The sequence below is a fragment of the Mesocricetus auratus genome, unplaced genomic scaffold (assembly GCF_017639785.1).
Source record: "Mesocricetus auratus isolate SY011 unplaced genomic scaffold, BCM_Maur_2.0 Super-Scaffold_100676, whole genome shotgun sequence".
In the NCBI taxonomy this organism is placed as follows: domain Eukaryota; kingdom Metazoa; phylum Chordata; class Mammalia; order Rodentia; family Cricetidae; genus Mesocricetus; species Mesocricetus auratus.
Window position 1 is genome coordinate 90875725 of NW_024429266.1, and position 117816 is coordinate 90993540.

The window sequence follows — 117816 nt, forward strand, 5'->3', positions numbered from 1 at the left end:
TAGTTCCAGCACTCAGGAAGCACAGGCAGGTGGATCTCAGTAAGTTTGAGGCCAGCCTGGTCTTCAGAGTGAGTTCTAGGACAGCCAGAACCACAGAGAAACCCTGTCTTGAAAAACACCAAAGTAAAACCAATCTGGACAGGTGAGTGTTGTGATTCCAACAATACAACAGTCTGGGAAAAGCAAAACTAAGTAGATGGTTGTAAGATCAATGGTTGAGGGAGGGAAGGAGTATAAATAAGTGAGTTCATCTGATACAGTTAATAAACTCACCAGTGAAAACAAGGGGCTAATCTGTCCCAGGACTTCAAATGAACTGTGTGGCCACTCCATCCCAGGGGAATGGAAGGAGAGCTTCCAGTTTCTTTTGTCGGTTATGCTGGGCAAGGGACTGGGGTGGGGTGGGGGATGGGACATTAGAAGTGCAGAACTGTGACCACGTCTGCCTCAGACAGGCCATCTAGACACACCCTCAGCACCAACAGTCGATAGGATGTGAACAAGGAATTTGTGTGTGTTCTCTTCTTCCCAAGCCCAGAACCTAATTATGAACAATAACCAGCCAGGCTATGTAACAGGCCTTTAAGCCCTGCTTGGGAGGCTAGTGCAGGAGGGTGAGAAGTTCGAGTCCTACCCAGACTACAGAGTGAGTTCAGAGCTGCCTGGGAAGCTTAGAACATTTCAAAAGAAAAGAAAGACTCAGGTAGAGCTCAGTGATGGTGTGATTGCCCAGCATGGACCCCTGGTTCAAGTCCCATTATGGAAAGAGAAAATGATGGAAAGGAAAGGAGTAGAGAGGAAAAAAATATTTTAAGAGTTCGGGTAGCGCACGCGCACACACACGATCTCATTTGCATGGTGTCATGGGTTACTTTTCTATTGCCTTGATAAGACACCATGACTAAGGAAGCGGTTATTTGGGACTTAAGGTTTCAGAGTTTAAGTCCATGATGATGGAGCAAAGGCCTGGTGGCTAGAACAGCTGAGAGCTCACCTCTTGATCTGCAAGTAGGAGACAGAGCAAGAGTTCGCCAGGGATGGCTCCGGTTTTGTAAAACCTGCCTCCAGTGACACACCTCCTTGTAGGCGGAGTTTCTATAACGACTCTGAGACTCAATGTTACTTACAAATGCTCAGCTGGTAGCTCAGGCTTGTTAGTAACTAGCTCTTACAGCTTAACCCATGTCTATTCATCTATGTGCTGCCCTGAGGCTCATGGCCTTTGCCTCCATCCCATTTTGTGTGTCTTGACTCGTTCTCCTTCTGGCTGTCGACTCCAGACTCTGCCCTTCTTCCTCCCAGCATTCTCCTAGTCTGGCTCTCCTGCCTTACTGTACCCTGTTCAGCTATTGGGCAGTCAGCTTGTTTATTAAACCAATCATAGTGACGTATACTCACACAGTGTAAAGGAGTATTCCACAGCATCTCCTGCCTTCACAGTTTCACTAACTGGGGACCAAGTATCCAAACATATGAGTATATGGGTATCACTCTCACTGAAACCGTCACAGGTGGGGTTTTTTTTTTTTAAGAGACAAATCTAGTCCTCTGTAACAGAAGGAACCAGGTGGGCGATTGCCTAGGGCCAGGGCCTGAGGGGTGCAGGAGTGTGAAGGAACACATATACACACAAGGAAGAAAGCTTCCTGGGATTCCGTCCTGTTTACTTATTTTCAATTTTCTAAGATGTATTTATTTTTATGTGTATGGGTGATGTGCCTGCATGTGTGTCCATGCACTCCGTGCATACAGTTCCTCCAGGAGACCAGAAGAGGGCGTCAGGACCCCTGCCACTGAAGTTACAGGTGCTTGGGTTGGGGTACCCCGAATTGAGGAGGGGTCCCCAAGCTGGATTCATCACCCCAAGAATCAAGAGTCCACGAGCCAATTGATGCAACACGCAAGAGGCTTTAATTAGGCATCTTCAGATGGGCCTCTGGGTCAGCTTTTAGACCGATTGGCCCCGAGGTTCAGTTACAATAAGCTTTTAAAGACAAAAAACCACAAGCCTTTGGGAGGGGTCCCTATCTTGTGACGGGGGGAGGTTATGTGACTACTGACCAGGGGAAGTAGATGTCTTCCTGACCTACATGTTGTAAATTCCTCAAACCTTGGTATGAGTTAATCATCTCTCCCTAAGTAAATGGTGTTATCATCTCCTTGTTTCCCACAAATCTTGTTTGCCCATCTCTGACGCCCTGGTCAGTTCTTCACAGGTGGTCAGCAGCCCAGAATTGGCCTTTTGTGGGTTTACAGCCCTTCTGCAATTAAGGTTGCTAAACCATACATTCCATTCTGTGGTTTGGCCAGTTCCTGGGATGGGGTCCTTTGTTCACTTCCCAAGTTCTCTAGTGGGGTGCCCTCCCTGTTTAAGCTTGTATTTTATTTCTATAAATTCGGGGTCTTTCATTCCTCCCTTTTCTCTAGGGCATAATTTTAATCATAAAACTTTTTAGGGGGCCTCAAAGTTAGATACAGCTTGATATTGTTGGGTACCAGCTACATAGAGCCCATGTTAGTTTTGGGTTATAGGAGGGTTTGGTTACAGAGGTCCTAGTGGGACCTGGGGATATTTCCCAAGCATGTGCCCTTTCCTGAGACTTGGGTGAGGGTCAGCTGTTGGGGAGTATGTGGGGCTCCCTCAGTTGGGATGAGGAAACAGAAAAGCATTAAGCATAACAAGACAATCAAGCAGTTCGTGAGAGTCTTAGCTTGAGCGGCTTTTGTCCTCTGCTGAACCTCCCCTGGCCACGGCCTTCTTGGTGTGAGAGGCATGGATCCATGCTGCAATCCCGTCAATGTTGAGAGCCGTGGGGGTCATCAGGATCAGGGTGTAAGGGCCTTTCCAGCAGGGTTCAAGAGTCTTAGCTTGGTGGTGTCGGACATACACGGAGTCCCCGATCTGGAACAGGTGAGGCACTGTGGGATTTCCAGCCTGGTATACTGCAGCCAGTGGTTTCCAGATCTGATTCTGAACGAGTTGAAGGGCATGTAACTGGGCCTGGAGGGATGGGGGGTCAATGGGATGATTAGGGTCTATGGGAAGTGTATTCAGGATAGGCGGGGGTCCTCCAAATAGGATCTCAAATGGAGTTAGCCCATGCACTGAAGGGGTGTTCCGAACTGGAACAGTGCCATGGGTAGGAGTCGTACAGAGTCTCTAGTGCCAGCCTCTATGGTCAATTTGGTTAAGGTCTCTTTAATTGTTCTATTCATTCTCTCTACCTGTCCTGAGCTTTGGGGTCTGTATGCACAATATAGTTTCCAATCAATTCCCAATGTTTTAGCCACAAGCTGACTTACCTGAGAGACAAAGGCAGGTCCATTATCTGAACCTATTACCTTGGGTAGCCCGAACCGTGGGAAGATCTCTTCAAGGATTTTCTTGACCACCACCTGTGCAGTCTCACGCTTGGTGGGAAATGCCTCAGTCCATCCTGAAAATGTGTCTATGAAAACCAAAAGGTACCTGTTTCCGAGGCTTCCAGGTTTGATTTCAGTGAAGTTGACTTCCCAGTTAGTTCCTGGCAGCTCCCCTCTGACTCTAATCTCCTCAGGCAGCTTGAGCCGCCCACCCTGTGTTTACTTAGGCGCAGGGAGCTCAGGAACTGTTGATTTGTTGAAGGAGGCTGTTGAGGTTGTGGATGTAATAGAATTGCTCCCTCATTGCAGGAGGTCTTTGAGTTTCTTATGTCCAAGGTGGGTCCATCAATGTAACTGGAGTAGGAGTTCTTTGGATGTTGGGGCCCCTCGAATTGAGGAGGGGTCCCCAAGCTGGATTTAGGAATGTGGCTGCCCCGAACCGCAACTTGTCGGGGTTAAGGAGCAGCGCCTGATAATGGGTCATTTGTGCATTTGAAAGTCATCTACTGGGTGGCTGTCGGGCCACAGCTTCTATTACATGGGGGACCACCACTGTGAGTTGCTGACCCAAAGTCAATTTGTCTGCATCTTTGGCGAGGATAGCCACTACAGCCACCATTCGGGGGCATGGGGGCCATCCTGACGCTACATTGTCCAGTTTCTTTGAGAAGTATCCTACCAGTCTCTTTCATGGCCCAAGCTGCTGGGTTAGGACTCCTTTTGCCAGTCCTGCCCTTTCATCCACGTAGAGGATGAACGGCTTGTTTATCTCGGGGAGACTCAGGGCAGGTGCTGACAGCAAGGCCCGTTTGATATTGTCAAAGTCCTCCTGGTGCTCCTTTTTCCATACAAAGGGGGCCATAACTTTAGTCAAAGGGTAGAGTGGGGCTGCTAATTCTGCAAAGCCAGGAATCCAGAGGCAGCAGAACCTGGCGCTACCCAGAAACTCACACACCTCCCTGGAATTTTTGGGTGGGGGAATCAGGGCTACAGCCTGTTTTCGTCCCTCTGTCAGCCAGGGCTGACCGTCCTGAAGCCGATACCCTAGGTAGGTGACTTGCTTCTTACAGAGCTGAGCCTTTTTTTGCTGATGCCCGATACCCCAATTCCCCCAACCTTTGTAATAATGCCCCGGTACCTTAGAAGCAGTCATGTTCTGATTCTGCGGCCAGAAGGAGATCATCTCCATATTGGAGTAAAATTATATTGGGGTTGTGGACTCGGAAGTCCGACAAATCTTGGTGCAGGGCTTCATCAGAGAGGGTTGGTGAGTTCTTGAACTCTTGAGGGAGTCACGTCCATGTGAGCTGGCCAGAGAACCCGGTCCTGGGATCTTTCCATTCAAAGGCAAATAGGGGCTGACTCTGAGGGTTCAGTCTGAGGCAAAAGAATGCATCTTTAAGGTTGAGCACCATATACCAGATGTGGCTTGGAGGCAGCGTGCTCAGTAAATTGTAAGGGTTGGGTACGTTGGATGAATGTCCTCAGTCCTCCGATTCACTTCCCGGAGGTCTTGCACTGGCCTATAGTCCCCTGCGTCTGGCTTCTTCACAGGGAGGAAGGGAGTGTTCCATGGACTATAACAGAGTTTAAGGGTACCCGACTGCATTAGCTTGGTCTTGCTTTGTCTCCCAGGTCTCTCGCCTATCTAGGCCTATTTTTAGACTCCTGCACTACGGTGGCCAAAATTTTTGTTAATTTCTGATTGCGCTTTCTATCTCTCTTGTCCTCTCTTTCTCCTCCTGCAACTTACATAGCCTCTCCTCCTTCTCTTCCTGCGTCTCCCTTTTGTTAAAAATCTTTTCAGCCTCCTTTACTAAGTCCTGAAGCCCCTCAAGGCGTATATCGGGTGCTGACTGTTCGATGAATGACATGATTATGTCAGCTTCCCTCTCCTGGGCCTGGGGGTCAAAAGGAGTATACATTCTGTAAGCCTCCATGAGGCGCTCTAGAAACCCAGCAGGGGTTTCTTCCTTACCTTGAGTTACTGCACGTACCTTGCCCAAATTTGTGGGGCATCTCCCTGCCCCTTTGAGATCCGCCAACAGAGTCTGGCAATAGAGACGGTGACGCTCCCTACCGTGTGGTGTGTTGAAGTCCCATTCCGGGCTGGTTAAGGGAAAGTGTGCTTCTATCTCATTGGGAAGCTGGGTAGGTCTCCTGTCCGGTCCCAGGACTTTCTTTCTAGCTTCCAGGAGGACTCTCTGCCTCTCCTCTGTTGTGAGGAGAGTTTGTAATAGCTGCTGGCAATCATCCCATGAGGATGGACTCGATGAGACCTGTTAGGGTCTGGGGGTCTTGTGAGAAAGAAGGATTATGAGTTTTCCAGTTGCAGAGATCAGCAGAGGAGAAGGGCCAGTATTGGTAGTTCCCTCCCCCCATTGCATTGAGCTGAGTGGGAAAGCCTGGGAGGTCCCAGGCTTATCGGCTCCCTCCCGTTGTTCGATCTTTCTGTGGCTGCAGCCTGGTAGAGGGTTGCAGCTCAGACTTTCCCAGGTGACAATGTAAGGGACCTGGTCAGGACAGCCTTGAGGTTTGGGTTGAACAACCCGAGCTTTAACCTGCAAAATAATGATGATATTAAAGGAACATTCCCTAGGCCAGCCCACGTTAAAGGTGGGCCATTCTGAAGAACAGAAAGTTGCTATCTCTTCTTTCGAACCTCCATCGCTTCATCGTGGGCCCGGTCTAGGACATCTGGCCAATGATCTAAAGTCAAACTTAAGGGAGATTGTCCCATGGGTACAGATGAAGACAAACAGTACGAAAGACGACAGACGGGCTGCGGCTATAAAGGAGATTCCAGTGCGAGCACAAAATACAGGTCCTGCAGGCACTTCAGGTCCTCACGACTTTCGTCTGAGGCTCAAATACAGGTCCCTGGCACCTCCGTCTAGGGCACAATACAGGTCCCTGGAACTTTCGTCCCAGGGCACAATACAGGTCCCTGGAACTTTCGTCCCAGGGCACAATACAGGTCTCTGGGGCGCAAAAATGAAACCCGGGTAACACAGGCCCCCCAGAGCACAAATACAGTCCCGCACCAGAATAGACTCAGACAGGAGAGAACACACAGAACATAAATTTTGAGCTCAGTCTTACCTCCAATTGGCAGTGGAGTTGAGTCTGGGGGACACAATCTCGGTGGGACCTCCAATGTTGGGGTACCCCGAATTGAGGAGGGGTCCCCAAGCTGGATTCGTCACCCCAAGAATCAAGAGTCCACACGCCAATTGATGCAACACGCAAGAGGCTTTAATTAGGCATCTGCAGATGGGCCTCTGGGTCAGCTTTTAGACCGATTGGCCCCGAGATTCAGTTACAATCAGCTTCTATCTTGTAATGGGGGGAGGGTATGTGACTACTGACCAGGGGAAGTAGATGTCTTCCTGACCTACATGTTGTAAATTCCTCAAACCTTGGTAAGAGTTAATCATCTCTCCCTAAGTAAATGGTGTTATCATCTCCTTGTTTCCCACAAATCTTGTTTGCCCATCTCTGACACCCTGGTCAGTTCTTCACAGGTGGTCAGCAGCCCGGAATTGGCCTTTTGTGGGTTTACAGCCCTTCTGCAATTAAGGTTGCTAAACCATACATTCCATTCTGTGGTTTGGCCAGTTCCTGGGATGGGGTCCTTTGTTCACTTCCCAAGTCCTCTAGTGGGGTGCTCTCCCTGTTTAAGCTTATATTTTATTTCTATAAATCCGGGGTCTTTCACTTGTAAGGAACCAGACTTGCATTCCATGGAAGGGCAGTACACACACTCATGACTGCTGAGCCATCTCCCCAGCCCTCCTCTCTTCCTTTAGATTTACGCCGTGTGTGGGAGTGTGTTGCCTGTGTGTATGAATGTCCACCACGTGTATGCCTGGTGCCGGTGAAGATTAGAATTGTCAGACCCCCTGGGACTGGAGTTAAGGGTGGTTGGGAGCCACCTTTCGGGTGCTGGGAACTGAACCTGGGTCCTCTGGAAAACAGTAAGTGTTCTTAACTTCTGTGCCATCTCTCCAGGACCGCCCCCTTTTTAAGAATTTATTTTATTATTTATGTATGTGTGTATATACTTACATATGTAAATGTGTACTGTGTGCTCACTGCCTCTCGTGGGGTGGGTAACAGGTGTTTTGTGAGCTGGGAACTAAGGGAGTGCTGGGAACTGAACCACTGTCCTCTGGTAGTGCTCTTAACCACGGAAGCATTTCTTCAGCTCCCAATCTGAATTCTTAAAAGGAAACGAGATTAGTTTGTTTTTTTTCCCTGAAAGTGCTTGATAATTCAAAGTATAGGCGTATTCCTGTGGCTTTGGTTCTGTGTAAATACTTCTCTTTTCAGATGAATGTCCCCAAGAAATACATGGCCAGCTTTACATCACTCTCAGGACATGCTGGTTATTCAAGCAAGAAATAATGATGTTTAGCTCCTTGCAGTCAGCTTCGGGAGGAGGCAACATGGCCTCCCAGGTTTCAGGTGATACATGCATGTCGTTATCAGTGGATGTTATAATCAGGACCATATAGATTATATTTGTATTCTCTCTTGTTTTCCAGCAGGATCACAGAAAGGAATTTGTTCTCTCCAGTTTCCCATGGGGGTCTGCCTTTGTTGCAGCTCAGCTAAGCTTCCTATGGAGTTGTAGCTTTTGAAATAGAACATTAATTGGAAGCAATTATCCAATTACACCAGCAGTGATGATGCCGTATACTAAATATTTACCCAGAAAAGAGAGCATTTAACCGAGGGTTTAATTCAGTAGCCAAGCACAATGAGGCTGAAAGCAACCCTGCAATCGCCCAGAGGGTGTCTTCAGCAGCCGAAACAGTCAAGAGTGTGCGCTGGTGCAAGTTGCAGAATAAAACAAGCACCGTGAGGCTTGGCTCTCAAAGCAGGACCAGCGTGCGCGATGTCAGTTGCAGAAGTAATCAAAGAGCTGGGTTTATTACCTAGACTGTGAGACTTCTCCAACCGCTTGACTTCAAAAGCAGATAGACTTTTAGCTTTAATCACTATTTTTTTCCTCCACTTCCCTCCTTTGGTGACTTCCGTGTGTGCCCTGCATCATATTCTGAAGCTGTCCTTGAGATGGAGGCCTCGGAAGCACTTTAGGCACTTCTCAGATAAGCACCAAGGAGAGTGGCCTTGAGCACGATGCTGTGCTGCAGCCCCGGGTGTGATAATGAGCTGCAGGCAGTCTTTGCTGGCCAAGTCCTTGGCAGGGAAGGTTTTGGCTGGGCTACTGGCATTGATTAAATGGTGTGAAGAGAATCCACCCGGTGTCAAGGAATATTTATACGGGCAAAAATCCATCAACAACACCTGCAACACTGGCCCTCCAAGAAATGGAGGAGAATGTCCATTGAATTTGTTAGCTCAGTGTGAAAGACACTAAAACAAAGAAAACTGAACACGTTGCCACCAACTCTTGGGTCATCTTGTTGGTGGCTGTCTTGACAAAGCAATGTAATTCCTTCTCCCTGCTATGATGTCACCTTTGTCCAATCATAACCTTCCTTGGGAGAGTAGATAACTCTGGAGACAAGGTGAGTGACAGCAGGAAGCCACGCAGCAGTCACTAGGCAACAAGAGCCAGCCTTCAGTGGATGAGAATTTTAAAGACTTTAACCCTTGCACAGGCTGACTTCTTGATGCCGAACTGGTGGGAACCTAGGGACAAAAGCCCAATAGGAATACTAACTGTTTGTTTCTACAGCTGTGCTTCTCCATGCAACGTGGGAAAATGCCCTTCTCAGTCTGAAATGCTCGGGGAAAGTAGAAATTTCTCAGCCCCCCCCCCTTTCCCACAAGAGTAGCAGTGTAAACCAGTTAGGACCTCCTTGGTGTTTTATGGTGGCTCTTCAGTTGTTCTGCATAAATAGGCCACAGAAGGGAGTGTCTCTGAAACCACTGTACTTCCTCACGAAGACATACCGTGGTTAGGGCAGTGTGGACAATGGTGTCTGTCCAGTGCACTGTCTTCCTGGGCACCCTGAGTAATTTGTTTACTCAGGGCAGGTACTTTTTCTTTTTCTTTGTGGGTTTTTTGTTTGTTTTGTTTTTTTCGAGACAGGGTTTCTCTGTATTGTTTTGGAGGCTGTCCTGGAACTCACTCTGTAGACCAGGCTGGCCTGGAACTCACAGAGATCCACCTGCCTCTGCCTCCCAAGTGCTGGGATTAAAGGTGTGAGCCACCAACACTCGGCCGAGCAGGTACTTTTTCATCATGTGCTCAAAATTGCTTCATGGGCATGGGGCAAGGTACCACAACAAAGAATGTCTGTCTGTCTATCTATCTATCTACCTATCTATCTATCATTCACCTATTTTTTTTAATTCCAACTAAACAAAAGTTCTGCAAAGTTGTCCCTCCTTTCTCCTCTGCTGTTGAATGTAGCAGAGGCCTAGATGGGCCCAGAATACACCAATGCTCTTGCTTTCAAACAGGGGTTCCTGAATTACCTTATTCAGATGATCTTGGTTAGGGTTAGAAATTCCAGGGTCATGGTAGTGGTAGTGGTGGTGGTGGCGCATGCCTTTAATCCCAGCACTTTGGAGGAGGCAAAGGCAGGAGAATCTCTGTGAGTTCCAGGACAGCCAAGGCTTCATTGAGAAACCCTGTCTCAAAAAAGGAAAAAAAAAAAAAAAAAAAGAAAGAAAGAAAGAAAAGAAAAGAAATTCCAGGGGTCAGGGTTCTCCTGAAACTAGGTTCTGTTGTTAATTTGAGAGCCCTCCATGTTTAACTTTAATCTCTTCCCATTAGCAAGTGACACAATATAATGATTTCCTTCTTTGGCTTTTGTCAAGGTCATAAATCTGACCAGTGAGTGACATTGTATGGTAGACTCCTAGAGGGCAGGGCTCATCTTGGTACGCAGTAACTGATGGACCTGTGTTCATGAATGAGTCAGTCAGCTGACTAACTCATTAACAGTGTTCCATCCAGGGAGATCCAATGAGAGACAGGTAGGTAACACCTTAAAGTTGTCAGCAGCCTAGCTAGGAATGTGGTTCACGCCTACAATTCTAGCACTTGGAAGACGGGGTTGTGAGCACTGTCATGAGTCTGAGGTCAACATGGGCTGTAGTGTGATGTGGTGATATATTTATTGTCCATGATTCATTAAAGCCACTGAAATCAAAACAGCAAAGCAGCCATACTAGTTAGCTACAGAGCAAGGCGGTGGTGGTACACACCTTTAATCCCAGGACTCAGGATTAAGAGGAAGACCTGTCTCTGTTAGTTCAAGGCCACACTAAGTACATGAAATTGATCCAGTCCTTAAAAGAAACTGCTCACACAAAGGTGATCTCAGCACTTGGGATCACAGGCCTTTAATCCCAGCACGAGGAGATGGAGACAGGAGGATATGGCTGGGAGGAGAGAGGAAGATAAGGAGGAGGAGACAGGATCTGAGAGCTTTTGCCTCTGAGGATTGGAGGAGACAGGATGGCCATTTCAACTGGGTAGAGGTGAGAGCTACTGGCGTGGCTGCTTTGCGTGTCTGATCTTCAGCTTGAAGCTTGAACCCCAATATTGGTCTCTGGGTCTTTTATTTTTGTGTTACAGTGTGAAGTATTGTCTCAGACATCAACACCAAAAACCTTGTTGGATGCTTACACGTTGTCCAGCACCCATTTTGCAGCCAGGAAACTGAGACCCAAATAAGTTCCCAATTCCTGAAGAGTAGACAGGTTTCTCTGTAATCAGCCGTTGTGGAGGTTGATTGAGGTGACAATCATATAGAGTTTTAAGACTATTTCCTTTAGTCTTGCTCCCCGGCCTCATCTAGGGTCATGAAATCTGTCCTAATGTTCTGAAAACTGAGACTCATAACCAGATCAGAAATATGCAGGCTCTGCGATTGGCTCAGCAGAGCCGCTTGGAATCTGGAAAATGGAAACCTCAAAAAGAGACATGTAGGTTGGTAGGTAGGTAGGCTTGTAGGTAGGTTGGTAGATAGGTTTGTAGGTAGGTAGATAGGTTGGTATGTAGGTGAATAGGTTGGTAGGTAGGTAGTTTGGTAGATAGGTTGGTAGTTAGGTAGTTTGGTAGATAGGTTGGTAGTTAGGTAGTTTGGTAGGTAGGTTGGTATGTAGGCTGGTAGGAAGGCAAATGGATGGGTAGCTACAAAACAGAATAAATGAACACTTAGATACATCAATAAAGCTACACAAGTTTTTTTTGTTGATTAGCTTTTATTTATTCCTAGCACTATCATGAAGCCAGTGGTACTCTTTCTTGCTCCTTCTTCTGGTGGTGATGTTTTGTTTATGATCTAATAAAGCTTGCCTGGAGATCAGAATGCAAAACTAGCCACAGCCATAGAGGCCAGGCAGAGGTGATGAACACCTTTAATCCAGCACCCAGGAGACAGGCAAATGGATCTCTGTGAGTTCAAGGCCCCAGGGTGCTACATGAGAGTGAATCAGTCTAAAAGAGAAACAGAGTGAATACCTTTTAATCCCAGCATTAGGGAGGTGGAGACAGGAGTGATATATGGTTGGTCAGAGAGAGGAATATAAGGTGGGAGAAGACAGGAGCTCAGTGCAGTCTCAGTGAGTCTGAGGAGCTGTGCAGTTGAGTCTGAGGTATGATGGCTCTCCCCTTGGATCTGAGCATTGGTAGAGGTGACAACTCTCAAGTGACGTGGTCACTTTGCTTTTCTGATCTTCAGCTTGAACCCCAATATCTGTCTCTGGGTTTTTGTTATTTGTGCTATACCTTATCAGCTCTTTCTTAGGGACACGGAAAGAAGAGGAAAGAACTCATTTAATGTTCCATTCTGAGTCACGGCCCTCACAGCTCTCTATGGATCTCTTTCCTCCCCAGTGACTTTTGTTTAATCTAATTAAAATAGATTCTATTTCTTACAGAAAGACCTTGGGAAATCCAGGGAGTTATTAATATCCCCAACAAAAATAATGGGTTACAAACTTGGCTTATTTGCAGATATTTTTAAGACAATATTTTGTCATTCAGTAACTGAATGTTGATTGTGTTACTTTATTTGGAATTTTCTAAAGCTAAAAGTCGCATTTAAAAATTGGAAAGATCTGTTTGCCTGCTCAGGTAAGTAACGAGATACCCGTAGGCAGTACATGCATTGGACTGGTAAAAATACTAACTCAGATTTACATCCACATACTTTCTGTTGAGGGGATTCCTGAGTAGGTTTTTCTTAGAGACAGTCAAAAGGGCCGGGCTAGTGATTCAGAGATGTACTGAATATGTATCAAGCCAGGAATGACTTTCCAGGTGGCTATATTCTAGTTCCCGGAACTTGTGAATATATTACCATCAATAACGGCAAAGGAAGCGACGGTACCAGATGGGATTAAGTTTTCTAGTCAGCCTACCTCTGGGAGACTGTAGATTATCTGGGTGGGCAGAATGTGGCCACCGTGTTCTTAAGCGTGGGCAAGGGAGGCAGGAAAGGGAACCATGGGGTAACAACATAAAAGACTCATCCCACCAGTGATAGCGAAAAGATGCAGAGCATGAGCCAAGGAGTACGGCAGCTTCTAGAAGCTAAGAGGGACAGGAAACGGATTCTCCCCCCTCCCCCAGAGCCTCCAGAAGAAACACTGCAGCCTTAGTTTAAGTCTGGCTTGGCAAGGGTTGTGTCTCCCTTGCAAACTACACCGAGAAGACCGTGCGGTTTAGAAACGGGTGTTGTATGTAGGTATTGAGCCTTTACCTGTACAGGTTACAGACAGTGGGGGCTGAGGAGCTAGGGCGCGCATAAAGAGTCAGGTTGGGCCGGACAGTGGTGCACATGCCTTTAATCCCAGCACTCGGGAGGCAGAGGCAGGCGAATTTCTGTGAGTTTGAGGCCAGGCTGGACCGACAGCTTCCAAAACAATACAGAGAAACCCTGTCTCGTAAAACAAAACAAAAAAGAGTCAGGTTGGTGGCCTGAGTCTCCTCTTCCTGCAGAGGGAACAGGTGGGCAAGAAACACCCTCATCCCAGTCAGGTCAGCCAGAGGTAATTCCCAAGACGCCCCGAGTGTTGAGCCCACCTATCGACAACAAGACCACCACCACAGTTTAAAGCCAAGTTTGCAGCACGCTGTAATTAAATACCTGCCAGGTGGATGGGCTCTGGCCAGACCCACTCCCAGGATCCAGGGAAACGGCCCAGAATCACAGTTTGTAGCGGTTTAAGAAGGAACCCCCATAACTCATTGCATTTCCCATCAGGTCCAATTAGGGGTAGGCGTACATTCTGACATAGCTCCGGCCTGGGAACATCCCGCCCACGTGTGATCAAGCACATCTGGTGACTATGGATCACACAAACTTTAGGGAGTGAACACATGTGGCTTGTTGTCCCCCATAAACAACAGCCTACAGCACTTTAGGAACTATTTGTCCTTGGGTAACGGGCTTGTAGATGGGGGGCATTTTTGTTTCATGATCTCTAAGGCACAGTAATTAGGACTTAAACGTAACTTCTGGCTCTCACACTGGCACCCAGAGACCGAGAGTTTAGGGAGTGGACTCTGCTTTTTCACCAAAAGAAGCCTACAGGTGATGACCGGAAAGAATTATGTTATAAGAAGAGGAAGAAGGAGGAGGAGGAGGCAGATGAAGATGTGTCTTTTCCTAGGGCCAGGTGGACTCAGGGAGGCAGCCAGCTTGGACTGTTTTGTAGGACTACACAGACACAAGAGGACTTGTCAGTGGGTGGGCAGAAGGCCTCAAAATGAAGGGGAGGGTAGGGAGGGGAAATGAGGAAATGGAGGGGAGGAGGGAAGGGGCGGGGACTGCTGGGAACCCTGGGCTCATGGCTAACTGGGAGCTTCCGGTCAGACAGCTAGCGCCTGTGAAGTTGGGATTTAAATGACCAGGGAAGCAAATCCCTGGGTGTTAGAGGTCAGAAAGGCTTGACGGATGAGGGATAGATCCCGCCGGATGGTGGGTGACACCATTTCATGGGCCGGGTTTCCAGACGGAGTAAAATGGAGAAAGTGAGTTGAGCACCATCACGTCTCCCTTCTTCCTGACTGTCGACGCCACGTGACCAGCTGCCTCGCATTCTCCATCCATGCCTTTCCAGGGATGGTGGACTCTTACCCTCAGATTGTGAGTCCAAATAAACCCTTCCTTAAATTCCTGTCGTGTCTTTTGTTGCAATGATGGAAGCAACGACTAATGTAACCACTACACATCCATAACAAAGGATCTAAGAAGCAATTCATAAAACACCGACCAGAGTCCTGCAGGGTCACTGGCTTCTCTAGGAGCCAGCAGTGTCTCAGGACTGTGCCTGCAGGACGCACTGTCCTCTGTCCCACTCTTCAGGCGCCCGACCTTGAGAAGTCAGGGACTGGTGCCAGGAAGAGGTGAAGCTGAGGAGGGGGAGTGTGCCGTGGGTGCGTGCGTGGGTGCGTGCGTGGGTGCGTGCGTGGTCCCATCCTGTTACGGTGTGTCCTGTTGTGGAGTCATTTTAAACACTAAGGGAAGCTATTCAGTATAGGTAAAGCTCCCAGCATGATGCTACCCATATAATAGAGGCTCTGAATGTCAGCTCTCGCTATTGTTCCTGCTACTGGTTTGTAATCTGGTTTGCTTTATGGATTGTCTTTAAACTTTTTTTTCTTTTGTATTTTTTATTGTTCTGTTTTGTTGTTCTTGTTTTGAGTCAGGGTCTCATAAGTAGCCCTGGCTACCCTGGAACTCCTCCTGCCTCCTCTTCCTCAGTGTGGGGTCACAGGTGTGTCCCACTGTCCCTGGTTTGTTTTCCTCTCAACAAATAAAACCACGGCGGCAGCAGCAGCGTAAGCAGGGGATGTGAAGTCTCATGACTTTAATTGCTAATACAGCCTTTTGTTTACTGCCTGGCTCCCAGCAGGCAGCTGGTAGATGGCAGAGGTAATATATCCTATGGAATGTACCATACATTCATTGATTAGAGCGTACTGGGAACATCACACCTAGGTGGCTTCCAGCCCTCCTACTATCATAAACCAGTTCTAACATACATTCTTATTTTTACAGTGTTTGTTTGTTTTCTGTTTTTCGAGATAGGCTTTCTCTGTGTAGTCCTGGCTGTCCTGGAACTCACTCTGTAGACCAGGCTGGCCTTGAATGCAGGGATTCACCTGTCTCTGTCACCCAAGTGCTGGGATTAAAGGCATGCACCACCACCACCACACCTGGCTACTTTTTACATTTTTGTATACTGTATGTCTTTACTTTCTTAATATAAATTCATAGACGAGAAATGGCTGTTTCGAAGGTCCTGAATGTTTTATTAAAACTTTGGTGGCTCACATGAGTAATCCTAGCTCAGGAGGCTGAGACAGGAGGATACCAGCACATTCCATGTTACCCATGAGCTGCATAGTAAGATTCTGTCTAAAAAAAAAAAAGAAAAAAAACCTTTGAAAATTATTGTCCAACTGTGCTCTGGAGCGATTTTGAGACTAAAGGGAAAAAAGTCAATAATTTTCTAAATATAGATTGTTTATTATCTTTCATATTTCCAAAAATTCCTAAGCTCTAAGAACTTGCTGTAGTTTTGGTCCAAGTAGGATTTCTGCAAGGTTAAAAATAAGCACCCATTTCATATTTTGGGAACTCTTTCTAGGGCCAAGGTGACTGGATGAAATGGAGTGTACGTCACTGGGCGATAGAAGCCACTGAGGAACTGAGGAACTCCTCAGCTTAGGAACTCTGCTGGAGGGAAAACGGGCTCTTCTCAGTGTCCCCAGGAAGATCCAGAGCAGAATGCAACTGTGTACTATCTGCTTCACAGGGTGCTACACTGCGTAATCATGGGCATGTCCCTTCACGCCCACAGGACACATATGAGTACCATGACTCTGGACACTGGGTACCGTGTGTGTGCCGGGTGCCTCCAGAAGCCAGAAGAGGCCATTGAACCCCTGGAACTGTACGAGCATAGTTGTGAGCTGTCGTGTGGGGGCTGGGAATCAAACCCAGGTCCTCTTAACTGCTGGGCCATCTCTCCAGCCCCTGCCTTAGACCTGTGTGTCGGGTTAGCGTTGTTAATTGTTGCTGTTCTCAGGCGTTGTCAGTGGTGAAGCAGTGTCTGAGGGGACCAGCTGCCGGTCCAGTGTCCCCTCACTCTTACTTGCTACAGAACCCGGCGTTTTTAAAGACAGTAATGCTTCAACGGCAAGGCCACCTTTTCAGGCCGAGTTTGAGCATGGTGCAACTAACGAGATACAGAGAGTTGTGCGGCGAGGACTCGAAGGTTCCTTCTAATGAGGTTTGTTCACCCACTGGATGAATTTGCAATCCCGGCTGGCCTCTTTTCTTCCTCGTTTCCTTCATCTTCTCTTCTCTTCCTCCTCCCTCTCTTCCTCCTCTTCCTCCCCTCCCCTTTTCTCTCTCCTCCCCTTCCCCTTCTCCTTTTCCTCTTCTTCCTCCTTCCTTTCAAGCTATGCTACAATCACAGTGGCTTCCGGGGTGGGGCAGGTGGTTAGCAGTCATTCTGTGACTGTGAACTTGAAGGTGGAAGTTGGTTTTGGGAATGTTGGGACAGAAGCGGCAAGAGGCTTAGATAAACTAGTCCAAGACTCTCCACTTTTATGTTTATTTCACTTGTGAGGAAAGCAAACCCTTACCTTGTTTAAGCATTTGTGTCCTGAAGGACAACATTAAGGGCATTTTGGAAATTTTGTCACAATGAGTAAAAATACTTGCATTCAGTAAATATAGGATGTCCTGTCTTATACGTTCATGTAGATTTGAATACAGTAGAGATAGTAAAATGTTTATAATTAACTGTGCTTTGAATCTAACACACACATATATATACATGTGTTCATGTATATACATATATATATACACATGTGTTTATTTATGTATCTATATATAGTTATTAGGTATCATATGAACATTTTATATATGCATAAGCATGATATTTATGCATGGTTAACAGATATATGTAATTTTCTTTGAATTTAACCTTTTTTTTTGGTTTTTCGAGACAGGGTTTCCCTGTGGCTTTGGAGGCTGTCCTGGAACTCGCTCGGTAGACCAGGCTGGTCTCGAACTCACAGTGATCCGCCTGCCTCTGCCTCCCGAGTGCTGGGATTAAAGGCGTGCGCCACCTGAATTTAACTTTTATATAAAACGAAGAAATCTTGGATTTTGTTTTTGAAACCTAATTTGTTTGCCACCCACAAAATGCCATCTCCACTGGCATTAACTAGTTCCCATATAACAGACTTCTACTCCTCTCTCTTTGGAGCTGCCCATTCAGGGTAAATGACCAAATCCTTCATCATGCCTTCTAGTGTAGTGTACATGTGAGAAATCTTGCTGAATTGACACCCTTGCAGCCGGGCGTTGGTGGTGCATGCCTTTAATCCCAGCACTCAGGAGGCAGGGGCAGGTGGATCTCTGTAAGTTAGAGGCCAGCCTGGTCTACAGAGCAAGTTCCAGGACAGGCTCCAAAGCCACAGACCCAATTTTTACATTCATCTGTGACTAGCGTAGACTGGGGCTTTGGCACAGACGAAACCTCAGAGGCAAGCCTGTGTGAGAGCTAAATCTCATATGGTCTTCTTCTACCATCTCCTGCACCTCAATGGCTCCATGAACAAAGAAGGACAGAACTTTGTCTGTGTGGGAAGTCAGGGAGAGGGGGACCAGGGACTTTGAAAGGCAGGGGGTGGGGCTGGGGGAGCCTCTCTGGTCATCTGGGGCAGGAAACCAGGGGAAGCAGCTTGCCCAGGGCCGCGGGAAGACCTGGAAGCCAGAATTATCAACCTTGCCTTCCGCCTTGGTCAACCCACTGGAACGGACGAGTTAATGGCATCCTCGCTCTCCTTAATTGGAGCAGATAATTGGTGAGCTGGCTCTGTGCACAGGAAATGTGTTCAGATGGATTTGGCAAAGGAGAGCAGGAAGAATGAGGACCACCTGATCTCATCTTGTGCCAAGGAGGGCAGCACAAAGAGGCAGTGTCTCCAGGGCAGCCTGGCATCGGCTCAGCATGGGGCTAGAGAGAGCTGTAAGCTCAGGGTCCTGGCCCCTCGGGAACCTCAGCATGCAGAAGCGGGGTGGTGGCTAGGCAGATGATGGCCAGAAGCCACGGGGGCAGACGCTGGGTTGAAGTTACTTCCTTGCTTTGAGCACACCAGTTTAAAACGGTGCCACACTCGTCCACCCACTCCACAAACGGTGCTTGGCTGGCACGCAGTGACATCTGTGCCAGGGTCACGCCTTCTGACTATTTCTGAACCCTGAAGCGGAGGATCAAATGAGCAAACAAACAAGAATCCCCCAAATCATCACTACTTTCTGCTCAGGTTGGGGCACACGGCCAGACGGCCCCAACCCTTTGCCCAACTTCTTTCAGAGGAGCTGGACAGTGGCTGTATGGACATGGCCGTTGCTGAGGCAACGGAAGCCCAACACCAGGAGAGAGGTCCCTTTCTGAGGATGCAGGGAGTGATGTGCGCCTGATGACCCACCCCAAGGCTGACAGACACACAGTTCCGCTTCTTTTTGAAACTTTCATTCTTGGAAAACCCTTTGCTGTGAGCTGTGTTCAAACGCAGAAAGGAAGTGGAGGACAGTGATGGCCGCTTCCCAGCACGTGCCTGAACACAAACACACGCATGGTGCAGTCTACATACAGTCACATGTGCCTGCACACAAACACACGCATGGTGCAGTCTACATACAGTCACATGTGCCTGAACACAAACACATGCATGGTGCAGTCTACAGACAGTCACATGTGCCTGAACACAAACACACACATGATGCAGTCTGGAGTCACATGTGTCTGCACATAAACACATGCATGGTGCAGTCTGGAGTCACATGTGCCTGAACACACAGGAATGGTGCAGTCTGGAGTCACATGTGTCTGCACACAAACGCACGCATGGTACAGTCTGGAGTCACATGTGTCTGCACACAAATGCACGCATGGTGCAGTCTGGAGTCACGTGCACACAATCACAGGCATGGTACAGGTGTGCACGCACACTCTGGTGTCACGTTTCCTTTTTCTTTTTCTTTTTCTTTTTTCTGGTATTGGGAACAGACCCAGGGCCTTCTGCTTGCTAGGCGGCAAGCACTTCACCACCGAGGTAAATCCCTAACCCCCAGTATCTCTTTTGTGAGAGTTCATCTTCATTCATTTCTAGCTTAGGCTTGTTTGTTGTTTTACTATTTATTTATTTATTTATTTTCAGGGCAGGGTTTCTCTGTGTATCCCTGGTTGTCCTGGAACTTGCTTTAATAACCACTCTGTCCTCGAACTTGGAGAGCTGCCTGCATCTGCCTCCTGAGTGCTGGGATTAAAGACATGTGCCACCACACCTGGCTTTTTCCGTTTTAATTTTTAAATTGAAATTTATTTATGCCCCCAGTGTGTGTGTGTGTGTGTGTGTGTGTGTGTGTGTGTGTGTGTGTGTGTGTGTGTGATGCATACCACAGCATGTGTGTGGCAGTCAGAGGATTGAGGGGGTCTCTGCAGGTGACAGAGAGGCCAACTGAAGGGATGAAAATGAGAACTTGGTTCAGATGGATTTCATCAACCTGGATTGAGACTTATACAGAGTCTGATGGCCAGGTGGTTTATTCCCAACATATTTAAGCCCAGTAGAATTTGGAGAAAACATTTCCTGGTATAATACGATCCCTGGTGCACAAGGAAGCATAATTACATTGAAACTCAACTCAGGGTACATGTCATTTCTTCCATGGGCTCTAGAGACAGGCTACCTGTGTTAGCTTAAGGGTGTAGGGAAGACTCTGGCCTGGTCTCAGTCATACAGACAACTTAGAGGTCATTTGGGCTATTAGGCAGCTCTGGTCCTGGTGGTAGGAACTTGGGGAGCCCCTGGCTATAAGGGTCATTTGGATTACTAGCCACTTTAGGTCCTGTGTGTAGGAGTTTGATATGGCCTGGCTCAACAGATGATGCAGATTTTTGGGCTACCAATCACTTCCAATTCTTAGCCTTCTTGGTGGACAAACAGCTTTTTCATATTTATCGTTGGAGATGATCCTATTAGCTTAACATCCCTGGTTCCCCTGGGCAGCTGTGGGCACACAGACTTTTCGTGCTGTGCTCCCAACAGAGGACAACTTCTGGGAATTCTCTCCTTCTACCATGGGTCCTGGGGATTGAACCAAGGTGTTCAGGTTTGGCAGCAAGCGCATTTCCTCCCTGGGCCATCTTGTGGTTCCATTTCTATGTTTTTGAGACAAGGTCTTCCTGCATAGCTCTGGCTGGTCTGAAAACCTGACCATCTTTGCCTCAGTCCCTCAGGGAGGGCTGGGATGACAGAAGTGCACCATCCATGCCCAGATGGGGTTTTTGTGGAAGATTTTGAGGTGGAACAATCTTTCTTTGTATACTGTAAGTGTATGTTACTCTCATTGGTTTATTAAAGAGCTGACTGGCCAATAGCTAGGCAGCAAAAGTTTAGGTGAGACTTGCAGACAAAAAGAGAGTGTGGGGAAGAAGTGTGGAGTTATGGGGGTCTCCAGAGAGAAGCAAGATGGCTCTGCCATGCTGAAAAGAGGTATTGCCACATGATAGAGGGTAGATAAGAAATATGGGCCAATTTAAGTTGTAAGAGCTAGTTAGTAACAAGCCTAAGCTATCAGCGGAGCATTTACAATTAATAATAAGCCTCTGTGGTTACTGGGGAACCAGTGGTCTTGACAAAAACTCTGCCGACAGAATTTCCTCCTGACCTGCTAAGAGCCTTGGCCTTGGGTCTGGAATGCACAGAACCCAGGTTCTTGCTGTAAGACTTTCCCAGTATGGTAAACGGACAGAGGCAAGAGACTGAGCTACATGGCTCCGTTCAGCGACATAGCAATGGAGGCTTTTTGTGAATGATGTTCTTAAAGGCTAGTCTAGGACAAATTGCCAGAGCACTCAGAGAGCACATTTGCAACGTCCATGGCTGCTATTGTTACTCTGTTGCTCCCGGCTCAAGTCTTGCTGGCCACGCTCTAGCAGTTACTCCAGTGATCATTCGCTGTTAGCCAAGCCCTTCGGCGTGGGTCTGTCCATTCAGTAATACCATCATCCATCCCAAATGCTTAACGGCCAGTAAGCACTGGTATTTTCCTTTTTAAGCTTGTTTATTGTAGATAGCTCAGTCTAAATTGTGGAAACTGTAATCTCATGAAAGCTAAGTGGAATGAATTTGTAAAATTTATTTTGCAAGTAAATAAGGTGTAAAACACATACCATCAAATTTTTCCACAGGGGGAAAAATAATTCACTGGTCTATTGTGGGATTTCAATAAGAATAGCAACTTCTAACATCTAACAAATAAGTCACTAAAAACAAGTGGTGGTGTCAAACGCCTTTAGTCCCAGTACTGGGAAGGCAGAGGCAGGTGGATTTCAGTGAGTTTGAGGCCAGCCTGGTCTACAGAGTGAGTTCCAAGATAGCCAGGACTGTCACACAGAAAAACCCTGTCTTGAAAAACCAAACCAAACCAAAAAACCAAAATAGAAACAGGCATGCTTTCAAAGACACACATTTGTGTGCATATTTCTCTCCCTTCTACCTCTCCCTCCCTCCCTTCCTCCCTCCCTCTACCTCTCACCCCCCCTCCCTCCCTCTCTCCTTGTCTCTTCTGGGCCCATTTCCAGGTCTGCTTGTGATTGAGAAGGGTGAACGCTCACTTCCAAGTCTGAGGATAAAAGCTGGACACACTCTTGTTGGTTTTTCTGGTACCGGTCATCTGAATACAGCAACGTCCCCGAGGATCCAGCCTTGTACCCAAGCTGCCAGCTCAATGGTGAGAGCAAAATTTCCAAGTGTGATCTTTTGACACAGAGCTCCGTTTGATCGGGTCATGTCTGTGTACTGCGGTGTGGACAAGCTTTGAATTTCATGATCCACCCAGAAGAATTCGGTGGCTGCGAATGCTGCGCTGAGGGTCTATGGAAGATGACGTCCTTCTTCCATCTGGTGCTGGAGGGGGCCCAAAGACAGTCATGAGTGAGAAGTGACCCGAAGGCAGAACACAACAGCCTTCCCAGGACATGTGCACGGGGACCGCCACCGTGGTGCTTGAGAGTGATGTCTGGGGCTTGTCCTGCACAGCCTGGGTAGGAGGCACATTTGGACACTGCATCTTGTGGTCAGCCATCAAGTCTTGACACACTTTAAGTCAGAAGTTTTGGATGTTACTGGAAACTCCAGCCATCGAGTCCCCAGCAGTAAGAGGCTGAAGTCCGGCGTTGGCTGAGCCCCTCCCCGGTGTCCTCCTGCCCTTGGAAGGGAGAGCATTGTCTATCGGGCAAACTCTCTGGGGGGAGTGAAAACAGTGTTAAGGCTACAGGTCTGACCTTGACGACTTGGAGAAACCTTCTGAAGGGATTTAAGTGCAAATTCTCCTAGACGAGGAGTGAGGGCTCCTCCAACTTTCTCTCAGGGCCACAGACGTCACAACCGTATTTCTACACAGTAGCTTGGTCTGTGCTCTCAGAAAGTCTTTTGGGACGTGAGAGGATGGAGGAGGGTTCTGAGGGTAAGGTCTCAATCAACCAAAGTGTAATTTACCGAACAGCTCTGTATGAAGGATGTAGGCACAAGGTCAGCCCTGGTCCCAGAACCTTCGCACTCTCTCTCTCTCCTGTCTTCTCTCCACTGGTCTCCCTGGCTCCTGCTTCTCCAGTTGGACCAGCTCTGATCCGGTGCCTCTCTGATAAAAATCCATTGGCGGCTCTCTGTGACTGAGGAGGCCCGAATGACCGAGCTCCGTGGCACACTTGTCCTAGATGCTTGTCTCTGGTTCCATCTGTTGGTTTGTCTAGCACTGGCTTGACACTCACATACCTTAACCCCCAAAAGGCATGTGTACAGGCTTCCCACAGACAGCTTCCTCTTCCCAGAATGCCTTTCTTCTCACGCTCCCCAAACTTTCCCTTAACCTTGGAGCCTCCCTGAATAACTCTGCTCATGTGCTCCACGTGCAGTCTGCCAAGAAATCCAGGTGGATTCAGCCATGTGACCAGAGCCTGCCAGCTACTCACTGCCTCCGCTACCGCTCACCTCCGAGACCATGCTGTCCCACGGCATCACAGCCAGAGCTCCCTAAATGAACGGGGCTGCTACCCTCCTCTCCCTTAGCCCTGCTGGGCTCTGCCCTCAGCACAGCAGCCTCTGTGACCCTGGAGTCAAGTCATATCCGGTCACTACTCTGCCCGAGCCTTCCTCAACTGCTATAGTGGGAGCCGATCCCCACAACACTCCTTGATCTACACTCAGCGACATCACCCCGGTACCCGGAATCAACAAAAGCTGCACGCCAATACCTTGTCTCCTCTTTTATAAACCCATGGTTCTCGGTAGCTGGCAGCTCCTACAGTTACCCACGTCTCTCAGAATCCATAGGCAAGTCTTTAGAACGGCTCAGAAGGCCTGCAGCTCTCTGCCCAATGCCTCCTGCTTCCCTCTTCCTTTCTCCAGCCACACTAGTCCCCCTTGCTGTTCCCCAAATGTGCTGCATGCCCCCTGCTCCCTAGGCCTGGGACACTCCCCCTAGATCCCTACGCTGTCCATGTTTCCTTGCCGACTCCCCTGGCCCCTTGCCCTCTTCTGTTTCCCACAGAATTTTGACCTAGTGTAGCATGTGCGGTTGTGGAATACTTGTTCAACCTTGTAAAGATGTGTTACATTTATTTAACTATGTAAAGATGCGTTGCTGTTTTCACCTTGCCTGCCTAAGGCACCTGATTGGCCCAATAAAAAGCTGAATGGCCAATAGCGAGGGAGGAGGTATATCTGAGCAGGGAGAGTAACTAGGAGGAGGAATTTAGGCTGGGGAAAGAAAGAAAAAAGAGAAGACAGGGAGATATGGGGGGGGCAGCCAGATAGACTTGGGGGAAGCAGGAAAGTAGGACATACAGAATGAAAGAAAGGTGCTGGGTGGTGGTGGCGCACGCCTTTAATCCCAGCACTCGGGAGGCAGAGGCAGGCCGATCTCTGTGAGTTCGAGGCCGGGCTGGACCGATAGCCTCCAAAACAATACAGAGAAACCTTGTCTCGTAAAACCAAAAAAAAAAAAAAAAAAAAAAAAAAAAAAGGTAAAAAGTCCAGAGGCAAAACGTAGATGAATAGGAACAGGTTAAATTAAGCTAAAAGAGCTAGCAGGACAAGCCTGAGTTAATACTGAGCATTCATAATTAATAATAAGTCTCTGTATCTTCATTTGGGAGCTGGTTGGTGGCCCAAAGAAAATGCTGACAAAGAAAATGTACCACTAGAATGTCATCCCAGTAGGTCAAGTATTTGTCCTCTTCAAGATGCATCCCCTAGCTCAACCCAGTATCCCTCAGTGAGCATGCGCTGGCTAACTTCATGACCCGAACGGTGCCTATCTCCTTGGTAAGCTTGCTCCAGGCCTGCGGTTCCGAGTGGCCCCTTATTGCTTTGCGTCTGTCCCTCCCCGCCATAGGTGCCCCCCACCCCCCCCACCCCCCACCCGGTCCTGCCAGCTCCCGCCGCCCAGGACAAAGGGGTGTGGCCTGCAGAGGGGGGGCGACTGGGCTCCTTTCTCAGCCATCACGTGAGGACAAAGGGTCGGTACCCTAACTCAGCGGCAAGAGAGTGCAAGATGTCCCGACACGTGCAGCAGAAGGACGTAGTGATTTTCCAGTTACTAATTTGCCTAACCTGTTCTGTTCAAGCAGGCTAATTGTTTCCTGAAAAAGACTGAAGGATCCTGGGATGAAGTCACTTAGAGACGTGCCTAAACAATTGCTACCCGTGGTTATGGGCGTGCCCCGGGACTGGTAACCAGTCGCCTCAGGTGCTGCAGAGCAAATTCGGTGACGGCGCGCCGCCTGGTGGCATAATGAGGTTATACCAAGGAGAAAGCAGCTTGAGGAAGCCAATGGAACTGAGAATTGAAAATATATGGGGGTGTAGGAAGCCACTCGGCCGGACATCTGTGGTTATTTCTCAGTAAGCATCTGTTGGTTAGTGGTCGCATGGGTGGCTCACGCCTTCCACCCCAGCTCTTGGGTGGTGGAGTCAGGCGGATTCAAGGTGAGTCTTGGCTTCTACAGCAAATTCCAGTTCAGCCTGGACTACACGAGACGGTTTTCTGTCTATTTGGCAGAGCCAGAATAACTGTTAAGCCCTTGTGTCGGAACCTCGGGCTCAGTGCACCCCGATTTTGCCTGTCCATTTACCTCACCACCCCCTTCCTTCTTATTTTATCTCCTGCCCAGTTATTGTAATCCACATGTTAGGTAGCTTGACCTTAGGGCTGTGGTATGCATTTCTCAGAATGGTGGGCATTTTCTAAAAGAGTCACCTGCCATTATCGTATCTAGTACTTACAATTCCTTAACGTGGTCCTCAGGCCAGTGCAGGCTGTTCATCTTGAGAATTTCTTCAAAACGTTTTTTCAGTTGTTTGTGGATCCTGGGAAGTCCACACAGTGATGTTACTATGTGTCTTAGCCCTCTGGCTGTCTCTGTGCTCCCTCGCTTGCTTGCCCTCTCTCTCTCTCTCTCTCTCTCTCTCTCTCTCTCTCTCTCTCTCTCTCTCTCTCTCTCTCTCTCTCTCTCTCGTCTCTAGCTTGCTCTCTATCTCCCCACTCCTGCCCTCCCCTTTCCTCTTCCACCCATCCTCCCCTCTTTCAAATAAGATACCACTACACGCATTGAACTGCCATCTAGGGGCTTCCAGAAGGCTCAGCAGGTAGAGACACTTGCTGTCAAGCCTGCTAACCTAAGTTCCATCACAAGGGGATGCTTCAAGGTGGAAGCAGAGCACCTACACATACATGCAAGGTGTCCTCTGATCTCCACATGAGTGCCCGCGGCACACACATACACATGTGCTCATACATATACAGACACGGAGATAAATAAAGAAATGCTAAGGCATTAAGCACACAGTTGTACGACTTTCGACAAGTGTATGTCAAACCAACCTGCATTCTTACCATACGGGAGACCATATCCAAGGCCTAAAACAGACTCCCGTGCCTTTGAGTGAACACTGCTGTCTTTTCCCCCACTGTGGTGTCTTGCCTGCTCGAGACCCCGTGTTAACGGGTTAACGGACAGCTACAGGATGTTTCGCACTCCCTTTCTCACTCCACGTGATGTTTGGGGTCCCTCACTGTTGATCATTCCCTTTTACCACCACATTGTAATCGCATCCATAAACATCGCAATTTGCTTAGGCACCCTTCCACGGCTGGGCACCCAGGCTGTTTCCAGTTGGGGCTGCTATAAACCAAGCTGCTTTGGTGACGCATGCGTCTCCCTCTGTGTGTGTGCGTGTGTGTGCAAGTGTACATATGTGCTTGTGTGTGGATGTAAATGTGTGTGTGCATTTTGTTTTAACTGCAACAAAGCATCCGAGTATTTTTGTATCTTTTTGTGAACATATGGTCTCATCTTTCTCGTCCTCCCATTTCCCCTCAGACCACAGCGTCTGTGGATGCGTGTGGAACACTGTAAGAAAGCCCTATGCCTCCTCATCCGAGGCACTCCCGGCTCTCACTGCGCTGTGCAGTAGCTCACTGCTTTACAGATTGAATTCTTTACACCGTCTCACTAATCCCTGAGTTTCCTGCCAACTGTGGATCTGAAGCCCGGGAAAAGCACTGAGAGGGATTCAGAGGTGTGCCGTATAGTTCTTCCCCAGACCAGGAAGCACTCCAGCCGTGTCTTAGTTAGGGTTTCTATTGTTGTGAAGAGACACCATGACCACAGCGACTCTTACAAAGGAAAGCATTTAATTGGGGCTGGCTTACAGTTTCAGAAATTCAGTCCCTTGTCATCATGGTGGCGTGCAGGCAGACATGGCACTGGAGAAGGAGCTGAGAGTTCTGCATTCCGCTCGGCAAACAGGAGGAAGAGAGAGAGAGACACTGGGACTGGCTGGAGCACTTGAACTCTCAAAGCCCACCGCCGCTGAAACATTTCCTCCAACAAGGCCACAGCTCCTAATAGCACCATTCCCTGTGAGTCTGGGGGGGGGGCATTTTCGTGCCAACCACTTCTCTTAGAACAAGAAACCTCCCTTCAAGGTTTATCTAGGAGAAAATTGCTACTCAACAACTTCTGTGTACAGAATCCTAGCTCGTTGTAAGTCTGTGGACTCTAGTTTTTTGATAGAGGCGGTGTTCAGCACATGACTTGTGCAGTTCTTGCCAATGTAATGGTGCTCATAAGCCTGGATGAGGGTGCTTTAGCACACTATAGCTTATACCAGGTCCAGGATGCAGCTTGTGACTTGGGGAATGTTGCTGGGACGACCCTCTGAGCCAGAGGTTGTGGTTGGCTCTAGGACCCAGGAGAAGAGAGGAGCTAGGTGTAACACTATGAGTTATTCCCTTAGCTCAATTATGGCAGATAGTTTGTTTTTACTGATGTAACAAATTACCTCCCAAATTACTAGTTTAAAAACCATGCACACTTATTATCTTGAGGCTCAGTGGGTCAGAAGTTAGGAAGGGATCTCACTAGGCTAAAAGGAATATGTCAGCGCTGTGTTCCTTCTGCAAGGGTGGGAAAGACCCTCTTCCCCATTTCTACCAGCTTCCAGAGGCCACCCACATTCCTTGGCTTGTGGCCTCCTTCCTCTGTCTACAAAGTTAGCTCTGTTGGGCTAAGTGTTTTTCATACTGTCATCTCTTTTCTTCTCTGTTTGGGAGCTGGTTAGCAACTGTAATTCCATCGGTGGTGTTAATCCCTCTTTGCAATTGTCAACGAGAATTCTTGGAAAGAAGCTGTAGAATCAGTAGAGCCTGACTGATCTGTTAGAACTACAGGGATGTGGAGAGGTGGGGATGTTGCAGGTCCAGAGGCTAATTGCCGTGTCTTGGGCTAGCTTTGGCCCCCAGGATAGCTATTCTTGCCCACTTCTGTATTGGTATTAACATCCTGTGACTAACAGATTAAAAAAAACTTTTGTAATTTATTAATTTAGCATACCGCTAGATTCCACCAACCGCAAAGCTAAGAGCGCCAATAGATAACATCTAAGGCCTGTAGGAGAGACTCTCCCATTCTGTTGTAACTACCCTTCAGTTATACCCACCAATGTATTTAAAAATTGATTTAATTTACGACTTTCTTTGTTTTGCCATTAGAAATACGTCCTGAAGCCGGGGGAGGGGGTGTGGGGTGGCGCATGTCTTTAATCCCAGCACTCGGAGCCAGAGGCAGGCGGATCTCTGTGTGTTCAAGGCTAGGCTGGACCGACAGCCTCCAAAATAATACAGAGAAACCCTGTCTCGTAAAACAAAAAACAAAAAACAAACAACAACAACAACAAAAAAAGAAATACTTCCTGAAAATGCTTCTGCATTGGAACTTGGAATTTTGGGGTAACCTAAATCCTTGTTCCCGTGATAACTCTTATTCCCTTTAAGGTGAGAGCAATTTTGTGGGGTTTTTGTTTGTTTGTTGTGGTTTTTGTTTTGCATTGGCACCCTGTAATCAATCACTTAATCACAGGTAGCAGGCATAGACTGTGGGTAACCATGGGAGGTATTTTCCGAACCTGCACAGGTTGCTCTGAGAGATCTTTTGGAGAAGATGCTCATAGTTGGGAGGCAAGGATCCCAGGAGAACTGCTGATTTGCCTGGAGTAATCAGCAGGCTCGAGGAAGTTGACACAGATAGAGTCATCGGAGAGGAGGGAGCTTCCATGGAGAAAATGCTTCCTTAAGATGGGACTGTATTTTATTTTAAGTGCCCTGGGGAGTGGTGATGCTTTTAGAAAATAGTGATGCTTTAAAAGATCGTTCTGTGGCCGGCCAGATGGTTCAGCGGGAAACGGCATTGTTACGAAGGCTGATGACCTGGGTTTGATCCCTTGGACCCACAGAGTAGAAGGAGAAGCCTGACTTTCAAAACATGTGATCCTGTAGAACATCTTAATTAGTGACTAGTGGGGGAGAGAGGGCCCAGTCCACTGTGGGTGGTGCCATCCCAGGGCTGGTGGTCCTGGGTTCCATAGAACCACTGAGCCAGCCATGAGGAGCCAGCCAGTAAGCAGCTCCCTTCCATAGCTTCTTGCAGGAGAATCATTGTTTCTAGCATAAGCATTAGGATGAAATAGCTGTTTTCACTGTATCTAGGGCAAATGTCAAAATGTATAGCTGTTCTCTAGAAGTACTCTGACCTTGAAGAAATCATGTAGAAAACATTGATTTCTGTTATCTATAGAGTTGTTCTGAAGGAGCTTTACAGCCTTTGCATGACTTTGGTCACAAGACGGCCCTGGCACACCTGGAGCGTTTTGTCTTATTGGGCCCTGCAAACAGTGTGTGTGATGTTTTCCTTCAGGGGCTTTAGTATGAGGAACTTGTTTTACCCCCAAAACAACTTTTGTGTAGCAACCAACAGATATACGCCTTTACACGGCTGTTCGAGGTTCAGTTCTTCAAAACTATTCCTCCCTGCTGCAACAGGCTTGAACTGCATGTTGGAATGACCTTCTTTCTCGGATGGTCCCTCACAACACAGAACACCCGCAGCTCCTGCCTCTGGGTTCCTGCCCTGTTTGAGCTCCTGTCCTGACTTCTTTGATGGTGAACTGTGGGAGTGTGAGCCAGCTGAGCCCTCTCCTCCCCAGCTTGTTTTGGTCAAGGTGTTTCATCACAGCAGCAGTAACCCTAGCTAAGACACAAGGGCTGCAGGGCTAGAGAGATGACTCAGGGAGGGCTTGGGAGCGCTGCTGCGTGAATATGTGATTCACAAAACGAGCTGGGTGTCCTACAAATGTCTGTAAGCCCAGCTTTGAGGGAGGCAGGGACAGGACAACTTCTGGAGCTTTCTGGCTTTTAGCCTAGGAGAGAAAACACAAGTCCCTGTGTTCTGGAAGACACCCTGTCTCAAAGGAAGAGGTGAGAGTGACAGAGGAGGCCACCCACTGAGTGGCTTTCATCCAATGAGCCATCGCTCCCTCCCACAGAATTCTCTCCGAAGGGACCAGACCCTCACCCAGCCCCTGCTTTGGCAGCATGACAGACTACAGAAAAGACCCAGCAAGACACAGGCCCCTGACTCAGCAACACTTGCTGAGCCCCTGACCTTGCCTGACCTTGCCCTAATCACTAGGAAGCCCTCGTGTGGCAAAGAACCAATCAGAAGTTAGCTGGGCCGGGCTTTGGTGGCGCACGCCTTTAATTCCAGCACTCGGGAGGCAGAGGCAGGCGGATCTCTGTGAGTTCGAGACCAGCCTGGACTACCAAGCGAGTTCCAGGACAGCCTCCAAAGCCACAGAGAAACCCTGTCTTGAAAAACCATAAATAAATAAATAAATAAATAAATAAATAAATAAATAAATAAAAAAGAAGTTAGCTGGTGGGCTCTGGATGTGCTTTACTGATAACAGTGGAATCCAGAGTGTTGCAACCTTCCTGGGATGGCCTCTAGGCATAGCAACCTTTCTGCAGCTGCAGCTGACCAATCAACTCAGGATAGGCTGCCCAAGCCCAGAAGTGCACCAATCCTGAAACCATTGCTATGCTACTAACAATGCCCCCCCCCCACTTCCCTTGCTCTACCCCTTGCTCTGGGTCCCTGCTACTCCACCAGCTGTGTTGGATGGATGGGGGACCCAAGTTAACTCGTAAATTAAAAAGACTCTTTGCTTTTGCATTGGATCTGGTCTCGTGGTGGTTTTGAGTGTCCAGAGTCTAGGCACAACACTATTCTGTGTGATCGTCTTTTCTTCTCTTACAAGAGGGAAGTGTGGTTGGTTCTTCATAACTGAACGTGAAGAGCTAGAGATTTGGTGGACTGACCCACAATGAAGTTATGTTTTGGGAGACAATCGACATTAACAAAAACAAATGAATGAATAAGTTGCTATGTAACCCTGAAGAATGTTCTGGGTAAAAATTGTCACTGCACTCATGAAATCAACATTGCCCCAATAGTCAGAATTTTCCAGAAAGAAACCAGTGCTAAGGAGGAAGCGAGGAACCACAGAGGAAGTACATATGCAAAAGGGAGGCATCTGTGATGACCTCTAAGTGCATAGATGTTCAGTGAGAGAGGGAGAGAAACCCTTGTGTTTGCAGGAAAGCCATGCAACTGTCTCCACCACCCCCACCCCAGGTGCTACAGATTTCTGCATCTCACCAGGCAGTACCCGAGGATAGGGGGCTAAGAAGATGAGGTTTTCATGGTAAGGGTCTTTGCTGTCTCACTGGGAGCCCAGGACTGAACACAGCATGTTAGGGAATACACAAAGTATGAAACACATGCTGGTAAGTTCATGTTAAAGGACATCCTGGAAGACACTGGGAGACAGGTGGGGAGGTGGAGGGGACCAGGGCAGACATTTCCTGTGGGAGGAAGGATGCTCACCAGGACACAGAGGTGACAGAGAGCTGACTGAAACCAGAACTACTGAGGCTCAGTGCCGGACAGCGCAGAGCCCAGGAGTTAGGGGCTTTTCTTATGGGAACAGGAATCCACTTTTACTCTATGGAGCTAGAAGAATTAGAAGAGGGCAGCTTGGAGCAAGGGGGAACAGACGGAGAGACGGACAGAACTGATTTCAGTGAGCCGGCGGCCTCTGAGGAGACCTCAGGATTGGCTCTCATGATGGCACGATGGAGGCAGGCAGGCCACAGGAAGCTGACTTCAGAGGGCTAAATAGAGACAGAGACCTGAGTCCTGCTGCACAGGAAGAAAGCAAGACGTGCAGCTCAGAGAGAGGTAAGGAAATGAATAAGCCAAAGATGGCAACCAGCACAGGAAAAGGCGCTTGATGACCCATTAGAGACATGCAAATTCGGGCCAGAATGAGACACTGCTTTTCAATAATTAGGACAGGTTGGACGAGAAACATACATAATGACAAATGCTTGTGAGGGTGCAGAGAACAGAAGCTTTGGGCAAGGAAAACACTGTGGAGAACAGGAGGGTGGGGCCATGAAGGCTGAAACATAAAGTTACCAGATGACCTAGGAACTCCATCTCTGTGTACGCCCTCAGCAGAGTGAAAAGAGGGACTCGAGCAGATACTAGCGCACCTGTGCTCACAGAGGAATTATTTATGGCATCCCTAAGTGGAAACAAACCAGATACTCACTAATGCATGCAATTTACTTTATGTTGCAGTACTAGGGCTTGAACATAGGACATTGAGAAGCTGAGGCAGCAGTATTCTGAGTTCAAGGCTAACCTGGGCTACACAGCGAGACACTGTTTTAAAAACAAACTGGGCAAGGAGAATTGCTATATAATGAAATGCTCCCCCCCCGGCTGTCTTCCTCAGGCTTTCCCTGCTCTGAGGGTGAGGCGGGAAGTCTGAATGCAGTTCTTGCTTTTCAGACCTGGGCAAACATGGGGGACCTTCCCATAGCTAAGACAACACAGGCGGATTCTACTCTCCCTTGAAATAGCATTCTGCGAGGGGCTCACGGTGTTTCTCATATTGTCAGTAAACCGATGGCATAATTGCTTGTCCATATGGTCAAGAGATGTTCTACAACATTCTCAATCTATATGCAGTTGACCCTCAGTACACAGTATAGAACACAGTAGATGTGTTCTATAAATTGTTGTAAACATTTACTTAGCAAATAGCATTACTCCTGTGGAAAATAGAGAGGTTCTTGAGAGTGTCTGCTCGTATTTTCCTCAACCATTCCACAAATAACCACATTTCATGTGATTTGGCTTAAAGACACATTATTTGATGCATATTTTGCTTCACTAATATCAAACCAGCTATCAACAGTCCTCTTTTTTTCTTTTTTTTGAGACAGGGTCTCTCCATGTAATCCTGGTTGTCCTGGAATTCACTATGTAGACCAGGCTGGTGTGGGCCTCAAATTCACAGAGATCCTCCTGCCTCAGCCTCCTAAATGCTGGGATTAAAGGCATGAATCACCAATAGCACTCTTAAGCCTAAACAATGCTTGCCATCAACTTCCATCTTCAAAAAGCTAAAACCACCTTTTTGCACTTAAGAACACTGTCCAGGGGTGGAAAGGGCTTCATGACTATGCTTGGGGGTCACCGAAAGAGCAGAATTTTTAACAAAATAATGCAGTCCCCCTCTCCTGGAATCACCTTGTTGGATGTCAGCTGGTAACATGGGTTTTGGTTAACTCAGATATTTTGCTACTCTGTGTTTGTAGATGCCCCAGTGAGGCTTGTATTTGAGTTACACACACATTCTACGCTAATTTGCAGATGCAGTCTATGGATAATGAGAACTGACCAAGAACACTGCACATCAGAGCCAGCTGTAAGTTAGCAACGGCCAACTTTTGCTCCATTTCTACGAATTTTAGAGATGTGAGATATTAATGTGCCCCGCTTTCCTTATTAGGTTTGATTGCCATTGACAGAATGGTATTGGATTTTATGTATTTAAAATTTTTAGTGTGTGTGTGTGTGTGTGTGCGCGCGTGCGTGCTCGCGCGCGCGCGTGTGCGTGCATGCACCATTGCTTACGTGTGAAGGTCAAAGGACAACTTGCAGGAGTCAGCTCTCTCCTACCACAGGTGCCCTGGCATTCACACCAGTCATTGGGCTTCATGGTAATCACTCTCTGAGTCATCTTACCAGGCTGACATTGCATTTTAGATAGGAGCATTCTCCAGTCACTCTTCAGTCTTCACAATGATCTAGACTTGCACCCCAAATCATGGGTCCTTAAACTCCACTTGACAACTTATTATTCCCCATGCCTCAGTCATCCTTTGAAATAGTAAAACAAATAGGTATGGCTTTTTGAAAAAATTGATTTGTATATATTGATCTTAATATATTTGGATTGAAGGGACCAGACCCTCACCCAGTCCCCTGCTTTAGCAGCCGTGACCGAATGCAGAAAAGACTTAACACATGTTTGGCTGACCTTGCCCCTCCTCCCAGGCACTAGGAGGTCACATACCCATGTAGCAAAAAATGGATCAGAAGTTAGCCGGCAGGTGGGCATGCTTTACCGTACTTTATGGTAAAAGTGGTGTCAACAGTGCAGTGCAGAGCATAGCAACTGCCAAGGGAGGGCGATAGGCCATAACAACCAGTTGACCAATCAACACCGCCCATGCCTGGAAGTGCATGAATCCTGAGCTGTTGTGGACCCATACACACTCCCCTTGGTCCCCCCAATAAATTCCCCACCTAGAAGCCCCTTAGGGTCCTTCTCATATCATCTGCTGTGATGAATGTACGAAGGGGCCGAGTTACTGACAGTTACTAATAGGAGACTCTTTGCTTTTGCGTCAGAACGAGTCTCTTGGTGATTTTGGGGTTCAGAATTTGGGCACAACGTGGACAAGAGTCTTTTATTGGGTACATATGCTGCAACTAACTTCTCTCTTTGTGACTTCCCTTTTTCTTTAATATCAGTTGAGAATGAGAGTTTTAACTTTAATTTATTCATATTTATCAACTAGAGCTTTAAAACTGTGTCTGACCAAATAGCCAGCCAGTGAGAATAAATTTCTAAATTCAGTAACATGAATTTACACAGGCTCTCTGGCTAAAGTTGCACATTCTTTCTTTGGAATGTTATTTCTGGAATGACAGTTTTCAAACAATAAAAAAAAAAACTCCATTCTTGGACAAAGCATGTAAAATAAATATCACAGTATTTAATTCTGACACCTGGTGGCGCCACATAAAACTACTAACACAACACTTAGAAACTGTTACTTTGAAAGTCTGAATGGCAGTATTTATTAGCAAACCAAAAATATACACCACTTCTAGTTTTCATATAGAAAGTGGGTGTAGGCTAAGCTCTGCTGTGGGGTTCCTGATTTGTTCACAGATAAAAGGGAAACTAGGCTGGCACAGCTTTCATTTTAGTTATAGCCAAACTAAGGTGTGGAGGGCCCTAAAAAAGCATAGCATAATAGAAGCCATCTTAATATTCCTACTGTATTCTTAGAGGCTAATACTTAAGTTTCTGTTTCTCTGTGTCTGCTTATCTTCCTGTACAGCATATTTTCAAGGCCTGAAGTCCAGGCTCTCCTCCCCTTCTGCCACCTGGCCTGCAGTCCAGACTCCCCCAGCTGCAGACTTGTGTCCTTGGAACATACCCTGCCAAGGAGAACTTCTGCTCCCCTGCCCTTCTGCTACCTGCCTTACTTAAGCCCTGTTGGTACTTTCAATAAATGAGACTTGATCAGAATACTGTCTTGTCTCCGTCTCTCGAGTCTCTTGTTCCCCCATTCTCATTCCCTCCCTTAGGGTCCCTGTTGACTGACCCCGCAGGCCAGGGCACTGAAGTGCTGACCTAGCATTCCTGAACGTATTTCCTCCATAATAAATGTAACAATATTTACTTTAGAAAGCCTAAAGAAGCCGGGTGTTGGTGGCGCATGCCTTTAATCCCAGCACTCGGGAGGCAGAGGCAGGCAGATTTCTGTGAGTTCGAGGCAAGCCTGGTCTACAGAGCGAGTTCCAGGACAGCCTCTAAAACAATACAGAGAAACCCTGGCTGGAAAAAAAAAAAGCCTAAAGAAATAAAGTTGATGTTCCTCTGTCCTGCCTTTTTCATTTCCTTAGTTTCGCACTAGAGGCAACCGCTAATCAGTTTCATGTGTAGCCTTTCAGTTCTTGTCTCTGTAGTTTTACTACTTGTTTATGTGTTTAAGAATAATGCAAAGGGGTGTGGGCAAAAAAAATACAAAATGTTAATATAAAATGCTACTTCATGTAGGTTACACACACACACACACACACACACACACACACACAGAAAGTTTTTAAACAGGATCTTGTTATATAGCCCAGGCTGACCTGGAACTCACTATGTAGCCCAGGCTGCCCTCAAACTTGAAGTCCTCCTCTCTCAGCCTCTCAAGCGCTAGGGCTGCAGGCATGGCCAAATATGTCTGGCTATTTTTACTTCATATTTTAAAAATATATCTGTATTGTATTGTAATTTACATTTCATTTTTAGGCAGCTTCACTGTGTAGCCCAGGCTGGCCTGGAATGTACTATATCTACCTGCCTCTGCCTTCTAAGTCCTGAGATTAAATGCTTACACAGCTGCGTCCAGTGCAATTTACTTATTACATCTAACATAGTGTTACATTTAACACGCTGATGTTTACAGAGCTATGTAGATAAATACGAACGCAGTTCATTAGTTTCAACTGCCACATTACACTCAGCAAACATATATTGTTTTCGTTCACTCATTCATTCTCCTAGCAAGAAATACTTCGATGCTACACCTACACTAATCCCTAGCGGAACTGTAAACACATTTTAAATGAAGGAAGGGAGGCAGTGTTTCATCACGAGCTATCTCAAGCTATCTAATTTTGGCTGTTTTTCTCTTTTAAACCACTGACGTTGTTTACACTTCTCAAAGCGTGGCAGAAGTTCTCGGAGATCTCCTAGCGGCCCCTTGGCCACCAGGAACGGTTCTGGTGCCGGGAGCCGGCACGTGGCGTGCGAGTGCAGACTGGGCACAAATCTCAAGGTCTCCGATCTGAGGAGGGCGAGCGTCAGCAATCTGCGGCAGGGTCGACAGTTTACGGCGTGGAGCGCGTCCCGTCAGGCCAGACCACGCCCGAGGCAGCAGAGCGCTGGCTGCCAGGCGCCTCTCGAAAGACGCAACGGACGCCAGGCGGTTGCTATGGGAACCACGGGGCCCGGGCCGCCAGCATCCTTGTCGCTCTCAGAGCGCTTCTCCTTCCGGTTCTCCGTCCCCCGCCCTCCCTGTCTCTGTCCGTGGTGTCCGTCCATGCCGTAGGGACTCCCCCCCTCACCCCCACCACTCTCTTTTCCTCTCGATTCCGGCTCGCCCTGGACCGGGTCGCCATCTTGACGCCTGGTCCAAGATGGCGACCCGAGCCACAGGCCGCACGGGACCATCTGCGAGGCCGCGCATGCGTGAACTTGGGCACCGGAGGGCGGGCGGGTGGGGTAGTGACGTCAAGACGTCGCCCCGCCCCTGAGGTCGCCCCGCCCTCCGGACCCGCTCCGCCTTCCTCCCGCCCCGAAACCCGGAAGTGGAGGAGGAGGCGCGGCGGCGGAGCCGCAGAAGCTGGCTGAGCCCTGCCCAGGAGCGAGTGTGGGGTTGGGGGCGGGGGGCGGGGCTCGGCAGCCCCGGCGGCCCGGCCTGGACGGGGCGGGGGGAGGCCATGGCCTCCGCGGAGTTGCAGGGGAAGTACCAGAAGCTGGCGCAGGAGTACTCGAAGGTACCCGTCGCGGGTAGGGAGGCAGGGGTCCCTGGCCCTGCGGCCTCGGCTCGCCTCGCCTCGGCAGCGCTTTGGGACGGCGGGGGATGCTGAGGGCTCCTCTTCTCCTCCACCTCCCGCTTCCACCATTACGGTGCCTCCACCTGCCCCTCCAGGGAGATAGGGCCGGGCGGTGTCTGGGTCCGCGTGCGTCTCTGCAGACAGGAGCTGGAGTTTGATTCTTCTCGCTGGCAGTGGGATGACAGAAACCCAGGGCTCAGCCTTTGGTGCTGGCGTGAGAGGAAGGGAGGAATTGAGGGACCACCCCTTTGCTCGCTGCTTCCTCAGTTTGCCCAGCCCGACGATGGGGAAGAGCACCGTTCTCCCTTCCCGAGGGGATGGTTTAAGGATAAAGAGACTTATCTGCCTCCACATCAGTTGGGGAGGGTAATGTATCATCCCTGTGAACTGTCTCCCCGGGACAGGTGCTGTAGAATACAGATGGTGTCTCCACTGATTTTGACAGCTTGCGTGGTGGGGCCGTGTCCTTTTTTTCTTGTGTCTTCCTTACTGGATTGGGGCAGTGCTCTCAGCAGGCTCTCCTTAATGTACAACATTATGCAAAAATAGGGACCTGGTTCTCTGTAGTGTCAGACTTTCAAATGGTGAAACCTTTTTTCTTGGACAAGGGTGGGTGCAGTTTCTGCCTTAATATTCTAATGAAGTTATTAAAGCAGAATCTCATGCCTTTGGAAATGATTCAGTAGTCACGTCCAATTTTTAGTTTTCTTGGCATTCATAGACTTAATGAAAAGATTTAGCCCTTCTTATATTTTTGATAAACCAAAAAACCCTTATGATTTTATTAAGCATATATTTGGGAAGGTAAAAATTAAACATTTAAGGAAAAATGAAGCCTGCACCTGAACGTGCACTCTAAGTCTTCAGCATCAGATGGGAGCCTTTGGTGATGCTTGGCAAACCCCCTCTACATTTCCATTTGAAATCCTGTTAGGAGTCTGTAGCTCCATGTCAGAGTTGTCTTTTGAGGAGGACTTCCTTGTTTGAAAGAGCCAGCAGTTTGAAACAACTCCATATGATGAAGGAGGGTGGGTGGAGAATGGCAGTGCCCAGATTTGCCACTGCTATTTTGGGGTTGGAAATGTTTTGTGCATATAAAGCAAGGGGACTGATTTCTATCTCTGGACAGTAAACAAGCTTGAAAGACGGTTCCAAATGGCCAGTGAGTAGTTCCAGAAAGGCACAGGGCAGTGATCACATTGCTGAAATAATTACATCTCCTCCTGAAGTAATAAGAGATGTTGAAAGATTTTATTCTTTTGGGTATATCAGCCTGTTCAACAAACTCATGTTACTATGTGCACCCTGCAAACAGTGTGCCCGGGGTCACTTGAGCAAGCCAGAGTTCCAGCTGCAGAATCTTCTGTAATAGACTCTTCAAATGTGGGATATAGTTATGATATGGCATGACGAGTGACATTCAGTGCAGCACAGAGGAGCGGTCATTGGGTAAGGGTAGAATTTACTTAGACGAGGGAGTGGGTAAGGGTGTTGGAGAAAGTGGCAGCTTTCCATGTAAAGAAATTAGCCCGTGTTTGCTGTCATGAAAGCCCCTTATGATACATGGTGGAATGTGTCAAGGCAGGCGGGGGGGGCAGTGGATTTTGTAAAATAGGATGTGTGCAATGGGGAAGAAGTCGAAGAAACCTATGTCTGCCCATCCCTCCATCCATCCATCAAATTTATTAGTGTGTGTGTGTGTGTGTGTGTGTGTGTGTGTGTGTGTGTGTGTGTGTGGTGGTCAGGAGACAGCTTTGCGAGTTGCTTTTCTTCACCATGTAGGTTCCAGGGATTAAACTTAGATCATTAGGATTGGTGACAAGAGCAATTATGGTTGGGCCATCTTGCCATCTTCCAAAGATCTTCTCTAGGAAGTGAGTGGTGTTACGTTTTGGAAAGAAGCTGGGAACTATTTGGTTGAAATAGATCATTGGACCACACCGGAAGAAAATGTAGGGTTGACTAAAGTTAGTGACTGGCATGGAGAGGAGTTTTGGTTTAAAAATACTTTTATTTTCCTCCTTTTGGAGGGCCTGCTTTGCTCATAGCACTGGATTCAGAAAGATAATGAAGCGTGTAAATGCTGCCCTTCATCCTCAGGACTTGATGAGTGAGGGAAGACAGAGCTGGCCGAGTTCTGAGGTGAAGGGTTGCCAAGGATTGATAGCCCAAGGAGGGTGGAGTGGGAGCAAAGGGGTACTTTAAAGTTGTAGACTTAGAATTCAGGGATGCAGGACGTGTTAAAGTTGCATGTTTCCTGTGTCAGCTTGAGGTGGTGTTGGGGATAATTGCTGACATGTTTTTAAATGGCGATGGACTCACTAAAAATGGGAACAAAAACTAGTTCTTTTAAATATCCTGTAAAGATGAACTTGGAGAGTTAGTCTGAGTGTGGGAGAGGGGGACACCTGTAGGAATGGTGTGCCAGGGAGGAGCTGCTAAAGAGGTCTGCTGGGCGTGGGGGTCATCTCCCCTGTTGGGCCAGACCATTTCTCATTCTTTTGTTTGCACTGCCATGTGCATTTCTGAATATAGACACAAAGAAGCTGGGTGAGGTGGCTCAAACCTGAGGCAGGGGGATTGCTGTGAGTTTTCTATGTGGACGAGAATTCCAGACTAGCCTGCACTACAGTGTAAGATCCTGTCTCAACTCAAACACCACACACACACACACACACACACACACAGAGAGAGAGAGAGAGAGAGAGAGAGAGAGAGAGAGAGAGAGAGAGAGAGGCAGAAATTGGTTAAGACTTCATGTGCTTTTTATTTCCTGTCAACTCTAGTGCAAAGCAATTTCTAGACTAGATAGATCTCTACCCTTGATGGCCTTGTGCCCACAGAAGAAGTATTTTACCTTTTTTATCGCCTTTCCTGGTACACAGATTGTAGTCTGATACTGAAATCTACTTGCATTGCTCTTGTACCTTATTTAGGATGCTAAATGTTACTATGTAAAAGGAGAAAAGCAGGCAGGGTTCCTGAAGGGAACATTTGCGTTCCTCCTCACCCCCTTCCCAAAGATCTTAGCCTTTGTTTGGGGAAGGGCATTTCCTTACTCAATTACATGGGGCAGATATTTTTCCTTGAGGATTTTTTTTCAAGAATGACATTAGTTTTGGAATAACATTGCAGTAGAACACATGCAGTAGTAAACTATGGGAAAATTCAGAGAGGTTGGGGTAAGGTAAAGTTCTCAATGACAAAATACTGTGATTTGAATACACACTGTGTTAGTAACCTCGTGTTGCCACAGCAGAGTTTCCCAGGAAGCAAAGGACTTGTATAAAGGCCTAGTTATTTAGCCCACTGTTTTGGAGGGTCAGAGTCCAGACGTGGAGTAGTTCAGGCTTAGTGTGAGCACCTCTTGACCGCTCATGGGGCACGGTGAGTGCAGCCGCTGGATCTTGATAGGAGCAAGCAAGCACTTGATTAGATCTCACACCCGCAGCTTGGGCAGAGGAAAAACAGCACGGTTCTGCATTCCCCTGAGGGCATGCCCCTAGTGACCTGGGAACACAGCACCCACCCCCAAGAAACAAAGCCTGTCTTTCCCAGACACCAGTGTGTGACCTTTAGGGGACACTTATCTTCAAACCTGAGCACATGATCATCTTTTGAAGAATGTTATCAGTAAAATAGCCTTTGTTCCACAAAAGCTTTGTGTTTTTAAAGCTCTCTTTGCAGCCTTAAGAACCAGTAGGCTAGCCAAACATTCTTATTTTCTCAGCAGTTTACTTTGTGATTGATGCGCTACTTATGAAGACAGATGGCCTCTGGGATCCTTGCAGACATGTATGCTAATACAGAGCTACTTGGGAAAGGACCAGTTTGGGTCCAGTTGGCTCTCCAGATAATGGGACTTGGTGGATCCTGATCCACCACCAGCCCTGAAAGAAGTAGCCTCGGTCTGGATGGCATGAAAATTGAATGCCAGTTTTCTTTAATCTTTTTTTTTCCCCCTGAGACAGGGTTTCTCTGGGTAATAGCCTTGGTTGTCCTGGGACTCACTTTGTAGATAAGACTGGTCTGGAACTCATGGAGATTCATCTTCTTCTGCCTCCCAAGTGGTGGGATTAAAGGCGTGAGCCGCCATTTCTTTAATCCTGACGTGTAGGTTTCAGTAGCCAAAGTGGGACAGCTCTGTGTTTGATGCTGTGTGCACGAAGGGCGGTGCTCTTTTTCTTTGCTGCCCAGTAGGGTAGCCTTGTGTGGAAATTAATTTACATTTATTTATTTGTTAGTGTGTGTGCGTGTGTGCGTGCGTGTGTGTGTGTGTGTGTGTGTGTGTGTGTGTGTGAGAGAGAGAGAGAGAGAGAGTGTGAGTGTGTGTGTGCGCGCGTGCATGGGTACACATTCATGTGCGACAGCAGCTGTGCGGAGGTCAGAGGACAGCTTGTCGTTCTCAGTTCTTTTCTACCATGTAGGTTCCTGAGATGGAGTTTGACTTGTCAGTTTTGGTGGCAAGTGCTCTTACTGACTGAGCCATTTCACTGGCCCCATGTCTAGAGGCTTAACACTCAAAAATGAAGCTAGAAAGGCCGAGGAATTGAAATTTAGATTTTATTTACTCTTAATAATTGCAAAAGCATGACTCGTAGCTATCCTGTTGGACAGTGATCATTGAAACCCTGGCTTTGCACCTCAAATGTGTTTGAGTAAGCCAGTGGAGAACCCCCCCACCAGTGACAAGTTGTGGCCTAGTAGGTTCGGGGTGAGGCCTGAATTTGCTCCCATGCTGCTGATGGAGCTGTCCAAAGACCAGATGTACAAAGACAAGGTCTGGCATGCTCTTCTCCTGCCGAGGGAAAGCTTACCTGAGAGCCTTGCTGGTAGTAGTTTTGTCTTAGCCCATTTTCTTTTATGAAGATAGGGCCGGAAGAAAGGGTTCCACCTGACGGCCTGCCTGAGAGGAGGCTTTTCCTTTACCAGGGACAACGTAAGCCCTGCCCCTCACTCCCCCACAGTGTGTGCCTGCCTGGGTTTTCCTCCTTCCCGGGGTAGGAAGGCTGGGTACCACAGAGAAAGACCAGCAGATATTGGTAGAAGGGCAGAATGATTCAGGTGTTAGGCCTGGATCCAGGGTTAGGGGTCATCTGGCCAGGCACTGTAGCTGAGACCTGCACATAGCTTTAGTACTCACAAACTGTTGTTTGTGGTGAGTTGTGGGTTGTGGTGAGGTGTGGGATTGTCTCTCGTGCACCTTGTTTTATAATGAAGAGAAGGTGTGTATTTAAAGTTCATTGTATAGGGGTGTAAACACCGTTTATAAATGTCAGCATGTCTACAGTGTGAAAGTGGCCACGTTAGAACAGTTTCCACATAGGCAGTGGTTGGGTTTACATGGGAAAAGCCACGTGCATGACTCATTTCTTCCCCTCCAGCATCTTCCAGTTGCTGTGGTTGTGAAGTCAAACACCCGTCTTCTTCAGCCCGTGATCCTAACAGAGGTTGTTAGAATGATCTGAGGATTTATTGCCACTCCCTGGGTCTCTAGAGAAGTATCTGTGTCATAGGCTGATTGGGGACTCAGGCTGGCTGGTAGAGTTGGGCCTCGGGCTCTTGAGGATTCTTAATGCCCACCAGGACACGGAGAAGTATCGTGGAGAAGGACACTAGTGATGTACCCTCTTATTGCCATTACATTTGCCACCTATGTACAGTAATTCATTTGAATAACTAAACATTCCTCGAGTTTTCTATCTACAGCAGTGATCTTTTGTTGTGAGCAGGAATTGTACAGAAGTGTGTGCTGTGGTTTCTCCCATGAAGTTCAATTGGTATGTTAGAGGTGCAGACAGAAACTCACAGTAACCGTAAACTTTCCAGGTTTAAAGAGTAAAACGAAGACAAAACACAAACAAGCCCAGAGGAGCTGAGGGGCAAGCTCACTGCGGGCCGTAGGAGGTGATCGGGAAGAGAAGTGGGCCAGAAGAGAAAAGTGGCCTCCCAGAAGCCGTGGAGTTTGCTGGTTCTCAGTGAAGACAACCTCGGCGTCAGTGTTGAGATGAACCTCACTAGGAGCTGGGTGGGCAGTGAGAAGGGGCTTTTAACGGCTGTGGAGGAGGCACCGAGAGCCACTGCTCCTCCACCTGATGTCACAGAGGAGCCACTGCTGCTGTGAGAAACCAGGCTGTGTTGTCTTCAGGGCCATTTCCTGTGCAATGGAGACATGGGACAGTTGCTTCTCAAATACATCAATGTGAATCAGCCTCCAAACCCGCCTCCTGCAAGTGTTGGTGTCTGGATGCTAATCATGTAACTATCTAAAACAGAACCAGGTGGTGAATGCTGTAGAGGAGGAAGCTGGGTTCTGAAGGAACAGACCAGGCCTTGTAAAGAGCTGGTTCATTGAGCAGCACGGGGTCACAGTAGGCTGGTGTGCAGGAGAGCATCCAGTGCCAGCAAGTGTAGCACCACTGGTCTTCACTGGCCGCCTAGATAAATATCTCCAGTGAGAGTTTCGTTATTAGTTTCACCAAAGTCATACTTTGAGTTGTCAGTTTAGCAAGCAGGGTTTAGCAAAGGAAAACCCAGATCGTTTTGTTGTTGTTATGATCAGTTAGATTGGATGCCACACAGTTACTTGAAAGCTCCCTTTTTAACATTGGTCTATTCAGTTTGTTCTAAATAGTCTTCATTGTATCTTAGAAATGAATGATAAGATTTTATTGCATTTTGGAAATATTCTGCCGTCTGATGGATCTGGAAGTGATGAGTTTAGTATCAGTGAAGTGCCCTAGACTTTAGGCAGTCACTAGAAGCTTATGCATACCATACCGAGAAGATAAATGCTAGATCACATTTAGAACGGGGGTCAGAAATGACACCTAAAGTTTGAAGTGGGTGTGGTAATCCCAGTGCGGGGAGGCAGAGGTCAGCGGAGCAGGAGTTCAAGGCCATCTTCAGCTATAAGCAAGTTCCATGCCAGCCTGGACTATATGCTACTCTGTTTCCATCTTCTGGTTATGTGATTGGAAGGTTTTCACCCTGCTAGGCGGGTAGCTCATTGTCCTCAAGGGTGTTTATCTCTTAGAAAGTAGAAAGCTACATAATGGATGTCAGTATTAAAACAACGTTTCTCTTCTTGGACTTCTAGCATAGAGGTTAGCAGACTTTTTCTGTAAAGAGCTGCCCAGTAAATAATGTAGTCCTGAGATGCTGTGACTGCTGTTACAGTTGCCCGTCTTTCACTGCGGTACTGTACATAAGTACAGGAGTATGGCTACATTCCAAGAAAACCTCAAGTTAAGCAGCAGGCTTTTGATCTCAGACCTTAGTTTGCCAACCCCTTAAAAAAATTACCTGGACAGTGATGATGCAGGCTTTTAATCCCAACATTCTAGGAGGCAGAGACAGGTGGCTCTCTGTGAGTTCGAGGCCAGTCTGATCTACAGAGTGAGTTCCAGGACATCCAAGACTGTTACACAGTGAAACTCTGTCTTGATAAACAACAACAAAAACCAAACCAAAAATACAACAAAAAAGAATTAGATTTTTGTCTATGTGGGTGTTTGCTATGTGTGTTTGGGTACCCTTGGAGGCCAGAGGGCATCAGAACCTCTGGGAGCTAGAGTGACCGGTATTTAAGGCTCACCTGGCACGGACACCGGGAACTGAACTTGGGTCCTCTGGAAGAGCAGCAGGAGCTCTTAACTGCTGATCTCTCCAGTCTCTTAAAAATTTTATACCTATACTTTAAAAAAAAGAGACAAAATATAGTATTGCTAACTATCTTAAAATATTTCATCGTTCCTTTTAAATTATACATATTTTAGAGAGACATACATATCTGTACACATGTGTGAGCAGATGTGGAGGCCAGAAGAGAACATCAGGTGTCCTGCAGAACTCTGCATGTGTCCCTTAGAGACAGTGTCTCCCGCCAAACCAGAGGCTTGCATGTCCTCAGCTGACTAGAGACCAGAGACCAGCAAGCCCCAGCCGCTTTCCTGTTTTGCCCTGCCTCAGAATTGGGATTATGGTGTGTGTGGAAATGCCTGGCTTGTTATGTGCATGTTGAGATTCAAACACTGGTCCTTGCGATTGTACAGCATCCTTCTAGTCCTAGAATCTTGTTTGTGAGACATGGTCTTGTAGCTCACGTAGGCTGCCTGGAACTATTATACAACAGGCTGGCCTCAAACCCCAGGCAGGTTTCCTGCCTCAGCCTCCTGGGTGGTTGGGAATAGCGGTGTGAGTCACCACCCTTGGCAAAGAGTATATTCGTTACAAACAGCAGCCATATGTTGTACTTCCTTCTCTCTCTTATCCTTCAGCACAGTGCCATAGATGGGCAAACGAATAAACACACCTTGAAGAACGGTGTCTTGAATCCATTCTAATGTGAGATCTCTGCTTCCCTCTGCGGGACACTGTGTCAGAGGGGCTTTCATGTAGTGTCCTATCTGGTTCTCACAGCGCCCTAGCAAAGAAGGGGACAGGGCAGATGCGTTTGCCTATAACGCAGACATGTGCCTGAAGCTCAGCCATCTAAGGGAAGACCTTATTGCCTGGTAGATGGTGGGACATGGATTTAGATATGCTCCCTGTTGTAGCTGTGAGCTGTGCCTCTTCACTTCCTAGAGGGAGAAGCCAAAGATGCTTGTCTTTTCTTTCTAATCTTAAACTTCCTGTTTTGTTTTAAGACGCCCATGAAGGTCTAGTGTTCTACTATTCCCATTTTCTTGGCACAGAAAAGAGTCACTTCTGTTCTCCTTCCGTAGGAGACAGATCTGAGCTGAGCAAGGTTAGAGTCTTCCTCCCTCCCTTCCTTCCTTCCTTCCTTCCTTCCTTCCTTCCTTCCTTCCTTCCTTCCTTCCTTCCTCCCTCCCTCCCTCCCTCCCTCCCTCCCTTCAATTTGAGGCAAGGTCTTCCTGTAAACTAGTCCAGGACTATAAACTAGTGCTGCCTAAGTTCCTGCCTCCCCAGCGGCTCACTCAGGTTCTGGGATCTGTGAGTCACTATACCTGGTGAAATAGATCCTTTTTAAAGCTCATAGATACAATGATCCCATTGCAGTTTCTCAGAGGACTCAGTCATTCAGTGTCTCTGTTGAGCTCCTGAGCATTAGCCTGACAGCCTCTTGTTTCAGCCGCATAGACTCAATGTTTACACTTACCTGTGCTGTGTCCTTTGCTGAGAGCACTTCCCCTCACTGTGGGAGAGGTTTTACCCTCTAGAGCCAGCCAGTGGTGTATACACAGCTATGGACATCAGTGAGAACACTTCCCCTCACTGTGGGAGGGGTTTTACCCCCTAGAGCCAGCCAGTGGTGGATACACAGCTATAGGCATAAGTAGAAATTTACCAACTGCTTTAGTTTTATTTGATATTTACCATTACAAAGCCAGGAAGATGGCCCAGCAAGTCATGCCAAGTAGGCTTGTCAGCAAGCCCAACACAGTCATACACACACACACATACATGTGCATACACACATGTCTACATAGTAAATAACTGCAAAACAGTTACGCATACATTTTTAAAAAGTAACATGGGGAAAAAGCTCAAGTTCTATCTACCTCATTACCTAAGGATAAGGTCCATCTTACCGGCCCACCTTTCTCTCAAAAACTCTGTAAAGCAGTAGCTGGCATCATAGCAATTGAGTCAAAACTGCTCCTAATCTCATCAGTCCATCTCTCTGTTCTGTGACATGATGTCCTTATCTCTACAGTGGAGGGGAGGACATAACTGCCTCCTTAGGATTGTGAATACTGGGTGTGATGCAAGTGTGTGTGGGGGGGGGGCAGAGAACAAGCTCAGTGTTATTCCTCAGGTGCTGTTGAGAGAGGGTCTGTCACTGGCCCGGACTTATCAGCAAGTGTGTGTGTGTGTGTGTGTGTGTGTGTGTGTGTGTGTGTGTGTGTAGGGGCAGAGAACAAGCTCAGTGTTATTCCTCAGGTGCTGTTGAGAGAGGGTCTGTCACTGGCCCGGACTTATCAGCAAGCTAGGCTGACTGGTTAGTAAGCCCAGAGATGTCTTCAACTCCCCAGTTCACCACGCCCCTCCCCTTCATAAACAAAACAAACTCATAGATGGGTTCATGTCCTCCGTGCTTGCAAGACAAGCACTTTGTGTGTGATTTTTAAAACTGAACTTGCCTCAACTGATGGCCGACGACAGTCTGCTGTTGTGGTGGCATTCTGTGGTGACGGCAGCTGTATGTCTGATACTGGGTACCAGGTCCCCCGAGTCTGTTGATGTCCTACACTCTGTTCATTTCTTATTCTGTTGTTTGTTCACTTGTGTTTTACAAATCAACAGTGTTCAGAATTTCAAGAAAATGATAATTTTCCTCTTCATTTTGAAATTTGATTTTTATTTTATGTATATGAGTGTTTGTCTGCATGTATGTGTCTGTGTCATGCAGACACATGTGTGCAGTAGTCTTGGAGGCCAGAAGAGAGCATTGGATGCCCTGGGACTGGGATGCACAATGTGGGTGCTGGAAATTGAACTCAAGTCCTATAGAAAAGCAGTCAGTACTCTTAACCACTGGCCCCTCTCTAGCCCCACGTTTTCTTTTATTGTATCATTTAAATTCAGAGCATGACTTACAAAGAATATAAATCCATATAAAGATAGGTAGGAGGCCTGGGTTTTATTTTTATTTTACTTATCTTTTTAGTGAATTCATGCTTGGCCTTTGCTCTGCCACAGAACTACAGTCCCAGCCCAGGGGACACAGATTTCTAGTGACTAAATTTGTGTCATTGGGGACTTATCTTCTGTGTTCCACTTGACAAGTTATTACATGTATTTCCTTTTCAGGGACAAATAGTGTTTGTTGTCACACAAGTGCAAACACACACATACACACACAAGTGTATGTGCAATATGAGAAGGTATTGCTTATTCAGTGGAAAATTTTCATTATGAAGTAATCGTGGTTTCCTTGCTGTAAATGGTTGCTTTATATTAGAAGTGATTCCTGCCTTCTGTTTTCAGCTTCGAGCTCAGAATCAGGTCCTGAAGAAGGGTGTTGTGGATGAGCAGGCCAGTTCTGCTGTTCTGAAGGTACGCAGGGGGAAAGCCGGGGTAGCAAAGGTTGTTCTGTGTTTGGGCAAGCAGCTGGTTCGGGGGATAAAGTCCCAGCTCTGACACTGATTTACTAGGGGTAGGGATGGTAGGAGTGTCTGCTGTGCCTAACTTTCTCCTTGCTTAGGTAGGTATATTATACATCTCCTCAGCTGAAAAAGTGTAGGAAAGTACTGACTTTATCCAGTACATTTCTTCTGGAGTTCAAGACCTTTGCAGAGTCAGATCCGTCAGGATGAGTGCAGCCTCGTGTCTGCCATCTCCAGGCCGCACTCTGAGGGACCGGCCACAATTGTGTTCGCATTTCCGTGCTCAGCTCATGGTCCCTAAGAAATGAATTTGAATGTGTGAATGACCAGTGCCCTTACTCTTGCCGTTAGTTTGCCACCTCGTGGTGATGACCTGTGTTGCCATGCGCACTGCTTGAGGAACCTGGGTGAACCGAAGCACAGTGGGCTGAGAAAAGGTTTGTCTCTGCCCCATTCTATCTGGCAGATGATAAATGGTGGCTTGTGAGATTTTTGATTGGAGAGATTAATTGTAGGATACGGATTTCCTGAAACCCTTGAAGACATGATCACCGACTGTTGTAATGTTTAAAACCTAGTGCTGAGGCAGTGTCTCCCCAATGGCCTGCTCTGTTTGACTGCTCCTGATGCTGGTCTTTCGGATAACCATGTGGTGGTAGGAATGTATGGGTGTCACGGCAGCGGTGCTGGGAACATTTAGTTCTCTCTTTGAGTGCTCACCACACGCCAGGCATTATTGTGAGCACACACTACACCCGTTGCCTTATTTCCAGCAATTCAGAAGGGATCCATAGTGTTATCACCCTGCTGCAGGAGCTGGGTTGTAGGTAACAGTTGGCCCACAGTGCTTCCGAAGCTGATGATTGGTTAGCACGTTTGGAGCATCATGCAACTGGTGGTAACTCAGGGCAACAGTGTAAAGAAACTGCTTTGCATCTTGTTCATTCTGAGGCCATTGCAATTATAGTACAGTGTTACAGTGTACTGTAATTACAGTACAGTGAATGTTAGGGTGCCCTCTGATTGATTTAATTGGATTTTCCCCTTAGTGCTTTGGATTGGACTTTCTTTAAGATTTTATGATAATTTACACTTGAGCTGTACCTTTGACCTTCGGTAAAAATGAAAAGGGCTCTTCTACTGAACATAGTCGGGGCTCCTAGCTGTCTCTGTCATGCAGAGCACCCCTACAGCACACATAGCAGCCATGACATTTAGGTTGCTGCTTCCATACAGTTAGAGTTTGTTATTATCACTGCTTAGTCTTATAATTCTTCATTTCAGTGAAATTAATCAAAGTAACTATTTAAATAGCCAGTAGACTCTGGCTGCTTTTGTTGGTTATCAGGGAACACAAAATTGTAAGCAAAATGTAGTTAAAGTAGTGTATTTTTAAAATAGGGTGAAACTATGTCTGTAACTTCCTATTTCTTCTCCCTTTATAAATAGTGGAGCATTGTCAGCAGATAGGATGCTATTGATATCGTAGAGCTGGAGTCTGTTTTCACGGGCTTCACAGTGACCTGATGTGGACCAGAGTGTGGAGTCCTCTTGTGCTGTGTTAATGTTGGTTTCAGACCTAACAGGTGACGGGTCAGGTGGAAGGAAGTGTGCTGGGAAGACGTGGAGCTGGGCATGTAGCTCAGCGCTTGTGTAGGCATCCTTGAAGGCCAGGTTAGGTTCTGTCCCAGCATGGTGCAAAGAAAGAGAGAACTTACAGAGAAAGGGACATAGACAGATTCCTGTCCTTCCCCATCCCTGAGGGTATTGTTCCTAAGTCTGTAGTCCTCGTAACACATCCAGGTTTATAAGTGTGTAGCCCCTCTGCTGGTTGTCACAGACTTAACACACTTGCAGGTATTTTGCTTTAGGTTGCTGACAGTCTGATTGAGATATATATATATAAATATATATATATATATACATATATATATATTTGTGAATATACTGGTTTGGCTGGAAGATATTTTTTGTGCAAAATAGCTAAAATATCCAAAATAATGAACATCTAACATATTGATTTCCTGAAGCAAAGGGGTTTTGATTGTATGTTGGTGGAATGAGGACTTGAAGCCAAGCAGAGCATGACGAACTGACTGTTTCGCTTTGATGTAGGAACAACTGAAGATGAAGGACCAGTCGTTGAGGAAACTACAGCAGGAAATGGACAGTCTGACATTTCGAAATCTGCAGCTTGCCAAGAGGGTGGAACTCCTTCAAGATGAGCTAGCACTAAGTGAGTCTCGAGGCAAGAAAAATAAGGTACGTTCAGGACAGGCCCCTGTGTGGTCTGTGGAGAAGCCCCGACTGGCTTCGGCAGCGAAGCTGCTGTAGACCCTCGGTGCTCCCTGAGTCCAGAAGGGAGATGTTTGCTATTAATACATCCACATGGGGCCATTTTCCTGTTTTGTTTATGAGACAAGACATCTTCGTGTAGCTCAGGCTAGCCTGAAATCCTCAAATTCACTCATCTTAGTCTCCTGGTGCTGGAATGGCAGGCGTGTGTAACCACGACCAGTTCAGGGGCATTTCCATATGAAAGTCAGTTCTTAAGAATTCATGAGCAGGCCGGGCGTTGGTGGCCACGCCTTTAATCCCAGCACTCGGGAGGCAGAGGCAGGCGGATCTCTGTGAGTTCGAGGCCAGGCTGGACCCACAGCCTCCAAAACAATACATAGAAACCCTGTCTCATAAAACCAAAAAAAAAAAAAAACCAAAAATAATTAATGAGCAGCAAATGTGCATCATTGAGTTAGCAGCCGAGAAAGGTCAATGGGCTGTCTCACATTGCTCAAAATTGATGGCTTTGTTACCTTGATTCCTGCTAGCCAAAGGTAAGGCAAGTGAAATCTGAGGCCATGATGAGTGACGAACTGTGGTGGCTCCAGCAGGTAGCAGCCGGAGCCTCTGAGATGAAGTGAAATCTGAGGCCATGATGAGTGACGAACCGTGGTGGCTCCAGCAGGTAGCAGCCGGAGCCTCTGAGATGAAGCGTTGTCCTTGTGGTTTTACTTGAGAGGCAAATTTCTGTGCTTAAAAGCGTAAGAAGGGATGCTGGGCTGAGTATTGAACCTGGTGTGTGTAGACCCATGTTCGGCAAGTGTGCTAGCAGGCTGTGTTGAAAGGAGAAGCAGACAGGGACCCTGAAGACGGGCGTGTAGGGAAAGAACACTGGCTCTAGAGGTAAGCTTGGTTTGAATCTCGGCCTGCCGTCTATAACTCTATGGCTTTGGCCAAGTTGTTAATCTCTAGCCTCAGGTTATCCAACCGTAAAGTGGATGTGAGAATTAAAAGCGATCCTATGAAGTATATTATCATGTGATACGTGATCTCTTTAGAAGGATGCTCCAAGGTGTTCGAGCCAAGGGGACAAAGAGGGCCTACCAGGTAGTATTAGAGTCACTAGGAAGTGTGCATGCTTTGGGGATTCCAGATGATCCCTGGGAGGAGACAGACTTCACCCAAGACTCTCAGAAGTCTTTGTCGTTTTATTTTTATGAGTTGGGGTCTCACTCTGTAGCCCAGGCTGCCTTGGTATTAAATATGTAGGCCAGGCCAGCCTCAGACGTGTAGTAGTTCTCCTGCCTCGGCTTCCTAAGTACTGGGATTACAGGTGCAAGCTTCCATGCCTGGCTAACATACCAGATTAATGATTTAACAGAGGTGCCCAAGACTCGTGAATTAGTCTTAGTTAAAGCTTCCAAGTTTGGAGCACAGAGGACCACAAATAAGTCATAGGGTGCCTTATGTACTTCCTGTGTTCCCGATGTGATGGGTGTTTAGTGTCTTTGGTTTTTTATATAGCTGTGTTTTCAAAGGAACTTCTCACCGCCCGGTTGTATTGTGTCAGCAGGTGAGCTCATTTGAAGTGATGAGTGAGATACTGGAAAGGCTGAGACCGGTGGCTGATGTCTAACACAGTGCCATTGTTAGACTGCTTCTCAGATAGTCTCGGTTCTGCGTGTCACATGGAAACAAGGGTTCTTTCTCACAGATGCTCCTCCAATAGTCTCACTTCTGTGTGTTACACACAAACAAGCGTTCAGTCTCAGATCTCCTGAACGGTGCTATTCTTCTTACTGGAAAAGTTAATAGTAACAAGAAAGGAATTTTTCATAAGCTCAGGTTTTTCTTGTGTGTGTAATAGCTTTATTTTATCATGGTTCGGTTTTTATTTAGATAGAAATTTATGTGGACTCCTACACGGACATGCATTTATGAATGCTGCTACAGGACTTAGAACTTCTTAAAGGAGTGTCGTAACTAAGACTCTAACATAGTCTCCCAAACTGAAAGATCAGGTTGGGACCAGGGATTCTGCTCTTCTGTCCTCCAGCAATTACTGAATTCCTTTGCAAAAAATGAACCTGTTTATTTTTTTCTCTGTTCCTCTTTTAAACTGTCTTGCCTTTGCAGTCTTTGCCGTTCCAGGTTGGGTCCTGCAGGTGAAGTTAAGCTGTGAACTGTGTGCCTTTAGTAGGGCAGTTTGAAGAGGGCGAATACACCAAAGACAAGCAAGCCTCTAAGGCCGTAGGTGCTGTGTTGACTCAGCATGTTTCTCTAAAGGATCAGAGTTGTGTGAACATAACTTGTTCTTTCCCTCAGAAAAGCGCAGAGTCTGCTTCTCAGTTGAGTCAAGAGCAGAAGAGTGTGTTTGACGAAGATCTGCAAAAGAAAATCGAGGAGAATGAACGACTGCATATACAGGTGACAGAAGACTGAATTACAGAACATGGGTCTGGGGGGTTGGCAAGATGGCTCAGTGGGTAAAGGCACTTATTGTCAAGCCTGAGTTCACTCCACATAGTGAAAGGAGAAAACCAGCTCCCACAGTTGTCCCCCTGACTGCCACATACCTACTGTCTTGTGCCCACACACAACGAATACATTGACGTAAAAAGAAGTGAATCTTGGCACTGGAGAGACGGCTCTGTGGTAGAGTGCTTACTGCCCTGCCAGGTGACTTAGGTTCAGTTCCGACCACCCACGTTATTCCTCAAAAATGCCTGTAACGCCAGCTCTAGGGGAGCCCTTTTCTGGGCCCCAAGGGCATTGTATGCATGTGGTGCAGGTACATAGCATGCAGACAAACAAAACCAAAACAAAACTCATACATATAAAATGGGTAAATATTGGAGCTAGAGAGATGGCTCAGAGGTTAAGAGCACTGGCTGCTCTTCCAGAGGTCCTGAGTTCAATTCCCAGCAACCACATGGTGGTTCACAACCATCTTGAATGAGATTTGGTGTAAACATGCCAGAACACTGTATACATAATAAATAAATCTTTAAAAACAAAACAAAACAAATGAATCTTTGTAGGCAGAAGTTTCTGTCCCACCAGCAGCTCCCAAATAAACACACAGAGGCTTAATATAATGGATGCTTGGCCAATAGCTCGTGCTTGTTACTAGCTAACTCTTACATTTAAATCAACCTATATTTCTTATTTATGCTTTACCACATTGCTTGGTTCCTTTTCTCAGTATGGCATGCCCATCTTGCTTCTCCCTGCATCTGTTTGCAACTCTGAGACCCTGCCCTTCTTTACCCAGCATTCTCATTTTGGCTCATTTTGGCTTAACATTCTGTCCAGCTATTGGCCAGTCAGCTTTTTTATTAATCCACTCACAGCAATATATATGCACACGGTATAAAGGAATATTACACTGGACTTATAATCTGTGGTGTGGAACAACTAATGCATGGATTTTTAATGTTTTCTATATCCTTTACGTATGTAATGTGACTATGATCTATCTGTTCATTTCTTAAACCTCACACATGGCTTGATGTGAATATGTACATTTGTTCAGTCTTCAGATTAGAAATACACTAGGCACCAGTCCCTTTACCTAGAGTTGATGAGATGGGTTTCTTTCATGATCTGTGATGTATAGGGTGTTGCTTGTTTGTTTGTTTTTTTGGTATTTTTGAGGCAGCTTTTCTTGTAGCTCAGCGCTAGCCTTGAACTCCCTATGTTGTTGCTGATGTTTTTGGAATGTTAGTCCCCCTGCCTCCACCTATGAGGTGCTGGCATTACTGGTAGGCATCACTGTGCCCAACTGTGAAAGATGTTAGGGACCACAAGATGGCTCAGTGCATAAAGGTACTTGTTGTCAAGCCTGACAACCCACATTCAATCCCTGGGACCATAAACCAACTCTTGTCTTCTGACTTCTATACACACACACACACACACACACACACACACACACACACACACACGCAAGTAATTAGAAAAAGAAAACTTTTGAACAACTTGATCTTGGTGCATTTTATATCTAGGTACTCATAACTGGTAATTAATATCAGACTCATTAAGGAAGAAACGTTTGTATGTTTTAGGAGCAGTACCTCAGTGGAATTGTCTATAACTAGTGACAAAGACCATTCCACACATTTAAGCTATTTATATTTCCCCATCTGTAAAAGAAGGTTAAGAAAGCGATGCCCCTGTTCCCTGAGGGGATTAAGTGCCTTGGTGCCTGCAGCTCATCTCCCCTCCACACAAGGGGGTCACGGGGCTCAGGGTCGGTGGTCGCTGCTCTCCTCACTGTGAGCGGGATCTCTTCCTTTCAGTTTTTCGAAGCTGACGAGCATCACAAGCTTGTAGAGGCAGAGCTGAGGAGTCGTCTGGCCACTCTGGAAACCGAAGCTGCTCAGCACCAAGCTGTGATTGATGGTCTGACCCGGAAGTACATGGAGACCATTGAGAAACTACAGAACGACAAGGCTAAGCTGGAAGTAAGCACTGCTGCCCCTGGAGGCATGTTAATAGCTAGGTCAGGCTCCTGTAAGTTCTGGGGTGCTGTGTGGGGACTCAGCCAGAGGCTGAATTGTCAGCTTTTCTTTTCTTTCCCCACCACAATTCAGGTAAAGTCTCAGACTCTGGAAAAGGAGGCCAAGGAGTGTCGACTTCGAACAGAAGAATGGTATGTGGAGGCCGCAAGGCCAGAATAATAAAAGCCCAAGCCTCTTTTCACTCCTTTTTTCTGTCCACGCTGAGCTGAGGAGACTGGAGTATGTCACTGTCAGGACCCTTTTCCAGTCAGGGGCTACAGCATCTTGACAGAGTGGCCTCTGTTCTGCCCTAGCATAGGTCTGGAAGATCCTGCTCCCAGCTCCTGGACTGTGACTCAGTGTTTTTGACTCTCCTGAGACAGGGATGCCTAAATGTGTCCAACAGGAAACATGACTAAACTTTCTGGTATGGTACATTCTGAATAAAATTGAAGCTATAGGATCTAATTGAGAGATGTCTAAACCTTAGAGTATTACAGAGCAATGTGCCAAAGCCATTCATAGTATTTACTGTAATACTTAGGCTTCACTGCACTGGTAGAAATACATGGTGCTAATAATTTTGTCCAAACAGAAATTACCATCTTTTGAACTCAAGTAAGAAATAATCTGATATAATACTTAAAGAAACATTTATAGATAGTAAATAGGAAATTTGTGATTATCTTGGGGAAGTAAACTCAGGCTGTGTGAGAAACTGGCACTATGGTAGATCCCCCAGGCGCCTCCGGGGCTTTGGGGAATGGGGCTGGTTCCTCTTTTAACGTCATCTTTGAACAACTCTTAGTGGCATGTTCCAGATGTCAGCACAGCTCTCTGAAAGCCTGCTGCCAGCTGTTGGGACAACAAGCAGTTGACAATTCACTGATTGGTAATAATCAATTACCAATTGTGGGTTCTTTTTTCTTTCAGTCAATTACAGTTAAAGAATCTTCATGAAGACTTGTCAGGTAGATTAGAGGAATCCTTATCAATCATCAACGAAAAAGTACCTTTTAATGACACAAGTAGGTATTACATAAATGTAAGTTTTCTGTTATTTGTATCTTGGAGTTTTTCTATGGTAGCTAGTTAAGCAAGATAATGTCTAATGTCAGCAAAAACAAAACAACTTGGCGGGGTGGAAGGCTCTGCCTGGCTCTCTTGATTGGGTCTGGTTCTTGTTTCTTAGGGACATTTTAAATTACCCCCCACATGCCCACAGCCAATCTTCTCAGGAGATGCCCATGCATTTTTTTAACTTGTAAGGGAGGGTGTTCATTGGTGGGGGTACGTGTGTCCACAGTGTCCACAGTGTGCCCACAGTGGACTTGGACTTGTCTTTCGGCCTGTTAGCTTCTGCTCCTTGGGGAGTCCCCATCGACAGGAAGCTGCTGGGAAGTCTAGCTTCTGTTTCCTCCTGGGGGTGGCCTGGTGGCTCACACATCCAAGAGTAACAAAAAGAACTTAAATAAAATCATAAAACAGCACTCTCACGTGCAGTAGATGTTTAACCTGTAGGTAAGAATTAAATGAACCCCTGAAAGCAAAAGAAGGTATTTTTTGAGCATATTAATCATAGTTTACTATAGCGAGACTGAAAGGGAGACAGACATGACAGAGAGAGAGAGGAGAGGAAGAGATGAGAGAGAGCAGAAGACAGAGCGCAAAGAAGATATTTATTGGGGAGGTCAGTGGAATGAGTAAGTGGGTGAAGGGGCTTGCTGCCAAGTCTGACAACCCAAGTTCAGTCCTCAGACCTCCCAAAAGTTGTCCTTTGACCTCCATCTACTGTGGCACTCAGGTGCCTGCTCTAGCAAATAAATTAGTTTTTTAAAAATAAAAAATTTTAAGAGAATATATTTGAAATTTGAAGCCTACAATCAGGTTAATACACAGTTCCTTTTTCTACTACTGCACTTGAAATTCATTTTTCAGTTCCCTTAAACTTTTCTTAGAAAAGCCTGGGGCGGGGTTGAAAGAGAAGAGAAAACAGCACCTTGATGACGTCTGAAATCAGCACAGGTGGGGCTGGAGCGTGGGCTCGGCCGTTGAGAGCTCGGAGTGCTGTCCAGAGGACCCGGTCTCTCTTTCCAGCACACACACAGGAGCCCCTGACTATAATTCCAGCTCCAGGGGGCGTCTGTGCTGTGCCCACGCATGCGGCGCACGGATATACAGACTTTGTAACAGGAGATGGGGAGCAGGCTTCTGGGAGAGGTGGTGGAGTTAATTAACTGGTGGTTGACTATTGAGCATGACTCAGGGAGAAGCATACTGACCCCGCATAAGCAGCAAGGGAATGGCGGAAACAAGGGTACACAGTGTGAGGAGGGAGGCCTAGGCAGGGTCCTTGGTGAGCTCGCCATCACAGGGATGGGTGGTGAGGGGCTGTGATGGAGAGAAGTCCGGGAGACAGAGTGAGGGTTTTCATGGGTGATGCTGGGCACGGCTGCACATCTGTGGGAAGTCAGAATGGATCTTGCGACTTTGAGAGGACTAGTAAATTCTGAGGGAAGTGTTTCTATGCCCACCAGATTGCTAGCACAAGGACCTGGGGGCCCATGGGGACTGATAAAGCGATGCTGTTTATCTATCTCACCAGTGGAACTCAGGAAGTGGGTGAGGGCAGACAGTCGGTTATGGAATAGGTGGAGAAGGGAGGGGCTGGATATGGGGGTGCCAGCCTGTTACACCAGCACGGGGGAGGCTGAGACGAGAGAGTGCAGGTCTGACCAGCCTGGGATGCAGAGCAAGACCCTGTCTCAAAAGGAGAAGAAGCAGCAGCAGCGGAGGAGGAGGGGACGTGCCAGGTCTCTGAGCCAGTCAGAGGAGCTTTGCTACAGAGCCCAAGGAGAGGCTTAGCTGAGCTGTGGCCTTCAGGCTCTCAGGTGGCATCAGCGAGTGTAAGAACACCATCGGGGACTGCAGATGGGGCTCAGCAGTTAAGAGCACACACAAGTTTAATTCACAGCATCCATAGCAGGCAAACAGCAGTTCTGGGGAATCTCATTTCCTCCTCTAGCCTCTTGGGCACGTGCACATGTGTGGTATACACAGTAACACACACACACACACACACACACACACACAGAGAGAGAGAGAAAGAGAGAGAGAGAGAGAGAGAGAGAGAGAGGAGGTTTTTTTCTTAAAGAACACTTTGGGGCAGGAGAGATGACTCAGCTCAGCAGTTAAGAGCACTGGTTGTTCTTCCAGAGGACCTAGGTTCAATTCCCAGCACCCACATAGAGTTTACACCTGTCTGTAACCCTGAGATCTGACACTGCCACACAGAGACATACAGGCAGGCAAAATACCAATGCAAATGAAATACAAATTATTATTATTATTGTTATTTTTTAAAAGAACACTTTTTCATCTTGGCCCTGGTCCTAGCATACAGTAGGGGAGGAGGGGAGGAATGGTCTTCGGGACGTAAGATGGAAAGGTTTGGAATAACTGTCCTGTAAGACGTGAGAGGACACAGCAATGAAGCCGTAGATTGGTCTCCTGGTGGGGTTGAACTCCCCACTGAAGTTGTGTGGAGGGCATCTCTGCAGACGTGGCTCTGGTTTTGTTAACTAAGAGCATTGCTGATGTGATAGACCAGTTTTGGGGGGACAAGAAGCCAGTCTCCAAGGCCACTGACAGGGCAGAAGTGCAGAGGGACACAGGGCAAGCTGGGCCCACAGCGAGTGACGGCGTTGGAGATAGCACTGGTAAGAAGGCACAGGGACTTTCAGAATGGCCTGTGACTGACTGAGTGACTGAGTGGTGAGAGGACATGAAGGTCTTTACAGTGACAGACAAAAGCAGCGCACGCCTGGTCATAGGCAGCACCTGAGGCTGGTGACAGCCCGAGCATGAGGACTGAGGAAGACCTTGGGAGCAGACAGGAAAGAAAGCATTGAGGGACGGGGACCAGCAGCAGCAGACCGTGAAATATGGTCCTGCCAGGGAAATGCTACTTGGAGGATTAGTGTGGCAGTCCTGGCCGGGTTACCAGGGCTATTGTATAAGAGAGACTGGAGAACATCACAAGTCTTTGTAAGGAACCTTGAGAGGCCCCAAAGGATTTCTTTAAAGTGGGAATCCAGGAGTAGTTTGTTTCTTTTAATCCTGAAGTTAAACAAAGAAACAATTATTGCTTGTCCGAGAAAGCACAGATTCCCTGTGTTTTCCAACCCCCTGTGTTGTGACTGTGGTGTGGGGCACTCTGAGTTCTCCTGGGAAGCTGAGTTTGAGTTGTTTGAGATGGCTCTAACGAGTACCACTTTTGTTCTGTAGAGTATCATCCATACAACGCTCTCAACGTTCCACTGCACAACAGGAGACATCAGGTAAGGAATGGAGCGAGCGAGTGTGTTCTCAGGCCGGGTCTTGCTACCCTGGCCCGCCCGCCAAGTGAAGTTAGAGGCTTGGGTCTCTGTTTGAGGTGCTAGGCCATGCTTTGCTCATCCCTTTCTTTAAGCTGTGTGAGTTGCTGCTTTTATTTGAATTCATGCGCTACTGATTTTGTAATTGTTATGTACTTTTTACGTTTACTGATTTACTTGTGGGGGTATGCTCACATGTGGTGGCCCAAGGGCGACTACTGGGATCTATCTCCCCCTCCCTCTGTGTGGGTCCTGTATATTGAACCGTGATCGCCATCGGTGCCGTTGGTAGCCAGTAGTATTACTGATTGTTTTATTCCTCTATTTCTTTGAGACAGGGTCTCACTGTATAGCCCTGGCTTTCCTGGAACTCACTGTGTAAACCAGGTTGGCCTCAAACTTACAGAGATCCCACCTCTGCCTCTTGAGTGCTGAGAATAAAGGCGTGTGCCATATCCGGCAGCATTTCTGATTTTTGATATTTTTCTCATTTTATCACATTAGAACTGAATTATGGGATGTTTTACTGTTTGAACCAGGCATTTGTGTTAGGGTAGTAGGCTTTGCCCTCAAACAGCCGAGGCCAAGTAGAGATGTATTTGCCAAAGCCAGTGGCTTCCTAATGTCTTTGGACTGCAGGACACTGAGATTGGAGTGGGAGCAAATGGATGTAGACTGAGGGGTGTTCTCACTAGGGTTCACGTGCTCTAAAACAATTGTTTGGGCCGGGCGGTGGTGGCACACGCCTTTAATCCCAGCACTCAAAAGGCAGAGGCAGGCCGATCTCTGTGAGGTCGAGGCCAGGCTGGTCCGACAGCCTCCAAAACAAAACAGAGAAACTCTGTCTCGTAAAAACAAAACAAAACAAAACAAAAAGAAAAAAAAAAACCAAAAAAAAAAAAAAACCAACCCAATTGCTTGTTAGTTGACAATATGTCCTTTGCCTTTTGAAGCTGAAGATGCGGGATATAGCTGGGCAGGCCCTGGCTTTTGTTCAGGATCTCGTGCCGGCTCTTCTGAACTTTCACACCTATACAGAACAGAGGATCCAGATTTTCCCTGTTGATTCCGCCATAGACACCATATCTCCTTTGAATCAGAAGGTGAGTACTCACGATGCCCTTTGTGGCCATGGACACATGGGGAGAGCAGATAGGGAATTCTGTTCAGCCTACTTCTCTGTGTTAGTCCAGTATGGTGGGAGTCACGGAAGAAATCACAAGTCATGGTCTTCATCAGAACAGTATGGCAAATACAGGGCGTTAAGAAATTAGAGCTAGGGGAGTTATCAGAAGACCACAGAGTGAGCAATAGGACGTGAGGACGTGAAAGAGAGACAGAGAGAGACAGAGAGACAGAGAGAGACAGAGAGAGAGACAAAGAGACAGAGAGAGACAGAGAGACAGAGAGAGACAGATAGAGAGACAGACAGAGAGAGACAGAGACAGAGAGAGAGAGAGACAGAGAGAGAGAGAAGTCCAGACAGCCACCAGCATGGCTGGAGAGTGTGGAGTCAGTGGGGAGGAGATGCCCTGTGAAGAATCTTCGAGACTCTTTGTGGTTTTGGAACTTTGAAGACTGCACGAGATTTGAATGTAGGAAGAGGGATGGCGATTGTTTGTTTGTTTGTTTGTTTGGACTCCCAGAAGGAGTTATGTGAGTAGAAATGGGAAGCAGGAAAGCATGGTGGGCGGGGCTGAGCTTTGGTGAATGAGGGAGAGGGAGAGTGCAGTGAAGTTCTGGAATGTGAAGTCCCTGGAGGGGAGGGATGGGATGAAAGTTAGGAGAGCAAAGTGGCCTTTTCTGAGGCCCTTGAGGCTGGCAAAGGCGGAGACCTTTCTGTTAGTTACAAGATTGAGGCCTGTGCAGCTTTTGACAGCAGTTGGCAGAATGGAAGTTTCTGGCTTATTGCCGGGAGCGCTAGTTTGCCAGCATGTTTCTGTCTTGTCTGTAGTTGCTGTGAATGTGTCGATGGGCCAGACGGCCAGTGCAGTCCGCCTCCTCTCCCCTTCTGTTGAGTCTGATGGGAAAGGGCAGCTTTTCAGGTTCTGTGGGGCTTAACTGAGGGTAGAAGAGGTTTGCAAGTTACTCTCATCAGTCCCTCTGCCTTCTTTAGTCCAAAAGATTTTACCTCCCTACCCAGGTAATCCTAAAAAGGGTTTAAGGACACCTGCAAAGTTTTGTTTTATTATTATTGTTTTGTTTTTTTGAGACAGGGTTTCTCTGTGTAACAGCCCTGGCTGTCCTGGAACTCACTGTGTAGACCAGGCTGGCCTCAAACTCACAGAGATCCACCTGCCTCTGTCTCCCGAGTGCTGGGATTAAAGGTGTGCACCACCACCACACTGCGCAAAATTTTATTTAACTGTAAAGCTAAAATGCTAATGAGTATATTAATTTTGTATGACTGGACAGTAAGCTGCCTGGGACTTAGTAGTTTAAAAGAGCAGACATTGGCAGTTTCCTGGTTTCTGTGGTCAGGGATTCAGCGACCAGCTACGAAGGGAGTTTGTGGCTCCTGGCATTTCATAGGATTACTTGTGCGATGACACTGGGGCTGCCTTCCTCTGAAGGCCTTGCGGGCTGAGATGGCTCACATGCCTGGCACGTTAGTGCTGGCTGCTGCATGGGAGCCTGCGCCTCATGTGCCCTTCTCTTTAGGGCGATGTTCTCGTGACATGACACACCTAATGTCCCTTAAAGAGCTTGGCTCAAATGAGGTGGAAGCCATGATCTCTTGGGACACTTGGCTAGTCCCATTTGTCACGCCTGTTGTGTTATGGGTCACACAGACTAACCCAGAACAATATAAGTAGGGAGCATTCAAAGGCAGGAATACATGACCATCACTGTGTTAACTTGGAGGCCATCTCTCATACAAGGGAAGTTAAGGGGATCTGGGACGGATGTGTCCTCTGAGAACTTGATAATGTGACCTGTGGTCAGCCATGCTTTTCTACTTAGTCTGACTCTTCCTACTTTTTTTCTTTTGGTGCATAGTGTAGTATTTCTAGGGATTGGATATACTCACGTCTACAGATATCCCAAGTGCCTGGTAGGTAGCAAAGACTGAAGTTGGACTTCTTGGGACACGTTCTAGCTGTGTCCCCTTGGGAGGTTCATTTAATTCCTCTGCTTTGAATTGGAGAGGGACCTGCCCTTGTCACAGATACGCACAGGTAATGTGAGTACCAGAGTGCCTGGCATGTAGCTGTTGCCATTTTTGTGCCTTGGAAATGCTTGGTTTTCATCCAGTGACTGCACCAATCCGTGAGCCCCATAAAATAACGTGTCATTTTAACTTGTCCAGAGTGCTTCATTATTTTGAAGAATTCGTGTATTTTTCAGTATTTCATCTTTCATTCTTTGATCTGTGGAAGTCTCTCTGAGTTTTCTACTAAGTCTGTAATAATGAAGGTTTGGAAACCCATTGCTTAAAGATGGCCAGGATGTGTAAACTGTTTCTAGACTCTTAAAGTAGTTGGGAACTCATACTTTACAGACGTGGGCAGTAGAGACCAGAATGCTTGGGCTCTGCAGGGCAGCATTACTATGCAGTTCCCATGGGGTCACCTGCTTTTGTAGAAGACAAGACAGTATGTGTCTATGTGCAGAAGTTCAAACTTGAGCCATTATGAGATACTTAGATGGCTGAGACGTTTCATAACTGCATCTTACCCCCCTTGCTTCTAAATTGTCTAGAATATAGCAGGACTCCCCCCCCAGTGTTGCCCCCACCCCTAGACTCAGACAGGCCAAGCACACACTGTACCACCACCCAGCTATAGCCACAGTCCCTGACTCTGCTGGCATACTATGCCATCAGTGACGATAATAAACGTTTTAACTCACCTTGCTGTCTCTCCTGGCATTTGTTAACCTTGAACAGTGTGTACAGTAAAACAAGAAGCTGCCTGGTAGGCTTGTTTTGAAAACGGAGATGATAATACAAAAATAATACAAAATCGGCCAACACTCCTGATTTTCTCCTCACTGGGATCCCTGCAGAGCCGTCGGTGCTTGGGGACCCTGGCCCACTGGGCTCTTCGCGGCGCTGTGCTGGCTGTCCGTCTCCTCATTTTCTCAGCAGCCTGACTGTTCATCGTGTCACCCACCCCTCTCTGCTCCTTGACTTGGATAGGGATGGGGAACCACCCGGGGAATTTTATCTGGAGCTCTAGAGGGGTTTCCCAGAAACGTGTTCAGAAGAATGTTCAGTGCAAAGTCAACAAGTTCTCCTCCCGAGTGCTCACTCTCATTTTCCACGGAATTAATTCAAACGCTTCTTCTCCCATCCAGTTCTCCCAGTACCTTCATGAAAATGCGTCCTACGTCCGCCCCCTAGAGGAAGGGATGCTGCATTTATTCGAGAGTATTACCGAGGATACTGTCACTGTCCTGGTAACTAACTTCCCTCCTTGTTTCACTTGGGAAATGGTTCTCGCTGCTGGATAGCACTTTTAACTGTGGAATTATCTTTTTATCCAGGAGACAACTGTGAAATTGAAAATGTTTTCAGATCACTTAACTTCCTACATACGCTTCCTTAGGAAGATCCTCCCTTACCAGTTAAAAAGGTATCCATTTCCTGGAGGCCTGGGAGCCTGGGGAGCTGCGGGTGGGGCCTGACCTGTTCTGGAGCTAATCAAACAGGACCAGGGTGTCTGTCTGGGCTTTGTGCCCAGTGGCTGTGATGTCAGCAGCCCTCTCTACTATGCATAAGGTCATCATCAGGGTTTTCAGTAATTGGCAATGGCACATTTTTTGGTTTGGGTTTTTATTCCTTTGTTGTTAATGTCTAGATGGGAGCTAAAATACTTAACTTCTACACTCGAATTTTAACCCTTGGGCGTCGTTAGAATGGTGCCTTTCTATTTTTGTTATTGGAGACTTATTTAAATTATAACGTAGAATCTTTGTCTGCTCTGGGCCTTCTAGGCTATGTCACTCTGCAGTCTCTAACATGCCACCTTAAAGATGCAGCATTAATATTTTTAATTCTGCCTTAAAAATCTAGAAAGGCATAAAAGTGTACTGGAAATTTGATAAACTTGCTTGGGAGTTTAATGCTGTTTATTTTGAGACAAGATCTCACTATGTAGTCCTGACTGGCCTAGAGCCTGCTATGTAGACCAGGCTGACCTTGAATTGAAAGAGATCCACCTGCCTCTTGATTACTGGGATTAAAGGGGTGCATATCTGGTTTTTAATGATTTTATTTTAAAGCCTTTGCTAAATCCTTTCTCCTAGTGGCAAATGCCCTTTCTTACTGAGCTATCTTATTGGCCCACCTTTTTCCTAATAGCCACTTGGAGCAGCTGGCCTGCCTGGTAGAGTAACGGGAGCAGCTTGAGTAGAGCAGGCTTAATAAACTCGGAGACACGGGGACAGAAGGGAAGAGAGGGATCCTGTTTTCTATGTTAACTTTTAGGGTTTGCTGTCTTTTGTTTTGGGGGTGGGGACAGAGTTTGGCCAGCTCATGCTCACTGAAGCTCACCGTCCTGCTGGTGGGATTGTAGACACACCACACTGAACTTTTTTCTAGTTTTGTATCAACCTTACTACTTGATTGCTACAATTATTAAATAAACACTATTATAGAGTCCTCATTTCTAAAACTTTATAGTTAAGGTACCGACTTAAAGTTGAATAAGTGTTTATTTTTAAAGTTGGTCCTATAGTAGCAGTAATACCAGTTTTTGTTTAATTAACCCTCTTTAGGAATTCAGTCAAATGGAATGTCTTCTATAAATAATTTTAGGACTTCCCCTGGCAAAGGCTCTGTGTACTCAGTGTATGACTGAGCTATCCAACTCACGTAGAGCAGAAGAAGGCAAGGCAGGTCTCAGGGTCGCATGCCCACTCTCAGCATCTGTTGTGCCCCTGCCGTGAGCCCTGCAGAGCCAGCCCCTCCGCACATCTTTCTTGGGGTTACATTGTCTTCTTACCAGTTTTCATCCGAATCCACGGGGAAATGGGACAATTTTGCTTTTGTGTCTGTGAACTATTTGACTTTAAAAGTCTTGTGAGAAGTCATGGTGGGAAACTGAGTGAGACCAGCATGCCTGCTTTAAGACTTTTTAATGTGAGGTGGTTCAGCAGGGGAAGACTCCTGCCGCCAGGCCTGCTGAGATTCATGGTGCAAGGTGACACCCATCTTCTCCTGCAGGGTTTCCTCCGCCCTCCACATCTGCACCGTGGCACACGGTCACATGCATGCGCACATACAAGTAATTTTTTGGAAAAATAATTTTAATACTTAAAAATGTATTACTTTCATGCTAGAGATCTGGCTCAGCTGTTGAGGGCACGTTCTGTTCTTCCAGAGCACCTACCCTGGGTTTGTTTTTACTGTCTGCGTGGCAGCTCACAGCCATCTGTAACTCCAGCTCCAGGACATGTGATGCCCTCTTCTGGCCTCCTTAGGAACCAGAGACACAAATGGTGTGCAAGCATATCTGCAAGCAACACATTTAGACAAATAAAACATTTATATATAATTATGTGTGTGTGTTTGTGTGTGTGTATCATTTAGACACAAAAAACAAATCTTTTATTTAAAAAAGAAAGTCCTCCAGGACTCTCACTTTAAAAACCTTGCTGTTCGTAGCTTAGAAGAAGAATGTGAATCTCCCCTTTGCACACCTGCACTGAGAGCCAGGAACCTGGAGCTGTCCCAGGACATGAAGCGGATGACAGCCGTGTTCGAGAAGCTGCAGACGTATGTCACTCTCCTTGCCCTGCCCAGTAAGTAAGACTGCTGCTCCTGACACAACTTGAAGGACTGGAGAGGACAGGAAGCTGGACTAGGGACATGGCTTAGCTTTGGAGAGCCAGCAGGGCAGAAGATCTGGACTCCGAACCAGGAACTGATTGAGCTCAAGGAGCAAATGAGGTTGAATGTTGTGTTATGAAGTTAAGGTAAACTATTTGTCATTCCCATGCATTAAATACAATCCCCCTTCTCTCTTTTAAGTGGAGAAGGATGACTCATGACTGTGAGGTGAACAGTTTCACTATGGAAACTGCAGGGGGCATCATGGCCATTTGTATGTGAGCTTTTAAAGATGCCCATTGTTTCCCTTCCGCCTAATTAGAGAAAAATACCGAAGAGATTGAATGGGCCCCAGTTTCAGGGATTTTTTAAAAAGAAATCCATGGATTTAGGTAGAGAAAGGAAGAAGGGAAGGAGCGAGGGAAGGAGGGTGGCTGGACATTTCTATCACAGCATATAGATCAGAGTATAAAAGATACTCTGTCTTGTCTTTTTTATTCTCTCAGTTACCTACTGTACGTTTTACCCATTTAGAGTGCAAACCAGGACTCATGAACATGTACCTTTAGTCTAGTCAGTTTTAAACCACTCCCATCACCTGAAGAAACCCTGTATTCTTTGTATAACTATTTCTTCCTAGTCTGCCATTCTTCCTGTCTCCAGTCCTAAGCAGCTGCTTCTCTATTTCCTGTCTCTAGATTCACCAATGGAACTGCTGCATGTACTTTGGTGTGTTGGCTTGCTTTCATGTAATAAAGCTTACAAGGTTGATGCAAAATATGGCATGTATCCACACGCCATTTTTGTTTGTTTGTTTGTTTGTTTGTTTTTGTTTTTTGAGACAGGGTTTCTCTGTATTGTTTTGGAGCCTATCTTGGAACCCACTCTGTAGACCAGGGTGGTCTCGAACTCACAGAGATCCGCCTACCTCTGCCTCCCAAGTGCTGGGATTAAAGGCATGCGCCACCAACGCCGGCTCATTCTTTTTATTGCAGAGTACTATTTAATTGCTTAGATGTACCAAATATTATATAGGTTCATTAAAGATTTGGATTGCTTGACTGTTAGGAATAATGCTGTAGGTACTAATGTTTTTAGAGCCTGAGGTTTACATACTCTTGCTGTTTCTCGGGCCTCAGCCTTGGGCATTTGCAGTCATCACAGATGATAGTGGTTTGAAGGGCCCTCCTTCACCTCCTTCCCTCCTCAGACCCCGGTTTAAGCTCCTCTCATTGCTGGATAATTGCTCTGGGCTTTTCTGCAGGCCTTGGGGCATACATTGCATTAACTATAGACTCCTTTAGAGTTGTAGCATTTAACTAGCTGGTAGCATCTTTGAGGTTAGTGCTTCTTTTCACAGCCTATGGTTTCGTTTAATGCATTGGCTCTATCCTGTGCTTTCACTAGTGTCTTCTCTCTCTCTTCTTGAGAGCCACAGTTTGAACTTCTCTGTGTGTTGCAAGTGAAATCATTTCCCTTGAGAAAAGGCTCAAAGCCTAAGGCTGCTTCTCCCTAGATCTAAATCTCAAAGTCACAGTTCACGTGTTGGGGACAGTTGTGTCACAGCCGCATCAGGTCTTTTTGGGGAGCTCAGGTTGATAACCAAGGCAGTGGTGACAAGGGCCACACAATCTCAGCAGCGCTTGTTCAAGGCAGAGCCTCTGTCTCAGAGGTGGGGGTTTAGGTAAGAGAAGGACTCGACACCCCCCCCCCCACGCTTGGCCACACTCAATCAGAATTTAGCCTCAGCAGCCAGTGGCTGGGAGACAGGAGAGGGACGGCTGTGTGCTGGGCTGTGTCTGTTGAGAGTGAGGTTTCTGTTGCACTGAGCTAGCAAGGGCATGATTTTGGTCACTTAGCACAGACTTGCACTGTCCCTTCTGAGTTGTTATTGATATTCTTTAATGTGTGTATGAATTCAGTGTAGTGTTCGTGTGCGCGCACATGCGCATGCCCAGGATATGTGTAGTTATGCGTGTGTGTATGAGTGGATGGGGTGGAGGTCACAAAACAACTTGTGGGGATCAATCTTCTCCACTCCCCAGGGTTTCTGGGATCAGGTTCAGGTCCTCAACCTTGATAACGAGTGCCTTCACCTGCCGAGCCGTTTTACTGGCTGCCTTTGGCTCCTTAACACTAAAAATGTGTGCCTGGGAGATGTGTGTCAGTTAAGTGTGCCTGTGTTCATTACCATTACATGTGAGTGTGTCTGCAGAGGTTTGGAAAGCCATTTTTTCCAACACACTTCGTGGGCAGTCAGCTTTCCAGGGAAATGCTCACAGGGCCTGTGATTGGCTTTTCTAGGTACCGAGCCAGATGGGCTCCTTCGAGCAAACTACACTTCCGTCTTAACAAACGTTGGCGCTGCTCTGCACGGGTTTCATGACGTCATGAAAGGTGAGCCTTGAAGCAGAACCTAGGTCTGTGAAAACTTTCAATTTCCAGATCAGCCTGCACGGCACTGGGCGTACGTAGAAGTGGGATAGCCCTGGCCTTCTGCTCTCCTGTCGGCTTCTCTGGGAAAGTGAGCCCAGCGCTGACTCCGTGCTTCCCTGGACTTGACATGGTGTGGGTTGGAGCACACCAGAAATGCCGTTTACGGGCACTTAGCAAAATTTGTTACACTTGTTGGGGCCAAGCATGAAGGAACTAAGGAAACTAGTGCACCATTATCCTGTGAATATTTGTTTATTTATCTTTTTTAAAAAAGATGTATTTATTTATTATGCATACAGTGTTCTGCCTGTAGGCCAGAAGAGGGTATGAGATCTCATCACAGATAGTTGTGAGCCACTGTGTGGGTGCTGGGAATTGAACTCAGGACCTCTGGAAGACTAGCCAGTGCTCTTAATGTCTGAGCCATCTCTCCAGCCCTGTTTATTCATCTTGAGACAGTCTCTCTACGTAGCCCTGGCTACCTGGAATTCCCTGTAGCTCCAGCCAGCCTGTGATCTTCCTGCTTCTGCCTCTAGAATGGCGGGGTTGCAGTCATGCACCGTCTGGCTAATATTTCCCCAGCATCTTTTCTTCTTCTTTTTTTGGGGGGGGGTGTTGCTCAGCCCTGGGGATTGAACCCAGGACCTTGTACATGGTATTTAAGTGTTTTAACACTGAGCTACATTCCAAGCTCATATTTTGGTATTTAAAATGCCTGTTTTAAATCTGACTTTGTTGAACATAACTTTAAGAAATAAAAGTCTCAGGAGTGGTGGTGAACACCTTAAGTTCCAGCACTGAGAGGCAGAGGGAAGAGGATCTCTAAGTTCTAGACCAGCCTGGTCTGCATAGATAGACCCTGTGTCAATAAACAAAACAAACAAACAGATAAATAAAAAGTATTCATTTTAAGGTCTTGCCCAATTTTTATTTGTTTCTGTACTTTTAAGAACATAGTTGGTTAAAGGGCTGTGGGGGAACTTTTTTTGGGACAGGGTTTCTCTGTGTAGATTTGACTGTCCTGGAACTCACTCTGAAGACCTGGCTGGCCTCGAACTCACAAAGCTCCATGTACCACTGCCTCCCAAGCCTTTTAAGGCTTTTCTTGTGCTTCTTGAGTGATTTTGAGATGTAATCAGTCTGTAGCTCTGTGTTGCTCCTAGATGTCCTATCCCCTCCCTCTTCTCCCTTCTGAATTATGGGGATGGGGGAAGATGCAGGAGCTGTGACTAATTTAACAGGAAATGCCTTCTTAAATGTAGAAGTGTTCTGTATAATATGTGGGAGGTATAATTAATGCCCTCTTCAAGACTGGCGTGTCATAATATCTTTATTTTATTTATATTGCTGTTCTAATCCAGCAATTACTTCCTAACCCTAAAAAGATTTGAGAACATCAGCTTGCTTTGTTTGTACATTTTCTGAGGTCAAGATGCTGCTGAGTGAGTGGTCCTGGACGAAGCCTGTATTTTTCTTGTTTGAAAGAGCCAAGAGATATTGTGGGAGAGTTGGGGCCTCCCCGGCCCTCTGTGCTATGTTGTTTCTTTTCTTTTTATTTGTTTCTCTTTTTTAGTTTTGTGTACCAAATAATGGTTTCATTACGACATTTTCAAACTTGTATCTGCTCTTGGGAATGGTTATGAAAAAGAAAAGTGGGAAACATGAAGGATGCTGGAAAGTGACTGTAGGCCCTGGCTGCTCGGGTACAGTTTGAATCTGTCTTCTACCCAGCTTGGAAGACTGTTGTGTCATGAGAACGCAGAGTGCGTACTCACAGGCATTAGCAGAAGCATCTTTTTGTTGTTGTTTAGGTTTTTTTTTTTTTCATTTTTTTTGGTCAGTATCTCACCCTGTAGCCTAAGTTGGCTTAACATTTGTGACTCTATACCTGAGTATGGAATTATAGGCCTTTACCACAATGCGTGGTAGAACCTTGTTTTTTAAGATTTATTTATTTATTTATTTTCATTTATTTTATTTATTTATTTATTTATTTGTAGGTTGTGAGCCACCATGTGGTTGCTGGGAATTGAACTCAGGTCCTCTGGAAGAGCAGCCAGTGCTCTTAACCTCTGAGCCATCTCTCCAGGCTCTGGAACCGTGTTTTTTTAAGGCACCTTTTGTTGCAACTCTACCCTCCTGCTTTTCCATGAGTAATAACAGCTTGGTCTAATTTGGACACAGGGAGGAAAAGCCAGGTAGTTTGGTTGATAGGTTGGTAGTGTAAAAAGACAGCATGGGAGTTGTCTTAGTCAGGGCTTCTGTTGCTGTGAAGAGACACCATGACCACAGCAACTCTTATAAAGGAAGATGTTTAATTGGATGGCTCACTTATAGTTCAGAGGTTTAGTCATCATGGCATGGTGGCAGCAGGCAGACATAGTGCTGGAGAAGGAGCTGAGAGTCCTCCATCTTGATCTGCAGGCATCAGGAAGTGAATGGAGACATTGGGTGTGACGTGATCATAACAAGAAACCTCAAAGCCCACCTCCACAGTGACACACTGCCTCCATCAAGGCCATACCTATTAATAATGCCACTCCCTTTGGGGGCCATTTTCTTCACACCACCACAGGAGTTATCGAATGTGTGTGTGTGTGTGTGTGTGTGTGTGTGTGTGTGTGTGTGTATTATATGCATTGATGTTTTGCCTGCATGTATGGCTGTGTGAGGGGGTTGATAGCCACCATGTGGGTGCTGGGAATTGAACCCGGGTCCTCTGGAAGAGCAGTCAGCACTTTTAACTACTGAGCCATCTCTCCAGTCCCCAAAATGTGTGTTTTATGTGGAATTTGAGGGCCAGCAAGATGACTCAGTGGGTAAAAGTGTTTGTCACTAGGTCTGACCACTGGAGTTTGATTCCTGATAGGAGAGAACTGACTACTTCTTCAGGCAGTCAGCTGATCTCCACATACATGCTGTGGCATGCTTGAGTCCACACACACACACACACACACACACACACACACACACACACACACGCCTGCTGTTGCAGCACAGCCTTGATACATGGGATCACTGTTTTCAAATGCACTTAATAAACCTGAAAGTCTAGCTGTGAGAATGGAGCAGGCTGGCTAGCTCCATATACCCTGCATGCAAATAGTAATGTGTGCATCTCCTCTTGTTTTTCTTTCTTTTTATAGACATTTCCAAACACTACAGTCAGAAGGCTGCCATAGAGCATGAGCTTCCAACAGCCACCCAGAAGCTGGTGACGACGAATGACTGTGTCCTGTCCTCCGCAGTGGCACTAACAAATGGAGCAGGGAAGGTAACTGTGCTCGACTGATCCAACCTAAATCCTGTTCTTTAATGTGCTCCTTTGAAAACAGTGACCAGAAAATCGATCCATAAATGGAGCGTGGAGTATAAGGCCCATGTGTGTGTGCGGCAGGGAGGAATCTCGGGTAGAACCAGGGCCCTGTGCATCTTAGGCAGACATCCCCAAACCTTAGGGTCTTTGCTTTTTTAAAACAGTGTCTGACTTTTCTTCACCATTACCTGACACTCCCCACACCCTCAATGTCTACACAATATTTAAAGCACTGGCAGTGACGGTTCAGCATTGTAGTGAATCCGTGGGTCACTTGCTGCTTCTTGAAACTGTCAAAGTGTTTTTCGATGTTTTTACTTTATATACAAAGCAGTGGGTTTCATTAGGGTATTTCTTACACACGTTTCATTGTACTTTGTTTGCGTTCTCCCTATTCCTCCTCTTCTCCCAGGGTGTCTTCCCTCCCTTACACAGTTCTCTTCTGCCTTTCATGATGCACAGAAATACACACACACGCGCGCGGGCACACACACACACACATGCACGCACACACACACACACACGCGCGCGCGCGCACACACATGCGCACACACACATGCGCACACACACATGCACACACGCACACACATGCACGCACGCACACACATATGCACGCGCGCACGCACATGCGCACACGCACACACACACTTGGTAGCCCAAGATTTTTGAGTACTAATTTATAATGACTATCTTTCTTATTCTTATCTGGCAGGGAGCATTCATGCTAGGGCCAGCTTACCTGGAAAGGTCAGGGATCGGCTTGTGTATGAGACTTCCTTCTACTCTCTAGACTCTGGCGGTTGAACTCAGGTCATCAGGGTTGGCAGGAAACCCCTTCACCCCTGAGCCATCCTCCCAGCCCTGAGCACTGATTTTATTGGACACTCCCTGTATTAGACAGTTTCCTTGTCTGTGACCAAATAGCTTGCAAGAAGCAATTAGTTGGAGAGATTTATTTTTTAATTATTTCTTTTGAGATTATAATATAAATGACATCATTTCTCTCTTCCCTTTCCTCCCTCTAAGCCCTCTTATATACCATTCTTTGCCCTCTCTCACGTTCATAGCCTCATTTTCATTAGTTATTGTTGCATGCATGTATATCCCTAAGTATAACCAACCTGCTCATGAAGTAGAGTAAGGTAGAAAAGGCCAGTTATTTAGATACTGATTTACCGATTTATTTAAAGCATTGCCTGTACTTGCTACCCGGGACAGAGTGACCTGGAGAGATAGCTGAAACAATGGTCGTTGTCCTTAGCAACTGTGTATAATTCTGTAAGCACTGCCCCACTCTGGTTTTAGAGTAAAAACAGAGAATGCAAACTGGACTTGGGAGTGTAGGCTTTCCGGGACTGCCCTGGCTTCAGTCCACCGGTGACACCTGGTCTCTCGCACTCTCAGTGGTGTCAGGGTACTTACTCCAGGAAGCACCCGGTCTGTACAGGGTTACTCATGCGTGTGTGTTCAGGGCTGACCACTTGGTGGGTGGCCAGCTGGAATGCTCTTCCCTGGGAGGACCATCTGTCTCCCCCTCAGAGCACTCCTCCGTTGTCCCAGCTCTTTGTGTAGGGTCGAGGCCTCATGAGTTTCCACTTTGGAATGTCTGTTGTTGTATTTGGCTCATGGTTTGAGGTGACACGTCTGCCATGGTGGGGAAGGCAGGGTGGATCTGTGGCGGCGAGCCATGTGGAGCTGGGACATCACATCTGCAGTCAGGAGGCAGGGGACCTGCAGGGACCTGCAGGCTGTTACCACGAGGCCCTCCCCGGGGGCTGCTTCCTCCAGCAACACCCCCAAACCCTGAAGGTCCCACAACCTTCCCAAACTGTGACTGAATGTTCAGTCGCATGGGCCATATAGTACCTAATCTTGAGGTTTACTTGATACTGTAAAAAGTTGACAAAAAGTAAAACCTGTGGATGATTAGAGCTTGATTGCTTAGTTTTGAGCATTGTTTGTCAAGGTAGAACGTCACTTTCTCATACTTACTAAGACAGAACACTTGCTAGTGTATTCAGAACTTTTTGTTTTTGTAGCAAGGATATTAAGGCAGATATTTTCTTTATATGACCACTTCATATAGCACTATAGAATTCAAACTCATAGCTCAGCAAAATTATCATTTGGCTCTTCGTAGCTGTTACATAGACCAAACAAATGCTAAATCTGTGAATGACTAGAATCTGCATTTTCAGTCTGTTGTCGGTTCTATTTATAGTTAACAAGATTTTACAGAACTAAGTTTAGATAGATTATGTATTTAAGATGATTATATCATATCTATTCTGTTGGGATATGAGATATTCAAAATTAACATTAAAAAATCCAAACATAAGATCTCCTGAGATCCGTACAGAAGTTACAGTTCATTAGAAACACCTACAGCTGGCCATGGCACATGTCTTTAATCCCAGCGGTTTGAGGACAGAGGCAGGAGGATCTCTGTGAGGGCAAGGCTAGCCTGGTCTACATAGCGAGTTGTAGGCCAACCAAAGCTACATAGTGAGAGCCTGTCTCAAAAAAGAAAGTCAGTCAGTCCCTGGCAGAGGGATAGAAAGGAAACGGAGCAGGCATGTCTGAAGCCACCTGGTGTTGACTGGGGTCTCCTTTCTGTCACACATTGTGAAGACAGTCTCAAATAAATAGGTGCAGGCTTTGGGCAGGTGTTGAAATTTCATTTCCATTCAGACTGCTCTGAGACTTTGTCTTAGTTACTGTTCGATTTCTATGATGAAACACCATAGCAGCGTAGGAAGCATTTAACTGGGGCCTTGCTCACAGTTTCAGAGGGTTAGTCCATGATCATCATGGCGGGGAGCTTGGTGGTACTGGAGCAGTAGCTGAGAGTTTACATCTGATCTGAACGTTGTGGGTGGACAGAGACTGGGCCTGGCACGGACTTTTGAAACCTCAAAGTCCACCCCTGGTGATACTCCTCCTCCAGCAAGTTCACACTTCCCAACAGGGCCACACCCCCTCATCCTTCCCAAACAGTTCCACTAAAAAGGAACCAAACATTCATACATGTGAGCCTACGGGGGCCGTTCTCATTCAAACCACTGCAGAGCCATTAGGTAGCTATTTTAGATCGCTGTTGGAAAATAGAATGTTTTCTTGTCATGCTGTGTTTAGATTGCATCTTTCTTCAGCAACAACGTGGACTACTTCATTGCCTCATTGAGCTATGGGCCCAAGACAGCCAGTGGATTCATTAGTCCCCTGTCAGCTGAGTGCATGCTCCAGTACAAGAAGAAAGCTGCTGCCTACATGCGGGCCTTGAGAAAGGTTTGTGGCCTCTGCTGCTGGCCGTTTATGTGCTTACTTTACCTTTGCTCTTCTTGTGTTGCGTAGTGCACCACCGCAAGTGTGTCTTTTCTGCTTTTCTTTTGGAACACTGTAATCATTCACAGACTTTCAATCAGCAGTTCCCTTCCGGAGAATCTGTCATAAAGACACCAGTTAGGCAACTCTGGGGCTCCAGATAGCCTTGTACGTGGCTAGGGCTGCTCCTGAGAAGAGATGGAGTGGAGAGCTATAAGCCATGCCAACTCGGTGGCTCTGGTCTGCACATGTGCCTGAATGATGTTTATAAGGACTACAGCAGCGCTACTGCAATGGTGAGAAATCAGAGTTGTCCTCTCAGCGCTTGTCCATCAAAGGAAACCTAAATGAACCACGAAACATCCATAGTGTAAAGCTCTGTGCTTCACTCAAGCAGGAATACAGTGGGCACCACATACAGAGGGACAGACAGATCCCCCAAAACATTCTGAATGCAAAAAGCAAATTGTACAGTGAAACTTAGGCTTAAGGAAATAATGACAAATAATTCTATACAGTGTACATAGATTTATAGAGATGTTTATAAGTGTGCAAAGGGCCTAGGAATACAATCAATTATGATTACCCCTGAATTGAACCTGAAATTAGTGTTCTACTTTAAGAATGTTTGTATAGGTTTTGTAGTTGAAACCCTAGAACACTATACTCACTGTTTTCAGCACTACACATAACAACAGCCTACACACTCACCAGCAGTGGAGTGGTTAAATCATTACACGTTCATAGAACGGAATCCTAGAGAGGCATTAGAATTACAACTGTCAGGTAGGGATAGTGACACATGCCTGCAGTCATTAATAATGTTTCATATCATACATGTGTTATATGTATAAACATGTATGGTATACACAGTGCATTAGGAGGGTGAAAGCTTCTAAAGAAATGTATTCAAACAGGAGATACCTTTTGGTTTCCTAGTCTCTGAATTTAGACTTAGTCTAACAAAGGGAAGAGCCCCATGTGAGTGGTAAGATAAAGGTAAAATAAGGTATTGCATTTTCTGATTTTTTTTTTAGTGACCACATTTCCTTACTATGTTTAGAAAAATAATTTTTTTTTTATTCTGCTAGTTCAGTGTTCCAGACTACACTCAGGACTGACATCTGTTTATATATAAGCTCAGTGTTTGGCTTAGAGAGCAGTTTCTTATTGTTGGTTTAATGTGCATGTCTACTTTGACTGGTCAGGTAGGGTAGCTTTTCATGATTATTACTTGTTCTAACTGTGCTCTGTTGAAGTTTGTTTTAAAATAAATATTCCTAGCTAGAATTGAAAGAGGTCCCTGTATATTAAGAATTTTAAAGAATATTTTAAATTTGTTCTTTGACAGTTTCTTACACATATATAAAATGTATCAAGAACATATCCATCCCTGCCTCTTTCAATTGTGTTTATGTAGAAAATATTTCTGCCATTTTGGTGTGGTATTTTTTATATGATAGAAAATGTAAAATGTTGCTTATTTTGAATGGGAGCAGGTGGGAGCAGTGTGCCTGCGCCATGCATGTGTGTGGGACTTTGAGGACAGCCTGACGAGTCCTTCCCTCCACCACGTGGGTCCCTGGGGTCCAACGCAGGTCATTAGGCCTGATAGCAGTGCCTTTGCCACCGAGCCGTTCACCATCCCGCAAGCGTTGACCTGTGTATCACTTAGCAGGTCTTTTCCTGGCGTGTGTGCAAGTGTGTGCGTGTGTGTGTGTGTGTGTGTGTGTGTGAGAGAGAGAGAGAGAGAGAGACAGAGAGAGAATCTGTGTCTGTGTGTATGTCTGTGTCTTTGTTTTCTTTTCTTTTTTTCCCCAATAGATCTGTTTCTTTCGTGGTGGTCATTTTTGGGCAAGGCCCTTTTCCCAAGGTTAAAGAAACATGCAGCCATATTTTCCTCTGATTTGTTTTCTCATCTGACTTTATTTCAACTCAAGTCCGTCCTGGTTGTCATGTGGAAGAAGCACCTAGCTCGTTTTCTGACCATCAGACTGGTCTCCCGCCACTGGCAGGCCTTCCTTTTGTGGCTGAGCTGGAAGCAGCGTCCATACGGCAGATTCCCATGTGCTTTCCCGCCTCTGTTTTCTGGCCTGCCTCCACCCGTGTTTTGGTGCAAGTGCATAGAGTTTGAGTTGGAGAGGTGGACAGTTGCTATGACAAAAGTCCCGTCTTTGTTCTCCTTTTGAAAATGCAGTTTTCTTTCCACACGTCACAAAGGAAGTGGTCTGTGTGGGCTAGGGTCTCGGTTTATGTCACACCCTACTCAGCGTTCTTACTTTGTGTGTGGGATCCTTTCATGACTCCAGCACTTTCCCCCCCAGCCCCTCGCAGAGTCTGTGCCTTACGGGGAAGCAGTGGCCAACCGCCGGGTGCTTCTCAGCTCCACTGAGAGTCGGGAAGGCCTCGCACAGCAGGTATGGCCCCGGGAGCATCATGGAGTTTGGTAAGAAGCCGGTGTTCAATCCGGTGGGTGGATTTTAAGGTATATGGAGTGAAGAGTAACCCAGAAGGCTGCAGAAGAAGAATGTCCACATGTGAGGTGTAAGACCTGACTGTGCCCTACAGAGACTCGAGACTGTAAGTGTAGCTCATTGACACACGAGGTCATCTTGGCTTAACTAGTGTCATAGTTGCTGCTGAGCAGCAGACTGCAAACTGGTGTCAGAGATCGATACTGAGGCAGTAAAAGGGGAGGGCGGAGACTCACCGCTCATTTCCATCTTTCGGAAGTAGATTGCATAGAAGGCACTATTTCTTTCAAAAATTGGGATAAACTGATATCAGTTTAGACTTTGTCAGAGATTTATTTAAATAACTTTAATATCTGACTCATTTTAATTTGAGGAGGACACTCCTTAGAGGACTGAAAAAATGACATAGTCATCAAGAACACTGGCTGCTTTTCCAGAGGAGCCTGGTTGGGTTCCCAGCTCCCATGCAGCAGCTCACAACTGTCTGTAGCCCCGGTCCCAGGGGATCTGACATCCTCTTCTGGCCTCCATGGGCGCCTGATGTGGGTGCTGGGAGCCAAACCCAGGTCTTGTGCAAGAGCAGCCAGTGCTCCTGACTGGTGAGGCTGTTCTCCAACCCACAACATTACTTTCTTTAAAGAGCAGAACATACAGAAAAGTATACAGATCACTACTGCATGCCAGAGTTTTTACAAGTAAACACACTCATGTAACTAGGAGCTAGAGTTCTAAAGACTGTGTGTGTGCTATTTTCTGCCTTCGCGTTTTTTTCTTGCATTCCAGGAATTCTACATACGATTTGAGTATCACAGAAACACGTCTACTCACAAAGGGTTCTTCATGTACCCAGTGAACACAACTGTGTTGGATGCTTTTCATAGCCTTCTCCATCCTTTGAGCTGCTTTTTCACTGCGCAGGGGGCCCGTGGAGGCCAGAGGAGCCTTGAGCTGCTGTCATTGCTCAGGCACTGCCCACATCTCCACATCCCCACTCCCCCACCCCCGGGAGAGCTCTCACTGGCCTGCAACTCACCATGTAGGCTGCAGGGAGCCCCAGGGCCGCCTGTCTGCACCTCCACAGAGCTTGGAGTGTAAACGTCCAGTTCCACTTGCAGGCTGTTTGTTAACTCCAATTCTGGGCATGAGACCCACACTTCCTGACTGAGCCGTCTTGAGCTTAGGATTATTCCTTCGGTGTCCCATTTAACAGTGCCCAGTGCTAGTTTGCTGTTTTTACAGCCCCCGCTGCGTTCTGTCCCTGTCATTCTCTAAGGTGGAAAAATCTTTCACTTTTTTAGGTTCAACAGAGTTTGGAAAAGATTTCGAAACTGGAGCAGGAAAAAGAACATTGGATGCTGGAAGCGCAGTTAGCCAAAATGAAGCTGGAGAAAGAAAACCAGCGGATGGCAGACAGGCTGAGGAGTACAAGCAGTGCACAGCTGCTTGGGCTGGCCCAGGAAAATGCCACTGTGTCCACGGCTCCCTGCCAGGAGGAAGCTGCAGCCAAGGTCCCGTCAGAGCCTGTGCAGAGCGCCAGTCTGGTGAGATCTTCCTGCTTGCCCTTGCCCACAGTTTATTTCAGTGGTGACTGATGAAGACCCACCTGCTCCGTTCCTGTTCCTACAGCAAACAGAACAGCAGAGGCAGCAGGAGGCTGGGAAACCCGAGAGGAGGTGTCTCTCCAGCGTGCGCTTCTGGTCACTGTTGGCTGTCTTTCCAGTCACGCTGACAAGTGTAGAAGTGGTGAACTGGCCTCCTGGGTCTCTGTTTGTAAATGCCCAGTAGACCATGTGCTGAGGGCCCTCCTCCTACGTCCATTACGTGTGAATTTCAGAGAGACATAAGCAAGCCCATCTGAGTGACATGTCAGCTTCTCTGCTTTAAATAGTGTGTCCCAGAAAGTGCAGAGTTCGGAATGTTCGTGTGACATAGAATACCTCAGACACATGGTTTTCTGTCAGGGGTCACTGGGTAGACAGTCTCACGTTCCCTGCCTTCCTTTTAACTGTTGAGATTTAGAAGGTAAAGAAACAGCTCTCTTGGCATTACAGCATTCACAATTATTTTTATAAAGGTTTCTAGTTACAATACTCTGCCTGAAGTTTAAAAAAAAGTAGGAAAGTCAAGAAAAAGAAATCAGAGAGGGGTGGTGTCAGAGTCAGAGAAGTCTATGCAGGGGAGGAGAGGAGAGAAGAGCAGGGGAGGAGGGGAGAGGAGAGCAGGGGAGGAGGGGAGAGGAGAGCAGGGGAGGAGGGGAGAGGACAGCAGGGGAGGAGGGGAGAGGACAGCAGGGGAGGAGGGGAGAGGACAGCAGGGGAGGAGGGGAGAGGAGGAGAGGAGGGAAGCTGTGGTGCCTCCAAAAGATACAGTGCTCAGCTGCATACACAGGTGTCAGCTAGCTCACTGATGTCACCACTCTCCTGTTGTCTGAGATTTCCCTGCATCCAGTGGTGGGCATGCGTGACAGGTGTACAGGCCGCTTTTATTCCCAAGACACCCACAGGCCTCTCTGTCTCAGCAGTGTCCAGACCCCAGAGGACTTGTCTTTTTAGGTGTGGTTATGGTGCTGTAAGCATTAGAGCCGTGGTTCCCAACCTTCCTAATGCTGGGACCCTTTAATACAGTGCCTCATGTCGTGGTGACCCCCAGCCATACAATTATTCCATTGCTACTTCATAACTGCAATTTTGCTACTGTTATGAATTGTGATATAAATATCTGATATGCAGGATATCTGATATGCAACCCCCAAAGGGGTTGTGATCCACAGGTTGGGAACCTCTGCTTTAGAGACCCAGCTTCAGATGTTTTAGATAAATGTCAATATTTAGGATAAGATAGCGTCAGTGGCCTACTTTTTATTATATTTTATTTATGAGGAAGTGTTCAGAGGCAGTGGTAGAAGTCATAGATGGAGGTTCTCACCTTCTACCATGTGGGACTGGTGCCAAGTACCTTTACCCACTGAGCCATCTTGCTGGTCCTGTATCTTTCTTTTAGATTGTTCAGAAAAAAATGCAGGCATATAAAATGGTAAAGCAAAGGTAGCTAGTGTGATTTTACTGAACTAAATAGCAGATATATGGATGAGACATCCAACAAACACCAGGATTTAAAATCTGGCCAAGAACTATTAGACAGCGCGGCAGTCCAAGTCACCTGTGAGTTACTGAAGGAACCACTTCCAGAGTCAGCCTCATCAATGGGTCACACTGTCTCCAGACTGTTCTTCATTGTCAGGCTGTTCTGCCCTGTCAGACTGTTCCCCACTGTCTGACTGTTCCCCACTGTCAGAGTGTTCCCTACCATCAGACTGTTCTCTACTGTCTGACTGTTCTCCATTGTCTGACTGTTCTCCACTGCCTGACTGTTCTCCACTCTCTGACTGTTCCCTACCATCAGACTATTCTCCACTGTCTGACTGTTCTCCACTGTCTGACTGTTCTGTTCTCCATTGTCTGACTGTTCCCCACTGTCTGACTGTTCTCCACTCTCTGACTGTTCTCCACTGCCTGACTGTTCCCCACTCTCAGGCTGTTCTCTACTGTCTGACTGTTCCTCACTGTCAGACTGTTCTGTTCTCCACTGTCAGACTGTTCCCTACTGTCAGACTGTTCTCTACTGTCTGACTGTTCCCCACTGCCTGACTGTCCTCCACTCTCTGACTGTTCTCTAGTGTCTGACTGTTCCCTACTGTGTGACTGTTCTCCATTGTCCGACTGTTCCCCACTGTCCGACTGTTCCCTATTGTCTGACTGTTCTCCACTCTCTGACTGTTCTCCACTCTCTGACTGTTCTCCGCTGTCTGACTGTTCCCCACTGTCTGACTGTTCCCTACTGTCTGACTGTTCTCCATTGTCCAACTGTTCCCCACTGTTCCCTGCTGTCTGACTTTTCCCCACTGTCTGACTGTTCCCCACTGTCCAACTGTTCCCCACTGTCTGACTGTTCCCTACTGTCTTGACTGTTCTCCACTGCCTGACTGTTCTCCACTCTCTGACTGTTCCCCACTGTCTGACTGTTCCCCACTGTCCGACTGTTCCCCACTGTCTGACTGTTCCCTACTGTCTTGACTGTTCTCCACTGCCTGACTGTTCTCCACTCTCTGACTGTTCCCCACTGTCTGACTGTTCCCCACTGTCTGACTGTTCCCTACTGTCTTGACTGTTCTCCACTGCCTGACTGTTCCCTACTGTCTGACTGTTGTCCATTGTCTGACTGTTCCCCACTGTCTGACTGTTCCCTACTGTCTGACTGTTCCCTGCTGTCTGACTGTTCCCCACTGTCTGACTGTTCCCCACTGTCTGACTGTTCTCTACTGTCTGACATCCTTCCACCCCCTTAGCCCTGCACCATGCATCCATTCCTTCCTTTCACTTACACTTGTGCTGGCTGCAGAGCTGCTGGTGGCCAGGAAGTATCCATGACGCCAGCCTGGCCCAGAGGTCACGCCCCTAGTTGCAGCAGGGATTGCTGAAATAAATAGCCAAACTGGATCTGCAAACATGGCAGTGTACTATCTCAGTCCATCCTCTGGTGGAATTGTAGGGGTGTGAAACTGGAGGCATTGTCCTTTCTACTGTTGAAGATGAGGGAAACAGAAACAATTCACCCGAGGCCACTCTCGATCTTGTGTGCAGTGTCTGCTTGGCTTTCCGAGGAGGTGGCGTTGGAAACTAGTCTACATGGCAGTGATGTCAGTGGCTGAAAGCCGAGGCCTGTTTTCTCCTTGAGCCCTGTAATGGCGAACACTTTACCCATGTAAATGAGCATTCCCAGGCACATGAAGATCCTCTGGTACCAGGCAGCACTGGGCCTTAGTGGCGACTGTACTGGGGGCTGGTGCATTCAGAAGTTGCTCTCGCTTTAAGGAGGGTGTTCAGTTAGTGTGTGCAGCCTTGTCTTCTGTGCCTGCCCGTCACCCCTTGAACGCCTCTTTCCCCACCACCCGACAAGTGCCGCCTGTGTGTTTCCTGGAGTCTAGTTAGCAATGGACACTCCAGCTCCTGGGCTGAGCGGCTCCTGTGGTCTGTAGAAGTCAGCCCATTTGTTTGCCATTCAAGGCCCTTGGGACCTTTCTAGCTTAGTCGTGCTCATTTGTCTTGTGTGAGCCAAACCGAATTCTGCTTCTGATACTCTGCTCTGTGTTTCGCCTCGTCTGTCTGTGAGACGGTTATTTAGCCTGGTGTCTTCTTACTCATGACATGGTGCCACCTCCTCTCACCAGCTGCTCTTTCCTGCTCTTTGACTCTCAAACTTAACTCGAATTGGAATTTCAACGTAGTGGAGCTGCACTTCCCGTGAACTGCTATTTCAGATACCGTCTTTGATGCTCGAAGTTAGAGAAAGGCTGGTGCCTCCTCTTAGTTCACACGCTATAGTGTACAGTGGAATATCCACCCTCCCTCGGGTGCCTTCGATCTAATGTCCACTCGCTGGCCTGCAGGAGTGTTGTGAAGCCACAGGGCAGGTCAGTCGGTGGAGGACGATGGCACAGGAGGGGTGACATGAGTGGTTTAAATCTGACCAGGAGTTGACGCAGGAGACGAGGACGAGAAGACTCTGCCCACAAGCTTCTCTCTCTGCTGCACACGGCAGATCCCTGCCCAGGGGCTGGCCCTGCCTCCCACGTGGCGACAGCGAGGGGAAGAGACCATTTGCTGGCTTTGCTGCTGCTGCTTACCAGCCTTTTTTAGATCTCCTCTGCCCACCCTTAGGTGACACAGGGAACTAAGTCTGTAGCTGTGGCCGTGGTGACCACACCTTGAACTGCCTTTATCTTGGGGGAGAGAAGCAAGCCTGCCTTGCTCAGAGTCAATTGATTTAAAGGGACACAGCCTTCAGTCCGAGAGGTCACTTTGAGGCCAAATAAGCAATACCAGATATAAATTGACTGCTTGAAGCCCTGTAGTGTTTCAGAGGCCAAATGTTAATTATTTTCATTAAACTATCCAGCACTGAATTCAACCACATAGCCACGGGTTCATTATTGTAAAAAAGATAATAATCTCAAGAAAGAAAAAATGCAGAGTAATACAAACATTTACATTTTGTTTAATTAAAAACACTACTTAAATTAGTGGACTTTTATATCTAAATCATGTTAGATATAAAAATTATCCATGTACATTAGAGGTAACTAAAAATAACAGGAGACTAAAAAAGAAAATCAGTGGCATTATCCTGAATAAATATTACTATTAAATTTTTTTCTACAAAACTTTATATCTGATTGATAAAAATTTAGGCTGCAGCATAAAGTTAATGCATATTGTGTTATCAGAGACTCTAGAAATTTACTCCACAGTATCCACACCTAACCCTGTAGACACGGACTCCACAGTATCCACATCTAACCCTGTAGACATGGACTCCACAGTATCAACGCCTAACCCTGTAGACACGGACTCCACAGTATCCACACCTAACCCTGTAGACACGGACTCCACAGTATCCACGCCTAACCCTGTAGACACGGACTCCACAGTATCCACATCTAACCCTGTAGACACGGACTCCACAGTATCCACACCTAACCCTGTAGACACGGACTCCACAGTATCCACATCTAACCCTGTAGACACGGACTCCACAGTATCCACATCTAACCCTGTAGACACGGACTCCACAGTATCCACATCTAACCCTGTAGACACGGACTCCACAGTATCCACATCTAACCCTGTAGACACGGACTCCACAGTATCCACATCTAACCCTGTAGACACGGACTCCACAGTATCCACACCTAACCCTGTAGACACGGACTCCACAGTATCCACATCTAACCCTGTAGACACGGACTCCACAGTATCCACATCTAACCCTGTAGACACAGATTCCAAAGTATTCCACATCTAACCCTGTAGACACGGACTCCACAGTATCCACACCTAACCCTGTAGACACGGACTCCACAGTATTCACATCTAACCCTGTAGACACGGACTCCACAGTATTCCACATCTAACCCTGTAGACACAGATTCCAAAGTATTCCACATCTAACCCTGTAGACACGGACTCCACAGTATTCCATAGCTAACACATCTTAGCTTCCCTGTGGTTGAGCATAGGTTCTATCTTTCACTGTCTTAACTGTCATCTCATTTTTATGCAAGGTTCTCTCTGCATATTAGGTGATTTCCTTGGGGTACACTCTTGGGTTAGGGTAGGAATTACTGAATATGACTGGAGACATGGCTCAGCAGCTCTCAAAAGGTCCGGCTCTTATGGGAGACCTGAATTTGTTCCCTGTGCCCAGGTCTGGCAGTTCACAGCCTCCTGTAACTCCATCTCTGAGGGATCTGACGCCCTCATCTAAACTTCAGGGGCACTGAACTCATGGTGCACATACTCACGCACAGATGTACATGTATGGACATAATTAAAAGTAATAAGTCTTAAGAAAGAACTACCGAACCAGAAGACATGAATATTACAAGTTTGTTGATCTTCATTGCCAAGTATGTTTTTTTTGTCTTTTTTTTTTTCCCCAGAGCTGAGGGCCGAACCCAGGGCCTTGTACTTTGTAGCAAGCGCTCAACCCCTGAGCTAAATCCCCAACCCTGCCAAATATGTTGTAACAAGATTGTATTGGTTTGTTCTCTTCTTAGTAGAACATGAGAAAATATTGAAAAGAACAGGTTGGAATATTCCTTCCATTTATAGTTCATCCCTTTGAGGGACTGTGTGGTTCCACAGTTTCAAACCTGGGAGTAAGGAGCAGGGGAAGTAAAGGGGAATAGACATAGACACATTGCTACTCTTGCTTCACTGAGGAGAAAATTGCAGCTCTTCTGTAACCAGAAATTCTTACGGAAGACTCTCTTGTTGCTAGATAGGTGGAATGTCCATGAACTCATAGCACCCAGGTCCTGGAGTCCTACTGTTGAGAGCCGGACACAGGGCACACTTGTTATCCCAGCACCTGGCTGCCTGAGCTGGGATGGCTGCTGTGATGTCATGACCAGCCTTGGTTATAGAGGGAAGCTATCTCCAAAAAGATAGTGGGACGAGGCTTGGGAGTATAGGATGATACACTTGAGGGTGGTTGAGAATCTATGCCCACTGCCCCCTGGAGGTCATCCCTGATTAGCAGAACCCATTGAGAAAAAGTCTCCAGTAGTTTTCCTAAGTCCTTATGTCCTCCGCCCACCTTGCCACCTTGGACAGTAACTCGAATTGTGCAATCATTCCTGTTTTTGACATCGTTTTTATTTTTTAAGGGATGGTGGTGGTGTTCAGAATTGAACCTAGGGCCTGTGCATAAGAGATGAGCTCTCTGCCACTGATCTTCCCCCTGTCCTGTTTAGTCTTAATCTATAAAAGCAAACTTGAGAAAAATGGAGTTGTACTGTAATTCATCTAAAATTATACATATTTTTTGAAGTCTCAAACTAATGTTTATTGATGTTTTGATGACATATGTAAAGTGTGCTTCTTCCTTTTGAGTTTTTTTACACAAAGTGCTTGTTTCTGTGTTCTGTCCAGCATGTTTGATGATCATGGTCTCCATCAGACCGATGATCATGGTCTCCATCAGACCGATGAGTGTGGTCTCCATCGGACTGTCCATGTGACTGCTTTTGGAAATGATGTGATTGGATGAAAGTTGATCACCCTCCTGCTCCCCCTGGATAGTTTACTGGGTGAATCAGCATTTCAGTAAAGCGTTTGGCAGTGGCCACCATCGTGTCTCATGGCAGAAGTCATACGCATCCACAGCAGTCTGGCCTGCGTTACCAGTGGTCTGTGGCCCAGCGCAGACCAAGAAGAGAATGCACTCTGGGCTGTTAACTTCTTGTGTCTGAAATGTAGATCTTCTGTTCTAACGGTGTCTTTTCTTTATCTTCTAGATTGGAATTTTAACCAGGATGCCAGACAGTGAGGTAATGTGCACGTAACATCATGTTACTGGTGCGTGTGTGACACCTGTTGTGAACAGAGTCCTGTAGGCTCTCTGTGTGTATGTCTGGTGATTCCTACAAGGGAAGTGAGCGTCCTTCTCTTGTTGGTGCTTCCGTGGTGCTTTGGCCGCTCTTCCCCGCCGTCCTCAGTAGAGGGTGATTTAGAGCCTGGTTTAGCAAGCGCCTGTTCAGTGGCCAGCTTCCACAGTGTGACAGAAGATTTCTCAGACCTCTGTGTGTGCTTGCTGGGAGTGAGCCCAGATCTGGTGTGACTTGTCACATCGGCTCATACATTTGAATTTTGAAATACTTGGAGATAGGTTCTGCAGGTGACCAGTAGATGAAAACTAAAGAAGCCAGAGTCCATCACTTAGTGCAGCTGTGATGGTCCTAGGAGGCTTGTAGATTCTGCTGTGCAACGTTTTACTCTTTTGGCTTTGGGGCGCCCACCACCCAGCTCCCAAACTAGTCACACATGGAGGTTTATTCTTAGTTATGAATGCCCGGCCTTAGCTTGGCTTGTTTCTTGCCAGCTTTTCTTAACTTAAATTATCCCATCCATCTTTGGCTTGGGGCTTTTAACCTTCTCTATTCCTGTATACCTTTTCTTTCCTTCTTACTCAGTGTCTGGCTGTGTAGCTGGGTGGCTGGCTGGCTGGCCGGCCGGCCGGCCCCTGAAGTCCTCCTCCTTCCTCTCTCATTCCCAGATCCCTTTTCTCCCAGATTTCTCCTCATATTTCTCCTCTCTGCCTGCCAGCCCCTCCTGTTTGTCTCTCCTGCCTTGCTACTGGCTGTTCAGCTCTTTATTAGAACATTGGGTGTTATAGACAGGCAAAGAAACACAGGTTCACAGAGTTAAACAAATGCAGCATAACCAAAAGTCACACACCTTAAAATATTCCCCAACCTTCTGTCATTTTCTTACTTATTTCAAAGGTAATACTGAGCTTCATGAGTTTTTAAATTTGACTCAATTATGAGTCATTGGTAGTGTAACCAGGAAAAAATACCAGTCTGGAGCAATCTGGAACAAAGGTCTCAATTTTGTTTAATTTATTAGTATGTTTATGAGCACTGCATTTTCCTGAAGAGAATTTAAGGGTGAAGAAAACGATGTTCTAAATTTAGAGTCAATATAATACAGAGGTATTTACACTAGATGCTTATTTCAGCATTGTTCGGAGTAGCCAAATCATGAGATCAACCTAGGTGTCCATCAGCAGAGAAATGGCAAAAAAACATGGTATATTTACATAATGGAATTTTATGAAGCCATAACGAATGATATGTTTGCAAGAAAATGGATATAACTAGAGATTGTCATATGACATAGACCTAGTCAGGCTCAGAAAGAGCCCATTTGTGGTCCTAGATTTTATATAGATACAGAAAAGCACATATGTGACTATCTAGAATGATGGGGACTCATGGAAGGAGGGAGAAGACAGGAAGTTTGGGGGACTATAAAATGTATATATACTTATGAACTGATACCCAGTACTGTATATATATATGCTATATGTCAATAAAAACCAGGGATTCCAATTAATATTCCCCCATTCTCTGCCCCCTTTCAATTAAAGAGACCTTGCTAGTCAGAAAAATGGGGATTGTGAAAGTTAGGTTTATGGCTGATAAAAGCTGGTGAGAACTGTGTATGATGGCTCAAACCAATAATCTAAGCACGAGGGGGTTGATGCAGGAGGATTATGCATTTGTGTTTGGCCGCGGATGCTTGGCTGCACTCTACTTCAAAAACAAAACAAGACAAGACAAGAATGAGTGAACAGATGAATGGAAAACATGCTGGCCAGAAGGGCATGGCAATGAGGCTCCCCAGTACTTCACTCTGGAGCACTTCTCTTCTGGGGAGCTCCCAGACACAGGCCAGCAGATGCTGGATAAGGAAAGCTGGGCTGTTCTCCTGCCACGCCTGGCATTCCTTGGAGGGGACAGGGAGCTGTCTCCTGTGAGCTTCCAGGGAAGAGGTGTAGGTGTGGTCTTTGTTTCCTTTGCTAGAACTGCCCTTCTCACTGGCATCTCTGGTCGGTGTTCTGCCTAGGTCCCAGATGTGGAGTCGCGTGAGGACCTAATTAAGAATCACTACATGGCCAGGATAGCGGAGCTCACGTCTCAGCTGCAGCTGGCTGACAGTAAGTCAGTGCACTTCTACGCCGAGGTGAGTGGAGGTGACACGACCCCACTTCTCCCTGACCCTTCACGTTGGGTCACGTTCTGTTCTGTCTGCTGGAGGGGGGCACGTCACCACGTTCTGTGCATGTGTGTCTGAGTCAGTTGTGTCATGGTGCTTAGTCTGTGTACCACGCCAGCATCTTCATTTCAGTAAGTGTGAGACTTCACACGTCATTTCCAAGTTCCTGCAAGAGAGATGGCAGGCGTGGGCAGCCTTTCTGTGGCCCCGTCTTGTGAGTTTTGGAGGATTAGCAGAGATTACTTGTGTTCCTGGTAGAGGACACTCGTAGGTGAAGGGATTTTCACATGTGCAAAGTGAAAAGTAAATGCACGTGACCTTTTCTGGTTTCACATTACTTACTGTGTCTGTGTGGGAGGGCCAGCACATGTAGACACGAGAGACAGCTTATAGTTGGTTCTCTTCCATGTGGGTTCCAGGGATCAAACTCAGGTCATTAGGCTTGATGGCACCTTTATCCCTTGAGCCATCTCGCCAGCCCATCTTTAAATTCTCCCCAGTATCTGTGCGTGCGTGCGCGCGCGTGCGCGTGTGTGTGTGTGTGTGTGTGTGTGTGTGTGTGTGTGCGCGCGCGGTGTACATGTGCACACATGGGTACGTGGAATCCAGAGGTCAGCATCAGATACTCCTCCATCATTCTCCAATTCTTTCAGACACAGCCTCGCACTGAACCAGAGCTACTGGTCAGATGGGCTGGCTGGCTACATCCCAGGCTCCTCTTGTCTCTGCCCCAGCAGCTCTGGAATTACAGGCGAGTGCCACCATGTCTGGCTTTTTTGCACGGCTGTTGGGGACTTAGGTCCCCATGCTCGCACAGCAAGCAGTTTGCCAGCAGAACCATCTCTGCAGCCCAGCGTGCGTGCAGCCCAGCGTGCGCCCGTTTCCAAGTGGGAAGCTTATAGGACTGATTTTAAATGAGAAAATGAAAAACGCTGCCTAATTTAACTTATAAGATATATAAAATCTTTTTTCACCTTTTCTTCTTCCTTTACTCAATAGTTCATATAATTAAAACCCACTATTCACTATACATGGAGTTTACAAAGTTGAGGGGAAGTGAATGAAATATGTACAAATATTAATGAGGAGGAAAGGAAGCTGGGTGGGTGCATGCAGGGTCTTTAAGTCTTTGGTTCACAGTTTATTAAAGGGAGGGATGGCACACATTGCGAGATGAAGAGGTTGACAGGCGGCTAGAGGTGGAAAGGACCCTGTGTCTCCCGTGTGTAGGGAGCTGCTGCACCACCTTCGTTGGCTGGTCACCTGTGACTGCTTGTCACAGTCACAAACAGGCTGTTTCTTGAGCTGTGTGTGCAATGGGCACCTTCATGTCTGGTTCCCTGTCTGCTCTGGGTTCGTGTCCCAAATGTGACTGTCGTCTCTGTGGACCGTGCCTTCCTTGCTTTCTCCCTCGTGGTCAGGGTCAGTGCTGAGCACAGAGGGAAGAGGCTGATGAGATTGTACAAAGTGTCCTGAAATTTTCTTGAGAACAAATGAGCAACTAGGGGAATTTTAGGCTGTCTGATTTTCATGAGCTCTGCCTACTTTAGTAAATGTTTTCAGTACAATTATGATGCAAGAATTTTTAGATTGTCCTAGTTTGTTCTCCTCTATAAACAGGAAGTAGTGCCTCCCCTCTGTGACTTTACTGGAAAGGGCAGTTGGAGATCCTGATGTCCACACAGCATTCAAATGTGTGTCTTCAAATCCTCCTTGCCTGAGCAATAATGTGAAGTAAAATTTCCTTTTTTTCTTCTCATCTGCTCTGTCTTGCATCATCTGGGTTTAGTGAAACCAGAGAAAACATTTGCCTTCCCCCTACAGACAGCGTGAGTCTTTGGGTGGAATTATAAAGATGTGGTGGCTTCAGCATTGGGGTCTCTAGTGAAGAACTTCAAACCCAAAGCAAGTATCTTAGGTAGGGCCCATGGTCGGCAGGCAGCCTGTGGTTGCTTTTGAGGGAACCAGTGTCCTCCATCCGTCAGGGGTATCAATGGATCATGTGTAAATGGAGACTTCTTACATGCTAAGAGAACACTGATGAGCTTGGGCTGCTGGCCTTTTTACATCATCAAAACAAGAGGGTGGGGGCCTTATCTTCCATCCTTGTCCTCCATCAGAGTATTCAGCAGAGAGTTTGGGGGTGAATAAGTGAGTGAGTGAGTGAATGAATGATGGGCTTTGGCTTTGGTGACGGTAACCTACTAACCTTCCCAGGGTAAAGTTGGATGTTTTGATTATACAGTGCCGAGCGTTGTCCAAGAGACTAGCCCTGGCGGAGAAGTGTAAGGAGTCGCTGACAGAGGAGATGAAGCTGGCCAGTCAGAACAGCAGCAGGCTTCAGGTGAGCTCCTGGATGTGACCTAATGTCTTTTCATTGACGGTCGGGAGGGCAGCAAAGCCAGCCTTCCCTTGGCAAGTGGTGATCTCTGGCTTTAAACAGCTTTTTCAAATCGATTGATTTCTGATTCTTCTGAAAGTAACATTCCTCACACCAAGTGAAGAGTGGTCATTCTGAATGTACTGAATGTACTGAAAACATTTACTAAAGTAGGCAGAGCTCATGAAAATCAGACAGCCTAAAATTCCACTAGTTGCTCATTTGTTCTCAAGAAAATTTCAGGACACTTTATACAATCTCATTCTTCACTTGTCTTTGTTTCTGATTTGAAGTTCATTTCAAATTCTTCCATGGTCTGCATTTGCTTATTTGCACTTCCCATAATTCTTTCTCTTCTTCCGTGTAAACACCGAGACTGCCTGTAGGCCTGTTCTGTGCACATTACTGTCTTGTTTCAGAAACCGACCTAAATAAACCAAGAGTGCAGCTGCAAACATTCCCCCTTCCTCACTGCTGGGCTCCACAGCCATTAATCCCAACACTCAGGAAGCAGAAGCAGGTGGCTCTCTGAGTTCTAGACCAGCCTGGTCTACAGAGTGAGTTCCAGGACAGCCAGGGCTACACAGAGAGACCCTGCTTCAATATGTATATAAATCAAATTCCACTTTCAGACCTCGCCTTTCAGGAAGCCCCTGTTGATATCAGCACGAGGTAGACACAGGAAAACCCGGGAACACAGCGGTCTGTGTTTCAGTTCAACTTCTCAGATTACTGAGGAGACATTCGAGAGGCTGAGGAGAGCATGAGGCGAGAGGCGAGAAGGTGTCTTCTGGGGTCTGTTCAAGGCCTTTGAAAACCAGGAGTGCTTTGAATGTCAGTTCACCTCAGGCTTTTGACAGTCCTGTACACAGCCGAGGAGGGAATGCTTATGTGTCGTATGCACGGGTACATTTGTGTAAGCAAGCATGCGCCTCAAAGTTTCCAAGTAAGGGTCTGTCTCCCTCCCCCAGTGCTGCAATTCCTAGTGCACCGCCCGGCCCAGCTTCTCTTTATGTGGGTGCTAGGGACACCTCCTGTTTGCAAAGCAAACACGCCACTGACTAGAGAGCGCTCCAGCCCTTACGTTTTCACAAATACGTTAGGAACACGGTCTTGGAAGGCTGACACATTCCGCCCATTTCTTTTCACTTTGTGCGTTAACTTTGTGTTCACCGATGAGCTAGGCCATCGTGATAGGTTTCCAGATGCTTGTAAGCAAGGAGTGTCTTTGACAGGCCTCTCTGCCCCTGCTCTGCAGGACGAGCTGACGACCACCAAGAGGAGCTACGAGGACCAGTTAAGCATGATGAGTGACCACCTGTGCAGCATGAACGAGACCCTGTCCAAACAGAGGGAAGAGATTGACACGCTGAAGATGTCCAGTAAGGTGTGTGTGGGGTGAGGGCGCAGTGCACATGGGGGTGTTCAGTGTGTGAGGACACGGGGTGCTCAGTGTGTGACGTGGGGTGTTCAGTGTGTGAGGACGTGGGGTGTTCAGTGTGTGACGTGGGGTGTTCAGTGTGTGAGGACACGGGGTGCTCAGTGTGTGACGTGGGGTGTTCAGTGTGTGAGGACGTGGGGTGTTCAGTGTGTGACGTGGGGTGTTCAGTGTGTGAGGACGTGGGGTGTTCAGTGTGTGACGTGGGGTGTTCAGTGTGTGACGTGGGGTGTTCAGTGTGTGAGGACGTGGGGTGTTCAGTGTGTGACGTGGGGTGTTCAGTGTGTGACGTGGGGTGTTCAGTGTGTGACGTGGGGTGTTCAGTGTGTGAGGACGTGGGGTGTTCAGTGTGTGAGGACGTGGGGTGTTCAGTGTGTGAGGACGTGGGGTGTCCAGTGTGTGACGTGGGGTGTTCAGTGTGTGACGTGGGGTGTTCAGTGTGTGACGTGGGGTGTTCAGTGTGTGACGTGGGGTGTTCAGTGTGTGACGTGGGGTGTTCAGTGTGTGACGTGGGGTGTTCAGTGTGTGACGTGGGGTGTTCAGTGTGTGATGTGGGGTGTTCAGTGTGTGAGGACGTGGGGTGTTCAGTGTGTGACGTGGGGTGTTCAGTGTGTGACGTGGGGTGTTCAGTGTGTGAGGACGTGGGGTGCTCAGTGTGTGACGTGGGGTGTTCAGTTTGTGACGTGGGGTGTTCAGTGTGTGAAGACGTGGGGTGTTCAGTGTGTGACGTGGGGTGTTCAGTGTGTGAAGACGTGGGGTGTTCAGTGTGTGAGGACGTGGGGTGTTCAGTGTGTGACGTGGGGTGTTCAGTGTGTGAGGACGTGGGGTGTTCAGTGTGTGAGGACGTGGGGTGTTCAGTGTGTGAGGACGTGGGGTGTTCAGTGTGTGAGGACGTGGGGTGTCCAGTGTGTGACGTGGGGTGTTCAGTGTGTGACGTGGGGTGTTCAGTGTGTGACGTGGGGTGTTCAGTGTGTGACGTGGGGTGTTCAGTGTGTGACGTGGGGTGTTCAGTGTGTGACGTGGGGTGTTCAGTGTGTGACGTGGGGTGTTCAGTGTATGATGTGGGGTGTTCAGTGTGTGAGGACGTGGGGTGTTCAGTGTGTGACGTGGGGTGTTCAGTGTGTGACGTGGGGTGTTCAGTGTGTGAGGATGTGGGGTGTTCAGTGTGTGACGTGGGGTGTTCAGTGTGTGATGTGGGGTGTTCAGTGTGTGACGTGGGGTGTTCAGTGTGTGAGGACGTGGGGTGTTCAGTGTGTGAGGACGTGGGGTGTTCAGTGTGTGAGGACGTGGGGTGTCCAGTGTGTGACGTGGGGTGTTCAGTGTGTGACGTGGGGTGTTCAGTGTGTGATGTGGGGTGTTCAGTGTGTGAGGACGTGGGGTGTTCAGTGTGTGAGGACGTGGGGTGTTCAGTGTGTGACGTGGGGTGTTCAGTGTGTGATGTGGGGTGTTCAGTGTGTGAGGACGTGGGGTGTTCAGTGTGTGAGGACGTGGGGTGTTCAGTGTGTGAGGACGTGGGGTGTTCAGTGTGTGAGGACGTGGGGTGTCCAGTGTGTGACGTGGGGTGTTCAGTGTGTGACGTGGGGTGTTCAGTGTGTGACGTGGGGTGTTCAGTGTGTGACGTGGGGTGTTCAGTGTGTGACGTGGGGTGTTCAGTGTGTGACGTGGGGTGTTCAGTGTGTGACGTGGGGTGTTCAGTGTGTGACGTGGGGTGTTCAGTGTGTGACGTGGGGTGTTCAGTGTGTGACGTGGGGTGTTCAGTGTATGATGTGGGGTGTTCAGTGTGTGAGGACGTGGGGTGTTCAGTGTGTGACGTGGGGTGTTCAGTGTGTGACGTGGGGTGTTCAGTGTGTGAGGATGTGGGGTGTTCAGTGTGTGACGTGGGGTGTTCAGTGTGTGATGTGGGGTGTTCAGTGTGTGACGTGGGGTGTTCAGTGTGTGACGTGGGGTGTTCAGTGTGTGACGTGGGGTGTTCAGTGTGTGACGTGGGGTGTTCAGTTTGTGACGTGGGGTGTTCAGTGTGTGAGGACGTGGGGTGTTCAGTGTGTGACGTGGGGTGTTCAGTGTGTGAGGACGTGAGGTGTTCACTGCAGCTGCTGGGACACTTCACTGTGGTGTTTCAAGAGGAAGGTTAGGAGTATGCACTTGTGAATCATCTTCACTTCCTTTTTCTGTCTGAAAAGAAAAATCGTTTCTTTGGCTGAGTCTAAGCTTTGACGTTTTCTGCTTTTGTGTAAGAGTGAGGGGGACTGGCAGATGGCCTCAGGAAGGAGACCATGCTGTCTGTATAAGATCCTAATGGTATTCGGGTAACCCTTAGGAGGTTGTTTATTCTCATGAATTCACTAACGAAAGTCTCACACAGCTTAAGGAAGTCACTGAGATCCTTACCCAGTCCCAAACTCTGCCCCTCTCAGTGAACTGCGCTTTTGGAGACCCAGGCTTGACTTAGAGCTCTGTACTTCACTGTTTTATTCAATTATCCACCACAACCACACAAAGAAGAGACAGACAGAGCTGAAACTGGCAAAAACAACAACAAAATCAGTTTAGCACCCTCTTCCGTGGTCCTCGTGTCCCCTTGCCTGCTGTGTCCTCATGTCACCCTCTCTTGATGTCTAAGTGTCGTCCATATACACATGTAGACCTGTTTACTACATATGTGTTCACATTAGAGGTAGGATCTGCATGTGGGGGAAACGTGCTTCTTTTCATTTTCAGTTTAGGTCACTCTGTTAATCCGCTTCCCAAGCCCATCTGTTTCCCTGCAAACCTCACTTTTCTTTACAGCTGAATTAATATTGCATATTATGTGTCTCCCGTGTTGTCATTGTCTCTTTATCTGTTGATGGGCACCAGGCTGGTTCCGTTCCCTGGCTGTTGTGAATAGAGCAGCAATAAACATGAATGTGCAGATGTCCCTGCAGCAGGAAATAAATGACCTTCTTTGGATATTTTGCCCAGTAGTGGAACAGAGCCCTTTATTTATTCTCATAACTGCCCAGATAACCTAGTAATGCTGTCATTATCTCCAGGATTCCTGCTGATTTCGTTTCTCATAGAGACTGTGTTTGAGCCAGTCAGTAGATACAGGGTAATGTGTTGAGGTTGGCTGCGTTTCCATGTACCATGTCTGTTAGTGAAGGGTAATATGAAGCCTCTTTTCTGTGAATGTGAGCTTCATGGCACCAGGCACTCAGTTCTGTGTGACATTTCACAATCGGCACATTTCTGTAAGCCAGGCAGTCCATTACCACCCACCTGTGAGCGGAGGAGGCGGTAGAGGGATCAGCTGCATCTTACACTGGTGGAGTAGGCCCAGGCCCTGCTCAGCCAGGTCTCCCCGGAGAAGATGGCGGGTCGCTACACTGGAGCCTGCATTACACAACCCTCCTCAGCACCGTTTCAGAATGTTCATTGGCTTCTCACCGTGGGGGCGGGGGATGCTACTGGTGCTTGTTTGGGCCATCTCTGTGTGATGAGCAGTGAGCATGTTTCTCATTATGGCTCTCCAGCTACTTGTGCTTCAGGAATGTGACCTTGGAGGCAGGAGGTCCAGTCCTTCAGTGAACGCCTCTCCTTACCCCTGTGACTTGGTTGTGTTTCTAGTCACAGTAGAATACGCACACACGGAAGAGATCATCTTTGGTTTTCTATGGCTTCATTTATTGCAGGAGACAATGAGAAAGCTCGTATTTAAGAAGCAGTGACAGCAACTCCATTGTGTGCGGTGAGCCAGGTGGACTGTAGCTGTTGCAGAAGTGCTGGGATTTTCAAGTTTTCTCTAAACACTATCCCCTAAAATACCTGGGTTACTACATCCAAGTGAGAGCCCTCCCCTCCCTTCATCATCTCAGAGGGGTGTTCTTAACCATTCTTTGGGCCTTCTGTAAGCCCTGTGTTTGCTTCCTCCTCGTCTTAGTCAGGGTTCTACTGCTGTGAGGGAACACCACAACCATAAAGCCAGTTGGGGAGGGAAGGGTCTCTTCGGCTCACACTTCCACATCACTGTTCATCACTGAAGGAAACCAGGACAGGAACTCAAGCAGGGCAGGAACCTGGAGACAGGAGCTGACACAGAGGCATGGCGGGGAGCTGGTTACTGGCTTGCTTCCCCTGGCTTGCTCAGCCGCAGTGGGCTGGGCCCTACCACATCACTCATTAAGAAAATGCCCATGGCCTTTCCTGCAGCCTGGTCTTATGAAAGCATTTTCTTAATTGATGTTCCCTCCTTGTATATGACTTTAGTTGTGTCAGCTTGACATAAGACTGCTCGGCACACTCTTCTGCTTATTAGTAATTTATATTGCTGTAGTGTCCTCTTACAGCCAAGCGTGCATCATCTCCGCTGGATACGAGTAAACATCCCCACTGTGTGTGCGCCATAGTCCTGTTCTTAGTGTCTGTACTCCACTTATGGCAAGAAGTGGTGTGTGGGCCTCATCATTTAGGCGTGTAATTAGAATGTAGTCCTAAGACGGAAACCTCACCAAAGAGAGGAGAATTATGCCAACCCCATGTGGGAAAGTGTTTTGTACTGCTACTCTAAGCTCTAAAACAGTGGTTCTCAACTTGGGGGTCTCAGCCTCTCTGGAGTCACCAGAAAACATGGATATTTACATTACAATCCATAACAGTAGCAAAATTACAGTTATGAAGCAGCAATGAAAATAGTTCTATGGTTGGGGGTCACTACAACATTAAAGGGTCACAGCATTAGGAAGGGTGAGAACCACTGTCCAGGCCATCGACATGAGGAACTGTATTAAAGGTTGCAGCATCAGGAAGGTTGAGAATGGCTGCTGTCAAACCTGTTGGTTTAAACAGCAAAAGCCACACTGGGGCTAAAACTATTTTGCTTCATGAAATCTCATAAGAAAAGGAACTTTGGCACGGTGGTGGTATGTGCCATTAATCCCCGCACGGGGGAGGCAGAGGCTGGCGGATCTCTGTAAGTTTGAGGCCAGCCTGGTCTACAGGGAGAGTTCCAGAACAGCCAGGGCTACACAGAGAAATGCTGACTCAGAAAAACCAAAAAAAGAAAAAAGAAAGAAAGGTAATTTTGGTAAACTGGGTAGTCACTTGCTTTTCTTTGGTATCTGCCCTTGGTGCCGAGAAGGATTGGGTTCAGGGAAGTTGGGAGCAGGGAAAGTCAAAAGTTGCAAACAGCGTTGTGATTAGTGAATAATGGCTGGCATGCAGGTTATCTGTCAGCTGCTCTCCATCTGGGAAGCCAGAGTGTTCCACAGGAGACAGCCTGCTGTGAGCGCTTTCCCTGAAGCTTCTGCTCTTATGGTGGCCATTGTTCTTTGCACAGGGAAATTCTAAGAAGAACAGGAATCGATAGTTCGTGAGGAGCTGTACGGAGACTGTGTCCTCCAGACAGGCTGCAGCTGCTGCCCGGAGTCCCGGGGCAGACTCCACGACCAGCGCTGGCGGCCTCTGGGAAGCTGAAGTGCCGTTGGACCTAGTAAAGTAGCCAGTGTTGTTCGTGACCTTGAGACATTTGAAGTACATTTGTAAACAGCAAGGCAAATACAGAATTTGATGTTGACAGTCAAATGGAAAACAATAGACATAACCATGGATATTGTAGGTTTCCTTACGCTGTTTTTACTGTGCACTTTTTGAAATTAGGATTTAATTTCAGTATGTAAGAACAACAAATATTTTGTATATTTTCAAACTCAATTATATGGTAATGGATTTGGTACCTATGGAATAGATATATGTTTCTGGATAAAATGCTTAAATTGTCAGATGTCCTTATTTCCTGTATTGTCATTTCTTCTTATAATTGAAAATTGAAAGACGTCTCAGATTCTTTTTAAACAATTCTCCCCCTCTCCCATCTCTCTCTCCCTCTCTTCCCCCTCCCCATCTCTCTCTCCTTCCTTTCCCCCCCTTCCCTCCATCCCTTGGAGGTGACCAGCCTGGAGCCTGGAATCCTTTAGAGCCCTTGGGTCTGCTGTCATGTCTGCACTGTGCAGTACACTCTGTGTTAGAATAATTGCTAAAGGAAATTCATGTCAATAAATTGATACCCACACGAACCTCTCAGTCTGTCTGTGACAATGCGCTAAAGGAAACTGGAGATGCAGCCAGTACCACCCGACCTAGACGTAGACTTTCTGAGCTCTTGGACAGTCCAGCCTCTAGGAGGCCCTTGAGTTTTTCTGGGAGCCTCCTTTCAAGCAGGCACCCCTTGGTCTCTCCTAGACACAAGTCATTTCAGTGCAGCCTCTTGGATGCCTGTCCCTGCAACCCTCTCCTAAGGCTACAGCAGATGTTTTGTGCTCAGTGGCTTGTCACTGTCTAACAGACAATGAAAGTTTAGAGGGCCGAGGCAACCTGGCCACAGTCACCCTCGTGCACGCCTGGGCCTGCTCACCAGGGGGACTTTTGGATGCTGCCTTCCACTCTGGGTGCTACGGGTCCGGAGGGTAAACGGTTCCACTCCTCCTCAGTCACCCCATCACGTCAGCCAGCCTGCTGCTTCACACCGCCACTCAGGCCCGGAAAGCTCTCAGCTAGCTTCTCAGAGCCATTTAAAGGCTGGACACAATATTTGCCTTGACATAGCTTTTAAACGTTTTATTTTTAAAAACTGTAGGTGCGTGTGTACACACGAGAGCAGATGCCTGTAGCCGCTGGAGGTTGTGAGCGACCAATGGATGGGACCCAGGTCCTCTGCAAGAGCAGCAGACACTCGTGACTGCCACTGTGTCTCCAGCCCTTGGCGTGATTTTGTTCTCCTCCGACTTAAAGTATTTCTTATACGTATGACTGCTTTGCCTGCATGTATGTACATGTACTACATGTGTGCCTGGTGCCTGGAGAGGCCAAAGAGGGCGTTGGGTCACTTGGAACTAGAGTCACAGCCTGTCGTGTGCATCCTCTGTGAAAGTGGCAAGTGTTCTAACCACTGAGCCATCTCTCCAGCCCGCTGACTTCTCTCCTAGACAGACCTTGCCAACTCTCAAACGAGTTTAGTATACTTAAGCCATTAACTTTGTTGTCGTCACTTGTTTATAATGAGAGTTCCAGAATGTACCAGCTCATGTACCCAATCGTGGTCCCACTGCCAGGGGCCTCTCAAATAGACCAAGCTGTCTCCCCCATGCAGAGGGCCTAGCTCAGCTCCATGCAGGCTCCACAGCTGCCCTCTGGAGTGCGTGGGTTCCCACGGGTTTGGCTCAGCTGTCTCCAGTCAGGCTATTCTAACACAACAAAAGCCAGCCTCCTAATTGACCCTCTCCCCACCCTGTAGAGAGAAATCCGCTTTCACTCACCTTTTGCTCCCGTTGATACACATTGTAAACTTCCCTGTGACTGTTCAGATGCACACGGTAGCCAAGTCACATAACGTATGACTTCTCCTTTCCTATACAAATCTGTTTTCTCCGAAGCCAATAATGACCTTTAAAAAGTGTATTTATCGTGGTCCCATCTGTTCATTCCTCGTCCTCTCCCCAGGTATATAAACTCTCTCTTCAGTGGGGCCAGATTCAATTGAGCCGAGGCGTCTTCAAGGAGCCTCAAGCTGGGCTGATGGTGTGCACTAGTCTCAGCGCTGGCAAGCTGAGGTGGACGGGCCTTTGGGGCCAGTCTAGGCGACCCTCGTGTGAGGCTCCACATCAAGGAAGCAGGTCTCTCTTGGAGGCCCCGGCCTCACTGGGGGCTGTCTTGGTTGCTCCCTGGACTGATAGATCCGCTGTTCTCCCAAGATTGCCTCTACTTAACATCCCAGATAGCCATTGCCTCTCACACTCTCAGTTCCAGAAGCTCTTCTCATGAGAACCCTCTACTTACCTCTTCATCCTACTCCCGAAAATGTTCTCCTCTCATGGCACAGGCAGTGAAAAACCAGAGGAGATTCTTGGTCTTGGCAGAGGAGACCCAGCTAGTGACGGAGGTGCATATATCCTGAGGGCCTCAAACGGCGACAGCATCCAGACTTGTGTGATGGTTTGAATGTAACTGCCCCCCCAACCTCATGGGGCGTGGCACTATGAGGAGGTGTGGCTTTGTTGGTGTGGGTGTGGCCTTGTTAGAGTGGGTGTGGTCTTGTTGAGGAAGTATGTCTCTGTGGGGGCGGGTTTTGAGATCTCCTATGCTGAGGATACAGCCCAGTGTCTCAGCAGACTTCCTGTTGCCTGCACGATGTAGGACTCTCAGCTACCTCTCCAGCACCACATCTGCCTGCATGTCGTCATGCTCCACATCATGATGATGGACTGAACCTCTGAAGCTGTAACACCTCAGTTAAATGCTATGGGGGGCTGGGGAGATGGCTCAGAGGTTAAGAGCACTGGCTGCTCTTCCAAAGGACCTGAGTTCCATTCCCAGCAACCACACGATGGCTCACAACCATCCATAATGAGATCTGGTGCCCTCTTCTGGCCTGAAGAATATATGCAGACAGAACACTGTATATACAATAAATCTTTAAAAAAATGAGTTGCCATGGCCATTATGCCTCTTTTTTTAAAAAATATTTATTTATTTATTTATTACATATACAGTGTTCTGCCTACATACCAGAAGAGGGAACCAGATTGAATTGTAGATGGTTGTGAGCCGCCATGTGGTTGCTGGGAATTAAACTCAGGACCTCTGGAAGAGCAGTCAGTGCTCATAACCTCTGAACCATCTCTCCAGCCCCACTATGCCTCTTTGAAGCAATAGAAATCCTAAGTAAGACAACTTTTTTCCAGACAACTTATTAAAATGACATTTCCTACCTTTTTTTGATTATATATCACGTGCATATTGTTGAAAATTTGGGAAACTAGGAAAGAGATCACAAGCACACATCTCTTAATAAAGATGCAATTGCTAACATTTTAACTTATTCATGGGGCTGGAGAGATGGCTCATTGATGAAGAGCACCTGCTGCTCTTGCAGAAAACTGAAATGCTAGCCCCAGCACCCACACGAGGTGGCTCAACCCCTGTAACTTCAGCTTTAGGGGAGTCGGCGACACCTTCCGGTTTCTGTGAGCAAAACATTCATACACACACAGAGACACAATGCACCCCTAAACAGAAAAAGAAATAATTTAGAAATGTACTCATAAAAAATAAACTGTGTGGTGAGAAATTCCAAGTGGAAAAACGATTGTCTAGTGGGAAAGGGAAGCCCATTGCTTGGCTCCTGATGCCTGGAGGCACCGTGTACACCGAAAGCCATGGAAGCGTGGAGAAGAGCCTTCAGGCACACCTTGAGAGACTGGTGAGTGTGTGTCTTGTCACGTCGTGTGTCAACGTCACCCATTAAGTTGTCAGATGCAGTGCTGCTGGCTTCTACAGCTGATGCACTGGGTTGTCATATAAAATGGGATTTAACACGAAGATGGCAGCATCATTGGCAGATGATGTCTGGGAAAGCGTGTGAGAACCACTCTGACGGGGGTGGGGAGTGGGTAGTTTGTTCTACATCCAAAGAGGAGGTTTCCGTTCTCCGGGCAGCGCTGTTGCTTCTGGTGTGATGGTGAGACACTGTTAGGTTAACTGACTTGATTGCTCCTAAGTTCACCTTTGACATGACTGCTTCTAAGTTCCTTGCCTGCTGCGGCTGTTTATATCTGAAACGCCCCTCACAGGCTCATGTTTTGGATGCTCGGTGCCCATCTCGTGGACGGTTTTCAAGGCTGCGGAGTGTAGGGGTAAGGCCTACCTGGTGGGAATGGGTTGTGGGAGTGGCCCCTATAGTCCTGCCTGTTCTTTCTGCTTCCTGGACCACAGAGAAATGAACAACCCCGGCACATGTATCTGCTGCCAGACTTTCCCTTGCAGGCTCCACTGACAACTCTCCAAACCACTGGCGAAAGTAAAACTCTCCTCCGTTGAGCTTTCTTCTCTAAGTATTTGGTCATTGCAAGACAGAGGTAACTTAACACGTGCATAAAAAGCAAAAACAAAAATAAAAACAAAACCAGCAAGTGAGCCAAAGAACCCAGTTTGCAAACAAATTAAAACAAGCAGAACCAACCAGCTTAAAGCCACAGAATGAGTTGCAACCAGAAACTTTCTTCAGTTGGCAGAAAGCCTTCACCATGGTAAAAATCCCCAGACAGAACAGGTACGATTTATAGATGGTTGTAACCATGTTGGTGCTGGGAACTGAACCAGGATCCTCTGCTACAGCAACAAGTGATCTTAACTCCCCAGTCCTTCCCTGTCTTAAAAGCCCTCAGAAAGACTCCGGAACTGTAACAAAAAGAGGACCATAGACAATGTAGATGAAGCTGAGAAAACATCCAAGAGCCACGCCAGCAAGGGTTGTCCATTCTGTGCTTGAAGAGGAAGTATTTGTTCTTGGCTGAGAGCCGTGTCCTCAGATACCATAGTCATGAATGGGGGGGGGCTGTCAGCAAGCGAATTCCTCTCAGTTTAGTAATTAGCTCCGAATTAGGAGACTAGCTGGCGAGTGTAGTTCTGTTCTTCCAAATCTTTGCAAAAAAAGGCTAGAGAATGTTCGAACAACTTTCCTTGAAAAGACTAGGAGAACCCAGCAGAGGGAGCAGGGTGGAGCCTTCCAGTGGAGGAACCTCAAAGAGCAACTAGCCGGGTGGAACCTTGGGGTTGGGTTTACTGGAGGCTTTAATTATTCCCGAACCCCACTCCAGTGGTTTCTTAAACACTAGGGAGTATAGTGGGATGCCCAGGAGGGAAATCTTCGAGGCCCAAGAATAGAAATAATCCAGTTAACAGAATGTCAGTCACATCCTGTTCAAATACTAAACAATATTCTCCCTTGGCCTCTCTCCCTCCTCCCCTCCCTTTCTTCCACTGTTCCTTCCTTCTTGCTAGGGTTTGAGTCCATGACCTTCCTTCCTCAGCGTCCTGACTGCTGTGATGTGCATCAGTGCACAGTCTTTACTGTTTAGGTCACCTCTTTAGCTGGGGTTAGACGGACAGTTTTCACATTGTATTTTAATGTATGTCATCTACCTCAACACCTGCAGGTAGTTGAAGCAGGAACCAGGCCTTACACTCTGACCCTTGCTGAATAGCAGGGCATCTTGTACATAGGAGGCAGGCAATAGATGCTCACTGGATACTTCTTAGGCACTGAGCCTTGGACCACCTGTGGCCACCAGTCAGTGTGGCTCAAGCCACACCAAGGTGTCATCTTCATGATGAATGACTGTCAATTGCTGACTGGTTGGAATTGATGCAGTTGCTTTTGGATGGCATTCTGAGTGAAGATGTAGGCGTTTCAGTTCAGGAAGTCCCCATCCGAAGTGTAGTTGAATCTCCTCAGGAAAGGGCAGTTAGCAGAAGCTCGGGGCAGCCCAGAATGTTTCATACATGTAAAATGTCTGTGTACCAAGTGATTTCTTTTTTAGTATGGTTTCCCCAGAGCTATCACTTTGTCTTGAATGGTTCTTTTTTTTTTTTTAAAGGTTTATTTATTATGTATACAGCGTTCTGCCTCCAGGCCAGAAGAGGGCACCAGATCTTGTTACAGATGGTTGTGAGCCACCATGTGGTTGCTGGGAATTGAACTCAGGACCTCTGGGAGAGCAGCCAGTGCTCTTAACCTCTGAGCCATCTCTCCAGCCCTTGAATGGTTCTTATCATCTAAACAGAGACTATTGCTGTAAAGTTTTAGAGAGAGCCGGGCGCTGGTGGCACACGCCTTTAATCCCAGCACTCAGGAGGCAGAGGCAGGCGGATCTCTGTGACTTCGAGGCCAGCCTGGTCTACAGAGCAAGTTCCAGGACAACCTCCAAAACAATACAGAAAAACCCTGTCTCGAAAAACCAAAAAAAAAAAAAAAAGTTTGAGAGAGAAATAGTGTTCTCATTAACCATTTGAGACTAAGCCTGACCCCCCCCCCCCCCCGCCCCAAGGTCTATTGATCCTAATAGCTTTAGTTGACTTGAATTTGAAGAATTCTAAAGTATCCGAGTTATCCCCGGGTCCCACTACAGAAACTTTGAAGATCCTGTGATTCTGAATCTGGTGGTCGGACCGACTGCTTCAACATCTTTTCCATTTACTAGGTTTACAAGGTCAGAAAGACCATACCAGAAGTGTTTATAACAGAATCTGGGATCTCAGTGGTTCCATGAAAAGGCTGTCGGGAAAAGTAAAGCTCTGGATACAAATGAGAAGTCGGTTCTCTGGGTGTCTGTGTATTGTGCAGCAGGGAAAGAAGCTGGAATAAAACGAGGTCCCAGCTGGTGGCAGGGCTGTGGTGGCTTAGCGGTGGACAGGCTAAGCTGTTCACCCCCAGACTTGACTACAGAAAGGATGCTGTCAGAGCAGCTTCTCGGGAGACTCCTGCTGGAGTCAGAAGAAAGAGATCTGTGTTTGTAAAGGTGACAAGCTCCAGAGCGATGCTAAGTCACAGGAGGGGAGGGATGCTCCTAGTAAAAAGATAGACCAGGTTTCAATGAACTGCGGCGGTCTTTAGAAGATTACACGCCCTTCGGCTCCCCAGAAGTGTCGGTTTCTGTGAGATTTCTTTCACCAGCTGAGCCATCCCATTAGCCAAGGCCACACTGCTTATCTCAAAGATGACAAAATCAAAGTGTTGTAGGGGTAGGGACTTTTGCTAGAGTGTTGATTTCTGAATGCCTCTTCTCTTCAGTTAGCCATGACATTTCTGAGATGGACTGGCCTCCTTGGAAACCAGTGCCACAAGGTGCAGAAGCATAGCGACAGCATAACTCAGATACCTACCTTTTTAATCTACTGTCTATCCGTCATCTCTATTTATCTATCTGTCTATCATCTATTGTCTGTCTATCTATCTCTATTATCTGTCATCTATCTATCTATCTATCTATCATCTATCTATCTTCTCTATATGTCTACCTGTCTTTCTATCATCTACTCTATCGTCTATCTCTATATATCTACCTATCACCTATCTTTCTATCATCTATCTTCTCTGTAATCTATTATCTATCTATCTATCTACCTATCTATCTATCTATCTATCTATCTATCTATCTATCTATCATTTATGTAATTTGGTGCTCTGGACTACAGAGATGGCTGCATGATTGAGAGCACTGTGTTACTCTGACAGAGAACTAGAGTTCCATTCCCAGCACCTATGCTGGGAAGCTCAGAACTTCTTGTCGCTCCATCTCCAGGGGACCTGTTGCCCTTTCCTGGCCTCTCTGAACACACTCACACGCACACACCCATACATATACACAAACCATGGTGCTGCAATCAAACTCCATGTTTGCATGGTAGGCAAGCGCCACAGAGCCGTGCGTGCCCAGACCCGCCTTTATTTCTTCCCTTCTTTCTCTCATTTCCTCTGCCCTTTTTTGCTCTTAGGTCCCCTCACCTCCTTACCAGAAGGCTGACCAGCTCCTGTTTGCTTCCATAGGAAAATCTCCACCGAAGTCACCAGGTTTTTATTCCTGTGTTCTGGGCTTTCGCTTGCCAGACCTCAGTCCTACGCTGGTGATGAGGCAAAATGGGGGAGGTGAGGGGCACTCCTTCTTCCGTTTGTTTATTTCTGTTGTTTGCGTTGCGCTCTAAGTGCAAACACAATTAGAAACCCTACCAGAGAATAGCGTCATCCCGAGTGTGCCCGACTGTGGGGCATCAGACACGCCAGTGCCCTCTCTGGAGATCCGTTTCCTCCCTGGATCCTAGTGGCTGGACGGACTACTTGAATATCTTTTCTGTTTTACCAGGTTTTCCAAGGCCACCAAAACTACACGGGTGTGTGTGTGTGTGGGTTTCTCACGTGGAGCATTTCTTTATGGGGGAGGAGAGGGAGCTGCAGGGCAGCCTCGTGGGAGGAGAGACAGAGGCACAGAGAGAGGCAGAGAGCTAGAGAGAGACATGGGAGGGAGGAAAGAAGAGGAAGAGGAGGAAAGGTGTTTTTTAAGAGGAATCGCACTGCTGTGTGAGTTCAGGGAGATGCTCCACCAGGATTCTGCGCCTGCTCCCACCTAGCAGCCCAGCACTCAGGTCGAGATGTTCATGGGCTCTCTAACTTACGCACAGGTTCTCTTCGTCCTCTTCCCAGGCCCACTAAACCCATATTTCTCGACTGCAGGAACACGCACGCGTATTCACTGGGTGTCCCACTGAGTGTCCGTCCTGGGGAATGTAAAAGAGGATGGGAACCCACTCGAGTCAGAATGCCCTGCTTAGAAACCTTCATGATTTCTTTTACGCGCCACACTCCATTGCACCATTTCCCGTCCTTCCTGAGCACTCCAAGCCACCCTCGGGCCTGGGATGCCCTCTTGCTGCACGCACACTCTAGCCAGTCCAACTCGAGTCTCCATTCGGGGATGCGGTGTCCTTCCGGGACAAAGGGTGCACTACATGCGTTTTTGTTGTTGTGACTGGCTCAGTCTCACTCGGGAAAGAGGCCGAGATGTGCTCAGAGTCAGTCACCTGTTGGCAGGTAAGGAGTAGAGAAAGTGCTATTCTGGAACCCATGCTTTGTCCTCTCTGGTGCGCTCTCCCGGGGCGGGGGGGGGGGGCACGCAGGAAGCACTATAGTATTCCTGCTTTCGACACACAGCGTGGCCCTTCTCTCACTCACCTGGTCATCTGTGAGTGCGGATTTCACCCAGGAAGGAGGGATTTTTAGCATGACCATACCCATCCTTCGCTGTGGACCCGGCTGCTTCAACTTTGCAAGGAAAGAGGAGGCCCTCCTAGAGGCTTCCAGAAAAATTTGGTGACGCCCCCTTTCCAGCTTCTGCGGGTGAAGCTACGTCTCTTCCTTTTGGAAACTGCAGACTTGGCGCGGGACAGCTGGCTCGTGGAGAGGAGCGAATGCCCAGTCTCACGCTAGAAAAACTTTGGGGATCCACGGTGAAGGAAGGAGCCAGAAGGGAGGATCCCGCAGGGGAAGCGGGGCGGGGACTGAAGGAATGCCGGCTGGATGCTCCCCTCCCCGCCGTAGCCAGGGCCCTCCCTCCCTCCTCCCTCCCCTTCCTCCCCTCTCCTCTTCCCTGTGTGGATGGCCAAGGCCGCGGCCAGAGTCGGAGCCCCAGCCGCGCTGCCCGTGAGTGATCAGCCCCAGGGACGGGCAGGGGGAGGCTTGGCGGGAGCCCCTCTCCAGGGTGGGGTCGCCCCCTCCCCGCTCTCTGGAGTTTGGGGGCGGGGGCAGAGGACATCTCCTGGGCTCCCCATCCTCGACACCCTACGGGGCGTCCTGGGTCCGCGAGGGGCTGGGCTCCGCAGCAGACTTCTGTCTGCCCTGGGCCTAACTGGAAAGAAAGGAAAACCCAAGTGCACGGGACGGTCAGGTTCCCGGGCAGGACGGGGAGGGGACTGTAGGGCCCCATGCATGGTCTACCCAGACCTGGGCACCAGACCCTGTCCCCTCAGAGCTCCCCGCACCTAAGATACCCCGCTCCCCAGCCTTCCTGGCTCCTGTTCCTGGGGTCCTGTACTTTCTCGCCGCCGCTGGGTTCACTTGCATCTTGACCTCTGCGATGACCAGCCAGGCGGAGCCAGCCGGGCCACGGGGTCACACAGGCGTGGGAACACTCTGCCCTAGTATTTGCTGCAGCGCTGGCCTGCTCCTGGGTTAGGCACGTGGACTTTGGGTGCAGGTGCGAACGAAAGTGAATTCCTTCTAGGATTCTACTATGTGTGTGGTTCAGTAGCACCCATCCTGGATATCTAAGTGTCTGTCGTCCGTCTAAGTGTCTGTCGTCCATCTAAGTGTCTGTCGTCCGTCTCCTTTCCTTTCAACTGTACAGACCCCCAGCGATGACACTTAATCTAATTGAGCGGCAAAGCTCGTAAGGAAAAATAAAATGCTAGCCAAAAGGTTCTGTTCAGGGGGCAAAGGTGATTGCTGCTAGGCCTTGACGACTTCAGTTGGATGGCTGGGGACCCTAGACAGTGCGCGGAGAAAATCCACTCCGCCTCGTTCTCCACATTAAACCCACGTATGTAGCACAGGCTCCGCCCCCTCTTCATAAGTGAAACAAACAAAAAGCAGCTAACAGTAAATAAAAATACCATGCAGAAAGCTGATCGTCCGAAAGTAGAGGTTCAGTCTCCACTAGCTGTGTTGGTGGGAGCTTGTTTTTTTTTTTAGACTGCTCTAACCCAGCTATTGCAGCCTCCCCCCAGGCTGGAGGTTTTAATTTGCCTGACATGCTTGGACAGGAAGGCTGTTGTCTTTCCCGTCTGCAGTCCGTTGCAAACAAGTGGAAGAATAATGGAAGAGGCTCAAACGAGGAGGACCACAGGCCGCACGAAAAAGGCAGCACACTTTTTCTACCACCCCGAGGCTGTAGCTTTAGCTGAGTTCTGATTGGATGGAAGAGCCGGTTAGCTCATTTGTGTGGTTTTTATGCCGGGGCCTGTTATGGCCGAATCAATGTTTCCATGACGGGCTTGGTTCTCTGGGTGCTTCCAGAAAGCCCTCTGAGTCTTGCCTAGGACCATGGGATTCAGGACTAGTTTCTGATGTCCTTCTGTGGTGTTTTAGGGACTGGGTGAGGTTGATGGTCTGTATCACTGGCTCAGAATCAGAGCAGTTGGAAGCAGCCGGGGATTCATCAAAACCGAGCTGTGTGGGAGGAACTGCAGGGGGATTCTGCACCTCCCCTTATGTGAGGGATACACACCTCTGTTTGTTTCTTATGTGTGTGTGGCGAATGTGTGTGGACACACTTCTATGGATGGCAGGGGAGGGTGTGGGGTGCCCTGCTCAGTCACCCTCTCTGCTTTCTTCCCTTGAGACAGGGTCTCTTACTGAATCTGGGGCTCATTGTTTTTGTTTTTTGTTTTTTTTCCAACAGACTGTCAAATGTTTCTGCTCAGGCATGCCCCATTTGTGCCAAGTTGAATGTTTTATGTGGGTTCTGGGGAATGATCTGAACTCAGGTCCTTAAGCTAGCTCTGAAGGAAGACAAGCCTCTGAAATTCTCTACAGACAACAGTGGCATCATAACAAGTGTCACAAAAGCAGGTCAGGGGAGAAGTGAAGATTTAAAGACCGTGGTTAGTACAGAGACTCATAACTGCTTTTAGTCCTGAGAAGTGGGATACAGAGAGAGAGAGAGACAGAGAGAGACAGAGAGAGACAGAAACAGAGACAGACAGAGAGACAGAGACAGAGAGAGACAGAAACAGAGACAGACAGAGACAGAGAGACAGAGACAGGGAGGGACCAGAGGTCAGTGAAATGAGGGGTGAGATGATCAAAGTACATTTCATATACATATGGCATTGTGAGAGAATAAATAAACACACAGGGATTTTAAAAGCTGAATTCATTGAAAGTAGGGGAGGGGCCTATTTTAAACAGGATATAACTCACTTTGCGTGGTCTGACAGCCTCACATCTGTACGAATCAGTAAGGCTCTGTCCGTGGTCTAGAGCATCATAAAGGACCTCCTTCATGTAAATCAAGTAAGCGCTGAACTTGTATGACCCCATGGCTTAGGAAAACAACGTACCCTGATAAGAATTTCCGGTTCTTTCCTCTTCCTCAGAATTTTTAATCCTGTATCTAATGCCCCGGAAGTCAACCTTCTCCTGTTTGGAGAAAAACTGCCCATCTGGCCATTTTCCCTTTTGTATCCATTATGGAATTGCACCTACGTAAACAGGGTAGTCTGCCACGCATCTAGCTGCCAAGGTTGGCTAAGCAGCCTTGGTCCGGGCTTCTCGTGGCGAGATGCTGGAGATGTCAGAAGACCACAGAAGGGTCTCTGATCTCAGGGTGAGTGTGACGCGTGGGTAATGAGGTGGAAGCCATCTCTAAGTAGCCAGGAGGATGTCAGCCACCGTCTGGCCCAGTGGGATGGGTTAGAATTATAGATGTTGTGGGACCTACATCTCGAGAGAAGAGGGCAGGGCCTGTCAAAGAATAAACTCAACCGGAGGAATGCCACGTGGCCTTTAATATAGCACTACTCGGTATAGGATACTGATCACATAGCAGATGCTTAGAGTGTGTGTGGCGGGGGGATGGCTGGGGGGGTGAATTTAAATAGCAAGTTATGGATTAGAAAGCACTAGCCTTTTGCTCTTAGAAAATGCGCCGGTAGCAATTGGAATTACATGCTTTGAAATGGATGGGGGGATTAGAGTTGCTTTTGCTTTCCTTGGTGTGTGTGTGTCAGCGTTACTCAGCTTTTGACAGTAATGCCAGCTAGCATTCAGCGAGTGTTAAAACACTCACACGGAGTATTTCATTTTAAAAGTCTTCGAGGTAAGAACTATTATTATTTTCACTGTGGAGATTCAGAAACCAGGATTAGAGGGGAATTCGCCGTGGCTGTGCAGGTGTTAACTGTGGGAAGCAAGCCTCGAACCTAGGTCGGTGGTGAAAGTTTACACACCCCAACCACTACTATCCACTGTCCCCGCACACAAATTATCAATATTATTATGGAGAAAATAAAAAAAAATCTTGCTTTAATAAAGAGTCTAATATTTTGGCTGCTTCTAAAATCTGCCTCCCGAATCCTTTGCCTTCCACGGTTCTTTCTTTTTGGGAGTCTTTGAGAATTGCTCCAGACTTACAACACAGTTGGGAAACAGCTCTACCCTGTGAGATGTGAGATGTGTCCAGAAGTCTCTGGAAGCTTCCCAGTCAGACTGGAGTTCCAGGAACCCCCATGGGATTCTGGTGCAGTTCCAGTATGAGTCTGGATTTTTTATTTTTTATTTTTATTTTTTGGTTTTATGAGACAGGGTTTCTCTGTATTGTTTTGGAGGCTGTCGGACCAGCCCAGCCTTGATTAAAGGCGTGCGCCACCACCACCGGGCGAGGCTGGATTTTTTTTAAAGATTAGGCAGACTATGTCGCCAGAGCTGTGCTCTGGAGCTTTCGCTGTTCTTTACAGCGGAAGTGAGTGGGAGGGGTAGAGAATCTCATTGTGTCTTGATGTTCGGTCCTTCGGTCCTTCGTAAACAGGGTCGTGAGCTCGCACCTGGAAGCCTGGGTCCGTGGGTGTGTGGGCAAGGTTGGCTGGTTTAATGGAGACATTTGGTGTGATTCTGAGACTCGATCCCATAGCATTGCCCACAGGCAGCCAGGTCCTGGAGGTCATTTTATCCGTCCCCTTTATGGTACCTACCTAATTTCTTCAGAAAGATCAGTTTGTGTGTGTGTGTGTGTGTGTGTGTGTGTGTCCCAAGTCACCAAAAAAGATCCTGCTGATTTAGATGCCAGAAGGGTTCCTCTCTTCTGTTTCTGGAAGGTTAATGATTCTAATGATGGTGACCTCCTCATTGAAAATAGGTTGTAAACCGGGCCGTGGTGGCTTGCGCCTTTAATCCCAGCACTCTGGAGGCAGAGGCAGGCGGATCTCTGTGAGTTCGAGGACAGCCTGGTCTACAGAGTGAGTTCCAGAACAGCCAGGGCTGTGTAGAAAGACCCTGGCTAAGAGAGAGTGCCGCTCTTGCAGAGGGCCTGAGTTTGGTTCCCAGCTCTCGTGCCAGGTGGCCCACGACTACCTCAGGCTCCAAGGGATCAGACGCCCTCTTCTGGCTCCCACGGGCACCTGTGCTGACACGCCCACACCCACCACATACAAAAAAAGGAAGAAAAATCGTTATAGGGGTGAAGGGTCCCTTCCCAAATTATCCCACTCATACTGATATTTGAGATCTTGTTTATACTTAATACAATAAAAGATTTCTTTCTGGTCTCAGTGGTAGGAATATGAGTGTCCCTTTGAGAGGTTTACCTGTGGCCTCTAATGGGGGCGCTGTCTCCTCCACCATTATTTGGTGTTTATCTTTTCTCATTTGGCCAAAGGAAGCTCACAGCCAACTTGTGCAGAAGTAGGCCTTTCTGGGCCTTTATTTTTGACAAATAATGACGCACACTCTCTATTTCCTACCTATTCTTTCTTTGTTGTTTTTTTAAATAAATTTTATTTAAATGAAAAGTAATCTTATTTTACATACCAATCCCAGCTCCCTCCCATCCTCCCATTTCCCCCACCAGCCCCCCACCTATCCCACTCCCCAGGTAGGGTGAGGCCTCACATGAGGGATCATCAAAGTCTGTCACGTCATTTGGGACAGGACCTAGGCCCTCGCACTGTGTGTCTAGGCTGAGACCGTATCCTTCCATAGCGAATGGGCTCCCAAAGTCCATTTGTGTACTAGGGATCAATCCTGGTTTTTCCGCCAGAGGCCCCATAGACTGCCCAGGCCTCCTAGCTGACACCCACGTTCAGGGGGCCTGGTTGGGTCCTGTGCTGGTTCCCAGCTGTCAGACTGGGGTCCGTGAGCTCCCCCTTGCTCTATGCATTCTTTCTTAGGCTTCCGGTTTCTCTCCTGGACCACAGCTTTTCACCGTATTTATTCAGGGCATTTAGGGGGCAGCTACTATTCTAAAAATATCTTTTATTTTAAATCGTGTGTGGTTGAGTCTAGAGAGGATGCGGGTGGCCTGCCGCTGAGTCACGGGCCGTGAGTCCCCTGATACTAGGAGTTAGGGACTGAACTCAGGTTCTCTGCTGAGAGCAGCCCCTTCTCCAGGCCTGGGGGCGGTGACTACCGGATGGAGTCTCCACACATTTCTTTTGAGTTTCCTTTTTCATCACATCAGGGTAAATTTACAATCTCTGATCCTCCTTTTGCTAACCCCCCTGCCTCCTCCCCTTCAGGTTTTCCTATAATCCCCAGGCTGGCCTTCAATTAGCTTTGTAACTCAGACTGATCTCAAAGTTGCACCCTATTTTCATCCCCTTTGTTCTGGGATTACATGAAGTTCTCTTGCACAGGCCCCTTGGTAAGTTTTAAAATATTTGTGTTCCTGAAAGTGTCTTTAGTTTGAGGTCACCCAGATGTGGAGAATTCCACGTAAAAATCTCCCTCAGTGTGTGGGAGGCGCTGTTCTGTCACCTTCCCAAACTTATTGCTGCTCGTTAGAAATTTGATGGTGAATGATTGTCTTCTCTCCAATAGCTCCTAGGGTTTTCTTTTCTCATTTTTTTTATAAATATGTCTGGGTGTGGGCTTAGTAAATGTTATCTGAGTCACCTGTCAGTCAGCATTTGTGTTTTCATAGTTGAGTGACCTTGTTTTTTTCCCTCTATCTCCCATACTTGAAATATAAATAATAACAGTTCCACTCAAAGCATTCTCAAGGAGATAATGCACAAGAAAATATTAGACTAGCCCCTGCCATACAAGGACACACAACAGAATTGCTGTGACTACTACTTTCTTAGTGTTGGAGGACTTTGTGTCCCCCCTCAGGTTTTACTAGCTTATGTCAATCACTTTTTGTTTTCTTGCCTACACACAGACAGAGCAAATTCTACCGAGAGTTTCCCTGACATTACATTTAATTCATGCTGATGCCCCTCCCACATCTCTAGGAATTAAACCCAGGCATCACACATGCAACGATTATGTCACCAGCACTTTTTGTTTTCATTCTGAGATCGGATCTCACTAAATTGTGGAGAGTGGCCTTGGACTTACTCTGTATGTGTCCCATGCAGGCATTGGTAGCTGGGATTATAGGACTGCAGCACAGGCCTGGCTTATAATGACGTCTTAAAAATATTAGATCTTAGCCGGGCGGTTGTGGCGCACACCTTTGATCCCAGCACTCGGGAGGCAGAGGCAGGCGGATCTCTGTGAGTTCGAGGCCAGGCTGGACTGACAGCCTCCAAAACAATACAGAGAAACCCTGTCTTGTAAAACCAAAAAAAAAAATATTAGATCTTGCCGGGCGATGGTGGTGCACACCTTTGGTCCCAGCACTTGGGAGGCAGAGGGAGGTGGATCTCTGTGAGTTTGAGATCAACCTGGTCTACAGAATAAGTTCCAGGACAGGCTCCTAAACTGCACACAGGGACCATGTCTCAAAAAACAAAAACAAAAAACAATATTAGATTTTGCTATCACCTTATAAAATACTTATCATCCCCCCCGTGTGTGTGTGTGTGTGTGTGTGTGTGTGTGTGAGTGATGCATGTGTATGGGGGTACGTGTGTGCCGCAGTTCACATGTGCAGGTCAGAAGGTAACTTTTAGAGTTGGTTCTCTCCTTCCTTTGCATGGGTTCTGGGGATCAAGTCCAGATTGTTGGGTTTGCACAACGAGCTCCTTTACCAGCTAAGCCATCTCTCCAGGTCCTTCCTGTCTCCTTTTATCTAGGTGAATAATAACTAGCAATTTCTATTGCAGATGTCTTACACCACTTTCACGGTCATTGTTTTCCTGTAGATTTTGTCCATATTTCCAATACCTGTCCATCTGTCTGTCAGTCCATCCCTAGCCCCTTACAGTCACCTCAGTGCCGCCTCTTGTCTGCTAGGGTCAGAGGGTCAGAGGAGGAGGATGTAGCCCCACTGGCCAGGCCCCAGATAGCCTCAACCCTTCTGTTGCCGGTGCCAACTGCACCCCCATGGATTTCTGTGAGCGCAAGGGCAGGGCAGGGCAGGGCAGGGCAGGGCAGGGCAGGGCAGGGCAGGGCAGGGTTCTCTGCCTAGTCCTCCAGATGCAGGCAGCCTGGCTCCTCATTGGCTGTAGACTCTGGGTGAGGGAGGATCAGCAGGCCCTTGATGGTCAGCAGCACACATTGGATGCCCGGCTCAGCCATCCAGTCCCGCTTGATCATGCTGGCACAGATCTCACCATCGGCACTCGCATTTCGTAGACCCTAGTCAGGGAGTGTCTCTTGGGTACGGAGGCAGGGAAGTCTTTGCCTAGTAGGAGCTTCATACGGAACAGGCCTCTGGCATAGGGGTCCCCTGAGGGCCTTCGGTGGTGACCTGCAGGGTGGTGAGGTTCTCCTCACTGGGGAATGTTTTATTGCCATCATGTGAGTCAGTGTTGTTACTCCTTGTATACCAGGTAGACATGTGGGGAGGCAGGTATATGACTTCAGCCTGCTGGAGACGGGGAAGGGAAAAGAACCTTCCATCTGTTCAGATCACGAATGCTTTAAAAGTCGTTATTGGGTATTTGCATTTCTCTTTCTTTCTTTCTCTCTTCCTTTCTTTCTTTTGTTCATTGGCCCATTTATTGATTGGTACTTTTTTGTTGTTTTGAATTTTGGTGTGTAGTTTTTGTTGTTGTTGTTGTTGTAGGTTTGTTTTTGGTTTTGTATATTCTGTGTAGTAAGCTCTTGCCTGAGGCACAGATAGCAAAGGTTTTTCTCTTATTCTGCAGGCTGTCTGTTCACTCTATCAGCAGTATGTTTTGCTGTGCAGAATCTTTTCCCCACTGTGTAACCTTATTTGTTAATGCTTGGGGCTATTTTCCAGTGCTGGTGGGGTTCTGTTGAGAAATTTTTTTTCTTGCCTATACTGTGTCCTGAAGTGCTTCCCTTGAGCAGTCCTGCTGCTTCTGGATTCATTTATTATTGATGTCTATCTGTGTATATTTTTGTGAATGTATGACATGTATGTTCAGGTGCTCATGGAGGTCAGAAGAGGGTTTCAGAGCCCCTGGAGCTGGAATTACAGGAAGCTGGGCTAGGAGACACTCTTGAGTCCTTTGGGCGAGCATTAAATACTCTTAACTGCGGAACTATCTCGCCAGCCAGCTCTCTTGCTAACCTTAAGGAATCAGACTGGCCACAGCCCTCTGCTTTCTCGGGCTCCACTGCAGCTACCAGCCACAAGGGGGGACAAACAGATGGTGGAGTTAAGCAGGGTTGGATTGCAAGGCAGGCTTCGCCACCGACTGGATGTGCATCCTTCGGCAAGTGATTTAACATCTCTGCGGCTGAGTTGCTTCCTCTATAAAAACATCAGTAGGAAAGCCTGATAAGTGTACCCGAATCCAAATGAGACCCCAGGATATAGCAAGCCCTGGGCGTATGTTAATATCCACAAACAGCAGTCATTCCCACTGTCTGTCCTCTGCTTAATTCTTCCTAACAAGGACTGTGCTTCATGGAGTCTAAGCTGAGAGGCGGTGGCCGCACCCCCAGATAGGCCCCGTTTTCTCGGTAATATATTTAGAATGCTCTTGGATGAGTTTCCTTAAAGTTTTGAGTTGGCCATTTGGGACCTCTCACCACTTAGCTGCTGAGCTTTTCAGCAGGGTGACTGTGGTCACCAAAGAGCCACTGTGTCCCTGTCATTAGAACCATCTCTTTTCTTTATCTGTTGGTGGTTTTGCCTCTGAAGGAAACCAAACCCTGGATTTCATTTTCTGTGCTAATGTTTTAGTTGCATCTGTCTCCTTGATGCTTCGGGGCCCTAGGTTTTCCTGGGGGGGGGTGCATCTGTCTTCTTCATGCTTTGGGGCCCTAGGTGCATCTGTCTTCTTCACGCTTCGGGGCCCTAGGTTTTCCTGGGGGGGGTTGCATCTGTCTCCTTCATGCTTCGGGGCCCTAGGTTTTCCTTGGGGGGTTGCATCTGTCTTCTTCATGCTTCGGGGCCCTAGGTTTTCCTGGGGGGGTTGCATCTGTCTCCTTGATGCTTCGGGGCCCTAGGTTTTCCTGGGGGGGGTTGCATCTGTCTTCTTCATGCTTCGGGGCCCTAGGTTTTCCTTGGGGGGGACATGAAGGACCTGAGACATGGGAGGGTGGGGATGCATGCAGACTCGAGTGGGGGAGGAGGAGCTCAGCTAGCTGTTCCTTGAATATTTAAGGCTGAAGATGTGCCTGTTTTGTGGCCATCATTTATCTGGGCCCTCTGGCATCTCTATTTATCTGAGATTGTTGGGTTTTGCAAGAGTCTTACCTTAGCTATAATGATGCGATGGTGAGATGGGTCGAACTGAGTTCAGTCCTTGGGACCCACGCGGTGGAAGGAGAGAAGCGGCTCCTACAGGTTGTCCCCTGACCACGGATGCACCACCCCACCCCCAGCACACA

At 47.4% G+C, this 117816-nt stretch overlaps 2 protein-coding genes, 1 long non-coding RNA gene and 1 pseudogene across 5 annotated transcripts in view; 2 read left to right on the plus strand and 2 right to left on the minus strand.

The window, feature by feature from the left end:
* Positions 1 to 37361: 37361 nt before the first annotated feature.
* Positions 37362 to 99097, plus strand: Ppp1r21 (protein phosphatase 1 regulatory subunit 21). Of its 2 annotated transcripts, XM_005077280.4 has the most exons (22): positions 37362 to 37494; positions 48508 to 48576; positions 50742 to 50888; positions 53232 to 53333; positions 55208 to 55372; positions 55502 to 55560; positions 56342 to 56436; positions 59696 to 59748; positions 60738 to 60887; positions 64084 to 64185; positions 64273 to 64361; positions 66395 to 66531; positions 68864 to 68956; positions 72142 to 72269; positions 75447 to 75599; positions 77960 to 78052; positions 79408 to 79650; positions 86967 to 86999; positions 89080 to 89196; positions 91475 to 91573; positions 92868 to 92996; positions 98362 to 99097. In XM_005077280.4, the coding sequence occupies exons 1-22, from the start codon at positions 37438 to 37440 to the stop codon at positions 98389 to 98391; spliced, it is 2343 nt and encodes a 780-aa protein (XP_005077337.1). In that variant the 5' UTR covers positions 37362 to 37437; the 3' UTR covers positions 98392 to 99097. The 2 variants fall into 2 exon arrangements, with proteins under 2 accessions (XP_005077337.1, XP_021086985.1); XM_021231326.2 differs by lacking the exon at positions 60738 to 60887.
* Positions 99098 to 104911: 5814 nt separating this feature from the next.
* On the minus strand, positions 104912 to 107778 carry LOC121136759. Its single transcript, XR_005873875.1, has 3 exons — positions 107584 to 107778; positions 106371 to 107129; positions 104912 to 105424 (listed from the first exon to the last, which is right to left on the minus strand). It is a non-coding gene; the product is annotated as an uncharacterized LOC121136759 (long non-coding RNA).
* Positions 107779 to 107926: 148 nt separating this feature from the next.
* Ston1 (stonin 1) overlaps positions 107927 to 117816 on the plus strand; it is a 41548-nt gene continuing 31658 nt past the window's right edge. Inside the window, exon 1 of one of the 2 annotated variants that reach the window (XM_013118520.3) lies at positions 107927 to 108051. The gene's annotated coding sequence lies outside the window, so the exon portion shown is untranslated. The remainder of the gene's footprint in view (positions 108052 to 117816) is intronic. The other variant, XM_005077284.4, reaches the window with a different exon arrangement.
* Positions 115015 to 115849, minus strand: LOC121136504 (annotated as a pseudogene).

Excerpts from the sequence above, each read along its gene's own strand:
- Ppp1r21 (XM_005077280.4), top strand. The coding sequence starts at position 37,438 with ATGGCCTCCGCGGAGTTGCAGGGGAAGTACCAGAAGCTGGCGCAGGAG. Across the intron at positions 50,889-53,231 it reads CTCGAGGCAAGAAAAATAAG|AAAAGCGCAGAGTCTGCTTC; the intron begins GTACGTTCAGGA and ends TCTTTCCCTCAG. Across the intron at positions 56,437-59,695 it reads AGTACCTTTTAATGACACAA|AGTATCATCCATACAACGCT; the intron begins GTAGGTATTACA and ends TTTGTTCTGTAG.